The sequence below is a fragment of the Lathamus discolor genome, chromosome 3 (assembly GCF_037157495.1).
Source record: "Lathamus discolor isolate bLatDis1 chromosome 3, bLatDis1.hap1, whole genome shotgun sequence".
Lineage (NCBI taxonomy): Eukaryota > Metazoa > Chordata > Aves > Psittaciformes > Psittacidae > Lathamus > Lathamus discolor.
In genome coordinates, this window is record NC_088886.1 from 127020042 (window position 1) to 127133150 (window position 113109).

The following is a 113109-nucleotide window of genomic DNA, read 5'->3' on the forward strand; positions in this document are numbered from 1 at the left end:
AGGATGATCAGGGGACTGAAGCACCTCCCGTATGAAGACAGGCTGAGAAAGTTGGGGCTGTTCAGCCTGGAGAAGAGAAGGCTGCATGGAGACCTCATAGCAGCCTTCCAGTACCTGAAGGGAGCCTATGAGGATGCTGGGGAAGAACTCTTCATTAGGGACTGTAGTGATAGGACAAGGGGTAACGGGTTCAAACTTAAACAGGGGAAGTTTATCTTGGATATAAGGAGGAAATTCTTTACTGTAAGGGTGGTGAGGCACTGGAATGGGTTGCCCAGGGGGGTTGTGAGTGCTCCAACCCTGGCAGTGTTCAAGGCCAGGTTGGACAGAGCCTTGGGTAACATGGTTAGTGTGAGATGTCCCTGCCCGTGTAGTAGGTTTGGAACTAGATGATCTTAAGGTCGTTTCCAACCCTAACTATTTTATGATTCTATGACTGAAAAACCTCAATGATCAAAACTAGTAAGTGGGGTGTTTTTTTGGTATGTGGTGCAAATAGCACACATACCAGGTGCCCAAACTGCTCTTGCTTCATTTAACTTCTGTCCTCCTCCCTTTCCATACATGCAGTCCACAGCTTACCTCTCCAGTTCCTTAACTTTGATCTCATGTATTCTTCCAGAGATTATTTGGTATAGCCCCAAAGCTTCCACTCTGCTATTCCTCTTCCCCTGTCTTCTGCTTGACAGCACAACTCTTCTGTTTTTATCTCTTAACACTCCCCCAGTGCCTGCTTCTGCCAGGCATACTACTCACCATCTTCACAGCCACATCAGTGGTGGGGTATAAGTAGTTTGTAAGTTTCATTCACCCCTGGCATACAATTTTGCTGAAGTTGTGATTACTTCACTACTGACCTCGTAGATTCCTTCCACACCTATGTACCTACAACAGAGTAAAGAAAAAGAGAGGACAGAATACAGCTATTCTAACTAAACCATCACTTTAAACTCTCATTCTTCTGATGGCTCAAAACATACTACACCAGCTTATTCATTGTTAGCTGGTGATACAAGCATTGCCCTTTACCGTAAGGAATAAACACCTCAACCTGAAGGTATCAGAAAAGAACATTTCTCTCCTCCCTCAATATTCACTTTTCTAGACTAAGTACATAAATATTTTTGAGGATACATTTAGTCTCATGCAGACATCCATGTTTCCAATACCTGGTATCTAATCTGACTGGAAAGATTGTAATCAAGTCAGCACAATTCTGTGTTCAAAGAAACAAGTTCTCCTAAGCCCATAGTTACATAGCTTCCAGATGTGAAAGTTCTCCTAAGTCGATGGTTACATAGCTTCCAGATGTGACAGGACTTGATCTACAAGCCTGCGGTCTGCTTAAAGCACAGGGAGGTATAAAACAAATGTCAGTGTCCTCCACTCACAGCAACTTTATTAACTTGATAATTTAGTAGTTGCCTTACCTGTTCAAACCAAACTCCGCCTTTCTTGAACACGTAACACTGTACACAGTACTTCAAATGCAGTCTCAGCTATTCTTCCCCCATCTCTAGCAAAGATACTTTATCTCGTACATTCTAGGCTCTGTTTTTCATTACTCCAACACTTGCAGTTTCCAGTCATCTATGATTACCTTAGGTCTTTCTCTACACATTTCATTTTCAGTTGGTGAACTCCTCAAATAAATTATTTTTATTCCCTACATACATGTCTTTTGCTATTAAATGCCATCCCATCTCTTATTATATTCTGGGTTCTGTTGGTTTTGGTGTGTTTGGGGTTGTACTTTATGCCTTCACTCTTTATATTATTAATAGTCTTCTATGTATTAAGTAATTATCACTAATCAAAACATTACATTAGAGTCAGCCCTAGGGTATTTCTTGGGTAATTCTGCTACTAACTTTCCTTCAGACTGACAATACTTCTAATATAGTATTACCTCTCCATCAGCCAGGTCACTACACACGTTAAATTCTTGTATGAATCATGGTCTTTTCTAGCTGAACTAGCAATTTCCCATGTAGCAGTGAATCTTCCATTTCTATCAAACAAGTTAAAAACTTCAAAATGCTAAAGAAAAATGCAATTATAAATAGCAATTGAAATAAGAACCAGGACTTGTAAATTCCGTATAAATATTTTATTATGTATAAAAGACAACTTACATGGGTAGATACTCTATAAAAAAAAAAATCACAAGCTTTCTGTTTTCATTAAAAGACTCAAATGCTTTAAAGAGCATTTTAGAATACCTCTTCCCTCTCCTACAGTCATTAATTAGGGACTGATACCAAGTAGGAAATGTACCACAACATAGCAGTGGGTGGTGTTTCTAATGATGCTGACAATGCAGAGGAGGTCACCATACAGAATCCAAATTTGGATTCAAAGCTTGGGCTCCTTGGTCCTGCAGTCAACAAAAATAGGTGGAGTTATGGAGTCAAATAGTCAATTTGCAGACTTTTAAACAGACCTTTGCAACACATCTCCTTTGGGATGTCAGCTGGCTCTGGCAAATAAAACTCTCTTCATTCTATTTAAGATGGAGACAACTGGAAATAACAACAGAAGAGAAAAAACAAAAGGAATAAAGTGAAGACCTGGAAAACAGCATCAAAAGGGAAGCTTGTTAAAGGAAAAAACTGTCCATGGATCACCTGTTTTTCTTACAGGACATGTATTTGCTCAATATAGGATTAACATTTTAAAGTCATCATGTAAGCATTTAACCTTCTCAGATCAATTTTGTATAGTGGTATTATTTTATATATGAGATCCATACAAAGGAGATATTTTTTTGTTTTCCTTTTGTCAAGACCTTGAAAAGGCACAACAAAAAGTAACCAAAATACTACAATGATGGGATTGTAGTAATTATCTAAGTTGAATTTCATGTACACCATTAAAAATACCATGTGTTATTTAATTTGTAACCTTTGACTTCTTCCACCTAGATGAGTGAAGAAAAATGTTGCCATGTTAAAAACTGAGTTACATAACTTTTTTTAACTCTTCATATGGTTGAGAAGTTTATGGGTATCAGTACATAAACTACCTCACGAACAGCAGTCAGAGCCTAATGCGTAAACAGTTAACTATACATAATTACAGTTAATTTCATATTAGGTTATGTAGGTTTGAATGATGTTCAAGGCATAACATGGTCCCAAGGTATAAGGTTTCTCTCAAAAATGATGAAGTTAGGTTAGTGCAGTGACTAAAGACTAAAGTATCATGCAAGAGAGACTTTTCTGTTAGTTGTCACAGGAAAAATAAAATAATTAAAAAAAAAACCAAAACCAAAACAACAAAAACTTTCAGGTATTTACTCTTCATAAAGAAGAAATTAAGACAGTAGATGTAAGAATAAAATATCTCCAAATACTTTAGTAGTCACATTTCCATCCTACTCAAGGGAACTGTGCACCTGCCTATGGGTTCAGCATGACACGACGGAAAGTTTCCAGTTCTTACTGCTGAAGAACTGTGAAGATGGTTAATAGTAGCATTTAAATTAAATTATTAAAATGTAGAAACTACTTTATTTTTATTATTTACATGGAATAATATTAACTAGAACGGTGAAAGTGGCTTGTGCTGTTCCACTTAGCATATGCTTTGGTGATGAGAACAATGTCTGGATTCATAACTCTACAATGTGACACTTAAGCTTTTATTTTAAAGATTTTTTTTCTTAATTATATAGAAACATTCATGGGATTATGTTTGGATTAATTTTTAATTGCTCTGTATTTTCAGCCTAACCAGAAATTGACATGAATTGTTTTTTTTCTGTCTTTACTTTTCGTGTTACTGTATTAACTTTTTAATACACAAGGGGTAAATGTTTCTACAGACAAGAGAGAAATGGTCTCAAGAATTTCAGTGTTAGGTAGAAACCTTTAAAAAACATGGAAGGACAAGAAACAAGGAAACACAAACTCATAAACTCAACTAATTTTCACATATTATATACTAAAACGCATGCTCGCAAATAGACTCACCAAGTAGCTGACTTTCACGACAAAGCAGTGTAACAAAAGCACTGAATGATAGGACTGAATTTTGGTTGGGTTTTTTTTCAATGCATATGTTGCTGTTACTAGGAATCTTTCCAGGTAAGGGCAGATACCCAGTGCAAGAAGCAATTTTTTCACTATATGTTTTCATATGTGTAATTATTACAGAAGAGGTAATTTCTCTTATGTACTGCTAGTACTAAGGCAGAACATAATCCTTGACCATTTTGCCAAATACCTACAAACCATAGAACAAGCATATTTAAACATCCATAAGATGCAAGTCTGTTCCCATAAAAATCACACATATTTCCAAAACACTGGAGTCTCACTTTCTGTCAGAAAATCTCACATTGATGGAGTTTCCAGGAGTCAAAAGTCCGTGAGTTTTGGCATGAACTGGTTCAGTTTTGGGAGAAATTTTGATCTCAAAATTCTGAAGCAACTGTGAAAATAAACAGGACAAATATTACAAAAGCTGTAGAATTATGGAGGAAGATTAGACTTTGGAGAAGAGAACATAACAGACTGTCATAAACAAAATTTCTGTTGCCAATTCTGTGGAGTCTAAGTGCTATGATTCCCACACAGAAAAAGTAATTGTTAGAAGGTGAAGATTACAGTTAAAAATCTTCTTCCTTTGACTGAGGGAGGACTGAGCCAGTCCTTTCTGAAGAATTTCCACACAACTAGATTAAACAGTCTGAGCTATCAAAGAAAGCAAGATCTCTTCAAACCTTGTGAGACAGCAGCTGTCCAGTACACCAAGTAAAATAATCGCAGTTCAAGAAGTCAAATATTAGAGCCTCTCCTAAGCAGAACCACTATAATTCAGTCATCCAGATTCTCCATACATTAAAATTCTATTTATTTCCATACACTTAACAAAACTGAGAATTAATTGCGAATCAGAGAAACAATGGGCTAAAAGAAACTTCAAGAGATCTATCTCACTCGTCCTGAGGCTGAGCATAGAATACCTGCTATATATTTTTAAACCTTCAAGGAGATACCATAACATCCTCAGCTTTTCCTCTCAATCACTTTGTCCTATACACTAAGCAATCTTCTCTTATCCTTCTAGTAAGCATGATGGGCAATGTGTTATTTTCCTATAACTACCTTTTAGTGTTACGTCTTTGATCAAATTTTCATCTCATTCTTCTCTTTTTCAAGCCCCTCATCTTTCTTATTCTCTCAGTCTTCCCCCCATTTGACTATGATGTCCTTAAAATGCAGCACACAGTTTCAGTTGCGTATCATTTTCTAGCCAAGGATTTGTCAGACTGTTAAGACTGAGTAATTTAACTCCTCTTTCTGATATACAACGTGCTTGCTAATACTGTTAATATACCCAAGAATTACAGTGCCTCGTCAGAATTAGCATAATTATCGCTGACAGATTTTTTACTATTTCCCTCAAGTCCGTTTCTATGGTACTAATTACCCAGATGGTCAGCAACTTGTAGTTATGCAACTGATTTCTTCTACAGGGAGTAACTTGCAACTTTCCTTAATGAACAACTTTGTGTTGATTCTGGAACATTTCTCCATTTTTTTATAATTCTGTATTCACATCCTTTGATTTTAACTTCATTCATGTCAGCCTGGTATCCTATGCAAACACTAAAAGCATTCTCTAATCCATCATTTCCACTGTTAATGAAAATACCAACCTAAATCAAATGCAGGACAGAGTCTTACAGAATTTTAATAAAATACTTTCCCAGTTCAACAGCTGCTGCCTCCAGCTATTTCTTTTTTCTAATCAGTTGTGTATGCATTTTATAGGTACTTCCATCTGGAACAAATTTTATTAATTTAATTATGAGAACAATGTATAAGACATGAAAAATACTTCCTGAAGCACCTCAATGCTCGTAAATATGTTCTGTGCTATTTTGTTCCAGTTTCTTTCCAGGAAACAAAAGCAGGCTCACTATTACTTCCTTGATATTCCTTTTGAAAAAGAAGCATGTATGTTTGTTTTATCCAGCCCCCTGAGAGCTATCTCACTGTGAGTTCCAAAAGACAGACACTTAATTGTTCAGAGATTGCCCTAGGAGTTTAGTTAAGGAAATTCTAAGGTAAATTCAGTCAAGGTTTGCTTTGAATACATATAATGGTCTAAATATTTCTATAGATAAGTAACTATAAATAGTTTCCAAATTTTTACACAATCTGAGCTCAGTATTTGCATTAAATGGTGTCTTCTAAATGACAAAAAATGTAGCAGCTGTTGCAAAGCTTTCTTTATTACATGAAGCACTGGAAAACTATATATATGTATGTAGATACTAACTACTTATATAACTATAAATTATGTATATCCAAAGCAATAATGTTAGAAGAAAGAACAAGAAAGGACAGAAGACCACAGAACATAGAAAAATTCTACTATTTGTCATTACACTGTGGTCATTACAGGGCTATAACAACTACTTCATGTATTTGTAAGTACTGAATTCTTCATAACTAAAATACTGAAACTGAGCAGATGATAATTGTAGTATACATTAAGAAAGACTTGAAATTTGCTTACAAAAAACTTCTAGACTGATTTCCTTAAAAATCTTACCTTTATTTGTACTATAAGGATTTTTAATTCTGCAATGTAGCTTAACTAGCATGTCACATTTCAAGCATCCTTTGCAGGATAAGTATATTAAATGACACTCAAAGTTTTTGAGCACTGTAAGACATCCAGAAATGGTATACATAGAAAAGAATCATACCAATATATTTTTCTTCTTGTAATGCTGTCACATAGTTCTAACCTGAATCAGTGCAAGATGAATTTCCAACTCTGCAATTCTTTTTCCTATACAACTTCGAATGCCGTAACCAAAGGGGATGGAACCAAAATTGTCTACTCTGTCGAAGTTATCTTTCCTCAGCCAGCGCTCAGGTCGGAACTCGTTTGCCATTGAGAAATTTTCTTCACTGTATGAAGTAGCATAATGACAGAGCGCCAGCTGCGTCTGAGGAAATAAATCATATTTATACTTAACTAACCCGAATATATATAACAAAATACAAAAGTATTTGTAATTAATGCCATTCCTGCAATATGAGGTGAGAAATATTAAGTATCTTTGAGTAATTCTAGAAGAAAAAAAGGATACCCGGAATACCAGATCACATTCTCACCTGGCTGAATGAAATAATCTTCAAACTGTTTAAAATGTTGCGGGATACATTAGAGAAGATGCAGTAGGGAAGGACATGGCAACAAAAGTCACAAGTACTGGGAACTGTCTCAGTATGAGAGGAAGGGAAAAGATACAAGAGAACGGAAAAGTAAAAAAATAGATGATGAGAAGGAAAAAACACCACAGCACCTCAGGAAAAAGAACAGCAATAACTGATGTGATGATGTTTCCAAATTAATTGGGGGGGGGTGGGGGGAGAACAGAAGGATGTGTGTGGAATAATATTTAAATAACTGTATTAAGAATTAAGAATCCTAACTGATTTAAAGCTACGTTGCTCTAACAGGAATGCTGCCATTTAAAATAGAGCCATACAGTTCTACCATGATCTCTGTGCAATCTTTGCTGGATTTAAACTGTGACAATAGTATAAAGAAAAGATTCATCATTTTAAAAGGAAATTAAACTGTTTCTACAAAGGGAATTAACAGGCAAAAAATCAGAAAACTGCAAAAATAATTAAATTAATGCTTTTTACATGAAACTGTAACATCACACAGAGAAGTTAATAGACTACACCCTCAGGAATATTAAAAACAAGTCATGAGGACAAACCTAAAAAACCCAGCATCAACGAAGTCAATTATAAAATCCAGTTTTGTCATATAAATGGTTATTATTGAAATATTTTCCTTGGTGAAATCTTTTGAAATCAATTAAGTGGATATATAGTGTAAAAGATCACATTTCATACACAAAAAATAAACTGTGTTCTTTGGAGAGGACTGCAATAGAACCTACCCCTTTAGGTATCAAGTATCCTCCAATAATCAAGTCTTTTTGGGTCACTCTTCCATTTCCTGGCAAGACCGGATATAACCTAGAGACAAATATTTACGAGAAGTAATATCTAAATACAACTTTAAAAGTTCAGATTCCAGTTTGCATTTGCAAATATGCATTATGAATGCAATATGCATGCACAGCAAAAAGGTTTTTCAAAAGTACAGAACACCTTAGAGATTCAAAAGCCTTGAATCATCTCTGAGAATGTGATTAATACATGAGAAAATTTATTACTAGTAACTGGATGTTGAGCTGTTTGGACTGTATATTTTCTTTACACATATACAAAAAATGCGATCAACTTGTCAAGCTGGAGATGTTTTAGCACTACTGGGAGCTGAAAAAGCCTTGTTGATGCCTTCCCTAAAGTCCTCTTACTGCCCTCACCTCACTATGAACATTGGTATAAACATTAAAAAAGTAAGTCACATGCCTTCAATTTAAATCAAGAAGCTTAAAATCACTGTAGTGGCACTGCAAAGTACCAGTGTGGGGCAGGAGGTTGTTACAGTCCATCACAGAGACCAATACTTTAAAAGGCAAAAATATAGCTTTCAATTACTTAACAGACATGTCTTACATAAGTCATACTACTTTTAGCACACTAAAAACATTAAACATTATACAATCGAACATATTTCATTGCTTAGGCATCCTTGGACACAATACTTATACAATAAATAAAAGCAGAAGTAGCAAACAGCAGTAACAGCAACCAAATACAAATGTTAGTATGGACTCAAAATCCACTACAGCTACCTGGAACTGATTTTTTAAATTAATGATTTTAGTTGTCAGCTACCTACTTACCTCAAGGTTTCTTTCAGCACAGCTCTAATCAAAGGCAATTTTGGGATATCATGAGCAACAGGAACTTGTTTTTTCCCCAGTTTATTGACTATTTCCTCATAAACACATTGTTGAACCTTGGGGTGCTTTGCCAACATGTATGTTGCCCAGGATAAAGTAAAAGAAGTCTAAGGAAGAAAGCACATAACCACCATCATCAAGTTCAACAAGACTAGTTTAAGCATAACTTCAAGCCAAGAAAAACAACCAGTTTTCAACTATGTGTTTCGTAAGTTCACGGTTATACAATGGACTGGCAATGATTCATATCTGGACTCAATGAGATGTTGTCAGACATCACCAGCTCTCCTTCATCTTTTTTCCATCCAAAAATCACCCACCTACCAAAACAATCCATGCTGATATTTTTCTAGTGATACATAAAAAGCAACAGAAAAAACAAATGCAATCAAAACTACATGAACACTCTAAACAAAAATGGATTAAGTTAACTGTTAGTTTTCACAGAATCACAGAATCCCAAGGGTTGGAAGGCACCTCAAAAGATCATCTAGTCCAACCCCCCCGCAAGAGCAGGGTAACCTACAGTACATCACACAGGAACTTGTCCAGGCGGGCCTTGAATATCTCCAGTGTAGGAGACTCCACAACCCCCCTGGGCAACCTGTTCCAGTGCTCTGTCACTCTCACAGTAAAGAAGTTCTTCCTGATGTTAACGTGGAACTTCCTATGCTCCAGTTTACACCCATTGCCCCTTGTCTTATCACTGGATATCACTGAAAAAAGCCTAGCTCCATCATCCTGACACCCACCCTTTACATATTTGTAAACATTGATGAGGTCACCCCTCAGTCTCCTCTTCTCCAAGCTAAAGAGACCCAGCTCCCTCAGCCTCTCCTCATAAGGGAGATGTTCCACTCCCTTAATCATCTTTGTGGCTCTGCGCTGGACTCCTTCAAGCAATTCCCTGTCCTTCTTCCCAACAAAATTGTTCCACAGGAAGCAAGAGAATACACAGGAATCAAGAGAAAACTACTCAGAATATTACCAACCCCTTTTAAGCATATGGTGGTCTCCTATTAGCCTCCACACAACAGATTTGATATTATCACTAAGATTATACCTTATCCTTTGGTAAGCAGTGCTACATCACAACTAGCACTTTCTACCTTATAAAAATTCTCATTTGAGTGAAATTCAGCATCCTATTGACAGCTTTCTTAAGGAAGCTTGAAGAAGAGCTTATATATTCAAAGTGGCCCCAAAAATGTTAAAATACACTCCCCTCCTAATTAATGATGCAAATGATTAGCAAGGCTCCAGAAGAGAGGTACTGTGTGAAAAATAATTTTAAAATATTTTGTACAAAGCAAGAAATGGGACTCAAGGCAGGAGACAGTTCAACTCTGAGCACAAGATAATTTAAAGGAACCCATCATCTAATCCTCTTTCACCTCAGCTGGAAAGGTTGCACTTCAATGCACATTTGTGGTTTAGGACACATTCTGAGATCATGCACTCCATCTGTACTAACATGGAAATAAGTACAGTGATCCAATATTTACCATTCTTTTACCCATGAGTCCCCTCTGTTTAAGCTACATGGATTTCTCAGGCTATCCCATTCAAATGCTAGACAGACTCTGGACACTTTGCTTCTACTGTCATTTGCACCCAGACATTAAGGTCAAGCAAATAGCCTTACTTGATCCTGTTTCCCTCACAACCATCACTTGAAGACAGAAAATTTACCATGAAAATGTATTTTCAGTGTTCCTGAGTAATCATGGCAAAGTTACAATGCAATCATTCTGTTCCTTACCTATATTGTCCTTAGTAACTTCATAGAACCATAGAATAGTTTGGGTTGGAAGCGACATTAAAGATCACCCAGTTCCAACCCCCCTGCCACGGGCAGGGACACCTTCCACGGGCAGGGACACCTTCCACTAGACCAGGCTGCTCAAAGACCCATCCACCCTGGCCTTGAACACTGCCAGGGATAGGGCATCCATAACTTCTCTGGGAAACCTGTTCCAGTGCCTCACCACTCTCATAGTGAAGAATTTCTTCCTAATATCTAATGTAAATCTACCCTCCTTCAGTTTAAAGCCAGTTCCCCATGTCCTATTACTACAAGATGATGGAAAAAGCCCCTCTCCAGCTTTCCTGTAGGCCCCCTTTAAGTACTGAAAGGCTGCTGTAAGGTCTCCCTGGAGCCTACTCTTCTCCAGTCTGAACAAGCCCAGTTCTCTCAGCCTGTCTTCATAGGAGAGGTGCTTCAGCCCTCATCTTTGTGGCCTTCCTCTGGACTTTCTCCAACAGATCCATATCCTTCTTATGTTGGGGGCCCAGAACTGGATGCAGTACTCCAGTTAGGATCTTGTGAGAGTGAAGTAGAGATGCAGAATCACCTCCCTTGGCCTGCTGGTCATGCTCCTTTGATACATCCCAGGATACAGCTGGCTTTCTGGGCTGCAAGTGCTCTTTGCCAGGTTATGTTGAGCTTCTAATCAACCAGCATCTCAGGGCTGCTCATAATCCAGTCTCCGTCCAGCTTGTATTTGTGCTTGGGATTGCCCCAACCCAGGTGGCAGGACCTTGCATTTGGCCTTGTTGAACTTTCAGAGGTTTGCACCAGCCCACCTCTCAAGTCTCTCAAGATCTCTCTGGATGGCACTCCTTCCCTTAACTGTGTTGACAGCACCACAAAGCTTAGTGTCATCAGCAAACTTGCTGAGGGCACACTAAATCTCAATGTTGATGTTGCTGACAAAGGTGTTGAATGGCGCTGGTCCCAGTACAGATCCCTGAGAAACACCACTCAATGCTGGTCTCCACTTGGACATCAAGCTGTTGACCATAACTCTTTGAGTGCAGCCATCAAGCCAATTCCTTATCCACTGAGTGGTCCATCCATCAAATCCATGCCTCTCCAATTTAAAAACAAGGATATTGTGCAGGGCAGTTTTAAATGCTCTGCGCAAGTCCAGACGGATGATGTCAGTTGCTCTTCCCTTATCCACCGATGCCTTAACCCCATTATAAAAGGCCACCACATTTGTCAGACACTATTTGCCTTTAGCGAAGCCATGCTGGCTGTCACCTCCTTATTTTCCATGTGCCTTATCACAGTTTCCAGGGGGATCTGCTCCATGCTTTTGCAGCATTTAAGACAGAAAAACTGTAACTTCTACCACAATTTTTTTGAATTATTTTTAAGTGTATTTTTTTCAACTTGTATAATGAAGAGAGACAAAAAGTTTCCCATGTAGAAAGTGAAACAGCTTTATTTTCAGCTTCTCACTCATTAGTACAACAAAGCATCAGGTTATAAACAATGTATGGGTAAAAACCCTAACTTCCTGAAATGTCCTATTTTGGGCTTATATCTAAGAAAAAATTAGAATCCAAATTCATCATGTCTTGTCTTCAAACAAATGCTAGAAGTATCATTCTCAGAACCTTCCTTTTTTTCTTCTTGCAATATTGAGTGTCCCTTGCTAAAATGCAACCCTGTTTTATTCCTCTCAGAACTCAGAGGAGCTGGCAATTGTGCCAGCTGTATACAGAACTCTGATACACTGTTTTTTCCCAGGTTCCCAGCTCCTTCATAACCTCTTAAAAATTACCACTGCTCCAGGGACAGCCAAAAGGCTTTGTAGCTAAAACCTGCCTTACAATTTTGTTGAAAGCTTTTATAATGCTCTAAACTTCTTTCAGTTTCTATGATAAAATGAGAACTGAAGTGACAGCGGTAGGCAAAAAGATTCCCTCAGTTTCAGTCTTGCACTTGAAAATGAGGAAATCAGAAGTACCATTCTCTTGCAAAGAAAAAAAAAATGCTGCTGGCTGAGAAAGCTGAGTCAAATGGAAAAGGAAAGTTGTTGGCATGAACTTGAACCTTTTTCTCTTAGTTTAATGAAAACTCTGTCACACTAAGAATGGAAAATTAATGTTATGAAATATTAGAAAATGGGATGAATAACTGTGCTTTACTTGAGAACCAAACATCAAAAAGCTCTCCAAACTCATAAGCCCTTTGGGATATTTGACCAATGAAACAATCTTTGGCACATAAATAAGTTTTACACATGCTCCTTATGTTGGAATTCAGAAGTACTACTTTTTTTTTTTTTACAAACTTTCTTAAATAAAAAAAAAAAAATCTGATTTCAATTATCCAGAGAGGGTTTTTACTCTAAGGCTACTTTATTTTTTAACTAATTTTAATCTTTTCTACTGCAAGATTATTAAACAGTCCTACATAACACTTTCTTTATCAAATTCACATACTTTAAAAATTTGTTCAGTTACAATCATTTACAATAAATGTTCATTGATATTCTGAATAACTCTGTATAAATTGTGTATACAACACAGTGACTCATTTTTATCCTTTCTCATTCTTCGATTGTCATGCTGCAGTCAATACCAAGCTACACTGATGACAGGAATGAGAGGAAGGGAAGATACATACATGACTTTAATATTTCTTGAAATACTCTAGATGACAAATCAGAAGAATGAGGAAAGATGGCCACACAGAATACTTCACTAGGTATTAACATATTCCATACGCTATCCTCATTAATACTGAGTCCCGTTACCACAGCTCTTTGCCTCAGACTGTATGTTGCCAACACAAGCATGGGTAAACTTATGCCTTCTCCACATTAGCGCTTGTGTAACACCCAGCTCCTAATAAACTTCAGTAAAACCCAGGAGCCAACCCACAATATGTGCCTCAGTTGATTTAATCAGCCACACGAGAAAATCCTTTACCAAATTCTACCCATGAGTTTACTGAGCGATTTTTTTCACACTAACTTTCAGCAGCCTTTCTTATTGTGGTCTACCTAAAGAAGCACAAATACCAACCCAGTATTCAAATTAGTACAAGAAAATGTATGAAATTCAAGCCCAATGTAAAGACAATTGCTTTTTTATCTGTTTAATAAACTGCAGAACCCAAAGTGATGGGTTTCTAGCTAGAACAGAACACCAATTTCATGCCAGCAGAGAGATTACAAAGTGATGTATTTTCTACCACTTTAAAGATGCCATGACTTACATGTGTCAGAATTTATGTCCTTATAAACAACATAACCCCCCTGAAGATAGCTGCAAATGGTACTGATTTGAAAACAACTGTGCACAAGAAAAATGGTAACAAGCTTACTGTGTCCACTCCTGCCAGAAGCATTTCAGTCATATTGGCATAGATCTCTTCCAAAGTAAGTTCCTTACTCACTAGGAGGTATGTAAGTAACCCACCATTCACTTCTTCTCCTCGATCCAGCTGAGACTGAATAGCCTTCAATCTGTTGTCAACATGGATCTGACCTTTGGTATTAAAAAAAATAAATAATTAAGCTCCCATTTTTATTTTTCTGCTGGTTTCAGCCAGTAATGACATTTCTCCCTTATGCTACACTACATATAAAAATAAATCTATTTTCTCAAGGAAAAGATAACAGAGTAGTGGTGGAGGTCAGTGGGTACTTATGGTAAGGAAAGACTGAGCTGACAGGAACCTAGGTAGCTCACAGCATGAGAAGGCTGAGTGCAAAGAAAGGACAAAGGAGACTATAGCTTCTGCGGGGGAATGAAGGAAGCTCAAGGTCAAATCTTTCTGCCCACCTGGCTTGTTTTTTGATGACACTGCTAGAAGTGGTGAACTCTGCAGAGCATGCTGTAACTCAGCACACAGAAGCTGCTACAAGATGTTAGCTGCAACCAGGTCAAAGCCACAGAACTAAATTACACCGAAGATGAGGAGCATCAAGTAATAACAAAAACTAAAAGAAAAATCAGTGAATGACACTTTGAACAAGTTCACCCACAATCCCATTTATACTTCAATGATTACAAACAGCATCTTCAGTGAAACAAAGGCTTTGAAAAGAGGAAAAAAACTCAGAAACTTAATGCCTCACAGAATGAACTTACAAAATAAGGAACTAGAATTAACACGTTCCTTTGTGAAGCCTACACAAATACACACGTATCACATAGTGATTTTCACCATTTGATTCCTTTCTCAGAAAGGGATTCAACAAAGAAACAGCATCACAAGTTTCAAATGGAACAAATTCCTCAAGAACAGCTTTTCAGCCACTGTTAGGACAAAGCTGAAGTCTGCTGTTATTTTCAACCCATAAGAGGCAACAAGAGTACGTTATTGTGGGAAATAATGTAAAAGTGGCAGTGCAAAAATGTACAAAGTTCACAGAAAACACACTTAAACCAGCATTAAGTGGGTTCCCTAATGCCTACTACATGTACGGATCAATACATATTAAGAAATAAGCATACTACGTGTACTAAAGGTTAAGAAACTAAAGACTCTGACTTCTTGAAGGTGTACACAGACCTAACTAGACAAATAGTGCTATTAAAAATGCATGCTGCTAACATTAGAGAAAGAGGGTCCAAAATATTAAAAAGAGAAAAAAAAAATTGCAAAAAGTCCTTCTTCTTACATGAAAGCTGATTCATAAAGTAGCCTGGAATGCTTTATTTACAACAACAACAAAAAAACATACTGTAGTACAGCAGTATACTTCTATGTCAACTTACGTGTTTGTATGGTAGATATATAATCTTCACAAAGAGTGCAATTAACTGCTAAAGTCTAATTTTTAAACATTCTAGTCAATTTTAGTGGTGATTATTTGTCAGAGTGCCCGACTGCAAATTTGCTGAAGTCAACAAAACTACCCTCATTAAAATTTGAGTGGCTTAAGATAAAGTCTTGGCAAAGAACTCAAACCTGGAGTAAGGCCTGGGTGCTGGAACAGATGAAGACAAGCAAAGAAACAGCAGTATAAAACAGGGAATATTTAGAGTGTACCTGTAAATTTTCTTTTCTATAGAGTATGTTTTTTAAATGGTTCCTCTGGCCAGCCTGTGTTTAATGTGAAACTTACTTCTGCCACAATGTCTTCCTAGAATTTTCGAAAAGAAGTGCAGCAAGTCCTGTCCAAACACACAGAACCGGCAGAAATACAGCCGAACTTTTCTACTACTAAATCTTACTAAATTTGAAGAGTCCATCCCAGGATCTGCAGAACTCTCTCCAGGGTTTTGGAATAAGTGGACGAAGCCATTTGGGAATAGCACCTGCATACATAGTGGTCTTAAACATACTGAACATCAACTCCAGAGCCTCAATATATTCAACAGTCTGCTGCGGGACGTGGTTTTCCAGGCAGCCCAACCGGCATTCATACAGAATAGTTGCCACACCTGCACGTATGAAATCAAAGAATTTGCTATACACATGCACAGATACATATTAATAATTTAAGGAATTAAAATACTAACATAATGGAACTACCTCCCAAAAATATTTAGTTATTCCTACTGCAGTTGGGAACAAATAAAATGAAATTTAAAACAGTAAAAAGTCCCAGCTAAACACTGTAGTGAGACAGTGGCTGCTATGTCAGTAATGCTCAAACTGAGAAGGCAGCCAGGAATTCCACCAGAAGCAGAGCACCCCTCCAGCATGTTTGCTGTGTTTTGCATTGCATCACAAATCCTGAGCCTCATGTGTTGGCCTCTGAACACACAAGGACACCCAACTGCAAAGGCATTTCTGATAATTGTGGTGACACAAAGTTTCTAGCAGTGGCTATGCCCTTCTTTGTCATAAGCTGGTAGTAAATGAATAATGAGTATGCACAAACAGATAAAGAGCTTGCACTCTAAACTTTTTTTTTTACTGCACACAATATATTCCATGTAACCCTGAAAATCAGCAAGCGTGACACTGTTGCAAGTGACAGTGTTGACTCATCTCTTCTTCCTGACTTGCTATAATTTCCTTAGATTTTTTTCTTCTGCAATATTGCAGTGATCACTACTAAAAATACCATTTTCCCCCACCAAAGAACAGTACTTATATATATTTTCAGTAAATTATTTTTCTTTTTCCCAGCTCTGGACCATCTCTTCCCTTTATTAATTCTTACCTGTCCATAAGTGTCCCTGCAATCTCTCAGGTCAGTTTTATAAACATACAAATTATTAAATACTAGACAGAACTCAGCCAGGAACTGCCCTACTGGAGTAAGCCAAAATGTTCTTCCAGTTTGACAGCACCATTTATTAATTACTTCCTGAAATGGGTTTCTAGCAACTTTTCCTCTAAACTTGCAAAATCTAGATAACATTACCCAGTTTATTAATGAAAATATCACATGGCATGGTATAAAAAGCATTTCTTTTACCAAAATAATCTTATTTAATGATTTTTATCAAATCCAGTAGGGAAAATAGGAAATGTAAAAGGCATTTAGATAATTTCTCAAAGCCATTTGCATCAAATCAAATGTTTGAAATAAATGTTATGCTTTTACATTCATTAGCAGTTTGTCCACATCTTTTCAGGAAATATTAGAATAGCGGTTAACTAGATAATTAGAATAAATGGTCTATTGACACTCTAGTCTTTCTTCTCTGTTTTTTCTTTAAAAAACAGAGTACAACAGATAATGATGGCTTACTATGTTCTTCCCCTCCATCAAACTCTCCATAAATTCTCAAGTATATATACATGCAGAGAGTTTAAGAAAATTTCCCTTTTCCCTGTTCTTTGCTTTGTATTTCTTCTTTAGAGACAAAAATAATTTTAAAATCTGGCTATTTTCAACCCACTCTTCTTCCTCTAATTTTCTCCCTGGGAAGATTTTTCTGTGCCTTTTATTTCTCTTGTGCCTCTTTCAGTAACTGCTAGCTCTTACACATTCTTCTGCTCTTTACACAGTCCTTTCAAAAAAATCTTACATATTGGTTCCCTGAACATTTGACAGTGTAAGTTAATTAAAACCACAATTCATATAGGAAATAAGTGCGTGCCAGGCACAAGTTATAAGTGAAAAGCTAAAGGAATGCAAAGAATTTAAACCAACCCATCAGTTAAAGTGAATCTGTAAGCTCAAGAGTTTAAAATTCCATAAAGTTGGTAAATCTTAGTTTAATGCCATTTTTAGAGATTATTAATGAAGAACAGACTCAGATTAGTTTACCAAAAGGCAGACACTAATTTGATACAGCATCTTCATAGATGAGCAATTTGGAAGTTCTTACAAAGGCCAAATGATTCAGCTGCCTGTCAGCAGAGTACCTGTATTTTTAAAATGTGTTATGTGTAACCAGATCAGGTTCTACGCAGTCAGTTAAAGGAATGCATGTAATAGAATCACCATTAAGATTTCTGTAAGAACACAGGAAATGCCATAATAGCTCAGGCTGGAGTTCCATTTAGCATACCCTCACTAATGGTAGCTAGAGGCAGATGACTTTAAAGCAAGCACAACAACCCTACACTTGGCATGTGTAAGCATTTGAAAGCAGTTATCTTTTCCCACATTAAACTATAAAAAGAATTTAGATCCATCACAGTGATTCTCCACCTGGAATTTGGATAGTATGTTGTTAAATTAACATGTCTTCGAGTCACACAATTAGAAAGTTAGCACCCTTATTCTTGCAAAATTAATACAGACAGAGTACTGAAACTGCTCATGACCTTGATTGCACATTTTACCTATAAGCCAGCGTTTCCACAGGAACTAACCCTTACTACAAGGTATCATCTCTTTGGAGTCTACAAAGGAATTCTACTGATAACTGCTGTACTAAGTAGGAAGACATCTGAAAGCAGAATATCAAGTTTCCCTTTTCAGATTAATCACAAAGTGGCACTAGTCATTTGCCAAAAATGCCTAACCATAAGCACACTGGCTTTACATCCACTTTCTTTACAGATGTTATACAGCCTGGGCTTACCTTCCATTGAATACTTGAAGAAAAGGTTGTTAACATTGGTCACTGTTTGCCCATCGTCCTCTTGACTTCTGAGGGTGTGGATTCTTTTAATTAAGTCTGTGATTACTTCATTGACTCCCTCAGAGTAAACAGCCACATCTTTGGGTTTCAGAATTTTCTGCCTCAGTACGCTTCTCATTTTTAGCCACTGTTCCCCCTCCCTAGAAGAGATTATTAATAATGTCTATACGCAATTTTCCTTAACAATCACCGGCTGGATAAGAGCTTCTCAATGAAACCATTTATGATTTTTCATATCAAATGAAAGCAAGTGGTGAAAATTATGATCACGCGTACTTGGTATTACGCTGCTATGGTTTTATGATGTATTTACTGTATATCCTCATTAAATTTCAGTGTTGCGACATGTATGTACTGGTACAAGTCAATCTCTGGTTTCAGTGACAGAAGTTGTCCACTTGGTATTTCGAATTTGACAAGTGCCTCTGTATCAGTATTTTAGTAGTAGCTAACACAAGAAATTAGCAAAATTTGCTTATTAAAATTACTTTAAATAAACATTTGAATTATTCAAATGTTTATTTAAAATGTTTATTTAAAGTGTTTCAAACAAACCAAACAAATGTTTTTACTCAGAAGTGGCGTTTAATTATCAAAGACAGGTAACAAATTCAGATTTGATAAATCAAGGATCTGATCTAGTACCATAAATTCCATTTCTGATACATCACTTTCAGGTACCTTAATTCTAAACCTATAAAGTAATAGGATAGCAGACCCAGCTATAAGGAAACAATTTACAGCTAGATTCTCCTTTAGCTGAGCTATGTATCAAAATCTTTGTGCTGAAGACTAAAAATCTGAATTGCAGCATCTGCATGCTTTGTATAAGCAGAGTATTTGGGAACAGTGGTTCCAAAGATAGATACCTTTCTATTCCTTATGAAGACAGGCAATTGCCTTTTGTGCATTTATTTTAAATTGCCATGTATTCCCCCCTCCTTTTTTTTTTTTTTTATTCACCTGGAGAAATGCTGCTGCAAGGTATTTACTGACCAGCAAAATAATCTCTTTAGCAGACATTTTCTGACTCTCTTGATTTAAGATCTCATCTAACAAAATATAAAAAACTATTAGTTTGACTCTGAACTGCACTGAAGATTTGAGTCTGCAGTGCAACACATAACGCCTTTTCCTACCAGTAAAGAAACAAGACTGTCCATCACTCTGGAAATTAGTTTCCCTCTAAACAAACATCCTAAGTCAGTGGGGATGGCAAGTAGCTCGCAGTGGCAACTAACCACACCCACATGCACTGCCAGTTTATGTAAGCTTTACAGACAGAAAACTTCTAGAATCAGCCATGTTCAAAAATATCTGCATGGGGATGCACTATAGTGTGAATTTACCACGCAGTGACTCCTCTCCATTGATCTACTGAGGGAGCACTTCAATGAACAATAAAGCTAAAGCCAACCTGAGCCAACAAGTTCACAGAGCACACTGACAACTGGATGCAACAGTCTAGAAGCAGTAAAACCGCATTTGCACAGTGCTGTTCCAAAGTTAAAAAGCCCTGTTCTGCAACACTGCTAACAAGTGAGTCAGCTCAGACAGCTCCAGTTGATACACATTCCTCAAGAATGCTTTTGTGCAAGGTAGCTTACTCCACATTCAAACTACCCATCATTACCATCCCTTTCAAAATTTACAGCAGAACAGACAATTCACTATCAATTCTTACCCTCCTCTAGACACACAAATTTCCCCACACAGAAAAGACTGAATTCCCAGACGACCTGTAGAGTCCTTCAGAAAATCACTAAACTTTAACAAGAAAACAAAGAAAATGAAGGAGTAGCAACACTTACGCAGAAATAAGTCCAGTGGCTCTCCCTCGCAAGTCTCTGTACTCCTGCCAGGATTCCATGTTAGCTCTTTGTGGTGCTCTACCTTCTGCTCGGAGGACTTGAGCAACCATATCTCGATCTGCAATGGATACAACAAACTGGGGACCAAAGTGAGACTTGAAGATCTTTCCATACTCCTGAGTGTGTTTTTGCTACAATATCACCAACAGAGAAACAGAAGTAAAGTATTACTAAGGAAAAATACCGCAAAAGGAAACTGACAATTTGTCATACATTGAATCAATCTATGACATCTAAAACTTGATCCCCACGCTTCCAGTCAATGAATGGTTTGGAATGTCAGCAGAAAGCATCTAAGCATTACTGTGGAATATTCACAAGGGAAACAGAGAGGTCACACCTCTGACTGAAAAGACCCAATGCTGTAAGGCACAGAGTGTGAGTAAAACCAAATACCAAGAAGATGAAAGGACTTGAGGCACGTAAAAACACATCCCGTCAGATTAAACAGGTTAGAAAGAATGTTGAGGCAAATAGGTGAAATGATAACAGTAGAATACAAAAATATAATAATTTACTTTTAACATCCTTTGTAAATAGTTAATGTACCAATTTGTTCTTTACAAATAACTACTGATAAGTTTCTCACACCTAACTGAGGACTATGACAGCACAGCAGCATAGGGAAGTACTGCATTTTGGGACAGTGTCATCAGCAATTTTCTCAGAAAAACACAGGTTAATTCTGCAAAAGGAAGAAAAAGTTAAGGTCTTATTCCAGCAGCAAGGTTTATTTAGTGGCTGATCTACAAGTTGCATGATTCAAGCTGGAGGCAAGCAGCAGGCAATTAAGGCTTAGAAAACATTATGTATAAAAAAAGAAAAAAAGTTTTCCAGTAAGATTTATGCTATCACTGTACCATTAAATCTTACTATTTCAAATAAATTTCATTCTGATATGGTAATGAAATAAAACACCCAACTCCCAGGAGTTCACTTGGAGTAGAGGGACATAAACGTTTTAGAGGCAAACCCCCCCAAAACTGAAAAGGAGTTGCTAAAGAGCTATTCTCAGGAATTTGAATTTAAGAAAGCTTTAAATTTAAACACCTTTAGTTCAGCTTAAAGTAGCAAAATGAGGTAAACCAGCCAAAGCTTAATTTTGACACATTACCTTGCAGAGTTACACTGATTATAAATCAAATGTTGCATCACTCAGACTGTAAATAAATAAATAAATGTAAATAAATGTTGCATAAATCAGTTGTATCGAAGGTGTTTGATACAACTACACTAGTGAAAGTTTAGTGTTTACCCTTGATTAACTTACAAGAAATATTTTTTTAATCAGTCTTGGTTACAGAGATAAATTTTTTAATTGCCGACAATAAGTTTAAGATACATTAACCACTCTTCAGCATATGGTACCAAGTGCTTATATAAAACATTAAGGCTTTCTCCCCATTTTCCAAATAAAACAAGAGTTGTGCAATTGTGGTCTATGCCAGTCTCCTCTACTACTTTTGGAGCACAATGGCCAATTTCAGTCAAGTTTAACAGAGAGTTAAAGGTCTCCTACAACTATATTCTTACCATTTTCAAAAATCAGCACCTGGATTCAAATGAGACACATGTATTAGTCACCCTGATAAGGAAAATGCTACAATAGGAACTCAACCGTTATCATTTCTACTTGATTGGCTGCTAACCAAACACCACATGCAGACAAGCATGCCAATGTATGAACAAGCACATCCAAAACCCAGAGTATCTTCAGAGATACTGAAATTGAACCTGAGGACAAATGAGAGCATGAGTCTTCAGAGAAAAGAATGAGCTGGGAGATGGGTGCTGCAAGGAAGAGGCAGTGGAGTGAGGGGTATACAGGTCATCAGTCACAAAAAAACAGGTTTGTTTTTTCTAGCCAACAAATTTGGCTAGAGAGCAGCTTGGTTTTTCCATTAACAGTGAGGTTTACATGTGAGGATGAACTTTAACAGAAAACAAATCAAGGGTGAAGCCATACAATCAAATAAATGCAATACTAATTTTAAAACAGAAAAAGGCAAGGACAAGGTATTTGGGCATTTGTTTTTAAAACAGAATGATATTCAGTGCATCAATTTCGTGTTTAAAAAAATGACAGGAATTTCTCTTCCATATTTTCTATCACAACATAGGTTTTCTTCCCCTTGTTCCAAAACTTAAAAATATTACACTTTAATGTCTCACATACCACTCTCACCCCAGGCATTTTTGCACATCATAAATTCAAACTGCCAGCATCCAGACCTTCCCTCCTCACCTTTCTTTATGCTTGCATAGCACTGATGATACAAAAGGGATATAACCCCATCAAATTAAAAATACTTTCCCTTTGTCATAACTGCTGTAGGCATTACTGTTCTGGCCAGTTACGGAATCATGTTACTGAGAACAGAACCCCCTTTGTGAAAAAGGGCTCAGCTTCCCCACCCCTTCTGCATATAGCGTACAAATATGTGTGTGCACCAAAGGACATCGTTTAAGTAGCTGTGCAGGTTACCGAAGGGGTTCGGATTAATTCATTCCTGATGTTCACTGTATTGTTAAGTTTAACAGACTGTTATTAATCCACATAATGCCTACTTGCATCCAGCACGTAAGCAAACAGGGCACTCATGACTTGTAAAGTAATTTTTGAGACTCAGAATAAAAATCAGTATCATATTAAAACTCCTCCTTAGCCCTCCTCCTGACTTCCTTTCTATAAATAATATTCATGAAAGAAGAAAATACTCATATCAGCTAGTGGTAGTGAAAAGCGTATACTATGTAGTTTGTCTTATATTCCTTTTACTAGTTTGAATTATTTTCACTGTTCTGACAGTGAAAGAAATTGAATGCAATAGTAGTTGGGGGAGCTTGGTTGGTTTGTTTTTGAGTTACGACGGCTGACTGCCTCTTAAATTCCGTATACTACCACTGAGGTAGAGAAAAAAAGAAACATAAACTAACAGAAAGCTTTAACTATCATGAAGTTTCATCTGCATGTCCCTGAATTAGCAAGCAATTAAGTTGAGCAATTCATCACTGGCAACGTTGCTTAGCTTTCATCAAACACAGCATGCACTGAGGAGCTTAACACTTATTCCTGTAGATCTAAATAGTAAATGCAACAGACAGGCAGAACCAAGCAACATTTTTTTTCTTTTTTCCCCTACCTCTTTCTGGTGTTTTTAGGTCCTTTGTAAATCCTAACTTTGGAGTTTTGATCCTCAAACCATTTAAAGTCCTGTCCTGTTCCCCTTGGTTTCCCTTTTCTGTTTTTACTTCCCACTCTCTTGTTTTATTTCAGTGATTTTCAGGCAGTGAACCTCTTGGGGTTGTCTGTGAATCTCTTCCCAGCAACCTGAGAAAGGTCACTAAGAAAAGCAAAATAACGAATGCCACGTTTGAGGTACTCCCAAGAGATCTGTACTGCCAGTGGAAAGCTTTATGGATCCACAACTGCAAAAGGATGAGAAACACTGCTTTTCTCCTTCAAACACACGTGCTCACTTCAGAATTGCTTGGATTACATGCGGGAAGGGCCCCAGGAGATGCATTGTGACTGTTTAGGAATGAAACCCACGTGTTCGGCCAGGAAACCAAAAAACCATCTTTTGCTATAGTCAGCCTTGCAGTAAGACAGTTACCCATCCCAGCATGCAGCAAACGCTGTACAGAGGAAGGATACTGGTCACCAGCTCCTGCTGGCCCAGGCACTGAGAGCCGTGCTTCTCCCTTCGCCGGCTGCGGCTGAAGAGGGGTACACCGTACACGCCGCGGCCCGCGCACCAGCACAGAGGCAGCAGCGCCCAAACCGCCGAGGAAGGCTCTCACCCCCCACCCCCGTTCACATTTACTTCCCCGTCTCCGCACCCCGCCCGGCCTGCTCCGGAGCCACCCCTGCTGCAGGTGACAGGAGCCGCCCGCCGCCCTCCCCTCACCCCGCCACCGGGCCCCTCTTCCCGGCCTCCCGTCCCCGTCCCCGCGAGCCAATGGAGCTGCCGGGGGAGGGGGCGCGCGGGCCGCCATCGCGGTGCGTTCCCACCCCCCACCCGCACTCACAAGGGGAGGTTCAAACCGCCCGCCCGCCGCGGGGAGCTTGGCGGCAGCCGTGGGCCGGGCAGCGCTGACAGCGGCGCGGGCAAGCGCAAATACCGCCCCCTCCGGGGACCTGTATGTGCGGAGTGTATTTATGTAAGGGGAGGCAGGGGCAGAAGCCGGGGCTGGAGAAACAAAATGGTCTCTTGCCCAGAGCAGAGGGGCTGAGCCGAAGGAAGGAACGCGGAGGGAGTCCCCCGCACACTGCGCGGGCGGCGGCGCCTCAGCACGCCTGAGGCGGGCCCGCACTGCCTCACCTTCGGGGCGGGTGCTGCGGTCCGAGGAAAGCCCGTGTTTGCCAGCTGTGCCCGCAAAAAGTGAGCCCTCCGCAAGTCTGTGAAACCACCCAGTTCAAAAAGATGGATTGATTCTTACCCCCTTTCAGTCCTAAAACACCTCCTAAGAGTTCAAAATAGGCATAACAACCAAAAGGGAGAGCTCAGGCGTCCCGCGCACGGGGGACGCGTGTCCCGGGGCCGGGGTGCCGCACGGCTCCCAGAGCGAGCTCACAGGCTCCTCACCGAGACAAAACCGCTAAACCCCACCAGTGCTGCGGGAGAGGGGCATTGAATGGGGGGATCCTCTGGATCGGGGCTCCCGGCTAACAGCGGGAACGCGGCGGTGAATAGCCGCGGTGCTGCTAACCCGGTGTCTAACCAGCGTTTCGTGGGGAGAGGGGGGAAAGTTTAAGTAATCCCGGGGTGAATAAAACATTAAGTAGCCGAGTAAGCTGTACCTGGATTTCATGGATGCGGCCGAAGCCGTCCTTCCAAAAGAACTCGTAGAGATTGTAGAGGGTGTTGGGTCCGGGCATTTCGTGCAGGCTCTTCACCCTGCCAAGCCGGCGCGGGGCGGGCTCCAGCAGCTCCCCTGCGCGCCCCGCGCCCCTCACCGTCGCCTCGCCTTTGTTCTCTGCCGCCGCTGGGGAGTTATTCTGCACCTCCAGAGACTGGCTGCCGGAAAGCTTGGGCAGCTGGTGAAACCTGCTGGCAAAGAGCGCGTGGTAGAAGGAAGTCCCCTCGGACTCAACCGTCTGCTTGCATTTCATGGCCAGAACTCTCGTGAAGAAAGACATGTCTGTTAATTTCAGAAAGGTCCACTTTGCTCCTGCAGCTGCTTTTTATTTGGCTGCTCCTTCTTCGCTGCCCGCGTTAACTTGTACTAGCAGCGCTTCTCCAAACTCTCCCTGCATGGGCATCAGTTTACAAAGACCATTATTTAACGCTCCCTCCCCTAGGGCTGGAAAAGGGGGGTGGGTCTGGGATGAGACTTGAATAGAACTAACCTATTATTTCGTATAATTCAAATCAGATAAATTTACCCATTAAACACGCAGCCAAAGTTGAGGTTTCCCTTCTTTCCCCCACTGGTTTGGCAAAAAGCCCACATAAGGATTTATCCTTTCTCCTTCAGTAAAAAGGTGAGTTTAGGGCTATTTTTTCAGTGGCATTAATTCATTTCTGTATGTTGGAAAATCCTGTATTTCCTGTGAGGAGTTCTCTTAGTACCATTCATCATCCTGTAACATACATAGAAAACATTTCAGCATTGACACACAAGTAGCAGTGGTTTTAAACAGTAACTTTACAAACAGTTTCTGTAAATTACAAGATCCAGAGATGTTATATGCATTGCAGAATGATTTAACTTCTGGACAGGATATACTCCATAAGCAGCTTGCATCAACTTTTGTAGAAAATAACCAGAGCCCTGTAACTGCATAGAGTTCCACCCTAGTTTTACCTCAATTCAGCTGTATAGATGTACTCTTCAACGTCTTTGTCTGTGACATGGACAGTGGGATTGAGCGCACCCTCAGCAAGTTCGCCAATGACACCAAGCTGTGTTGTTCAGTTGATACACTGGAGGAAATGGATGCCATCCAGAGGGACCTTGACACGCTTGTGAGGTGGGCTGATGCCAACCTTATGAAGTTCAACCATGACAAGTGCAAGGTCCTGCACCTAGGTTGGAGCAATCCCAGGCACAGCTACAGACTGGGCAGAGAAGAGATTCAGAGCGGCCCTGCGGAGAAAGACTTGGGGGTGCTGGTCGATGAGAAAATGAACATGAGCCGGCAGTGTGTGCTCGCAGCCCAGAAAGCCAACCATATCCTGGGCTGCATGAAAAGGAGCGTGACCAGCAGGTTGAAGGAGGTGATCCTGTCCCTCTACTCTGCTCTTGTGAGACCTCACCTGGAGTATTGTGTGCAGTTCTGGTGTCCTCAACATAAAAAGGACATGGAACTGCTGGAACAAGTCCAGAGGAGGGCCACGAGGATGATCAGGGGACTGGAGCACCTCCCACATCAAGATAGGCTGAGAAAGTTGGGGCTGTTGAGCCTGGAGAAGAGAAGGCTGCTTGGAGACCTCATAGCAGCCTTCCAGTGTCTGAAGGGGGCCTATAAGGATGCTGGGGAGGGACTCTTCATTAGGGACTGTAGTGACAGGACAAGGGGTAACGGGTTAAAACTTAAACAGGGTAAGTTTAGATTGGATATAAGGAAGAAGTTTTTTACTGTAAGATGGTGAGGGACTAGAATGGGTTGCCCAAGGAAGTTGTGAATGCTCTATTCAAGGCCAGGTTGGGCAGAGCCTTGGGTGATATGGTTTAATGTGAGGTGTCCCTGCCCACAGCAGGGGGATTGGAACTAGGTGGTCTTAAGGTCCTTTCCAACCATAACTATTTTATGATTCTGTAATCACACACAGAGAACTTGTGCTCCAACCTGTATATCAGTTTGCTTTGCGCAGTTTCAAAAGTGTTTGTGTGAACTTCATATGTATTTCTGCATGATTCCAAAGGTGTTAGTGATAATCTGTAAAATGTTGATTAGTTTCAGAAATTATGTGGAAGAGCCACTTTGGTTTTATCTGAATCAGAAGCTCACGTAAAAAACTTCAGAACAGACAAAAGTCTTAAGGAAGATCCCCATTTCCAGAACTGAGTTATGAATAAGCAGCTGGAAAAGTAAGTTTAGTGAGCTTCAAAGTTATCTGCCTTTGTTCTCCCTCTGTTTATTTTTCTACATTTATATTTGAAAACCACAGTCCAATCAAGATTTGCGTACATGCTTAATTTTACCACTGATAACCACAGAAAAATAATCTATCCCTGAAGTTAGACATGTGCATCAGTCTTTATAGATACAGCAGTAAATATTAAAGGAACAAAAGGCAGATGGTAAACTGTGTTAAAATCGACAAAGTTCATATTGGTTTAAGCTAAAATAATGTCTTTAAAGTGGGCTTCACCATACTTGAAAGGATTCAGATAACAGCAACAGAAAAAAATTACAAGCTTTTCAAAATTACATAAGGAGGAAGTTGAAAAATTATTTTATCTGGGAAAGATGACTACCAGGAATATGACAACAGAGTACAGATGTGTGCATCTATTGTTAACAAAAGATGCATGTCAGACAGAAAATAATGAACAATAACAACAAAGGTATGGAACGACAGATGTTGCTGGATTGTAAGTCAGCAAATAGAATGGAAAGAATAGGAATTCACTTTGTAATGAACACCAATATAATCCCTTAGCTATATGTATTAAATGTTATATCAGAATTAAAAAAAAAATCTTAATCTCAGTACTAATACTTTTATTATTATTATTTATTTATAAGTAGTTCCCAGCTTTAAAAATCATATTCTTACTGTAAATTCTGGATTGATGGAGGGAATACATGCACCCTTTCTAAAAACTGCTGCTCACAGCTATCAGTATGGCAGGTATTTTTTTTTTTTTGTTGAAGTCATACACCATTAAGATAGTGCAAAGCATCTGCTTCTGCTGATATGCAGTGAGATTATGTTGAATTACATTATACTGTAAAGGATAGTTTTCTGACTGGCAGTAGTAGCTTTCTCTGGTTGTACATTTTTGTAGTTACTTCCATACTGGGACTTTCACTCTTTTCCCACCATTACCTCTTTTCCATGCAGATCATTGTAGGAGAGAGTGTTTCTAGCCAAGCTACTTGAAAGAGTCTCAGAAGCTCTGCCTTGTAAGTACTTCACCAGAACAGTACCTGTTTTCCCTTTGAGGAGTCTATGGAGGTGGCAGTAGTCCCAGCATAGGAACTGTGCTGTATAACCGCACTTTCACTCAGTTGTCTGGGCAGTTTACTTACTGCTGTATTTTTGTTTGCACTAAAATTATCTGAAACACAGATCCTGTTTAAAATAAACAGGTAAAAACTCAGAATATGCAATTTCAGCTGCAGGCTTTTAGATTTCCTTATTGGCAATCCTCAGCAACTCTCTAACATTAGTCAAACATTCTGTGATTACCAGCTATCAAGTTTATAAGTGCAGCTTATAACACCACAATAAAGCCAATTTCAGGAAAAACAGTCTAGCTAGCCGTTGTCCTAAATCTCCTGAGGAATGTTATGCTGCCCGGAATGGATTTTGTTGTTTAAGATAGTGCTCAACCATGAAACGTCTAGGACAGTTTGTTGCATCAGTCACATGTAAATATTCATTATTTTAAAAAAGAGAAAAAAAGAAAGAAAAAAAAAGAAAGAAAAACATTACAGGAAAACCTCCAAGTACATAATTAACTCTGAATAAAATTTTATACTTACTGTCTGCTTAAAGAATGTATGTGCTCTTTCAGAAAAAGGTGCTAACCAGGGAGCACCTATGAGACACCTCCACTACTGCTTACTATCTTGTATTTTTATTACGAAGTGCTATCAAGTGTTTTACAAACAAAACCAAAACCACCCTATCCTGAAGAATTTCTAGAGAAGGTTAGAAGCAACAGCCAAGTGCAACAGGAAGAAATAAATGAAGAAAGCACAAAGTAACAATGCATTAATGATGAAAATGGCCAAATTTCTTAGATATAACAGAAGACGGATTTAGAGAGGTATAAGGATGCCATTCTGCAAATCTGTAAAGAGTGCCTTCCTTGTACAAAAGTAGGTATGAGTGGATTGACTGCCACAGAAATATTATTTTTACAAGTGGTGGACCAGTAGTAGGTCCAAGGACCAACGGCCCTAAAAGGCCACCATAGTGTAGTTTGTCATAAGTGAGTAACAGATAACAGAAGGGTCACAAGACAAGTTAATAACCCTGTTTTAATGTTCAAAATGTTTATAAAAGAGATTTCTAGTAGGTTTGTTAAATGTGGTAGAAATGCAGAGCCAGTAACAGATGCAGGCTTAGGTACACTGTTAAAACACTACTATACAATAATCAATAGTATTATAATAACTCATCCGTGGAGACACAAGTTCATTTTTCTAGGTAAACTATAGAAAAAGAACATTCCATATGACAATAGCCAAATTGTATGGTGGTTAAATAGTCAGATACAGGAAGGGAATATTTATGAATGTGAATGAATACATAGGGGCTACCACAACATGGAATGTGTAATTAAACCATTTGCTTCTCTTTGCTGTGGCAGATCATAACTGTGATCTGAACAAACTGCTCTAAGGGTCAGCACTGCCTGATCCCATTTTCCCCTCAAATCTATTATGTTAAGGAAGTCTGTGATCGTAAGTCCAGTAGTATTGCCACAGAATTCTCAGTAATAATGGTGAGTGTAGTAGCAGCTATGATATAAAACCTCCTTTCAATCCATGTAAAACCATCAAAACTGTAAAGAAGCGAGAAGCTATGCCATCAGCCCCAGCCAACCAGAACACATTTCTGTGGCTTGGAAGATAAATATTTTCACCTACTTCTACAGTCTTCTAGCACATATATTTAACAGAGGTCTTAACACTGACTTGAAAACACATTCACAGTTCTTTAAATTTAAACAGTGATGTTTGTCCCAGCCTGTCAGTCTGCTGAGTTTGAAAAATCATTTTATGTAACTAGTCAGTTAGGACTTTTGTTATTTTAAACAAGTTGAAGCACATGCTTCTCCACAGCAGAAGTTCTTCAATTTTAGTTAACTTTTGGTATGTAACGGGATCACAGTATAAACTAAACTATCAATAATTTAGATTATATATTATTTTTGGATGATAATTTGTCTTCAAATCCAGAGTCATACTGTTCTCTTGGTCTAGACCCCCTAGTGGGGTCATATAACTTGTACTTTGTTACCTTCACTTAGTTATTTCTAAATCCAATTTAAACTTGCCCTCCTCTTTGCATGAACTCTGGCAAAGTTCAGCTGAAGCTTTCTTTGTCTTAATAACATCGGTATTCACAGTCAATAGGTACATTATCATCCTACTAGGAATTCTGGTTTCTTAGAATTATTCTCACTTTTTAACAGTCTTGGTTTTATCTGGCTTGTAATTATTTGAACATTCTCTTATGATATACAGTGTAATAAATATTGTACTGTATGCTTTACATAACTGTTTAGCTAATGCATCTAAAAGTATACTTTATGGAAGTAAAAGATATTTGCTCATAGGCATTTAACTTTGCCCACGTAACACTTTCAGCTAAGACTGTACAGGATATTTGCAGGGAAATAAAACTGCAAAACAGCGTTGAGCTGTCAGAAATACATGCAGTTTTCACTGTAGTTTGAAACATCACTGAAAAAGAAGTATGGTTAGTCATGAATTTTGCCTTTTCTTACTGTCCACAAACCCATCTTCCAGAAGACACTTGCAAGTTGTGAAGGTAAGTCTTTTTAAATTCCCATGCTTCTTCCTGAAAAGGGGACAAATTTGAACTCAAATTTGAACTATGAGGTGAGAACAGAGCTTACAGGTAATTTACTACTGAAGCAGCTGCAGTTTAGGAAAAAAAATATGAAAATGGCTTCTCTCAATCTTTGGTGTAGTCTATCATATGACAACAACTAAAAACCTAATCTAATATTGTACAAACAGAAGATATTTAAATCACAGCAAGCTAACCAATCCCAGGTGTTGACAGCACCATGCATGAGTTTGGTGCTTAACAAAACCTCCATGAATCCACTGCAACAGATAAGAATTCAGCTCCACTTGCAGAAGTTTTGTAGCTGTTTTAGACCCTTACCCCATGCTTCATATTGTGTACCACATTGCCTTGAAGGCCTAAGTTTTTAAACACAGTAGGAAAAAGGCACTACTAAAAATTATGACTATCAGGAAGCCATAAGGAACCAAAGAAATAGAAATTGGGTGTAGTTTAGTGCTTTGCTGAGCTGTAATGCGGCTGAAATTGTCACCCCAATGTCACTATGCCCTTTTAGTCTAGGAAGCCATCTCAGTGAATAACAGCAACAGACACCTGCTGGTTTCCCACAAGGATGAAGAGCACATAAATGCAAGTTTCAGTATTGCAGCCTATCAGAAACACAAACAATGAACTAATAAGAAATGACAATTCCTCAAGAAGATTAAATTTCCTTAGTATGGAATTCAGCCTAACTAAAGAGGAGGTCAAGAAGCAAAGTAAAAGCTTTTATTTCAGCAAGGAAACCTGAATTACATCCAGGAAGATCACACCTCCTCTGTCCACAGAATTCCAACAAATAGTGTACTTACCCTGAGTTCATCGGCCTCTGTCATCGCTCAAGTAAAACACATTTTGGCCACACCAATCTGTTATTTTGCACCCAGTTTAGCAAGAGCCTTAGAGCAAACAAATCCCTTCTGAGTAATTATCTAACTATCACCGTCCATTTACAAGTCCTCTGGATCTACAAACTGTATTGTGCCTTGCTTGCTGCAGCATTGTGCCATCATACTCCTGCAAATATGTAGGCAGCATCTCGGAAAGGTACGTATACAGCAGCACAGGGGCAGAAAGCAAGATCATCTTCATGTGCACATTTTCAAGGAAAGCATGGAGTGCTTAGCCATGTTGTTTCCACAGTCTAGTTAGCAAGGGAGCTTGCAATCCACTTGTGCAAGAGAAGCCTTGGCCAACAAGAGCATATGGTGAAAGTGTGTAGGGCCTGACTGCACTCCAGTAGGGCTGGGTCACAGATCCTTTGGCTTCAGGCTACAAAGCAGCAAAAGCCCATCATGTACTGCCTGGTCATAGTGAAGCGTTACAACTGCAGTCTACAGTACTGCTTCAAATAAAGACATCCGCCTGACAAAATACAGTGCTGAGTTTTGAGACTGGTCAGGACAACTTAGTTTCCTATAGACGAATTCTGGTGCAGTCTATTGCAACTGTTGGGTGAGGAGCACTGGACGGTAGGAGTAGTGAGGAGCTTGTAGAACAAATACTCTGGGAACCAGCAGCGTTTCTCAGCAACTGAGCCCTCTCTAGAAAGCAGGCCTGACCATATTCCAGTACGGATGGTACTGTGCAGAGCTGGAACTGTTTTGTAGTGAGTAAATACATACCAGTCTGACACTTGCAGCTACAGTCTGGACTAACAGCAGGCAGTAATTACTGCAGTAATCATATCAAAGTAATTACATCTAAAATTTGAATACCAGCACACTATTACTAAAGCATGGAGTCATTCTTCCCTTGTAAAACTATTATCCTTTACTTGATGCTGGAAGTACTGCATCCCACACAGACCCATTACTTAGAACAGTAAGATAAGACAAGTGAGGTAAGTAAGAAGACAGCATAGCCAAGATTTACTATGCCAGAACTAGAGCACTGTCCTAAATCCAGCACCACAGTTACAAAAATCAGTATTAAGCCATTTCCACATTTAGTAGTTTCATTTTGTTTGCTTTTTTGTTTTTTTCCAAGTTGATTAAGAGTGGAGAAAAGTTCCAAAGCAATTCATACAGCATGTCATTAGAATTATGCAGAGGGACACTGGCTGACTTGCTCAGCTATCCCACTGTCAGAGACACCTCCTGTTACATTAAAGTACAATTTTTCTACTGTTGCCACAAGAGCTGGTCCAACCCAATATTAGAAGTAAATAATGCTGTAAAACTGGCGAGAGGAAATTGGCACCAGAATACTGCACATTGATCTCTTCCATATAAACCGTTCAAGCACTGTCATGGCTGGTCCCAGTTTGGGAGGCAAAAAACAACAGGAAGAACCATGCATTATGGGGTAGGGCTCAGAGACTAAACCAAGTTTAAACTGAACCAGATCAGTTCTATTTTCAAAATTACATGGTTCTGAGACAGAGACTGAAACCAAGCACCATGTGTTCTGAATTGCACTTCCATTATTTCTATATTCTCAATTTGTGAGTTTATGCTAATAAGAAAGAGTATTTTTTTTCAGCACGTTTGCCATATAAACAGGATAGCTCTACCACACATACTCATTCCAGAAAAGAATTATACTAACCTATTTTGAACCAACAGATCAAGATCATTGTTATTTCATAAGTTGTTCCTAAAGTTCTACAAGCTCTCAGCAAAACCCCTCACCTCATAATACAATACCAAGTAGCATAACTGCTACAATATTAATCAGATGATATTTAAGAAGTGTTCTGCCACAAACCACCACCTCTCCTCAAATATTCTAGAAATATACAGTGCTCATTAATAAAAACCCCAAACCTGGGAATCTTTCCTTCAGCCTCTGCTTCCAACTCACCTTATGACATGTCAAAACACTTTCTGATTCAGTAATAATTTCTGCTGTCATACTGCGCTGTTTAGCAGTTACAATGGTTTTATTGCATGGTTAATAAATATAATATAAAGACAAGGGAAACAGCTTTTACCTCAGCAACTTCTCATCAGTTGAAAGAAAAATAAATGGAGCACAGAATTTAATTGTATTTACTAATGTTGTCCTTGAGTTTACACTGGAGACATAGTCCCTCTTTCTCCTTGTTTTCAAACTTCAAAATATTTCCAAACAATTTGTTAGAATTTTAAGACAGGTTAAGTCATAAGTATAAATTAGCTCCTAGTTTTAAAAATATTATGTAAAGTGCTCCTCTCAGGATTTGTTCAGCTAAATGAATGATTTTTACTTAAGCATTTAAAAAGCCCGTATTTTGTTGAACAGACACAAGAGTCAGATAAATAACAATTCAAACATCAGTACAAACTTAATTTTCCAGAATTCTTCTGAAAAAGAACCTTCAGCTGATAAAAATAAATTCTATTAATTACCCTGAAAACCAAACAAGTATAACCAGGATCCAGTCACTGGATAGTATCTTTCCTGTGGCAAGATTTTGTTGTGCCTATATAGATGCATATAAAAGAAATCTTTAGTCCATATTCTTAGTTCTGGCAGCCAGTGTGTTGATCCGCAGTTTGAATGCACGCTTGAAGGACATCATTTCCGGAAGCGTTTGAATAGCGGGTGGATATGTTTATTTCCAGATGCCTTATTCCGTGAAGAGTGGTATTCCATGTAAACTGTATCGTCTGCTCCTGACAAAGAGCTCATTGTGCCCGTACGACGTGACACCTGCAAGAGTTAAAAACCCACATGTCAATGTGTGATTAGATAGTCTCACTCTAACCTACCAATGCCCACTGGCTGCTGGGCAGCGCTGTTCATCTAGCAACTGTAATGCCAAACAGCCTTTCAAATTTTCTTTCTTAAGAATTTCTACATAGAAAGTCACTGCCTGCCACTCACTGTAAGTATACCTTAGAGTGGGAATTCCTAATGTACTTCATCACAATGCCATTTACACAAACATTAACCCCAAAAAAATCAGTTAACCACATATGAGAGCATCAATGACAGCATTACATTTAGAATGAAAAAGGAATCATCCAGTTCTGCCACACCTGTGGTCATCCTTTTCAAAGCATTCATTACCTGAGTTGACTTTGAACCATATTCTCCAGCAACTACTTCCTCCTCGGCATCCAGGTCAGACGCCTGCAGGACTTTCTGCAGAAGTTGCTCCTCTTCTTCTTTGGTTGAAAATGAAAGTTGTTCTTCTTCCATGCCTGCAAACTTTGTTACTACCTAAGAAATAGACCATAGTACAAGGTCACAAATCTTCCTCCTCACTGTTAGCTGTTCAAAACCAAGAAAAGAATTTCTGGTTCCATATCCTCTTGGAAATGCCCTCAACGTCTATGGATGGTTTGAACAGCTTAACAGCATCAATAGCACAGACACACATAAAAATCTTCCGAAGTGGGGTACATACACATACACCACCCTCCACTCTCTTGCTTACAGTCTAGCTGGAAATGCAGAATACAAACCTTTGGAAGAAAAACAGAAAGGAAAAATAAAAGCTCTGGACAGAAGATGTCAGCCAAACACTGTCCATACCAGCTCACTGCAAGGTCAGCTTCATGATGTGGGCTCTACATTTGTCTAGTTTAAGAACTAGTGCTTTATATTTAAGAAAAATAATTCACTAGATTTCCAGACACTGAGAATTGCAGCAATAAACATTGAGGAATATAGAAAAAAACCCCACCCACAAACTAACAAATTGAGATGTCTGAACAGTTGCTGAGAGACAATGCAGCAACTTGCAACACGGCAGCAGCAGAGCAAAAGGACCCTTTCAGTGTTCGTGTACTTACACAAGATAACTTAACTGTTAGATTTGTTCTCTGAAATTCTTTTGTAACTCATCTGGTAACCTTGCATGCAGAGCACATGCCATCTACTGGCAATTTAGTGCCATATACTCCACTAGCTGAAAAACCTCAGAACAACTGAAAAGCTCTCAAGCTTCTGTTATAAAGCTTTACAATAGGCAGCTTGCTTTCTTAGTTAGAGGTAATTTTAAAATTTCACAAGAATTTTTCCAGCAGTTAAACACGTTATGGTAAACACGTTTATACATCAGAATCTCAGTTTTCCCACTTGCACAGATTTTGAGAAAGACATTCTAATTCAGGCATTTCCCTTAGTTACGTAGTATTTCCCCTCCTCATCTTCCTTTTCCAGCTTATTTCCCAAGTCAATACAATTAGAAACTAATTACCTCAGTAATCTGAGCTGGATCCGATCACAAAGACTGACAAAAAAAAATATAAAAACATCTTACGGTAAAATAAATCCACATTAGCCACAAAGTGCTGTTTTTGAAAAACAGAGACATGAAACCCTAGAACAAATAATCAGTGTTGTGGGCTGCTGTCAATGGCAATTTGTAATTCGAAAATGGATGTCTGAGAAATGTCCTAGATTTAAGAATCCATTAGGGGAAGCAGACTGTCCTATTATATGGCTAAAGGAACACATGGTCCCCTTGTTTATTCAGAAGGGCATGTGCTATGATCACCTAAAAAATAAAGAAAAAGGAGTCACAAAAAGCAATTTTAAATTGCAACAGCCTGTTTCCAGTTCTGGTTGCAAAACAGTGCTAATGTGATTCATACAATGGAAAGAATTCCCACTGCATCACCATTTTTTTTAAGCTCTTAAACAGATGCTAAGCTTAAAGTCATCCCCAATTCTTAATGAGTTATGCTACTGCTTTAAAATTTAACATATCCTACATTAAGCCTCTAAATAAAACCACAATACAGTAAATAACTAAACTATGGTTAGTTAACTGAAAAAACCCCACTAGCAGTAAACTCCAAGCCGGAAGTTGTAATGACAAGGCTCCTATTTAAGAAGCAAAGACAAAAAGATGTGATTTAGCAAAGCAGTATTATTCCAGTCCTCTTTTTGGTGAAAGGCATAAAAGGGAGCTATTGAGAGATGGCAGGAAGAAAGCAAAAACTAGAAAAAAGCAAAAACCCTTTTAGAGGAGTAATGATTTTTTAGTAATTTAGGAACAAAGATTCTGAAGTACTGAACATCAGCACTGAAATGATCACCTGAAGATAAGGTAGAATCTCCATATTTGGAAGAAAGAAGGCAAATACCTGCTGGGAATGACATACACACAGCTGATCCTGGCTATGTTGGTATAGGTGGTTTCTTGGAAGTTTTTTCCAGCTCTATTATTCTTTGATGCCAGCTATGACTAAGGTTTAAAGTTTGTCAGACAGAAGAAAATAGATACTCTAATGTTTTGTTCCTACACTGCAAATAAAAACATCGCAGTACTGGTCATCTAAACTGTTGCTTCAGGTACTCAGCTGCCTCTTGCACAGCTTTTCCCCCATATTACACCAGAGCTCCTGCCAAGGTCTTCCTTGCAAAATGAAATTCCTCTACTTTAACCTCTTTATTAGCTCCAAAATCCAAGGCATTCAAATATAAGTAAAGGGATTTTTCTAATCTTGGCTATAGCCACGTAGATGCATTTGCTGTAATTAGCTGCAGCTTAGTACTGATCTACAGTTCTGTCAAAATACATTCACTACAAAGCAAAACCATGTTTTGAAGACTGTGACGTGCCTGTTTCGGTGTAAGGACACCCTCAAAGCTCTCTTTAAAAGGCCTCTGATTAGAGAGCAATTATTTACTTCACCATAGCTGCAGTTCAGAGAGGTTTTACCCACAGGGCCATCCTGTACTGCATCGTCTCATGAGGCAAAGCTCTTGCATAGCTAAGCTCAAGTGCAACCCAGCAGAGGCTGCTTGCCACTGCACCTCGTGCAATCCTTGCACAATTGTGTCAATGTCATAAGCTTGAGCTTGCTCCCTCAAGGCAGACAGGGAGCCTTAGCTCTTCTTATTCTCAGCAGTATTCCTTATTGGGAAGGCTTCTAGTTGGAGATGTAAATTACAGTTTTGTAAAAGAATAATTTACCTAAAAGCAAGAATTATCATGACACTGTTGCCTTTAACAACCCAACAGATGAGCATACAGAACAGCCATGGATTAAAAGAAAATTAAATGAGATACACCATGAAATCTGTAAAATAGGGGAGGCTTGGTAGAAAGACATTTTATGTTTAGAAGAAGATGACACAGAGATATATAACAAACCAAGTACAAGGGGTGACCAATTTTCTAGGATGTCTGGAGAAATGAGACAGCATTCAGTCCTTTACAAAAGGGATTTTAGGGGGAAACTTCTGCCTTTCAAGTCATGGCTCTGTTACTTTGTCAACACTGAAAATGTTCTGTTTCCAAGAGTACGTTTTAATTGCAGCAGGAATACTCTCCAGTAAGAGTGTTTTCCTGCTGTTAATTCTGACATCTTTTAATCAATAAACATTCAACCCAGTGATTTTGGTGATATACTTCATTCCATGCAGAGAAAAATTACAAGAGGAAGGTCCAGCTGTTGGTGAAAATTAGCACAGTCTGAAGACCTCTATCAGCCAGAACAGTTTCTGCTAACAGAGCTACTGTATCAACATGTCTGCATCCTGCCTGATTTTCTGTAGCACTGCAGGCTCTGGACAGCATTGTGGAAATCATCTACACACTGATCTTGTGCATCAGGACCCCCCACAACTATTTCTCTTGGAATGTGCTGCTAGACTCTTCAGACACCTAACCACAGTCAGACGTATGAATGTAGGATGGACTAATCCTGTCTACTGTATGTTCCTTTAGCCACAAAGAGAAAGATTTTCTCCCAATACTGAAAAACTGGTCTGAGACTGGAGTTCTTTGGATATTATTTGTGATTTGTGATGTTTTGGAAGTTTTCTGAATTACTGCTGGCAACTACGACATGAAAACCTATCAACAATGCTTTATGCACAACCAGTATGATAAGGTGTAAGAGGAGGCCTGCACAGACAGACAACTGCACAGCATAAATATAAACCAACCATGCAAGTAACAGTCCACTCCCCAGTGGGTGCTTGGTTTGAAGTATGAATACCTACCTTTCCAGAAGCTGTACTAAGCTGCTTGTATCTACCCCCACAGTAATATAGATGGATAAAACAATACTGGAAAGGTTCCTGCTTGCGAGCAAAACCTTCATTAATACATTCCACAACTGGAATTCTCAAGTATTTGACCTAGTACTAACATGAAAGAATATGCAAGTTACATTCCCAGGCCACAAATATAATAAACAGGAGGGACAAATTACCTTGAAGCTATAACCTTGATCTACAAGAAACCGTTGTCGTTTTGTTGAATATGCCATTTCCTGAGTGTCTTGGGATACAAGAGAATAAAAAAAGGCATTGTATTCCTCTGCAATCATGCCTAGGAGACAAAGACACCAAGTAAGTACTTCTGTTTGGAACACTGCAGCAAAGAACAACAAAGGACTGAGTAGTGAAAACAAGTTGTCTCTCCACAAAAACAATTTGCAAAGCATAGCTCCACCCAGACCTTACATAAACTGACCAAGTGCACAGCGTGGTAATTCCTACCCTTGTTCTTAATAATTTGAGAAGAGGTAAAAAGTTAAAAACAGAAAAGGAAATGTACCCACCACACACTTACACTGGTGCTCTGAGAAGAACCTGCTGCTTTATTGTGCTAGACAAGGTGGAAGACAAGATTTTTTTAAAGTCTATGGGTAAAGAGGAAGTAAAAAGTCAGGAGCAAGGACTGCAGTACATGTTAAAAAAGCTCAGAGAAAGAGAAAAGCTTTATCAGTGTAAACTGGAGTCTGCAGTGGTTTTGCATTAAAAAAGGCAAGACAAAGATCATTTGCTAAGAATTCCTAGGGCTACTTGAAGACTGGGATATACCAGGCTGTGTACCAATTTGGTTTTTTAAACTTCGTCCTTTAAGATTTCTTTTCCAAACATCATTGGGGTCCCTTTTAAAGTCCAAGGCTTCACTAAGACTTTGTTAAGTAACTAACATGGCTTTTGCATGCATTTTCGAACAAAGCCTCAGCTGTAACTAGCACCAACTGCAAATAAGTGTCTGCAGATCTTAAGCAGAAAGTATATTAAGACTCACTTTTCTAAATTAAAAGCTCCTTTGATATGTTTTGCAAAAATACAACCAGTTGGAAACCAAATCCCATTTTTTAAAGAAAGTAAACTGCAATATGAAAAACGTGCCTTCTAGAGACTTGCTTTTTAGAGTAATAGCATGATTTTTAAAAAGGGTTTCATTTTGAGGAAATTATCAAGGAATGAAGAAGTGAAAGAACCACCAAAGAACAAGAAGTTCGTTTTTCTTCAGCTTTTTTTGTCCTTTGGAAGCCTTACCAACCACTCATTTACCTTTTTTGGCTCTCAGCACTCGCCCCAGTCTTTGAGCCTCCTGTCTTCGAGACCCACCATGGGATGAAATCTGAATCAGAACATTGGCTTCTGGCAGATCGAAGGAGGTGTCACCCACCTGTAACGGAGAAGCAGCCTCTGAGCAGTATCTTATTTCTACGTATCATCAAAAAGCCTTAATGCAAAGTACACCTCTGTGAGCTGTGATACAAAGACGTCAAATGCACAACATGCAAGTGTAATTCCCAAATGAAGTTCACTCTGAGGATAGGTACTCACTCAGTGTCCTCACTTACCTTGGAAATGAAAATAGTGTTGATTTTTGGATTGTGCTTGAAGTTTTGTAGAATTTGCATTCTTTCTCCCTGTGTAGTGGGACCATATATATAGGGTCTGAAAAGAACAGAACATACACAAGTTAAAGCAATTCAAGTTTTCTTTATGAGGTACTACAATACCATGGCAGGGAGCACAGGATACATTTGAACTGGTATAAAAACCAAACAGATTTTGGCACTTGACAGTTACAGATTACTTTTGGTTCATTTGGCTCCTTATGGCAGCAATCCAGTTGTTTGTGGAACCCTCTGCAGCAATGCCGGCTGCCAGAAATAAATTCTGACAGTTACAAATGTTTTGCAATTACATGCACCAGTGAAGCTCTGTATCAACAGGCTGAATACACTCGTTAAGCCCACATGAAAGACTGAAGGCAGCTGTTAAAATAAGACATTTTTTCCCTCAAATCTACTGAGTTAGCACATTGACAGCTGCAACCTTTGCTTCCTATTTAAACACTTGAAAATCCAGGCTTCTCGATCAATCATATGCCAAGCGTCACAAGCTGGCTGCTGGATGTTGTTCTGGGAAAATTGTTTTTGCTTTTGAAGCTGACCTCTTGCACCTCCTAATACCTTCTGGACCTACTGAAATGAAAACAAGGTCCCAGACATTCCATGGCCACAAGCAGCTCACAGTGGCATTTCACCGAAGCTTTCTAACATTTGGCAATGAATCTCGTGGAATGTATCTCAATCCAGAAGGCTCACACAAACTCAGTCACCCATGGACTTCATGAGGAACCTGGGCTACTATGTATTTCCCAAGGTTCTCTCCAGAATCCGGCTGTTTTCTTCCAGCTGAACCAGAGTTGGTTTTGTTAAAAAAAATAAAAAATAAAAAATATAAAAAGGCTAAAAGTGGCAAACCCCACATAAAAACGAGAGGAGGGCAGGTGTCCATAGCCACTGCTGCTTCAGCTGTGGCACCAAGTTTCCAAATGTTCATTAATAACAAGCATCCCCAAATAACAGGAATCAAGGCCTACAATTTGTTTTGTTCACACTTGCATACATTACCTCTAACACAGGGATCCAACTCAAATGTTGCATTTAACTTTCACTATCGCACATATATGGGGGGCAGCTGAACATAAACATGCACTGCACAGTACTAAGGTTTTCTGTTCTTATCAACTAATTTGGGTGCACTGGCTCCTCTTGCTTTCTTTACTACAAAGTTTATTCCAGCTTTCATTGTACCATGCGATCCTAGTCACGTTCGTTAATTCTTCTATTTAGTGTATTTAACAAGATCTTTAGGAAAATACAGCTAAAAAATGAAAGTGGCAAACAAGTGAACTCTGAAACAATACCATTATTATTCAATGTTTAGCATTCATTAATATCTTAAGCCTTATTTAAATTTTTAATATTTAAATTGTGATGATTTTAAAACCCCAAAACTTAAATGGAAGATTTAAACTGAAACTAAAGCATTTGTGAGCCTTCTCCTTCTTAAAGCCACCAGAAGGGGTTCAAACACATTTTTTACTTACGAACAGAGTAACCCAGAACTCCTGACTATGAATCCTCCATTTTAACGCACTTAGATCCTACCTGACAATGATTCATTCAAGGACATCCAATGCCAGGATGACTTTGGTTTTTGTAAATTACTTTTTTTCCTCACTGCCAGACATTTGAGGAATTTGCAAAGATAAATCCCTCCCCAGCTGACATACCTGTCAAAACCATAGAGGCAAAGTCCAAATTTAAACATATTAGTAACACCAGACAAAAACAGTCAGCGTATGAGCTATACTACACTGGACAGGTTCATGACAGAGTAAAAGATGGCTAAGTACATTTGAATTCTGTGGCCCCCAAAATTGTAGTAAAAATAATTGCTGTCATGTGCATGCATGATCTTTCCCTGACAGTACCAAGGGAAAGGGCAGTTAAGGGAAGAGCCAACAGAGATAGCCAGATGATAGCCATAGTCTCTCCTTCTGCCTGGGAGCCACCCACTCTATGTACTTCAATCAGGTCACGGGAAGTTCAGTGGGAATTGTGCTCCTAATGGGCCAGCACAAGTAGAGCAGAGAGCCTCAGCCACCACCACCGTACCTACTGGGCTGCTCTCTCCTCCTTACATGTGTAATTTCTACCCAAACTAACAGTTCTTTGTGTTTAAGCATGCTCAAATTATGATGGAAAATCCTCTGGTTAAAAGACTCCCTCACCTTCATCCAGCACTGCAAGCCTCCTTTATTTCTAACACCCACAGCAGTATAACCTGGAGCTGCACAAATGATGTGAGGAACAACTAATTCACTCAAGGAAGTGAAAAGTATTTCTTTAACTGGTTTTCCTGCCACGCTTTTACAGCATCTGCTCCACTTAACTATTGTGCAACTTCACAAGCACTCCCTCCCAGCATCGCCCTTGCTAAAGGGTCTTTGTGCGGTGCACTGAACACTGCTAGAGACATTCCAGAGGCATCACTGCAGCTAATCTCTGTCCAGACAGATTAAAACAAATAACGAAAGAAACCACGGGTGCTGGAGTTCATCCAGCACCATATAGCAAGCTCTGTTTGCTATCTGATGTCACAGCAAGCCAGCACAATATGGCTGTAAACCACAGTCAAAACTGATCATGAATTTTGCTAAGCGTAACACTTGTTTGTGGTACTGAAATTCCTAGACATGAAATCATACACAGTCGAAAGACCCCACAGCTTGTCAAAGAAAGGATGAGGTCAGCTTCTGTGCTTATTTTCCCCAGTAATTGCTCTATACCTGATTCTAGCAAATACTCTCTCCAACCATCTCTCTCCAAACCTGACGAATACCCTGACGCTGACCCATCAGTAAATTCTATCTATGAAACCTTCCATAACTACACTTGCATCAAAGTCATTTAAGTTGGCTGAGGAGCATATGGGAGCAATATCCTTTCATTTATTAAACAATTACAGTAGTTCTAGGCAATGCACTGGTACAGCACAGACCCCCAAAAAGTCTGTCTCTAGGTTTTTTAGACAAGGTTAAGACCTTTTGAGAACCTGAGGAGGCGCACCCTGGAAAACAACAGTGTCCTCGTTGGTTGTGAACACTTACTTCCCAAGTCTGACTGCATACTCCTTCAGTGCAAAGACATTGTCAGAAAATACGATGATTTTATCATTCCGTCGCTCATGAAACTTAATCAGGAACTCACAGGCTCTGAATTTATTTGGGTTCATGGTGTAGAGCAGTTTCCGTTTCTTTGTTTTGATAGCTACGTATTCTCTATAAAATTCAGGTGACATTGGGCACCAAACCTAGAATCAGAGAAAACACACACACACATAGAGTAACCCTCTGTTATTTATTTTACTCCAGTGGGAATTGAAAAGATATTGGGGGGATGATAGTGCATTACAACTCTCTGGATAGCACAAAAGATATTGGGGGGATGATAGTGCATTACAACTCTCTGGATAGCACAAGCCACATCTTAACACAGTAATTTGTGTACCAAAATGAAAGCTACAGGTTGGGATAGCCTCCGGCACAGCCAAAATGTTTAACCTCATTAATATTCTGGCCTCACAAAATGCTTTGGCAGCGGTATCAATGACAGAAATAGGCAGCAGGATTGGAACAAGACTGGAAGATGTTTTCTTTATGTTTCACACTTAATTTTACTGAATGCTTTTTAGAGAGCAATAATTAAGGGATTGAACTGTCTGTGTAATCTGTCTGTCACAGCAGTCAGTTTTTTACCATAAAGATTTTAATCCATATTCTGAAAGCTAAAAGACACATTTAGTCTTCACTGCAGAACAAATTTACCAACCTTTTTTCATATATATACTTTTCACAAAGGAGTGACCTTGATTTTAACAGCTGGTTCTCTGCTTTTGGTAGCCCTATCAAGTGTTACTTAAAAACATTAACCTAAAGAATATAAATTTGCAGAATTTTCACATCATTCAGAACAAAGGTAGCCCGTGCTTCACTTTTCAACGTCTAAAGGGTAGTTCAGTGACTTGAGAAGAATCATGCCCCTAAGGCAGAATCAACCAAAGTGCCTAAACAATCTAATTTGAATTTGCAAACCAATTACACCCCTTCAACCTACTTACTTTCTAGACGCTCTTTACTTGCATTCTATTACTTAAAAATAGTTGTGGGTTTTATTTCTTCTACAACTCCAGTTTGTACAAAAGGAGAACAGCTGACCTGCACCTGCATCTTTTATTCCAGTACCAGACCTGGGAAGAATTACATGAAACTAGCAACACAGGTTTAATAAAAACCCCAAACACCACTAACAAAAAACACCACAAAAAACCCACAACCAAGAACAACCACTGCCAAACAAACCAACCCCAAATGCACACAACTGAAAAAGCCAGCAAAAAAACCCCAAACAACATTTAAGTTACACTAGTCTACCATAGCATGCTGTAGCTGCTAAAACTTTACTTCCATTCAATGGGAGTCTGGAAAAATCAATGAAAAAGAAACTCACTGATGGCTACACAATAGCCACATGCAGCTCACCAGTGACTGAGGGCTTGTGGAGAAGTATCAGGAGAAGTAACAGCTATGTCTGCCCTTGTTTTATACCCTTCCCAAGTATCTTCCTTGACATTTATCAGAAATGCTGTATTAAGTTACACCTTTGCTTTGACCCAGAAAGGTTTCTTTAATGTTCTGATGTGCTTGTGTGAAAGGTTTCCACTTCTGTGATACCAGATTTTTCTCTCATCCATATGTGGGAAAGAACAGAGGTTCCATTATACTGGAAAGAAATAGTAAGATCCAGTCCTATGTTTTCGATTTTCACCTTCATGCATTCAGGCTTGAAATAAGCACGTTATTTCCTTATGGCTTTTAAACTTTCTTCTATCCTCCTTTGTTTTAAGAGTTACAAGATTTTTCCTCAAACAACTACAGACTGTCTACCGGCTGAAGTCTCTAAAAGGCAGCTTCCAGCATGCTGCCCGATGTCAGGCTCATTGTAACATGGTGTTACACTACCACAGAGAACTGTGCTTAAGATAGGAAGTCAGGCCAGGCAACACGAATGTCAACTGCACCGAACTAGGTCTACAACACTGCAAGCACTGTCCACATTTCCAAACACTAACTTGGAGATGGCTGATCAAGCACCACAAAGCTGGCAAACAGAGCATTCTGGTCACTCTGAAGAACACATGCTACTGGATTTGCCGCATGTTCATAGTGACTAGCAACAGCTTTGCCTGAGTGACAAAGTACACGAGAAGCCGTAAGGAGTCCCGTTTATCCCAGTTAAATACTTGCAATTTTATACATCTTCTTAAAAAATAAGCATATTACAAAAACAATAGTAGTACCAAAAAGCAGAGCTTCACCTCAGCACACTGGACTTTAGCAATGTAGCCATTGTTCTGCAGCTCCATCCAGTTGGCTTCATAGAGCTTTGGTCCGATCAGGAAGTTCAGGTCAACAATTTTATCATCTTCTCTGACCAGAGTAGCTGTCAGCCCCAGTTTACAATGAGCTTGCACAATAGTGAGGACACGTCTGAACATCTTTGCTAAAAAATGCGGAACAAATTTTCTGTTTACTTTCCTGAATGGATTTGGAAGACAAATACTGCAATTTAAAAGAATATTTTCGTCAGCTCCTGAACACAAATCAAGAACAGGGCTGGGAAATGTAACCCTGTCTCACATACACTTCAAACAAACCTGCGTTACAGCAAAACTGCACACTGACTGCAGCTTTAGCTTACATCTTCAGTGTACTCTGAAAACCTCAGTAAACTTCCTGGCATCTTTATTATTTCCCATTTCCAGAGACAAAATTAATATACCCAGGGGTTACACGGCTTGGTTTAGGTCATACAGATGTCACAGGAAGAACTATGATGCAAGGACTCCTGGCTGACTGCCACATTCAGGATTTGTAGTATATATAGCAGAATTACTGCAGAATTCAGCACTGACAGAGATCACAGAGGAGATTCTGTACCTTAATTTTTACATAAACCAAGTAAAAACAAAAGCAAAAGAACAGTGGCAGCAACATGCTGCTGTGATAAAAGGGCTGGTAATCATCAAGGTCTGCTTCTGAAATCCACCGTTTCTATAGATACCAAATTATATATTCCAATGCAATCAGGAGAACAAGCTAGAGCTGCTAACAGAATCCTGGGTGGTATTTTTAACCAGGATTATTCCACAGACACTTTTAACACTACATTATTGCTTTCCAATAGTACAGATCTCAATTACAGAGTAGTATCAAATACAGCAGCTATTTCTGGACAGTAATTGCTACGGTTACTCATATTTTATTGAGTAGAAATAGATATTAAAAGCTATCCTACAGCACCACTACACCTCAGAAGAAAAGAATGCAGAAGAATTCCTCTCCTGTTCAAATCTGTCTACAGCAAAATTACACAAGTGTAATTTGGGTATTGTAAGAGCATTTTATCAACCTACCCAAAAGGGGAAGGCACCTGTATTTTACACTACCATTACAGAAAAATACAGTGTCTGATTTGAAGGGTTTCAGAAAAGTCATGGTCAGCTACACTGTGTAGTATTAGGGGAAAAAGAAAAACAAAAAAGAAGCTAGAACAAGGCAGTTTAGTTGTCTCACAACCCTAAGCCACGGGTTTACTCACTATATTAATCATGAGAAAGACAGCAAAAAAACACCACTTCCAAAAGAGCACATTTGCACACCATTTCCTTACCAGGGATAGTATGTACTTCATCAAGTATCATAAGGCCCCACTCCTGACTTTTAAGCCACTCCATTACTCTTTCTGCTTCCCAGGATCTTTTCGTCGTATGCCCCAACATGGAATATGTGCTGATAGCAACTGAACAGCCAATGGGCTTGTCCTTGGCATCGGAAGTGAACCGACATATCTGACTGTCATCGATGGTGGACCACATCTTGAACTGGGCTTTCCACTGCTCTACAGACACTGCAGAATTACAAAGGACCAGACACCGCTTGCGAACAGTACATGCAGCTGTCACTCCAACTAAAGACTTGCCAGCACCTGCAGGGAAGGAGAGTGATATTCAGTAGTCATCTCTCAGATATCACTGCAGTATGGGGGGGGAAGAGCAAAGGAAAACTGCGAGAGGATATGAAATCATGTAAGGACAAATTCTTCATTGTTTCTTTACTATAACAGTTTTAAAGAAATGGACTATTCACTTCTACTGGATTGTCTACTGGACATTTAACTATATTTTCTCAAGAGAATCACTGTAAACAATGGCTTTGCCTATTAGAAACAATAATTTTAATGCTTTCTTAATTTCAAAAGCACGTTAAATTCCAGGTGGCTACAGAAAGTTACCCCTAGGGGTGATGAATCCCCCTGCCCCCCCATGAGGATTCCCCCACATAGTAAGTCCTTACATCTTTCCGTTCTTCCTTCACGCTTCTTCCAGCTCCCCTTATACACTCTCTCAGGCCCTCAATATCTCTCCCATGTGCTTTCTCCACCCACAACACCGAGGGCACTGCCATGTAGTTTTGTGTTCCCTCCCTTTCCCATTGCTTCCCGCAGGTTGTCCCAACCTGCATGTTCCTCACTTCTTTCTTAAGCTCCCCTTGCCCACAAATTGCGCACACAAGTTTTCTTCATTGCACCCCTCTTATGCCATATTTGCAGTCCCAGTCCCCCCCAGTCTCCCTATTTCCAACCAAGGCAAAAAGGTTTCCAGTACCAACAGCTTTACATTTCACTGGCAGAGCTGATGTAGAGGGAACAGTGAAAGCACAAATGGTAGCCTGAAGCTACCACAACCACACATCAGTTCTTCAGTCACTACAGGGATCCTGACAGCACTGTTGAGCAGACACCTGCAAGCTCTGTTAACCAAGCTCTCCCTCACCACAGCCACAGAATCCACTCGCTAAAGACCAACTATGACTGTCTGAAATCCAGCAGCTGTCATATCTGGAAGTTCCTTTACTACAGGTAAATAAAGAACAAAACCCCTAAATCCCAACTCAAACTTACCACAAGGCAAAACAATAACACCAGATCTGGCTCGCCCGTTTCCAAACATCTTCCTTAGGCTTTTCTCTTGATAGGGCCTGAGGACAGCTGTAGGTTTCAGATCTATATTAATATCAGGATTCACAGAATCATTTCTGAAATCATATTCTGCCAGCAAGGGGTAATCCAAATGGATACAACGCTTCTGAAGTTCTTCAATCATCTCCTGGAGGGGAAACAAAGCTTCAGGTAAGTTCTCAGCATCTGAAGTACCTTTTATTTAAAACCCAGCCAGATGATCTAGTGCCACGCAAAGTTACATTTATTTTTCATGCTCATGAAGTCTGCAAGAGTTAAAGTTCATTCAAAAAATACTGTGATCACCCCCCCTACCTCTCAAGCATTTAAATAACACTCCATATCAAGAGTCGGCTTTTTAGGCAGACTAAGAACGTGATGCATTAGTCTCAGATGTCTTGTTTATCCGCAGTGACTAAACTACACTCTGAAGTCCTGCAGCATTTCTCAGGAACAGACACAAAAGGTTCTGTGTTACAAAGGACCTACCAAAGCTGCACATCTGTTACCTGGAAAATCTCCATGCCCCAGTAATGCAGTTATTCCACATGGTGACAGGGTAATTCTATCACCAAGAGGCTGCTGGTTTGGGTGTTTCAAAATAAACAAAGTAGCTACTAAGTTATTTGGTTTCTAAATTCCTGTTTTCCCCACTAAGGAATCCAAAGCCAACTTGAGAAATTCCACAAAAGCTCTGCAGGACAAGCCAGGGCTGTGCTCCAGCCTCCAGCTCCCTTCTTAAGCTACGAAATCAGAACCTCAAGAGTTTCTTCTGCAAACATGAGTCACAGAACAGAAACAGGGAGGGAAGGGAGGGCAAAAAAAGAATGCTCTGAATCCAACAGCAGATTTGCTCTCCATTGAATCCTTGCTTGTCTTGCACAAAGCCACACTAAGCTGTGCATGATGGGAAGCTCCCTTACTTGGGGGCTGGACTAGATGACCTTTGAACGCCCCTTCCAACCCAAACTATTTTATGATGAGACTCAGGAGCTTTTCTCTGGCCTGTGAGCCCTAAGCCTTGCGGGCTGGGAAGGAAAGATTCCCTGCCACCCTCTGTACAGAAAGGGAAGATTCTAAGATTTAGGAAGGTAAAAGGAATGTCAATGACTTCCAGCGATATGCCCTATCAAACCAAGGGCCACAGTACATGAAGTTCTTGTGCTTATTTATTGGCAAGTCCCAGGCTCATTCCCCAACACTACAAATGCAGAGACTAAGACACTCATACCTGCTTGACTTCAACAGACACTGTCTGTGTTTCCTCCTCCTCCTCCTCATCTTTGTCCATCTGTTCATAAAACTCAAATAAGTCAGCTGGGACATCTGGCTTATTCTGGACATCTGTTTCCTGTGAAGTTGATGGACCAAAGCCACCTTCTTTGGATTTGGCAATCTGAAATGGACAAGATTTTCACCAAGAGTTTCATTAGACTAACACCCCTCAAATGTGGGCTCATTAAGGAGGCACAGATCATTGCTGACAGAACCAAAAGCAACTGACAATAAAGCAAACAAAACACTAACCATCCCAAACTACTCAGCAGTTTATCTACCGTTCATTCAGTAATTGTAAAACGTGCCCAAACATACCGCTGATTTACTGGTGAATGTTTCTGTAAGGAACTCTGTTTCATCATCCTCAGCATCAGTCTTCATTCTTAGGCGACACTCTTTAATCACTGGGTCTTGGAGAAGCTGCTGAATGACATCAGGGAAGGTACTTTCCACAAAGTACCTAAAATGAAAGAAGAAAGAAAAACAATTTTATGAACTCATCAACTTACAGGAAGAGTGGCACAGATGCTTAAATATACAACTATCCCACATGCACTCACAAGTAGCCAGTCTTGGGCTGGTAACTTAAAAACAAAGGAATTATGGCAATCAAAGATGCCTCACCAAAAGCATCATGTATTCTGCAGTTATCCAGCTCGCTCAGATGTCTCCTAACACAAGTGGGAAAACTCCAGCAGAACTGCCTAGAGAGACATTATTTGTGACATGACGCAAGTCCATTTTTTTGGGACTGAACTGAGGCGAGGCTGGGAAAACACTGGATGTGGTGTTCTGCAGTCCTGCCCACAGGACACAATAAAGTTCAAAAGACAAAACCCCAAAACCTCCAAATCACAAACCATCCAAAATCTAAATTAGTGCCTCCTGAAACTGTGTCTCTCCCTGAAGATTCATCAGTAACAATGCTGGCTGGAGATCCCACTTAAAATATGAGCCAAGTTAAGCCTTAAGTGACGTGAGGTATCTTCTTCTCAGAAACACCCAGGAAGAGAACAAAATCCTGCTAGTAATATCTGTGTTAGTTCTACCCACAGGAGCTGCTTCAAAAAAGCAGCAGCACAAGCAGAGCATTAGGTTACAGTCCCAGAGGTTACCTGTGGCTGTCAGATAACAGAGAACTTGGCAAAAGAAATAAAAGGAGAAAGAGAAAACACAGGCAAGGGACAGTTGTAGGCTTTGTGGTTTTGCCATCTCCTCCTTTTCCCTCTGCCTACTGCAGAATCACAGGTCAAGATACAACTGGTTAGCTCTAAACAAGCTGACCTCAAGCTGAACAAGGATCCTTCCAACTTTATCTTCTGCGTTTAAAACAAGCCAGATTCAACCCAGCAACAAGCATACATCTCTTGCCAATTGATCTCTCAGCCTGCCAAATAATGGATTATGAATAGGAATATACAAGACTTAAGGACAGCTGCGGAAAAACTTGTCTGACCAGGCTCGTGGAAATCTGGAAGGAACTTTAAGAATACATTGCACGTCCAAGCAGTCATGAAACAAACTCGAATATCAAATCTGCAATATACTTTAAAAAATGTAATGACAAGCAGGAGTATCTCAGGACAGCCAAACCGAACTCACTGAACTCATTGACTAATGTAATAAATACTTCCAACAACTGAAAAAGTGATCTTGCATTGCCAGATGCTCCACTTAGTGAGGTGCCATAAGACTGAACAGCTGTCGAGTCCACTCAGGCATGCACTAGAGTCTTCATCTGCCACAGCAGTTACGGAAGCAACCACTCACCTGTTATGCTTCAGTACCAGCTTCACCTTCCCATAACTGACAGTACACAGCTAGGAACGAACAAAAGCAGTCATTAGGAATAGGCAGAAGAGCAATTCTGTGTTTGAGAGCAAGTGCTGCAATGCAGTTTAGGTCTTTGTGGGGAAGCACAGGATCACAGAACATTTACTTGCAAGGTTGTATTGCTTACAGAAGAAACTTAAACTGGAATTTTCAGAAGATGCACACATTGTCTCATGCATATCAGTCACAGATGATCAGTTTTTATAGCCAATTCCATCAGCCTCCAAGACTTGCAAGAGCATACTTGCAGGATAAGGTAGGCTCTGATTTATTTTATTCTGTCTGGCTATTCCAAACTGCTTCCCACATTCAGTCTTCTTCCAGAGAAAAACTGAGGAAACTTTCCCCATGTACAATTCCTACTGCCTGGAAGTCTAGATATGCTTGGGGATATTTTTTTTATTTTTAAAAAAGGCATAAACCCCACATGGAATATACTGTAAAAATCACACGTGCAGCAATACACTATCAAAGGCAAACAATAAGACAAAGCCTCTGTTCTTGTATTAGCAGGGATAGAGTTAATTTTCTTCCTAGTATCTGGTGCAGTGCTGTGTTTTGGCTTTAGTCTGAGAACAATGCTGATAACACACCGATGCTTTAGCTGTTGCTAAGTAATGCTTACTCTGACCAAGGACTTTACAGTCTCATGCTCTGCCAGCGAGGAGGGGCGCAAGAAGCTGGGAGAGAGGAGGGACAGGACACTTGACCCAAACTAGCCAAAGGGGTATTCCATACCACACAGCATGCCATGCCCTGTGTATGAACTGGGGGGAGATATTCGGAAGGGGCAGATCATTGCTCAGGTCAGGCTGGGTATTGGTCAGCGGGTGGTAAGCAATTGTATCGTGCATCACTTGTGTTTTCTGAATTTTCATTTCTCTTTCTCTCTTCTTCTAATTCCTTACTATTGCTATTGTTTCTATTATTATATTGTGCTTCATTTCAGTTATTCAACTGTTCTTATCTCAACCTATCTTCAAAACCTTCTTCAGTTTTCCTCCCACCCAGGGCAGGGAGTGAGCAAGTGGTTGCTGGCTGGGGCTAAACCATAACATCTTGAAACAGAATAATTAAAAACAGAATAAAATAATTAAGCAGAGGCAGCAGGAAAGTATGTCACTAGTAGCAGCAGATGCATTTCCAGTGCTAATAAAACAGTCTTACCTTGATAAACTGAATTATTCCATCTGGGACACCCGTCTTGCTCAGTTTTTGCAAATACTCTATTATGTCGCTTGTCTGCAGCCCAACACTAACAGCAGCATACAGTGAGTAAGCAGTCAGCTTGTACTCGTGAATGTGGGCTGGTCTGCACACAGGCTCAGCAATGGCAACCAAAAAATCCTGTGCGTATTTGTAAAGTGGAGAGAAGGCTTCAAGGAAAATATGGCCATCAGGAGCCTGCAGAAATAAAGAGAAACACTGAAGGCACAACTGTGTTAGCTCAACAGGATCAGGAATTTCCTACACAGCAGCCACTGTAATAGAGACAGTCCACTACTTAGGTAGTAACAAGTCACAGGGGTTCAAAAAAATGTGTTGGCCCTAACATAAAAGTCATAAGAAAAAGAAGAGGGAGACACAGGAACATGCAAATTTTGTGTTCTGAAAGAATTCAGACATTGATTTGTCCATGCCCCTTCCATAGCACTAAGAATAAACCACTCAAGGATCGCTCATGCTTTTCCAGACTAACACATGGGGGTATTTCATCTCTTCTTTAATACTAAACAAACTGCTTGAGCAGAGGCAAGCTTTCTGCCATGCTCCCCTAAACCAACACAAACCTCCTCACTCATTTTACATGGAATGCACAGAAAGATAGCACTTGCATGTCACAGCATTCAGAAAGAGCGCCCTGCAGACACTGGCAGCGCAACCACCTCTGTTCTATATGTATGCACTACTGACAGTGCCTTGGATAAGTTTACCAATGTCCCTTTTGGGGCAGAAGAAACAAACGGTACCGTTTACAGATGGTGAGCCCAGCCTGTCTTATGTCTGCTTCATTCCAACATAGAAACCCCCGCTGCTGTGTCACTGCAACAACAGACCGCACTCGTGCCATCAGCCAACGCAGCCACTTCCGTAAGCCGCGCTGCCTCACACGCAAGAGCAACCGGCTGAAGGCACTCACCGCCCTGCCGGTACCTGGCGCAGCCGCAGCCTGCGGAGCCCCGCGCGGGACGGCAGCGGCTCTGCGGCTCCCGGGCTGACCAGGGGCAGCCTCGCACCTGAACCGGAGCAAACCCCGCTTCGAGGGCGCTGCCCAGGCCAAACCCTGGCGCTCGCTCGCACCCACCCGCCCGCAGCGGGCACAGCCGCCACCTCTGCAGGGAGGCGAGACGGGGTGAGACCGGGGCCACACGTACCACCCAGAGCGGGCGCGAGGCGTGGTCAGCCTTCAGGGGCATCAGATGCTTGTAGTCCTTGGCGCCGTACTCGTCCAGCTTGGTGCCGCTGTCCTCCACCTGCTTCCCCGCCGCGGACGGCACTGCCTCCTGCGACTCCTTGCCGGGAGCTTCATCTTCATTGTCTTCGTCCTCATCGCAATGGCGCTTCTTGCACTTCTTCTTCTCTGCAAGCAAAACCGGAGCTGTGACAGGGCCCGCGGCACCCGGCACGGCCCCCACCCCGGCCCCGGCCTGCGCCGCGCACCCCGCTCCTTCCTGCCCATGGCCGCCGCTCTGCGCTGCGCCCGCCGCACCCGCCCGCACGTCACTTCCGCCACGCCGGTGGGGAGGAGGCACAGAGAGGGGGAGCTGAGCCCCGCGCCGTCAACTCTCAGTTTCCCGGGCCGCTGCCGCCGCGGGGGACGCGCAGGCGGGCGGGCAAACTGTGACTCCGGTCCTGCGGGGAGAAGAGGGATGAAGTAATTGATAGCTAACACTACAGGCTGCCGCACTTCAAGTAAAAAAGCCCCTCCTGAGATCCCGCATCGCTGTGCAGCACACAACTCTGAAAAGAGAAATGACACTGTTGTCCCTACAGAGTGTTTTAATAGATTTCTAAGTACAATTCGTGTCTGATCTTGGAAATACAAATACATTTCGAATGGTTAAAAACAAAAATTAAAAAAATATTTTGAACATCAGCCAGCTGAAAATATATTTATCTAGTAAATCATCTCTCAAAGCTTTTATATATTTTAATTATTCTAACTAAACATAGTACCCTTAAAAAACAAGTTCATAAAAATGTAGAAATGAAATTGTGGAATAAGATTACTGGGAGATACATATATACACACACACATTCAATGCATACACAGAATTACAAGGGGGTCTGTTTGTTTCTCAGTTTGGCAGGTTGCTGGACAAATGGAACTAGCAAGCAATACTCAACTCCTGAGTTCCTCAACCAAGATAACCATAGGCTATTTTTTTAATTGTATTTATCTTTTTTTTTGTTGTTTTTTTTTTATACACAAGATATTCCATGTAAAGCAGCAACAGCAGTGCAGTTACTGGTAGCAACATCTCAAAAGTAATAAAAAACCCCATACATCCAGACAGTAGTACATTGCACGCACACGTGATTCCCATACACCCATCAACAGTTGGTCAGAGTATTAAATCAGTGTACAAATTAAATATCTCCAAAAATGTGCAAAAAAGTCAACGTTGATAGAAAAAAACACCTTTGTGTACATACATTACAAACTGTGCCCAGCATTCAACTGAGAGTAAAAACATTTACAGTGAGAAACTGATAGATTAAATAGAGAATTTAATGGCTACATAAAAATGTACATTAGATCAAGAGAAAATTTACAAATTTTTATTCATAGCTTCATGAAAACTAAAAGCCTACGTTCCAATTCATCTAAGTCTCCTCCACGTATTTACAGTGATACTCCATTACACGACTCCTGCGAGGCCTGAGATGACAGACACTAGGCTTTAATAAACTGTTCCAATTTTAGGAGGACACCACCTTTTTTACTGCTATTAATGAGAAACAAACACTACGGAACCGACAATCTAACGCCTGCTCGGAAAAGAAAATGCAATCCTTGTTTTTAAATCCACATTATATAACCTCTGGGAAAAAGGATCATCTAGTTTTGGGGAGAAAGACATGAAAAACCTCTGAAATATTTCCTATGACTATGCACTCTGGAGTTAAGAGTATCCTTTCCCTTCTCTCTCTCCAGAAGACCCTGACCTCCAATCCTCATCAGTGGCCTAAATGTAAGGGCTGAACCATAAGATAAAATTTTAATGTGTTTTTATCCAGTTCCTCTCCCTTTAAAATAAGTTTATAAAAACTAAGACCTAGACGAAGCATGCCTGCTAGCATCGGTGCTCTGAAACATGAGGAAGCTCATTTCCTCCATCCCATTGACCCCTCAAGCACACATGTATGTGTATTGCCAGGGAAAACCCAAGGGTTACTCCAGCAAGCAGGAAGCTGCAGCAACCTGGGTTCAAGTGACAGGGCCCTGGTATAAAGCTCTGAGTGAACTTGCACCTGATTCAGGAGCTGTTAGTGGCCACCACCTATGCAGTACCAAAGTTATGCCAACTAGAGAGAAAACCCATGCAAACCAAGTGGGGGGAATAAAGAGAGAAAGGAGCTCCTTTGGTTCTGATTGAGGATTTTGATTCAGAAACCCTGGGTTGGTGGCATTTCTGCCTGCCCCCACTGGTGTGCATTTGTGGCTCCTCCTGAAGGCAGCATTGACACCCAGGTAGCTGTGGGTGACATATTGCCGTAAGGTCAAACAGACTGCTCCCCAGTAGCTCTGAAATGTTCTCACTATGGTACATGGAGCAGCTCAGGTCACAAATCTACTTATCTTCGTGGTGTTCCTTGAATGCCTCAAAGCTCAAACCCGGTTGCAAAAGTCACCAGGTCTAGCCACCAAGCTTATGCGCTAATTTTAAAATGACAATAGTAAGATTAAGAGTTTTAAAAAGAAAACTCTTCATTTTAATGCTGGCATGAATTTTGCACATCAAAACAGCGACTACAAACACCCAAATCTCTTAAATATGGGCAGTGTCTATCACTTTTTACTAGTACCTGCTTTAATCAGCAGTAGCTTTCTGATGGATATACATGTATCTCTAAGTAACAGTACTAATTCATGAAACATCACTTCTGGCTATATGCATATGGGGATAGAAAAGCTTTGGTAATTGTATGTGATTTTACACTGCAGACTTGTTATTGACACAAGACAGCAAGTTACCAGCAAGAAGAAATGATACTGGCAGTAATACTTCTGCTTTTCCAGAAACACCATAGGGACTTACATTCAAGCACACACATTATGCTCTTCTAGATGCGTGACAAAGACTTTCAAGATTAAAAAAGTAAGAAATCAGTTATAAATAACTGTAGATCTGACCAATTTGCTCAAGTCTCCGAAGCTGCGGTTAGACATTGCTCTGTGTTGTCCCAAAGAATGGCTTGCTGTACTGCACTGTACCTACAGGTGCTACAAGGTTTTCAGTCAAGACAACGGCAGGTTAGATTTACCCAAAAGGCACAGGAAAGAATGTCATGGGCACAGTGGTAGCTTCACTGAGAAACCTGCTGATTCGCTAGACATATTATATCTTGTGTGTTGAAAGTAAACAGCTTTTAATTCAGTACCACGTTTACAAATGTACCAACTATAACTCCAAGTCTGTTGCAATTGCTCCTGCAATTTCTAAAGTAAACCCAGAGCCTAGTACCCAGAGCTAGGAAGCTAAATCTTGGCTCTAACAGTATTTCTGGTTTTGTATTTTCTTTTCTGGTATGCGCGCCAGTGTACAATGTCCAAACCACAAATACAAAACCTGTGTTAGCACAGGAAGCCCTCAGGAAGTGCTCAAAAAATCACTTTTTAAAGTTCTGAATGTAAACGTGTGCTGCAGGCTCTAACTAAAGCACACTTTTCAATGTAGTCTGGCAGATTCTGGTTTGGGTACTTTGGGTAAAAGTGCCCATATTCTAAGACTCTTTGGTGATGCGGAATTGTATGACATATTTCACTATGGTGTTCAAATACGAACAAAATTAAGGCATACAGATAAAAAGGCACTAGCTAAAAAAAAAAGAAAAACCAACAAAAGGACATTTTTGTGTTGTTATACTGAAAGGACTGTTTAGCTACAAATAAAATTGTAACTCCAAATTTTAAGACTAAAACTGTCAAGGAAAAAAGACTAGGCCAATTTAACTTTGCAGTTATTGGATCCATACCTTTTTATGATCCCACACGGATATTTCTATCACACAGATTAAAAATACACAACTTGCTCTAACACAACTGAAACTTTCAGTCGTGCTTTAACGGGTCTGTTAGTTACACCATTAAACCATAATAGAGAAGCAGTTCAACTGTTGTTACCTTCATACATGCAACAGACAGAATAACAAAATTCTTTGGCCAGTAAGTAAGTGTTGAAGATATGCATACTCACTGGGAACCTCTGTCCTTCTTGACTGAAAGAACTGCTTCATCGTGGCACTTACAGGAATGCAAAACACCCTGCAGTGGTATTGTTTTCACTGGCATTTTCTAGTCATTGGATCCAACATCAAGAATAATTCACAATTCAGAAATGCTGGTATCTTTGTCAGTAAGATACAAGAAGTTGTGAGCAGGGATTTAAACTGGAAGTTTAAATATGCAGTTCCATGCACCCTCTCAAGTTCTCTCAGGCTCTAGAACTAGCATTTGTTCATTATCAGTAGCCAATGTAAGCGTTCTACGGACACTGCATACAGAGGTACTACGTCAGGTACTGCAGCTTGTTTTACTGCATTACCCCAAATAAGGGATGCATACTAGGCTAGCCTTTTGCTAAAAGTCTGATTTAGCTTCATAATTATTTCTAGCTCAAAATATTTATGTTAATATCTATCTAATATACTGTAAGTTGCTTAAGCCAGCAGACAAAATCTCCATTGGGTGAAAAAAAACAACAGCTCAAGCCTAATCTTGGTTAAATTAATAAATTTTTACTAAAATCACTTTAACTGGCAAATAGCATCTTCATTTAAGAAGCATTCTACGATGGCAGCTTTCTGATGTGGCAAAGAAATGAAGGAAAATGCCTTCTGACAATTCTCTTTTTCCTGGCTCCAAAATGCTTACCGTTGTCATGACTGAATGCCATTTTTTCAAAAAGGCACAAAAGCAGCAAACTTGATTATTCAGTAATTAAAAAATCCCAACAAGGAAGTGATATTGCAATATACATCAGCCAGCACTGCCTCACAGAAAGGACACATTATAAGAAAACTAGATTCTGAAAATTGTCAAGCTTCAGAGAGTGCAGTTTCATTTTAGAATAGTGTATTTAAATGTTATGAATGCTACAGATAAACCTGGTTACATTTTCCCTTTAATGTCCTTTTTGGTAATAGAAAATTTCCTTACCTTTTCAGGTATCACTGTCCAATACTGATTTTTATATACATTTTTCATCTTGGTTTTGGTACCTTCTTTATCTGTTTGAAACCAGTCATTTTGATGATATTTAAATTACCTACATAAACTATTATGCTCTACACCCCTGCTGTCACTAAATTTTGCTTATAAAGCAAAGGTCCTTTACAGCAGAGTACGTATCAGTTCTTCTCGAAAGCTGCTTCCATAGCTTTGATCTAGTGACAGAGAAGTGACTAAAAAAAAAAAAGTCAGTACAAACTGACTTTCCTTTTTCCTTCAGTCTTCTAAACCTTCCCTGGCTTGGCTAGTTCTTCCCATGCTCAGAAAACCTTGCACAGTTGCGTACCTTGACTGAGAAAATTCTAAGTGCTGGGCAAAATACTCATATAAGCCAAAGAAGCCACTGCCCTCAGTCACAGGAGAGATGATGGACTCAAACGAAGTCATTCTTGCTCCACTACAGGTAAAAGTGATTAGGATAAAGCCATACTCCTGCTTATGCTCTGATAAAAAATATGGAAGTTAGCAGCATGAATTTGGAAATCTCATGAGTGAGCTACCATGGGAATGAGTAAGGCTGCTTCTTCTATCTCCATGCACTTCATAATTCTGATAGTCCTCTAAAGATGCCAAACAGGTAGAGCCTTGTCAGCATGGATATGGTTCACAGTACCAGCCTGCTCTGCCTTCACTAAACAGCAAAAGCAAGTAATGAATCATCCAAAACAGTATACAGTATTTCAGTTCTGTAGTCCAACAGTTTATTTCCAAATACCCTTTAAATTATTTGTGTTGTGTTCTCCTACAAAGCTATGGGAGTTCGACTTCTCTGTTATGAAAAGTCAGTCATTCTACACCTGATCAGTACCTGGACTTCTCAATTGAGAAGCAGTATTTCAGAGTTTTACTTTTGTTCTTTTATTATACTCTTTCAGCAATGGAAAAAGTGATTAATGTACTTTTTATGACAGCTGGAAATCCAACAAACACCAATCATCTGGATTATCAGGCTGGAGTAATCACATGTTATTTAGTTGCTGGCCCTCTTTGCACTTTTGGATTATTCTTCATACAGTCTTTGTGCTGTGCCTCCTTATTTATGTGGATTTAACATCGCTACCTCATTAAAAATGGAAATGGAGTGTTGTCTTTCTCAGTGATTTATTCCTGGTGTTAAAGATGTTTAATTGTTTCAGGAATTTTCAACACATCCCAGATGACTGGACTGTGTTACTAAAACAGGTTTTTTAGTGCATAATGGGAAGAATTTTGTATTATTCAGGCACTTGATGTTGACATACATTCCATGCTAGCGCCTCTCAACAGCTTTGAAAACATTTCTTATAGCTCATTCTGACTCAAGTAACTCATATACTGCACAAGGATTAGTCACTCCCCCTCCAGCTATTCATGGGATTGTGGAGGAGACCTGATTCTCAACGTCACTGTTTTTCCTTATCTAAGGTAACCGTCGCCCTCCAAGCTTATGCAACAGAGGTTCTCTTTGGCAGATACAGCAGGAGGCATTCTCCTAATTATTTACATCCAACAGCTGACCCTTGTCTATTATTGAAATTTCCCCCCTGCAGTATAGTAGTTCTGAAGAGTCTGGTTCTATAATCTCTTTGCCTGTAGTTATTTTCCTATTAAGAGAGTACAATAGTTCTACACCAAAACCTCAAACTAGTACATCTGTGTTGAGTTCTATTTTTGTTATTTTCTTTTGGTCACATAGAAGTACCGATTAGACACGCTGGTGTACAAAGAGTTCCAAGTTCTAGCTTTATCATTAACTCTCAGAACTGCGTGTTCCAACTTCAACTGTAAAATCCAGAAACTGATTAAACTGCTAAAATATAATAAGAACTTAGAACTCTCTGCCACAAGTACCTACAATGTAAAGAAGAATCACAGAGAAGTAACCTTCTGTCCTTTAGCTGCATGTCTGTTTTTCCCTGCACCCTGAGTCAGTCAGCGGTGTCAGAAAAAGTCACACAGTTCCTGACTGTCCAAGCATTTGTCTTTTTTTTCCTCGTTAAATAAGGAACAAATATGTACTAAAGTGCTTTATCTACATGAACCACATCAGTACATCATAGAAACAAAAAGTTCTAGTCCTGGTGGGAGCTGAGGAGAGAAGATTCTCATCTTAGATACAAAATTTAGATTGTTTACAATCTAAGTGAAACAAAGATTCAAGAGAAAAATTCTCTCTTGTCTTTTTTTCTCCTTTTTTTTTGTAAAAAATAAAAGTAAAAGTGCAGTCAAATAGAAAATAAATGCAGTAGATGCAAGCTGAGTTGAGGCAGGCTGTTAGTGATAGTGTGCAAACGTGTGTCTTAGCAGTTCATCTGCAAATGGTCGCAGCTTGGCCTCGATAAAAATCCGTTTCAGGAAATCCCGAGCATGGTCGGAGACATGAGGTGGTAGCTGGGGGTTGGTGGGCTGAGTGGCAATTTTAAAGATGGCAGCCATTGCTTCGAACTCTGCCCACGGTGGCTTCTCTGTGAGCATTTCTACCACTGTACAACCTACGCTCCTGAAACAGAGGCAGAAGTGAAACAGCAGGTTACAACAGAGTCATGTCCTTCTAGGAAAACAAAGAAATAGCAGAACGTGACTAAAATACCCCAGGTAAGTAGTGTCCACTTAACTCTACAGAGCAGCTTTAGTGGAAAACAGCTCTAAAAAACCTGCATGTATAGCTATATGCTCTATCTTAAAGCTACACACATCACTACCTACATCCTCACTTTATTATTTCACTGGGCAAAAAGCTGCTACCTCAAGGAAGAGGTAATCAGATATTTATCTAGGCAATACCAACTGTGTTATGGCACTGCACTATTCAGTGCTCAGCAGGCTGATGCAGGCCACCAGTGCTGCACAACCTGTGACCCCCAGCTCTTCAGACACCTGCAGGATTTGGACGCACTTGAAAGCTTTTGTTCTCTTTAAGGCCTAATGGAAATGCAAAGCAACAGGAATGCTTTGAGTATGCTGTATATATTGCTAGCTCCTTAAAAATGCATGAGTAATGTGCAAACATAACATGGCACTTCAAAAGTTGAAAAGCATACTTTAGTGGTACCTTCCTCTGCTAGTTAAGGACACTAAAAATACACTTAAATTGCCAAACAAAACGTTAAGATCCTGAACAATCTTTGTATACAAAGCTTATGTTTAAAGGATTTAGGAAAGCAGAAAGATACACATGTGGCCAGAAAACTTTTGTTCCTTAAGTCCTGCAAGATCAGCCTCTTCCAATAACAAGCAAATGATACTGCAAAATAGATAGCTGTAATAATTTCCCATTTTTCATGAAGTTTTATGTTTTACTAATGTGCTTGCAAGAAGTTTACGGTTAGACAGAGGTACATTTATTTACACAACAGGATTTCTGACTGTCTGAAGTCAAACTTCAGTATTTTATCTTAGTTTAAACAAGAATTTTTCTCTATCACAGAAACATCTATTAAGCTTGGTACAAATACTTCAATATTGAACAGGTCAACTGCCTGAAATCTATAAGGCTGTTCTAACAGTAATTATTCTGCTATACTGGAATAAGTGATCTGAAGTAGGCTAAATTAAGTTCCCTGATATTTAAAGTATTGCCATTGGTTGGATAAAATATGGTTCTTTTTTAAACAAAGTATTACGACTGCATCTCTGCTGTTACCTAGCCATTATTCTGTGTGTTCACAGATCACCTGCAGTGCAAGGAATCTAATCACTAAAATTGTCTGTCCACTGGGCTGGACCTATGTTAGACTATGTCATATTACACAGTGTATCACAAGCATCCATTTTTTTAAATTACCTTTCCCTCTTAATTCTCAAGTATTTAATAACAACTTAAACCAAATTATTTTTTTATACTTCCCATTTAAATCTGGTAAATTCATTCTTATGTGCTCATTTTTTAAAGGGCCTGCATTTCATTTGCTGCCTTGCATCAAAGGTATTTCAGTGATGAAATTTCATTACAGGCCACTGACTTAACTGGTGCTTCAAAGCTTCCCATGTTGCTTTCACCCAGTACCTCTCCAGGACCTGCAGTTTGGTAATCCTAACTTCATGCAGGACTGGTTCAAAGGATTATTTTATGTTGTTTAAATTGATGGGCCAAGAAATTGCCAAATGAAAAAAACCCAGATTTCAGTGTTACACTCTCCAAATACCCCATGACACTAAGTGTTCATACTTGCCACCTTCTTCAGCTCAAACCCCAGCACAAAACGCTCCAACTTCAGATAACAAACACCTACACACTCGAAAAAGTGACCATTCTGAAATGACATTATTCAGAAGAGAATTATTTCCTTTTTAACATACCAGATGTCTGCTTTTCTGCCGTACCCTTCTCCACTAATAACTTCTGGACTCATCCAGTATGGAGTTCCTGTGACAGACTTCATTCCTGTGCCAGAGAGACAGATAGTCTGCAGTCGTTTGCTGGCACCAAAGTCACCGAGCTTCACATTGCCTGCTGAATCTCGCAGAATATTTGCTCCTGGAAGGAAAGGATCACAGCGTCACATTCATGAAAGGCACATTAGCATTTCAGTGTGGGAAATGGTAGCAAAAGTTTGGATGCAGTGATACAATGCAAGATCAGCCTAGTATTTCAAACCAGAGAATTTACATTCTCTGCTCATTCCTATTACTCTATTCCGAGGTTCAGAAAATAACGGTACACACAGCTTTGCATCCTAGGCCTTTTCTGGGAAGTACTAGTCACTTTGTAAAGCCTTCCTGACAAAATCAGGAATGTGTTATACAAGAGAAATAAAAAGCAACAGGAAAGAAATCTCACAACTGAAAATGTCTTCATTCTACATTAAAGCAAAACCTCAGGCTGTCTCATAGTTTTTTTCAGAACACTTATGCACATAAGTATGTACAAACTGACAATGATAGCTCAACTTTTTTTGGAACACAACATTATTGATAAAGAGCAACAGGAAAACTAAAAGTTTTAGGGAATACCACAACATTGTGCTCAGTGAACCTATTTGGCACATCACCATCTCTCTACATATTTATAAATTTGCATATACAAGCCATCTTGTACCTATCTATCTGCAGAAAGTAAAAATGTCTGTTTCCGCAGGTTTCCTGTCAAGTAAATAGAAGAAATCCGAGTCATTTGACCAGGCAAGTCACCTCTGCAGTCATTTCCTGTACCAGTGAAGTGTTTGGTAACTTCTATATAATTGATGAAACAAAACTCTGTAAAAATAAGCTTTCAAATCATGATGCTTTCCTCTGCACATTCTATTTGCAATGACATCCTTTGCTATGTTCAAAACTATTAATATTAAAGTAAAACTAGAAAGAAATCTATTATGATTGTTTTGCAGACAGACGCCACAGAAGCATTGCCAGAAGTCTGCTAAAACATCACAAAGATGCTTATATTCCCCCTTCAGGATACAACAGTGACAAGAAAAAATGATGGAAAGCAACCTTATTGATTTTAAATCAGTCTTTTGACATTTCAAACTTACACATTTTAGTGCTTCACACAAAACTGGTACAGAATCTGTAGCACAGAGCACTGAACTGTGCATAGAACTGTCATTACCTTTAATATCCCGATGGACAATCATATTACTGTGCAAATAGTGAACTCCTTCCAAAATCTGCCGCGTATATTTACGAGTCACATTCTCTGTGAGTGCTCCGTATGATTTCAGTTGGTCTTTGATGGAACCCTATGGCAAACAAGAAGTATAAAGCACTAACATTTCTAGAATCACAAGTGGGCTGATACTATGGCTGAACTTCAATGAAATTTATGCCTGAAATGCAGACACTTAAAGTTGCAGTACTTCTCTAGACTGACTTATAAGCACAGATAAAGTTTTATCTCCACTGAGAAAAATACACACTTTGACAAAACAAAAGGCTGGACACAGAATTCATATACTGAAATGCTAACCTATTAGCTTTAAAACTGTCAAGCAGCTGAATAGTTCCAGTACGATGTACCGAAAAAGAACAGCACTTTCACTTAAATACCACTCTAATTTTTTGATGGTTAAATGGTGATGTTCAGGTTGAACAGAACACACACCATTCATTCTGGTTAGTTTATACTCAGGGAAAAAAAAGATTGACAAAAATACCAAATGCTGGAAGATGGTGCTGTATGTAAAAATTAAAAGGTAAGAAAGTCTTGACTTAAAATAACATTAAATAAAAAAATAATGTTTTTGTAACTGTTTTGTATAACTTGGCTTTGTTACACAGTTACGAAGTGTGTAACAGTCCTCCAAACCTCAGAAAATTACTTCTGTGACAGTCCTCAAAATCTCAGAAAAATTCAACAAGGCCCCCCTAAAAGTGCAAAACTCAGCTAAAAAACTCCAAAAAAGAAACAAAAAAACCCCTCCAACTCACTTTCACCACCAACCCCCCCCACTGCCACTGTTCTGTGAAGTGTCACAGTAAAGTAAATGCTGTAACTTTGCAGAAATAGTCTGTTTTTATACAAGCACATTTTATTTAGCTCTGCTGCCCCCACCTGGTGAGAAAATGAAAATCTACAGTTTTCTGACCTGACTACATTTCTTAACAAAAGAGTAGAAGAATCATTCAGCTGTACCTGAATGCCCCACAGAAAGCAAGCACCAAGATTATTTTCTGTATGCACTTATTCCCACATCCATCTTAGCTTCTTTTTGGTTTTTGTTTTTGGGTTTTTTTTAAATAACTGAGCACTTCACAAGGTGACTTTGCAACAGCAAGGAGGAACATGAAAATTCAGGAAGATTCGTGAGTTCATTAATGATAACACTGTTTTTCAAAGATGTTGCCAGGCACGTCTTATGCCAAAAATCAAACACAAAGAACTTTTGTACAAACCACTCTAACTCTGAAACCCCAAACAAGCAACAGATAATGTCAGCCACTGCAAACTCTTGTCAGCACCCATCTTTGGGTACTGTTTTTAACTTGGACATTTCTTTAATATCTATGTGCGCTACTGCAAAAGCTGTCTACTTGGGTGCTTGTCACACTGTGTAGTAATGATGGCTGAAGTGAACAGTCTCTCTTGCTTACCCCAGGCATATATTCCATGAATATAGAGAGTGTTCTTTCTGGTGGATCTCTCAAGAAGCCGTAATACTGAACAATTCTTTCATGCAGCAGATTTTTCAGCAACTGAATTTCACATTCAAGTGCATTTACTTCCTAAAAGGAAAAAGCGGACAAGATTTACCAAGTTTCACACAGGAATAGTAATGTTCTGGATTTGTGGGTTGGTTTGTTTGTTTTTTTTTAAAGCATGACTGGAGGTTTATGCAAACTAAGAAAAAAAGTCTTGTAGGTTATGTAAAGTTTATACAGCTTATAGTAAGAAAATGTAACTGTTAGATTGAAGGAAATAAAAGCTATGGCTTTTCTATAAACTGACTTCAAGATGATTTTGGTGTTACACCAATGTTTCTCTGGTTTTGAAGGTACATTTGTTTCAGAGCATAGCAGGTACCACTATGTGCAGGAAGTGATCATTATGCAAAATGTCACAATCCTCCAAGTGGGTACAAAAAAAAATAAATAAAAAAATCTTTATACCTTTGTAATGCAATAATTAGCATTAATTCTTGACTTTTCCAGGATGACAGACTATGCTCTAAAAATGCCTTTGAAGCACTGTGATAATGACATACAACAAAGAACAACATCAACGCATACAGTGCTTTCCCTAGAGCTATCCGAAATATTAAAACTTTTGCAAACAGAAAGATATTTGAATGGCCTGTGTATTAAGATACTGGAAAAACACTAACCCATGAATTCAATCTTGACTGGATTCCAAATTTCACCTACAAGTCTTTCACCAAAACTTGCTCTTCTGAGGTTAGAAGAAAAATATTTTTTGATACCAAAAGGCACATACTACAAAATGCTATGACAACAGAGGTCACAAAACTGCTGCTACAGGACAGACTACAGTATTTTATATTTAACACTTCGAAGCATAATCAGTGTTTCTGCTACATTTTAAAGATGTAGCAACAACAGCAACTAAAATCTACAGCACAAATGATTCTTGTCTTTTTTTCCATCGATCCTACATCACTAGTAGCAGCAACTGTAACTGGCAGCTATTCAATTCTGTAGTCATGCTTACACCCATTGTTTCCCTGGCCTTGCTCTCCACAGTGCAGAACGCAGTCCTAATGCAGGAAGTTAGTAATTCTTTTTCCATCCTGTTGAAAGCAGCAAGTACAGTTTGGGAAAAAAGACATAGAAGATCACTGCTACTTTAAAACAGTTTCTTTCCTCAAGTGTCCAGTATTTAAAGAAGGACAAGTTTCATTTTATAGCGAAAATAAACTGTCAATGAAACTTTTGCTGTTCAAGAAGAAATACAGCAAGTAACAGTAACTTCCCCTGATGCCCAACGTTCAAAAAACCAAACAAAAAAAACAAGCAAAAAAGCAATTAAACAATCCCCCCCAAAAGATAAAAATTTCAAACTGTCTTCAAAGCCAAAAAAATATCCATGAGAATTTATATTTGGGAATGCTTAAATTAGTACAGATTTTTCTGCTTCTAAGTGGAACTGGTTCCAATTCCTGTACGCATAAATAATTACCTATTTCAGAGCACACTTGCTAATAATTGTTTAGTTCCAAAGGCTGAGACTACACCAAATTAAGATACGTATGTTTACTGTATAAAGGATATGTCTGAAAATGAAAACAAAAAAAATGGGATGCAACCTTAAAATCAGCTAACCAAACTAATTCTTTTAAGTACCTACAAAACAGGATTACTGACAAGGACATGAAAACACATGTTTTAAAACATCAGGCTGTTCAAGAAAAGTAACATCAGCCTAGTTTAGAACACACCACTTCAGCAGAAGCTCTTCGCAAACTCTCTTTGGTATCGCTTACCTTGCTGGTTTCTGGACTATCAGGATCAAACTGAACTTGTTTAACAGCCAGTTCTCTTCCGGTATCAGCATCATAACACAGATATACTCTGCCAAATGCACCTTGACCCAGCAGCTTACCAAGTCTCCAGTTAGTTGGAGCTCGTGGTGCTGAAAATATAAGTATGTTTTTGTTTTCAAATGAGCCTGTTATTCAGCTGATCGAGAAAAACTGGAATACACAGAAAATAATTTTTTAAAAGACTACATTTTCAACAACAGAAACTATGTGTCCTAAAACTTCCCAATTAAGTTAAAGATCCATAAACCTTCCTGTAAGATGGAAAACACAAGCTACTTAAATTTATTCACAAAATACTTGGTTCTAGAGATAGACATGCTTAAAACAGAAAAGCATGTTAAATAACTTAGTAACAATTTAAAAAGAATCGAGGCATGATTAAAATGTACCAGCTACTGAAGTCATCACAAAGTAAATTTGCTCCTGAAATGCCACCACAGGTATAAACCAGTACCACTTAAGGCCTACAGTTTATCAGAAGACGTGAACAACATCTGCAAAAATGAATAGTAACTACAATCTAGATAACCCTTTTCAGGCCCTCAAGAGTCTAACAAATAATCAGAAATGTTTTAGAGTGTTTTGTTGTTACAGATACAATTTCCATGTGAAAATCTGCATGAAGGTTGGCACAGTAAGCAACAAAAAACCTGCTGAGCATACAGTCTTGACTTTTTCCCTATTAGAGAGACAAAAACATTCAATTACACATATTTTGATGACAGTTTTGACATTATATACTTGAAAGGTAAGAGAGCTTAACAGCTGAGTTCACAAAATGCTTTAACTTACAGCGACTGGGTGGGCTGATGTCCATGACTGACAAGGTAGGATTGTCTATGTCACTTCCTCTCCTCCTCATTCGATTATCTTCATATTCCGGTGTAAAGACGCTGCTTCCACTACTGGTGCTCAGTGAGTGATCAGTGGGACTGAAACTAACTGGTGATCGGAAGCTATTCCCCTGAGTCCTTCTGGCTCTTGGAAAAGTTTTACGACCTTCAATGATATACAAAGAATACTAATGTTACACTACAAAAACCACTGCTACGCAATAGGTGTATGGAATATTTTATGAATTCCACATAATGCAGTTCAGATCTTCTGCAGCATATTATATTGAACAGGGGAAGTTTAAGTTAGATATAAGGAGGAAGTTCTTTACTGTGAGGGTGGTGAGGCACTGGAACAGGTTGCCCAAGGAAGTGATAAATGCTCCATCCCTAGCAGTGTTCAAGGCCAGGCTGGACAGTCTTGGGTGCTTTAGTGTGTGGTGTCCCTGCACATGACAGGGGGTTGGAACTAGATGATCTTAAGGTCCTTTCCAACCCTAACTATTCTATGATGTAATGATCATGAAATTTACTGGTTTAACTGTCCACCTAGACAAAAACAAACATTCACTACAGATGTATCTAAGAATTAGACTGAAACAAGAACTGGTTTACATTTAAGTGACTGAAATTCGGACCAAATTCTGGAACTGTTCTGAAACATGATCAATGTGCTTCACAAACCAAGAGGGCTGTGAGAAGAAAAAGGAGCATGCCCTGCCTCTATTTCTATTGCTCTATTAAGACATACAACTCCCTTGATAAATAGGAGAGAGAGATATTTGTTTACATTCCAGTGGTGCCCAGGCTGGCATCTTCATCCTGTAAGCTAGAAAAAACTGAATGCAGAGAAAGACCTACACATGGAATCAACAGGAAGACCATACATACATACATACATATATATATATATGTATAGAAATCACAAACAATGCATAATTCAGAGATAGCTACAGCATTAGGACAAAACAAAAAAACAAAAAAGGGGGGGGGCACTGATCTTCTAAAATGATAATTACAACCAGATAACTAACACAATTCATGTAAACTTATTTGGATAACACTAACAGTTTTAGGTTAGCGTGTCCTGATGAAGTTTGATCCTACAGAACTCAAAACCAGCTGAAGTACTCTCTGATTCATTAGGTATTACACTAGAAAAGATGTTCCCAGGGGAGCTGAAGAAGGCAGATAAAATATCTTTAAAAAACAGATGTAGACTTATATACTAGTCTAGCCGATTTAAATTCCAAGAAAGATATGCAAACAAATTAAGCAGTTTTATAAACCACTGAGAAGATAAGGTGATAAACCAGCCTTAATTTGTTTGTCATATGTAGCTAATCCAATTTCCCCTTTTCATTAGGACATTCTCATAAGCTAACTACTGAAGTTTTGCATAGACCGGTTTACTATGTAGAGTATATCCAAGACATTCAGATCAGTTATCAGTTATTTCTCAGAGAGGAAGATCATTTAAGTGGACATCCACAGCAGTTTACCTTCTGTCCACTTCCATATGCTATTTTAACTGATGATGTATATATGATGAACACAATACATTGAAATATTGCAGATGAAATCAAGTGAGGTATGGCTGGAAGTCTACTTAAAGATAAAAATCAAAATTTATGATGATGTTAGTAAGTTGGAGATGATTCAGAAATCCACAAGATGAAATTCAGTAAGGCAGTACAACATACATAAAAAGAGAAATCAAATACAGAAACCACAAAGTATAAAGTAATTGGTTGGTTAAAAGTCATGTAGAAAAGGAAAAGGAACAAAATAAAAGATATAGGAGCTATAAGGGACCAGAGACTGAACAGCAGTCAGTATGGTGACTATGAAAAAAAAAGTTAAGTATCATTCTGGAATGTAATAACATGACTGTTACATACTGAGTTATATCCTATGCTATACATAAACTGGCCATGAGAAAAGCCTCAGCTAGAGCCATCTACCAGGATTTGGCCACTACAAGAATAGAAAAGGGGCAGGGGTGTGTGCCACAAAGGTCAAAAGCTTATACTGGATGACTTGTTCTCTGTCTTTGGGCATGCACATTTTGATAGCTGTGCATGAGTCATGAATTCTGTAATCTGTAACTTTACCAGAGGTTAAGTCTGCTCAGGAGCTCTATCAGTCATAAGAATATGAGCAAGTGAGTTTGGGGGAATAATTAATCTTTAATTTCTCCAATTTTTTCATGCATTAAGATTTTACAATTTTAAGAGATTAAGAAAGAAAACAAATTAATAAAGTAGAACTCCTATAATATTCACACTTACCATCATTGTAGTCTTGCTGATTGTATGAAATATGGTATCTTCGGGGATAAGTCCCCCCCTTTCCAAATTTCTCAAATATTGGAATATCATACTCTACTAGAAAATAAAAAGATACATTTCAAAATTTTAAATGTGACAAAAGCATGTTAAATTGATCAGTTTGATATTATATATTTCGGGTTAAAACTTAAACAGGGGAAGTTTAGATTGGAGATAAGGAGAAAATTCTTTCCTGTTACGGGGGTGAGGCACCGGAATAGGTTGCCCAGGGAGGTTGTGAGTGCTCCATCCCTGGTGGTGTTCAAGGCCAGGGTGGATGAAGCCTTGGGTGGGATGGTTTAGTGTGAGGTGTCCCTGCCCATGGCAGGGGGGTTGGAACTAGATGATCTTAAGGTCCTTTCCAACCCTAACTATTCTATAAACTAAAACATAGTGGAAGATATGAAAGGATATGCTTCAAGTTAAGAATCAAAGAAAAAAAATATTGCAGAACAAAAGCCACAAATCTAAAAAAATCACAAGAACTATAATGACATTCAGCTAAAAGTTCTAAAGGATCAAGAATTCAATAGATCAAGTGGTTTCTAACCTCTTGTTTGAAAGAATTTAGAGGACTGCAGCATGCCTAATTGCTCTGGTTTTAAAAACAGTTTCTCGAGGAAAATTGGTAGAAGCCATTACAATGAATACAATTTGAATATACATAAACATGAATAATTGTTAAGAGAGTCAACAAAGCCTGAATGGCAAAAAAGCACTTAACAGGTTCCCTTTAAAAAAAAATATTGAAGGAGAAAAATATTCATAAGATGAAGGGTAAAGTCCCGCATGCATAAATAATTGGTTTGAAGATAAGCCCAAAAGATGGGAGTGAATTGTCAACAGTTCTATTGGAACTGTTCCACAAGAATCTTGGCTACAATTCACACTATTTAATTATGCATCAATTCTCTGGACAGAACAATTAATACTGAGGTGACAAAATCATTTGGAGCCAACAGAAGAATTACAGAAAGCCCTTAAGAGACTATGTGACTTGATGTTAAAATGGCAGATGAAATTCAATGTAGGCTAGTGTAAAGGGGATTTTGGTTTGTTGGGTTTTTTTTTTGTGATAGAGTTACAGTAAAGCAGCTGCTGAATTCCCTGTACTGGATAAGAAGCAAATTAAATGCTATAAACCATTAAGATATACTGAACGAAGTTTTGGTCTACTCCATTTCAAAGGATTTAGTAAAACTGAAAAAGATTTAGAAGTACAGAGATGATCAAAGATACAAAATTGCTGCTCCATAAGAAATGTTGGCTAGACTAGAAAAGGAGACAAAGTCTATTATAAAAAAATCAAAGGCGCATACTCCTTCATAAAACGCAGTAAGCTGCACAACTTCTTGTCACAACATACTGTTGAGACTGAAGAAGTTTATACGAGTGGTGTCCCTCAGGGATTGGTGTTGGGAACGGTCTTGTTTAACATCTTCATCGCTGACATGGACAGTGAGATTGAGTGTGCCCTCAGCAACCTTGCCGATAACACCAAGCTGTGTGGTTTGGTTGATACGCTGCAGGGAAGGGATGCCATCCAGAGGGACCTTGACATGCTTGCGAGGTGGGATGATGCCAACCTTATGAAGTTCAACCAGGACAAGTACAAGGTTCTGCACCTGGGTGGGAGCAATCCCAGGCACAGCTACAGGTTGGGCAGAGAAGAGATTCAGAGCGGCCCTGCGGAGAAGGACTTGGGGGTGCTGGTCGATGAGAAAATGAACATGAGCCGGCAGTGTGCGCTCACAGCCCAGAAAGCCAACCGTATCCTGGGCTGCATCAAAAAAAGCATGACCAGCAGGTCGAAGGAGGTGATCCTGCCCCTCTACTCTGCTCTGGTGAGACCTCACCTGGAGTATTGTGTGCAGTTCTGGTGTCCTCAACATAAAAAGGACATGGAACTGCTGGAACAAGTCCAGAGGAGGGCCACGAGGATGATCAGGGGACTGGAGCACCTCCCGTATGAAGACAGGCTGAGAAAGTTGGGGCTGTTGAGCCTGGAGAAGAGAAGGCTGCGTGGAGACCTCATAGCAGCCTTCCAGTATCTGAAGGGGGCCTATAGGGATGCTGGGGAGGGACTCTTCGTCAGGGACTGTAGTGACAGCACAAGGCATAATGGGTTAAAACTTAAACAGGTTAAGTTTAGATTGGATATAAGGAGGAAGTTCTTTACTGTTATGGTGGTGAGCCACTGGAATGGGTTGCCCAGGGAGGTTGTGAGTGCTCCATCCCTGGCAGTGTTCAAGGCCAGGGTGGACGAAGCCTTGTGTGGGATGGTTTAGTGTGAGGTGTCCCTGCCTATGGCGGGCGGGTTGGAACTAGATGATCTTGAGGTCCTTTCCAACCTTAACTATTCTATGATTCTATGATTCTAAGTTGAAACAGAGACTTGAAAAAATCTGTGCAAGGGGAAAAAAAAATAAAAAAAAAAATCCATCAAATCAGAGAAGAGTATCTTGCATTTACAGAACCCTTAAGCTACCCATGACCAGGAATATATTCTGAGGAAAGAATACGACACGCTTCTCTACAGAAACCTGGTACTGGTTGTGACAGGAGGAAGGACTAGGCCAGACAGACCTTTTTTCTGACTCTATATGCTATTCTGCTTTTTTTTCACAACAAATCATGAGAATAAATGTTGAATTAATGAGCACTATCTATCCCATTGTTAATATACCAGATTATCTCATAAGAAAAGTAACTGTAATAAACACAAATAAACTAGATTAACAAAGGCAAACTAATTTGACATTTTTAACTTTATTGGTATTTATCTCTGGCATCTAAATGCCTCTTTTACATAGTTTTGCTTTTATTTTCATTTAAAAGTGGTGCAATCTGTTAAGCACGCTAGAATCCTTAAAATTAAAAACACACCATCACAAAGTTACCTGGATAAAGCTTCATAAACAAAATATGAAGACAGAGTACGGAATGGACCAAACCCCACAACACACCCCAGATTCATTGGAAGCTAATTACTGTTCAACAGCAAAATTCTATAGCAAAGCATGTCCATGAGAGACACTTCACAGCACTTTTGGGGTTACCAATTGCACTTCATATCCTGAACCACGCACAACAACTTGGACTCGAGCCAGAGTATCATATGAAAACAGTATTACTAGTGATGATTATTTTATAGGCACAGCACACAGTTCTCCATCCTTTCACTTTGCAGTGCTTTCAATTACAGAAGCCATGAACATTTTAAAGTCATCCTCATTTCACACAGGAGAAAATTAAGACTCCATGTACTGGTTTTGGCTGGATAGTTTTCTTTTTAGTATATTATATGGTGCGATGTTTTGGATTTCTGGCCAAACCAGCACTGATAACAGACATATTTTAGTTATTGCTGAACCATATTTACACAGCATCAAGGCTTTTTTTATTTGTTTGTTTGCTTCTCACGCCACCCCACCCGTGAGCAGGCTGGGGGTGCACAAGAAGTTGGGAAGGGACAACTGGGACAGCTGACCCCAGCTGAGCCAAGGGATATTCCATACCACATAAGGTTGTGCTCAGCAATAACAGCTGGGAGAAAGAAGCAGGAAGGGGGAATGTTCAGAGTAATGGTGTTTGCCTTCCTAAGCAACCATTAGGTGTAATGAAGTCCTGCTTTCCTGGAAATGGCTAAACATCTGCCTGCCAATGGGAAATGGTGAATGAAATCTTTGTTTTGTTTTGCTTGCATGCACAGCCTTTGCTTTCCCTATTAAGTTGTCTTTATCTAAACCTACAAGTTTTCTCACTTTTACCCTCCAATTCTCTCCCCTGTCTCACTGCAGGGGAGCAAGCATACAGCTGTGTGGTGCTTAGCTCCCTACTGGGGTTAAACCACAACACTTCAAAATTAAATAAGTTAACCAAGGTTATGTGCAAAACTTCGACACGGATATTACAGTCCAGTTTAACAACTGTTGTGTGCCCCACTGCATCATTTGTTCTTTTCAGAGAAGCACACAGTTAATACTTTGCACACTAACAGTGATATTACACATAATCTAGCAAAAAAAACATTTGGAAGATATTATATTTCATCATATATTTTACTGTGTGCATTGGGATTGGATTCTGTGACTTTGTTTTCTCCTACCATATTAAGTTTGTGTAATACAGTACTTCTCAGTGTGAACTTCCCTTCTAAGCCTTTATTTGCAAGAAGGATAATTCTGGATAGTATATTCAGTGATTTTTGCCTACCTGAGAATTCCTGATGATTATCTGGATAGCTCTGTGCTCTTGGCATCCGAGATTTGGGATAGTTGTCTCTGAAAGCATAAAAACACACAGTATCTAAAAAAGGTTAATTTGGTACTTAATTTTATCTTACTGTTTCAAAATTCTTTATGACTGATGAAAAATTGCTGCTATACAAGTTGCTGCACTGGTTTACAAATGTGGAACCCAATTTTGAGAATCAAATCTAATAGGTATCAATAACAATTCAAGATCAGTAACAATGGAAAAGCTTGCTTGATGAGCTTAATGTAGTAAGAAAGCAACAGACTGTTAATGAGCAATGGTATTAGTAAAAACATGAATTATCACAAGTAAAGCCACAAAGGAGCACTGTTGTGTTTAACACCTTTATGGCTAACAGTTATATAGACTGGCAAAATGTCTTACATAGCCTACAAAAACTCTTGAGGAAATTGAACCAAAGAAATGTAGGACCTTTTAACGTCTCAAAAAAGTTCCTTTTCTCTCCATGGAAGTCATAGGATTAAGAGAGTAATTTTATTGAGTTACAGAATGATGAAGAATTTTTTGGTTCTTATACGATCATATCGTTTCTTACCTACAGCTGGTATGTAACTCCCAGCCACCAAAAGGAATGGATGGGATTGCCAGTCAGAGCAACCGATTACAGTATATTTCCATAAATATACCAAAACAATGTCCTCCTTTTTCTGGCAAGAATTTCTCTAATGGGTAACAGAAGCTAAATGGAGACACAAAACCTACATCTTTGTAGGAAATATTTGAATAAAAAAAAAAAGAAAAAAGAAAAAAAAAGAAGGAAAACAAACTAAGTAGAGGTGACAAATAAAGTAAATAATAAACAACAAAAAGAAGTTTTGGAGAAACAGGAGTTGAATTAAGATGGTTTTGTTTCCCCTTCTTGCACTCACCCCACAGAACCCTAAAAATTTGGCAATTTGGTAGAATTTCTATGCTGTGTAGCTACATCAAACACCCTGCGTGTATAACCTATCACACTCTAATCACAAAATACTTTTTGCATGTATTGTTCTCTTACTTGTGAAATAGAGACTTGTTATTTAACTCAAAAATTTATTAGATCAAAAGGATTTGTGTCCTCTGATCACGTATCCTCAGATGAAATGTTACTATGCAATACTGGAGCTCTAATTGCCATAGGTAATGATTTCCAACTTTTTATCTTTCTATCAATTAAATATTGAATTAGCAGTATTATTTGTATAGCAGTTCCAAATAAAGAGGAGCAAATCTGCACAACATAAGATCCAATTATTATTTGTCTGACCAACCATAAGCCGAACAGGAGTATGTTTTGCTTGGCTCACCTGGTGGCTGAGAAACTGTGGACAGTACCTAAGAAATGAAAGTCTGATGGGGGGGCTCACTGCTATGGAATATAATTCACATATATATAAGACAGGCAAAATTCACTAAAAACCTTCAGTACATTTTTGTAGGATTTGAAGTCTAAGTTTCTGTGTTTGAAATACAATTTATTAAAAAAACCAAATAATTCTATTTGCCATGTATTAGTAAGCAATTAAGTTTCAATAAGCTTTTATCAATGTTCTATAACTTGCAGAGGAGTTTCTGGAAGAAGTTCAGTAAAAGCTGTCACTGGAGAGTTATTACATGTTACAACAGATACATTACGCAATCTAATAAAGATAAATAATGAATGCAAGTCACTTTTACCCATCTAAAGGGCTGTCAAGTGAGGGACAGCTTCCCGAGCCAGAGTTTTCAGGACTGCTCAAAGACAGTGGATCCAGCATCTAATGAATAACAAACAGAGAAAGACCAGCAAGTTCAAGTTGTTTGCATTTGGGTTGGGTTTGTTGTTTTTGTTTGTTTGTTGGTTGGTTTTAAATGAAGGTTTTTGCTTTGAAACACTTAACAAACCAGAAAAATTAATTAATAAAGTTAACTGCCATAGTTGAACCTGCATTGCATTCTTCAATCCTGTAAGGACTCTTTCATTTTTCTCACTTCTAACTAAAATTTAGTAAAGGTATTTCATCTTCTATCATGCTTTGTACAGAAGTTGTACTGCTACATTCTTCCTGAACACACCACTGTCTTTTAATATTAGGGCAACATCTGCATGAGGGTAGCTCAACAAAGTAAAAAAAGTAAGTCCTCTAAAGGATAAAAAGCTGAGACTGCTAAAAAAATAATAATGTCAAAGAAAAAAAAAAAAGAATCTTAAACAGGACAGATTGTGAGCTTACAATTTATATAGTTTCTGTAATGGCTCAAACTTTGCCAACTAGGAGTCACAGAAACCAGCTGAAATCAAATCCTCTAAAATGCTGTTAAACATTTATCTCTTGTTAGGACTCCGACTGAGTTACTTCTAAATAGAGCCGAAGAGAAAATTGAAGGAGAAAGAGGAAGAATTCATAAAATATATAAACACTCTCCCTTTTCCAAATAAACTAAACTTTCATGTGAAAGTGGAGTTTACAAAAACACCAAAGACATATTATTTCTGTCCTAAACACTTCTGATGACCTAGTAATCAATGTTCATGAGTTGTATGAAATCTGCCAGGTATCAGTCTGAAGAAGCCAAACCTATCTAGGCCAGATCCATTACATAATGAAAACAAAACTTGGCTTCTTAAACTCTAATCCAAAGAAATTGATTATCAAGAACATACTCTTGTTTACTAGCCATTTCTATGGCTGACATCTATTTTATCTCACAATACCTGTGCTAAGTTTAATGACAGACAAACACCACTCCCTTCTTTTTTGCAGTAAAGCAATCTGAAATATTTGACAGATTCATTTTTCAGAAGTGAAAATAGAATCTAGATTTTGAATTACTGAATGTGACAATTTTACCAGACTGCTTTTCAAAAACAGAGAGGAAAGCTCATCTGTTGTCTTAAAATATTGCTTCCTAAAATAGTTTCCTTTGGTGTATTATATAAGATCTATTATTTTCTGGTAATTGGACACCAGTCTTTTGATGTAAATTTTTTAGTTACCCTCCAATTTTTATGGTCTGTGCTGCATCTTAAAGGTCCTGGACACCTACTTTGCCAAGCACCAATCAAGGACTTACTAACAATGCAATATGTTCCAACTAGCAGACCATGACCCACTTTAACCCAGCATCTCTTCTGCAGAGAAAGTGTGGGGTCTGCTGTCAGAGTGTGAATAGCTGTGCTCATGCAGATGAACTGGAGAGCAGAGCAAAGCCCTCCACTTACAAATTCCCTTCTTGTCTTTGTAAGGCAGGCTGTGACAGATGTAGACAGCATGGTCAACACTTGCCAATGTGATTTGGCAATTTAGGGGAAAGGAAGCAAACCAAGGTTGTGAGTTCCTAACACCCCAATCTGGCCCTTGAGGCTGCTTAGGCTGAACTATCCTGGATTCCTATGAAAGTAAAATTCCTGTATTTAAATCCTGCTGACAGCTTACACAGCCATGCATACATGCCAGGCTGTAACCTTGAATACTCTGGAGTAAAAGGACATCCTCGGCCTCAGAGATCATCTGTCTGTCTGACCAGTGACCAAAAATTACTTCGCCCAGGCCAAAAGCAATCATTCCACTGAATGATCTGGGCTGGATCTGACCACATGGATATGATAATGAATAGCACCTTGGTCTAGAAATTAGGAGATACAGTCTCTGTTCCCAGCTCAGTCATTAAAATTGTGCAACAAATTGCACAATCTCTCTCCCTCTATTTTTGTTCTATCATCTGTGTCTCATTTAGTCAGCTCATAAAAACCATTGCCGGTTGCCATTTGTGAATACAGTGCCAATGTCAACAAGAACTTGATGTGATTTGGGTATGCCGCATTATTTTTTCTTCCTCCTTAAATAACTCTTTCTCTATTGCCAGTTCTGTCAGCCATTACATTCCTCCATCTTTTCCTGCTGTTTTTAAGAGCAATTTTGATACTCAGAGAGCATTTTATTCATGTTAAATGTGCTGATGAATCCCACACCAAAAATGCAGGTGAGTAAGAACAAAATAGCATGCAGTGATCCTCACACAAAAACATGACTGTGGAAATTATTTCGAAGGTTATTGGTACCAGACCCATCTCCATCCCTTTGCCTCTACACCAACAGAGTATCAACCAAGTCCAAATAATTCTAACAGATCCAAACTCTTTTTTAAAAACTCTTTTAATCACCTGGGAAAGTTGTAAAACTTGTCTTGCTTACAGATAATTCTCATTAAAATAAAGGGGGTTGTGTTTTCTAATGTAGACATCTCTTGCTGTAATTTGTATCATTACCTCACTCAACTATCATGGAAATGAAGAATATTATCTTTCTCCTTGTAAGAACATATTTAAGTAATTGAAGAGACTTACAGAGTTTAAAACAGGTTTTACAAGACTAAAGCATAATTATTTTAACCTTTTCTCACAGATTATGTTCTAGGGTTGTCACTTCTTGGCTGTTTTTGCCAACAATTCCATACCCCTCTTGAACAGCAGTATTTAATAGATCAACCTAACAAAAACTTTAATTTTAATAAATCACACACGCACCTGATCCATACTTTCTGGAATGAATTCACCTTCACTGTTGATACTGGTGAAGGACCCATTTCGGGCCACCTGATGCAGCTCATCTGGAATGTATCCTGGGGGAGGTGAACTCCTATCACGAGTATTAGAACCTTTTGAAAGAAAAGGGCTAGTTAGAGTCTCTTCAATAACCCAGAACCCAGGGGCTTTATTCAAATGCTTCATAGACACTGAGCCTGCCTGGCTCACTGCTTGCTTTAGAAATTTCCCAAATGCCTATGCAATACTTACATTTAGCATTTAAAGTCTGTAATCCAGGAATTATGAAAAGTATGGAGCAGGGTTGCCTCAATGGCTTTAAAAAGAATATTGGTTCTATAGGAACAGAAATATAATTTCCCTCCACATCTAGCTGTGTGCATTTCTTCTTTTGAAACAAAGTAAAGATCCAAACCCTTTCAACCCATGTCAACTCATTCCTTCCAGCTCTTGAGAATTTAAAATTTTCCTTGTAGAATATTAGGTCTGCAAGAATATGAATACTTCTATTCATAACAAATGCATAATAAATTGTCTGAAAATTATTCATTAAACTCTCCAGCTTTATAATTAAATTTGGAAGTTAATATCACACCAGATTTTAAACATGAATAAACAAAAAGGTTATATCAATGCCAGAAGTATCTTAAAAAACGTTCACACATTAAGATGAAAAACATGCAAGTCCTAAATTGAGCAAGGAAATTCACTGCCATATAAACTAATAGATTTTTTTTTCAGTAACTCATTCCTGTTCCTAAAAATAAAAGGAAGTACTAACATCAATTTTTTAGGATACCCATCAGTTATCTTAAATAATCCTACATAGATTCATTTCCTTGGGATAAATATATATATATATGTATTTAAAAAACCTTTGACTAAAAATTCAAAATCCATCTCCCCAAGTACAACTGTATATTACAGTCACTGAGAAATTAAAATATTTTGTGTTAATAGCAAGATCTTAATAAAGAGACTATTACAAAAGGAAAGGTTTTACAGTTAAAGATATTGAAATACATAGCTTACCTATTACAGACAATCGCCTTTTTCTGTCTGTCACAAACACTGTATTGTCTAAATCTTCCAGTGAGGGCAAGGGTTCGACATTATTTACACTGGGTGACTGAAAAGGCATACATATTATAACCTGCAGCTATTACTTCATACTCCTAGCAATGAAAATACTTCACCAACTTTACAGGCTTTGTGCAGCACATTCCTTTTTTCAAGCAGCCAAAAAAGCAGCTTGCCAATTAATATAAAAAATTAATCTTTAGTAGCTCGTTCTTAATATTTAAAAATCATTTTCATAATGTACTAGTATACAAATCCTATCAATATCATGGCCATGATCTGTTAGATATTACCAAAATAACTCAGTATTTAGCCCATAGTCCACTACTACTGTTTGCTACAACAAACATTTAACTTGCCACAAAGGAGCGTCAACAACATAGGATTTAAGGAACAGTTTCAAATAACTACAATTACTTAAATTCTATGCGCTTCTCAAACTTGTATCATATCATCATCCTATTAAGAAGCACTTTTCTAACTATGTAGGAAAGGCAAACAAAGGGAGAGGAAAAGGATCTAGGAAAAAGTTAAAACCAAGTCAATACAAAACACTAAGATACTTGAAGTGCACTGAAGAAGCAATCAGTAATATTTTTGATTAGAAAAAGTCATCTTGAAGAAAAAATACAAATTATACTTCAATATGAAAACCTGAGGAAAAAGACATTTAGCACATCAACTCGTACCTGTGTATTTCCATGTATTACAAGCAATATCTTGAGACTCTTCATATGAACGCTGCGGTCAAGCAGTTCAACAGCTTTGTCCAGGTCATCCTGGGTGGTTAATGGAATTACAAGCTACAAAAATTTGAAAAGAAACAAAAGTCTTAAACAAGACAGGATCTTAAACAAGGATACAAGAACAAAAAATGAGGAAGTCAAGTGCAGAGAAACTAATGAACTGATGCTATCTTTCCTTTCATTCAAAAGAACTTGAAAGGAAAACGTATTAAATGATGCCCAAAGTTAGCACCAAAATATCTGAAGTTTAACCTTAACTCTTCCTTCTGATGCCTTCAATAGTACAGCATGGTGGAACAAACATTCACAATGAAAGAACAACCATTTTACATATGCACAACTTAATATCCTACAACTTTCACAGAAACATGTGCAACAGTGTCAGTGTATTTGCCATTGCCTAAATTAATGCGAGTCTAAAATAAAGACCTATTCTGCAGAGCATAAAGTACATTTTTATATCTCACAGTATTCCAACTATACAGGTTTGAAGTTGCATCACTAAGAATTTCTCCATTGAAAAAGCAGAGTTTTTAAGGAATTCTATCAGGCATAATGTGATTCACATGGAACAACAGTAGTCCTCACAAGTATCTTACTTGGATCTAATTAATTAGAATTAACTTGGCATACATGTATCTTTAGAACAGAAAATGTTATGCTATTAAAGCACACTTGAGTTCTGTAACAATTAAAATTTGGCTTATGTTTCAGGAGTGTAAGTTATAATTTCTGCTTGTTGGAACAAAAGAACAAGGCAATGTAGTCTTAAAAATGTATTCTACTTGTAATAGTCTCAATGTTGCTCAAACACAACATCAATTGAAATACAGTATTTTTATACAAAAAAGAAATGGGAATTGGGGGATGGTCTTCATAACATGCATACACTCTTCATTTTAAGTTGCAGTTTTAATGCTAATGACAGGTAATTAGCATCACATTTCTGAAAGGTGATAGGATTATTTGCCAACTAGTGTAGAAGCTGACAAGCAGAAAACCTGCTCAAATGCCTCAAAACCTGTCAGAGGAAGGAGCTGAGGTTAAAGTATCATGAATGGCCTTTTCTTCTGACCTCCCTAATCTCCAAAGGCCTTCTGCTGGAATTCTTCATTTTGAGCATCAGTTTCACAGAAGTGCCTGGTAAGGTACCGAGTAATCAACAAACAGCAATTACAGGCATTTTCTTCTGCAAAGATGCAGATTAGATGCAGCAATTAGGTTGTGCATAACCAAGCACACATAATCCTCCATGTACTTTGCTGACTCAATTCAAAAAACAGAAGTAACTCCTAAGAATGGATCCCTGCATCTGCAAATGTATTTCCCATTACTGATTCCATCTCTACTTCTAAAGGAAGGCTGGAAGCAATATTGATCAGGTGTAAGTGGCTTGATGGCACTGGAACTGTTGCCAAGAAGTATTTGTGAACCAGCTACTTTAAGAGGAGCAACAATTAAGCCTAGTTCTCCGATCTAAACATTACTAAACGCAGCATTCTAGCAATTACTGAACAAGATTAAACCTTACAGAAAAAAAAAAACTACTGTACAAGAAAGGATAAATGTTATTTCAAATTTACAAACATGACAAAGCCCAAAGCAATAAAGAGTTTTCCAAAGTGATGAAACAGGACTGTGGCAGAGCAGGAAGACAATTTATCCATTCCCAATCAAGTCTGAGACATAATTCACTAAGATATGACTCTCCTTATAAAACATTTCACGCATCTCCTGTTCATCCTAATTTAGACAAGACTTACATATTTGAGAACACACACATCAGGAATCTGGGGTTTTGTCATGGGAGTGGTTCTCACTGCTTAAGAGAGGAAATTTCAGCCTTAAAATAATCAATGTATAAGTTGCTGAGAGTTACCTCATTATTGCTGTAATGTAAATCCATAGTCTGTCCAAAAGCAACTTTAGCTTTAGCTGCAAGATCTTCAAGTTTAACAGGCCGTGGTAATTGCAGGATCCTGAAACACAATTCAAGTTGTAAAGAATTTCTGTCTGTTACTTATGAAAATCTGACACCTCATTACTCAAGAATGATCTCAAAACTGAATTTATTACTGGGAAGACCATAAAGAGGCTATGCTTCTTATTCACGGACCTCCATATTTTGAGTTATTTTAAAAAGAAGAGCAAAGCAGTGAGAAAATTATAAGGGATAATCACACATAAAATTAGATCTCATTATGACTATTTTACTTATTTGAAAATGGCTTCTTTCTTAACCTAATGCTTTGCATGCCTCCATTCCAGAGGCTAGTTCTTAGAAACCTCTAAAACTTTTTATGCTTCAGAAAACTAAGACGGTGAGTACCACAGGCTGACAAGCCTAAGTATCAGAAAAGAATTACTCCTACAGTCCCCATTTTGGGGAAATTCAAAAGACTATCTTATGTGAGAAAGGTAACTAAATGTCATCATTTTTACCATAATGAATTACATGCTTGAACTGCTGAGTACATCACCATCTGTGTTTCAAGTATGTTCCTGTACGAATGGGGCAGTTGTAGGTCAACAACTCAGATTTTTTTTTTTTTTAACTCAATGTCTCATAAAATAAATAACCTAAAATGCCTGTAAAATGGCCTTTTACTATAGAAAACTGTTGTATTATTTGAGACACACCACCATTAAAGAAAAAATACTTTTAGAAGTGACTAACCTACTGAGGTACATTCAAAAAAGAAAGAGCACTCCAATTTTGTGAAGCAGAAAAGCTTTTATCAGCATTTCAGGTAGCACACTGGTTAGGGAACAGTATTTCTCCCGGAAGTAAAGCTAGAAGCCAGGCCACTTGCAATTAAAAAAAAAATTTTTTTTTTTTTCCAAAATTATTATTTTGAAAAAAAACCCACAACCAACCCACACCAAAGCAAACAAAAAAAACCCCAAAACCCCAAGAAAAGCAAACAAACAAACAGAAAAAACCCACCACTGCAGTTAATTTATTTAGCATGCCTGGAGCTCTGCCCATCACACCTCCCACTCGTTGGTACGGAGTGCCATGATCACTAGTGAAATAAATTCTAGAATCACTTCTCTCTTCCATTTCCCTTTTCAAAACTAGTGAGAAAGCCATTGCGTAACTTATTTTTCTTGCATAATTTCATTATTTTATCTTTAGATCTATATTTTCAGGCAACAGAGTACTACAAAGCATGCTGAGCAATGAGCCACTGGGCAACCAGGCTCAAATTATTTGGGACACTCCAAACCAGAGCTAGGCCATCAGGATAAAAGCTTGGGAACGGTATCTTTCTATACACTTATTTTATGCTTGCATTTATTTTGAATTGATTAATTTAGTCCACTGTGAAAGTGAATTAACAAACTGCAAGAATGTACTGTCTGTGCAGACTGGCAGTAACACTTCTCTGGTTTATACTCATGCTGCTGCTTATTTCACATGAATTACTAGATAAGAGTCCTCAATTTTCAAAGCTTTTGAAAAGACCTATTTTCTCCAAATTACTTACAGCACTCAACCATTACTGATGCACTGTTACATGTTATGTTCACAAAAGCGATAGAAAGAAGCTGAAGAATGTTAATAACTAGGGAACTTAATGATATTTTACTACCCCATGTAAAGACAGGGCACGTACTATAACCACCATGTGATCTATCGCACACTGAACTAGGGACTGTCCAGAAGTAGCATAGCATTCTGAAGCCATCCTAAGGAATTTACCATTTTTGTTGAAAAATGGCATGACCAGTTCAGTAAATATTTTCAAAGATCATATTCTATAATCACTTCTCTGTAGGTAGGTAAAAGATTTTATGCTTTCAGAAAGACACAGACAAAATGAGTTGTCCACAAACGAGCTCTGCACAGAACTGTAGATCAACTTCTGCAAAAGCTTTTGAGCAGCCAGCAAAGTTATATACAGATGTTTGTATACTTTAAGCATGTACATCATTCACCTCCCAAACACAGAATGAAAATAAAAGCTGGTTGTTCAAAATTATCAATGAAAACAATCTAAAGTCTATAAATTTTTCTGTTACAGTTCTCAGACTGGTTTTTCCAAAGTACAATGCAATACTGGGCTTTAAGATACAGGCTTCTTGCTCTGGGTGCCACAGTAACAATATATTATTGTGCATTTATTACGCACATGATGTAGCAAAAATATTTATTTGCTGGACTAGTCTTATTTGAAATCTATGCTAATGATCTAAGTGATTGCTCTAGGCTACAAACACCTATCTGAAGGGTAAACGAAGGATATTACATGCAACAGCTACAGTAAGATATTTCTGCATTTATGTATACTTAGAGCCCACATTTTAAACAGATTAATTCTCCTTAAATTGTGGTCATATCCAAATTAGACTTAAGCTCAAATCAAATACACTTAGATATCTGAAACACTTTGCACAGTTTATTTAAAACTTTATAATAAGAACCCAACAAAATTCTATAAACAAAAGGCAAGATTGTTTCCTGTGTTTCCACCTTACCTTTTTTCACCTCGATGTTCAAATTTGACTCTGACATCATTCTGTAAGAAGAGATAAAGAAACCACTACTAGTTAGTTACTACATCCCTTAATGAAGGTCATGAAATCAAATTCAATAATCCTAAATCACAAGTCCTTAAGCAGTCCACATTAATTTTCTGTCCTTTCCAATATAGCAAGCATTTTAACAAGCTACTTCTCCTGAGGTTTTCTGACAGAGGCTTAAAGTACATAAGAAAAAAAAATATTCTGAAGTACAACAAATTCTTCTGAAAGTAAAACCACTATTTTCTATCAATATATTTTAGTAATATAACAGATTCATTATTTCAAAATCAGCATGGAAGTGATTACCAAAGAGTTATCTATCATGAACAGGCAGGTAGGTTCTACCGTAACAGGTTTTTATGTACGCTTCAGAGCTGAGCCTTCCAGGCTTAAGAAACATATCTTGTTTCATAAGCATTACCATAGAAACCCACACATGTAATTAAGCCAGCATTCATGCAATCAACCTCCCAGTAACAAAGATACCTGTAAATATCTGAAGTTACATGGAAATAAAATTGTTTTAAAAAAAATCATAATTTTAAGAATCAAATTGTATTCACTATTGCAGGGAAAAAAAAAAAAAAACAAAACAAAAACCAACCAAAAAAGCATTCAACCACAGAGATTATATCCCAATAACAATGTTGCATGTTCCAAAAGAATTAATCAATTCACAAGTGATTAAATTCCAAATTCAAAAATTTAAATGACAAACACGTATCTCCCTCTCACCACTACCACACTGAAACTCTGAAATGGATCAACTGTTCTTCTTCTAACTTTCTAAACAAGTATTACATTCAAATCACGTGGGATCAATATGCACGTCACTACACTGTCTAAAGTCACAGCTCAGAAGTGATTTAGATGACATGAGCAAAGCACCATTGTGTTATATACTGAACTCATACAGCTATTAAAGCACAGAATGAAAAAAAAAATAGCCATTGGTTTTTGACAGTTTAAGAGCCAAATATATTCAAATGCTTTGACCTTCAACGGGTTAAAACAAGACTGCAAAAAGTGAAGTTTCATGAAATATTGGTCTGTCAACTGAATGACCAAATAAACATACAGTTAACTCAGTAGGACTATTAGAATTTGGGTCAAAAATCTACATCCTCTCCTAATTTCTCTATATAGCAGTTCAAACGTATCAGCTAAGTATTACCACTTTTCTATCTGTGTGCAGTATCTGCAGAAAAACAAATACAGCTGAAAAGAACTCACATTTTCAGTTTATGAGGGGAAAAAAAAAAAAAGGCCAAAGATACATTAAATGAATGTATGTTTCTGCTGCTATACTGACATTCTTTTTTTAAGATATATCTGACAACTGGGCAATCTAATATACATATTCATTCTAACAATGCATTCCAAGTAATAGATACTAGACCACCTTGGTATTTTAAACAGTCTAATACCTATCAAAAAACAACAACAAATAAGCCATCTAATGTCAATAATGTCAAAATACTCCTATAAATCCTCAATTTATCAGGATCAGATTAATTTAGGCAAGCACTATGATCTGGTCTGAAATGCCACCATTTCATTTTGCTGCTAATTTAAAAACCAGAACAAAGAATATGGCAGTGCACGTGAGAGACTAATAGCTCATTCTGGTATGCTCACTGGTCTGGCAAGAAAAATAATTATAGAACTCACAGCAGGACATTCCATGTTCAATAGGTTAGTAAAGATATTGAAGATTACCTGTTTTTTAGGTGAAGATGACTTTGGTTTTCCTGTTTCTTGCTGGGGCAATACAGGACGACTGGCCTTATGAAGCACAGCCAAATCCTGCATGATTGAATTCAAAGCTTGCTGCTCATCTACTCAGAGAAAGAGACCAGGTAAGAGAAGTGTAAATGACTGTTAAATCTGAAGTGCATTACTGTCTCACTTCACAATCAGGCAAACATTATGCTAAAATCTAGAAGACTATATTACACTTTAATACACAACTGCCAAATTAAAAAAAATATACTGCCATGTTGCAAGCATTTTATTTATCATTAACAATGCTTAAGGAAATAAACAGCTCAATTAGTAAACAGACTTACATGGCAAGTTTAAAAAACTGAAGTCAGAACAGATTGCTAACTGCAAAACTTCAGCCAGCATTAATAAGAGAAGGGCAGGCAAGAAAGACCAGGAAAAAAAAAAAAAAAGGTTTATCTCCTTTGTTTCGATGTCCACGGATCAGATGTAACTAGAAATCATGACCTGCCATCCCCGATTCATAAAATAAAAGCAAGTACTTTTGAATTGTTTTCCTCTTTACTGAACTGGTACTGTCATGCATGTAGGAAGCATACACAAACTCCCAGAAGAGCTCTTCCTCTGTGCATGTGCTGACAGTCCATGAAGTAATTAAATAAAAAAAATAAAAAAATCAAAGGCAAAACCACACACATACACACACACACACTCAAAAAAAACACCTAGGAAAAAAGGAGGGGAAAAAAAAAAACAACCCCAGAAAAAAACTAAAACCAAACCAATAAAATAAAAACCCAAAACCTCTCTAGGACTGCAAATGCAGGCCTTTTTTGGTGGGCTTACAGGAGTAATTCACTAGGAAAAAACAGGAGCACTGAACCCAGTGCTATACAGCTTAGATATCAAGTTCAACATAAATCATATAATTATAGAATATCTCAAGCTGGAAGGGACCCATAAGGATCAGAGTCCAACTCCCTGCTCCTTGCAGGAATAGCTAGATTCTAAGAGAGAAAAACCTGTTTTACCCAGTGCTGCTCTCATACTTAGGGGCCATACTGAACACAAGGCACTTCCTAAACAATACAGAGACACCATTCCAACCTGTGGAGTAGCTCTGTCCAAACATCACCTTTATTCGATATATAATGCATAAATTTCTAGAGACCCTCAGTAACATTATACTCACAACATCTGGGGAAACAAAACAAAATACAACCAAATGTGCAAGAATCCAGTCAACAACTTTCCCAGACTTTGCAAAAGTTACTACTACAAATCCTGCCATACAACAACCCCAGAAAGTTTCAATCCTCTATCACGTATGCTACTTTTAGCAGGGTTGCAGCTGTATGTCCTCCTCAGCTTCCTAGGACTACATCTCCACAGTGTGTTTGGTCATACAGGTATCATGAAGATGGTGTTTGAAAAGCATGCTGAATTAATCTACAGAAGACCGGATTTACTATAAAATTCAAGCAAAAAATGCCCTCACTTTCGAAAAGCTATTAAAACTACAGTAAAGCAAAGACACACAGGAATGCCTCTGTTCATCCATCAGCTCACCACTAAAATCTGCTGCAGCTGTGATGGACTGAGGCCATGCTAGACATGGTTTGCCCCAGACCTAGGATGCTCCTTTAGGAAAGCACTTAGAAGTTCAAAATCCTGTACATCCATCATTAAGAGAAATCTGTCATTAATACTTTATATTAATTTCTTGCCACAGCAAAGCTACTATACTCAACATGCATCTAGAAGTCTGGACAACAAAAATTATCTACAAAGGTGTTGATTGTATGTCTTCACACTACTTCCCAGAGGATGTGTTTGTTGAAGATTTCCTAAGCACTGTGATCTACAAAAAACAGTATTTCTCAAACATGGTCTTGAATAAAACTCAGCAAACAAATATCCCAGGTATTCACCAATGATGAGAATTCCTTCACACACCATTCAAATATAACTAAATATTTTTGTCATATCAGGAAATTGTGCAGTTTCAGCATCTAGTTTAATAGATTCCTAACAGATCAGAAAGCTGGTCTGAAAATTATTAAATTCAATCACTCATGCTGTCATTATTCATAACTACTAAGATATGCAAGTCTATTAAAGCAAGTCTAATTAGCAATATTTAATAGCAGAACTGAAGGCATTCTTGCAACTTAGTTATTCCTTTTTTACACTGAAACATATTCAAATCTTGCCACAATTAAAAGTTAAGCTATTTTATGGTGTTATAGCCTATTCTAGTGCTGTTATTCCAGAAGTTGGTTGGAGGAGACTGAATTTCCAAATAACCATTACCTTTTAAGAGCACGGTAGATATTGCCCAGTATCCTAATACCATGAATCTTAATTTCTTTTACCTGAATTTTTAAGTTACCACATAGTGAGGGAAAAGTGCTATATTCCAATAGAAAAACCACAGAAGTATTATGAAAGGTTGAACACTGCCTTTCCCATACACATTGCATTGGGTTTCACAGCAAAAGCACGTATTTCCTAGGAATGGTATTAATGGTTCTGGTCTTCAACAGAAATTAAAAGTGTCTAAATTAAATTTTTCCTACACATTACACACAAGACATACCCATAATGGCAGTGAGTCTGAAAACTTGAACTTCAGGGAAACTGTTGCTTCATTAGCATTATTCTATTTCCTAAAATGTAAAACCAAACACACAGTTATTGAAGTTGTCAAAGCCATGTAAAACAGTCAACTCTTCATTGCTTACAGTCAGGTTTTCTAATATCCCAGATATCAAATATGCATATTGTTGTGAATTAAGTTTTGCTAGCTGAATTTGTTTAACACGTATAAACTACAAATAAGATTGCATACATAGATAAGACATACAGAGAAAACAGATATTGTCCCCAGAGCCTCACTGGGCTATCAGCAACATATACAGGCTTTCAGAAGACACAAAGCCCAAACTACACATTCTTCTAGACTCAAGCTGAACCTCCAAATGATGATTAATATTAATTAGCCATAACACTGCTACATGGGTTCCTCACTAGTCCAGATTATTAAGAACTAGTTCTTTTTCTACAGGTTCCTGTATCTGGTGTACAAAGTTCCGTGTTTAGAACTACATGTATTTCATATATATTTATTTATATGTGTGAAACTCACAGCACAAATCAAGACTCATGAATACCTACTGACTATATGAACCAGAAAAATTCAATTGGTAAGGTTTTTTTAATGATAATGCAAGAGCATTACACAGATATCCCAACACCCCTGAAAGCAAATACCTCTGGAAGATAGCGGGCATTAACTTTTTATATACAATACAGAAGTTATCCAGAAAATCAGAAACACAAGGAACATATTTACGAACAAACTCTGTCTATCACAATATCTTGAACACCAGCCAATTAAAAAAAACCCCACAACAATAATTAAGGACCAATTAAAATAATCTTTCAATGAGATGCTATTACAGCGCTTAAGAGCAAAAAACTAAAGACATATCCCTAAATAAACAATAAGGTTTGTTGTAATCCTGGCTACCACAGAAAGAATCCAGAATTTTTAATCCAAGATCATAGAAGGTAATTCTCTTATTTCTTAAGCAGTCACTGTGACCAAGTAGGGAGAGTCTATTCCCCCTCCCTCTTCTTGGTGGCAGTGGGCCATTCATCCTCCTGACTCAGAGCTGAAAAATCTACCCTGCTCTGATAATACACATGATTTCCCTGCAAGTTCATTCAAGAAGCTAAACCAACAGAATGACCTTTTTTTTTGTGTTTTCTCATGGTTTAGTTCCTTGCCAGTGTCACCACACACTGACATCAGCACACGACCACCTTTGGGAGCACATGCTGAGAACAGAGGGGAGGGCAGGCAGCTTTTTCAGTACCATTCAGTGAGGTTTACTTGCTTTAATATTCTGCTAATTTTCTAGCTAACAACAAATTAATTACAACTTTCCAAAGGATTTCTGAGGATCTTCATTTAGGCATCGAAGAGTTTCTGGCACCATCTCTCTTACATAGTGATTTCATGAAAACAGCCTTTTCAAGCAATATTCATTTCATCAGTGGAACTAGAAAGCTTCAAGTACTTCTGGCATATTTTTCAGAAAGAAATTTGGATTTCAGAGGCATAAAAAAAGTCTTTCCTATATACTGCTTTTTAGCTACATATTAGAGGACTCATCTACTACTGAGTATTTCAAGCTCCATAACCAGGAAGAGATCAGGTTTTCAAAGAAGATTCAGAGATCCCACTCTGCAATCAGAAATCAGTTCAGTTGAGAGTGCATGCAAGAGAGCACATTAGACCTAAAAGCTGAAAATTCGATTCAAGCATACTGCAAGTTACATACTCCGAAGTACATCAAGCTCCTCAAAACAATACCTGAAATAGCTTCCAAGTGTTGTGGAAAAGAAACTCCCCTCTAAGGCTTTGTAAAGTATTGAAGCCTGCAAGACTGAGTTTAGTACATCTGGCCTGAGCTGCCCACAGTCTCAAGACACAACCCCAACTTTTGCTGCTAACATGGTCTCCAGCTTCTTGGTGCCACCACAGGAGACAGAAATGTCAATTAAAAAAAAAAAAAAAAAAAAAAAAAAAAAAAAAAAAAAAAACAAAACCCAAAAACAAAAAAACACAACCAAAAACCAAAAAGCAAGCTGCTGCAGTACACAAGATTCCAGGAAATCTGACTTACTTTGCAAACTGGGATTACCTTTGAAGTTTTAAATATCACTAACATTTTTCCCCACATCTGATTCTTTGCATGTTTTTCATCCCCAAGAGTCAAAAAGGTAAAACAGAACACATACTCAGTTATTTCCTATGCCATTTTTTATCAGCAGTACTCTTAGAGGATCTTCCAAAGAATTATTCACTAAAGTCCCTATAAAACATGTATTTAATTCTGTATTTAATCCAACTGTCTTAAAATGTGAGATAGTGCAATTTTATAAAATGCATGATTTAATGAGCTGCGTTAATACATTAAACATAAAAATGTGTTTTATGACTTTGGATTAATTACTCTGTAACACTTCCTTGTAAGCATTTCAGAGAAATACTAAGTTCTGTCAGACATTTTAAAACTTCCGCCACACTTTAAGAAAGTTAAAAGAAGTTCTATCTCCAAACAAAAATACCCTAGATGTTCCTCCTTAACCTAGCTGAAATAACCATACGTGGAAGCTCAAGATATCTGAGCTACAGGGGTCATAAAGAGCAGGCAAGCTGAAGAAGGAACATAGAATCATAGAATAGTTAAGGTTGGAAAGGACCTTAAGATCATCTAGTTCCAACTGCCCTACCATGGGCAGGGACACCTCACACTAAACCATCTCACCCAAACATCTTAGGAAACATCTTCTGCAAGTTCCTCCAGCTAAAAGAACTCATTCTTCATTATTAATCTGTGGCATCTCTTATTAGAAGAACATAAACTAATGAGTGAGCATCCATTTCTTATCCCTTCCACTTCCTTCTTATAATAATAAAAAACAAAAAACAAAAAATGAGAGCAAAAAACTAGAAAAACTGCAATTACATTTCTGTGTGTACCTCAGGGATTTCTCACTTTATCATCCCTTTTGATCAAAATTCTTTCTATCCAAACGAAGTATAATTAATCGCCAACTAAATTTCTTACCAAACTTTTTGTTAGCATTTATTGCAACTCCAAAACCAAGCTAATAACATTAAAATGGTTTTAACTGCTCATTTTTGCAATGGACTGTAACAACAGCATGGTGGTGGGGAGAGAGCTAAAAAAAGGAAGCTGACAAACATAATTTTTTTTCTTTAAACAAAAAAAAATATTCAGTAGAAAGGGAAAAAAAGCATACCCTAAGCTATGGTTACAAAGGAGCATTAGCAAAACACACATCAAAGCAGATGACAATCCAGAACAAAAAGAAAGCAAAACAGAGAAAACTGGAACTCAGAGAAAGACTCAGGAGAAGAAAAGGCAGCAAAATAGGAGAGCAGATGCAAAGGTAGAATAAGATTATGTCAAGGTCTCGCAGAGACGAAAGCAGCTTGAATTTGAATGTAATTAAAGAAAGGATGACAGAGAGTGAATTTCAAAAAGGTGATGATGTGATAAGAGTAGCAAACAAAGAAGAGTATCCTAGCAACAGCATTTTGGATATAAGGGTGGAGAGATGTTAATTTATATTCATGATTCACTTCCCATCAGCCACCTTCCACAGAGCCTGGAAGTCTTTCAGAATGTGTGAAAGCTGCTGAGGGAACAAAATATCCAGGTGATTCTTGGAAATTGTTTTTAGCTATCTCATGGCAAATGAAAAAAAGCTTGAAGGTAAATAAATCATGCAGATGATAATCCAGTTGTTCAGACACTCTGTGCTGACTGTCCATATGTATACAACTTTTCCTGTAACAAACACAACAGGGTTAAGCTGCCTCTCGGTAACTGAGAGATTAAAGCACACAACATCAGCATAAATGTTCCATCATCTCTCATGACTGACTTGGTCACAGTCAGAAAATTTGGAGGCTAGAAACAAAAAAATAAAATAAGAAAGCTTTACCCTCATACAGTAGAGGAAGGTAGCAAGCAGATACTCTATGAGATGAGTATTTATTAAGTGAGCTAGAAAGGGTGTTTTAGTTCTGTGAATATGGAGTCATACAGTGTGCAGAAATTAAATGGTCTCTATGGCATCCAATTTCATAAGTGCAATTTTTAAAGAGTAAATTTAGCTATGGCTACAATAACAGCCATAAACTAATCATATGAGAACAGTAAAGGTAGTTATCTAAAAGAACTTAAGAACATAAGCCTATGCTATGTTAAAAACTGAGAAAACAAATACAGTGAAGCAAGCAATCTAACTTAGCCTGATTTTGTAAGGAACTCAGACTTGTACAGTAACACATTATAGAAAGGTGCCTTATACCCTTGGATTCCAAACCTGTTCCAGTAGCAGAGCAGGAATCTCAAGGATATCAGTTCCCTACAAATCTCAATTAAAGTAGATCAGTCCAAGTATACATAGTTACCCATTCTTGCACCAGAGCAAAATGACACCATGTGAACTCGAAGAAAGATGCACTATAATTATTCCAACCACAGGTGAAGATTAAATTGGAGATTATGCTATATTAGGCATAAGCAAGTTAAACCTTATAAGACAAGAAGCAAAATAAAATTTGCTAGCATTGCTATTCAGACATGTCTATCTATAAAAAAGTAGATGATACAAAGAGCCAGGTAAATATTAAGAGTGAGTTTTCACAGATAATTTTTCAGACTGCAGAATGGCTAATCACAATATAAAGACTATAAAAACGTATTTCATAGCAAGAAGAATGAGCCAGGAAAAATGGTTTTACCTCTAAAGTGTTACTTGTAAACAACCAACCTCTTATAAATCACAGTAAGCAAGGATAACAAAACCTCAAGTGATCACCTAGTCAAATACACCTACTTAACCTTTAACCAAAATAATGTGCAGCACTGCTCACTCTGATTTTTAAATTAAAAAAAAAAGAAAAATCAAATAAAAATAGTGCCTGTGAACAAGACACTATATCTACTTGCAAATAATAATACCTAAATCTGAATTTCTATAGCAGACCTTTTCATATCTCAAAGCAATTGTTGGCATAAATGACAGCAACTTACGTAGCATGGCAAGCATAGAAGAAAATTCATTCTTGTTACAAGACATTAGTGGATACCTAAAAGCAGGTGACTCCATAGAAAGAAGAGTAAGAGAGAGGATTTTATCTGGACGTACGCACAAATGTACACTGGACAAAAAACCCCACCCTTTTCAAAGACTATGAAAGCAGTGGCAACAGCGCAAAATCATTAAGGAGAGAAAAAAAGAGAAGTAAAAAAGCAATAACAAAAATATTTAAGCAGATAACAGAAAGGTCTGTAATAACTGGAGTCTAACAATAACCCATCAGACGTGAATTCAGTTTTAGAAAAATTCAGATCTTTAACTTAGCGTAGAAATACATAAGAAAAGGTGTTCACAGGGAAAGCAGAAAAGGGAAAGAAAGATTAAATCAATGCAAATCAAAAGTCAATGACACATTGATATATGAAGGTAACATTTGTAAGACAAAACAAAACAAAGGAGTCTGTATGCCAGATTTGGAACGTTAGAAATTAACTGATGAATAAGATAACAGAAACATTCCTGTCACAGTACCATGTGATCTTTTAAAATAAAAATGTATCAGAGGGGAATTACTGGATGGAAGTTGCTTAGAAAAAAAGCTGTTAAGCTTCCAGCCTTCTCTGCACACTCAAGGGAATCTTAAGGTCCAAAACCTGGCAGGGAGTTATCTTGCATATCAGCAGCATGCCATAAAGGTTGTGAGCCACAGAGCAGTAATATTCTCCTCCTTAGATCTTCCTCTGTCATGTGCCCCTTATATTCTGAAGCACTTTCTTCTCCTCTTAATTAATCCTGATAGTGAGATTAATTGCACTGGACAGGATACACTGAGAAGGTTCACCTAATTCTGCTGTACTAGGAAGGAGTGACAAAACAGGAGAACCCATCAAGCTCTCGCAGCTGATGCCACAGAGCAAGGAAGAGACACAATCCAGACCAGCATTCCTCACAACCACGGCAGCAATTCAGGTGTGACTACCTGTCCTGGACCCAAGACAGCATGAGAAACTGTATTCCCCTCTATTTTTCCCCTTTACAGCTTGCTCTTCCATAGTTACCATCATTCAACAATTCTATCCTGAACAGCTGACCTAAACTCTTCTGCCACTAGGATGGCTGTTTGACAGAGTAAGTACCATAAACACATCAAATACTCCTTTGCAGAAAGGGCATTTCTGGTTTATTTCCTGCAAAGGACTTGGGTTTATTTTTCAAAACATATTAAGTCTTGTTTTGATTGTCTGACTGTATGTAGCTTAGTCAGTATACTTCTAAACTTGGCCCTGAATTTCTCTCTCTTGTAATTAAACCAGTTCTGCAGAAGACTGAGCTATTTTAACCTATTGTACAGAGATTAAACAACCTTAAGCACATAGTACCATGAGCCAACTACCTAGATCAGCATAAAGTGCTTCATAAATTAATAGCACCCAATCCACCCAAAGTTAACCAACTTTCTTTTTTAATTTAATAAAAATGTATTAAGGGGGTAGGGAACTGCTCAGATACATGTGTTTTACTGAATTTAGATGATGAAATAGCTAGTGGTGATAAAAAACAGGAACAAATAGCCAGCATGCAGTTTTTGTTCTGGTTTTGGGGAAAAAAAAAAATTTAAAATAAAAAAAAAATCAACAGGATATATCCAAAACCACAGCACAGTGGTACTGGAATAGAAATTTCACCATCCACAACACCAACAGATACAATGCACTAGCTATAATATACTTCAGATCAAATATTTTAAATTAAAGATCCAGGGACTTGTAAGAGTCTCACAACACCTCTTCACAAGATTAGTGGTTCAGTTTCCTGGACCATTGTAGAAAATATTTGGAAATACCTGGAAAACAAGAAGATTCCAGTGGATTCTAAATATTGTATAAATAACTGAGAAGGCTAACAGAAAGGGTCTAAGAGCTGCCATTATTTATCTTCACATCAGTTGAGAGTAAAAGAATGCAATAATTAGCTTGGCTTCCACCTCAGAATTAAAAGCAAAAACACAGTAAATGCCTTGATTTCAAGAATTATTATTACTGCCAAGCAAAATATGGCTTCTTGAAATGATTACAGATCAGTTAACAGAACTAGTTACAGCGATTACCCTACTTAGGTTTTTCCAACATATCTGGCTAAACATCACATGAGATTTTTATTATTTGCTTTAAAGTCTCACCTACTAAGAAATTCAGTTGATGGACTAAAATAAAACATTTTGAGATCCATATTCCTATTTAGCAGGAAACATTAATAAACACAATTCCTAGCGCAACCCCCTACAACCAGCAATGATCAAGTAGGCACAATAAAATACACAAACTACATCTTGAGCAAATAACCTGAATCATATTTAAAAGTCCAATAAAATGTATTTATACATTTTGTGTATATATATACAGTTAATATTTTTAATACACATAATAATTTATTGTTATTTTCCACAATTTAATTGTTATTGTGTTTAATTTTTTAAAAAAGGAGATGAGCTGCATTTACGGTGCTAAAAACGACAGAACTGCTTTTTGAACTTTCATCCTCCCTGCAACTGGGAGGGCAACACCCATAATTAGAAGATGAATTTTATATAAGCCTAAATATAGTGGTTTATTGTGTTTATTTAATAACGGTTTTGCATTAAATGCACTTTGACATAAACACAATCATTAAGGATATGACAGTCCTACCAGAAGACAGTTCAGAAGAATTATTAAATCACAACATATCTAACATACCATCTAACATAAGTGCAATAAAAAAATTAGATGGATAGTGCAATCCTCACCTGTATAAAAATGCAGTGTACGCAGAAGCCATCTCGCTTCTGTACACAACCTACACATACACTGTTCAGTGCAGAGTATCAGAAAGACTGCAGACAACAACTGTGGAATGTTTGAAGCATCAATACCTTTACTGTTGTTACAGATGTATCAGGTATCTCTACAATGTGCAGACTTGAAATTTCTTAAACTGAAGACTTTCAAAATCCTCCTGACAACAAAAAAAAAGTGAATTTATGCCTAAGTTAGCACACAAGACCATGCAGACTTACCTCATCTGTAAAGCTACAGATATAACTTGGTACTTGTTTATTTTTTAAAAAGAATGGTTACCAGCTGTACTCCTGCCAGAGTTTAATAAAAAAAGGACACACAAAAAAAAAAAAAGAAACCCAGACTTGCATAAAATACAACTTTTAATTATGGATATTGCCCTCCCCATTACAGGAAGGACAAAACCTTTAAAAGCAGTACTGTCAGTTCTAGCACCAGAAAGGCAGCTCATCTCTCAAAGTACATTGAGAAACAGACTTCAGAATGAACTGAAAGATCCAACATGCCCAGTGACAAAAGCAAATCTTCATCCTACTCAGATTAAATCTTTAGTTCCTGCTGTTCCATAAACAGTAATTTGACACATTCATAGAACATTTATCGGCTTGATGAACAATGATCTCAACTTGAAAAAGTTGAAGCGTGCTAGAAGGTTTGAGAATGCAAGGATGTTTTTTAAGGATTGTTCTCATAAAAATGCAAAGTAGCAGATAATTTACTTCAAGATGAGTGTATAGCAAAATTATGCTTTTGAGATAAGTATCTTAACACTTACAGCAATATTCACAAAGAGTAACTGTAGTCTAGGAAAGCTAATCTCTCTATACTTCCTTTACAGCTGATAGGGAGCGATAAGCATATTTAGAGAGTTTCAATGCACTTAAATATAAGTTTCCTGCTTTGAATGAACCTCTTCTTTCCAAATGGTATCAAGAGCCTCTATTGGCTAACCCTTCATGAGCCCACTCCACTTCAAGTACCCAAAAAAGATAAGACTGTAATCAACCTCAAACAGAAAAGCATCTACTTTCCTCAGCAAGATCTCTTTCTTCACCTAATTCAAGTTTTACAGAACTTCTTTATTTCTTGTATCTGTAATTGCTCAGCAGCAGCCAAAGCACTCTGACAGCTCATTTCTTGGCCTAACTGAAGTACGACTTTGCTGATACATCAAGCAAACCTGCCTTGAAAGTCATAAGACCAGTTCACAATTCCAAGAAAAAACAAAACAAAACAACAGACCAAACTTAAACCAATATGAAACAAACACATGCATTTTAAAGTGAGAAAGGGTCACACCAGCTGGAACTTGTGGACAGATGCCATAGTGACACCTTGCAAAATATTTTAGTGTTGCCAATTTTGCAACAGAACATAGTGGCTAGAAATCAACTCCTCATATTCCTCTACTCTTATCCAAAAGCAGATTTTTTTACAAAGGTATGTTCAAAAGTAATAGACACAGTTCACTGGGCTACAAATAACCACATCACTGCCTCCAAATCACTCTGGCATCTCAGAAATTTATTACCACCATCACAATGGGAAGCCTCAGAGCATCACAACACCTAAGAATAACAAATTCCTTGCCATTAACTAAGCTATATGCTATACAAACTAATTAATGCTACTCACATCAGAAAAACATTGATGGCCTACCCAGTATATTAACGTTATCATGCCCATAGAGTAAAACACTTCTGTGATGTTTGTAACTTTTTTTGCTAATTGACTATCGTATGTGAACGGAGTAGCCCCATAAAAGGCTTCCCAAAGAAGACAGGTGTATGAAATTTCAATCCATACATTCCCAAGAAGCATGCACTACAGTGAATGTCACAATCAGATTTAGGTGCTTCTGTTTCTTCTAAAAATCTCAGTGGTGCTCTCCACTCAGCAGCTCCTGTTGTCATTTGGAGGCCTCCGCTGAAGCTGTCATGAGTGGCATCAGTGTTAGTTTTACTCCAAACTTAGGACTCCAACATTTTAAGTCAAAATATTTGAGAAGTGCTAAAGGTGTTACAATGTAAACTATTCCCCACTACAAATATAACTCCATGTCCCCTATTTGAGATCCCCCAGATAGAAAACTCTTTTTTGTGAGTGTGTCACAGACCGTTCACAGCATACACTTTAACAGAATAGAGTATATCTCTCTCCCTTGTTACAGAATTCAAGATAACAAGTCAAACCTAAGGACTAACTGTACACAGTAAGCAAACTTAATCTTACCAGCATTACTGATACTGGCAATTTCTGCAATCTTCACAACTCTAAGAATGGAACACTGTGCTACAACCAGTGACAAATTAATTTTAAGAGTAACTGTTCACTTGCAAAGTAAACCTATCCCAAACCACATAACATCTATGACCAGTGTTCTTTAAGCAAAAATAAAGTACATAAGAAAAAAAAGCAGACTTCCAGCAGAAACTGAATATTGCAAACAAATGCAGCATTTAAATTAATGTATGAGAGGAATTATGTGTAAATCATCAGCCATATTTTGCTTTTGAGAACACAAAAAAGAAAGCACATCCTTAAACTCCTGTAAGTACCTCCGTCCTTTTCAGTTCATGTTCCAGTTCTATGTCAGTGATGGACTGAGAGACTATTTTGGGAAATAAGCCAGAGAAATAAACTCATTTTCCGTTTCTACAGCTAGTTTTAATATCTATCTTCAGGTGATAAGAAACTTCACTTTTCTTCAATGTAACCATCACAATTGATAGCACCTTCCATTCAGCAAAACTCACTGATTTCACAGTCATGTGAAAATCTGGAATGTGTGTTTTAATCACAGCTGCAAATGACAATACTATCATTTCAAATCAAGTACCAAAAAACCTGAACACAACAATACATGCAAACCTTTCTGATTAACATGGTCTGCCTGGCATCTTCCTATAACACCAGAAAGGACAAAATCTAATTCTCTAGGGTCATTTTCGTGTCTTGACTGTGAAGGCATCTCAGGTTTCATTTGCTATACATCTTCTGAATCTTGCAACAGCTCAAGGAGCAATCCTCCTCAATGAACAGCCTTCATTACACACTATGTTACTCATTCCTCAAAGCACGTTTCTTCCTACACAGTACATAAGGCAGCAATACAACAAGGAAAACCAGAGCATGGCAATATAACTAAGATTTTTCTCATCTTCTTCCTCTCTCTTGCCATCAAGCTTTCACACTCCATTAACACGCTGCTGTCTGGAGCTTCTGCTTAAGATACCTTTCCTGGCTCACACTCCTATCTTCCTGGTTCAATACCCTGTGTGCTCTCTCCCCATCATAACTCAAATTAACTCTGTACATTGTCAGACATTTATTCCATTATTTCCATCCTTAATAAAAATACAAAATGCAAAAGCCTCTCATAATACATTAACATGGAATATTTAAGTAGGATAACACATGAGTCATACAGAACTCTGACACAGCGTAGGAAAAAAAAAAAAACAAAACCAAACCTCCTGAATCGATCTCCAATTCTAGAGTAAAACATTCACCAATGACAACAAAGAGCAATAAATTTAACCAGGGAGCAACAGGTATGGGTACACTCAGACATCTCACACTTGGAACTATACAGAGGGCTGAATAATACCATTGAAAAGACAGACAAGTATAACCTTAATATACATTAATGGAAACTGAGAAAACCACATGTGCATGCATAGGTAACATGTACTCTGCAAAATCCAATGATTTTTTTTTTTTTACCACATGCATAAGATTATGCATCATTTTTGTAGCCAGCAGGTCTCACCAAGCAGGTCTAAATGGACAAACTTGTCCATTTTCATATCCATATTCAGTATGCACTGTTTTTCAAACAGCGTAACCAACACAGACTGACACAGTAAGATACTGCTAAGCTATCAAGTACACAAACTCTTCCACTCTGTGCTTTGCTAACAACCTTCAGCTTCCTGCAGACCAGAGGAAAAAAAAAAGTATTAAAAAAAAAAAAAGTAATTTAACTCAGTCCCTCACAAAATTTAAACCAGAATATAACAATGAAAGCCTCACTTTGTCAAAAAACTCAGGAATCAAATGCAAAGACATGAACACAATGTATCCTCACAAGGTTTCTTTCTTACATCTCCCCCTGCACCCGGGGTAGCAGTGGGTACTGTATCATCACAGGGGCATCGAGGATGCTACGTAATTATGCTTTCTTCTCAAGTGATAAAAATTTAAGAACCCTCATAAATACAGATAATAAGGTAAACTAACTACAGACTCAAAAGTTCCAGTGGAAGGATTACTATGTACATGCCCACATCTAATAATCACTTTTAACACTACAGTTCCACTGCCAAGGTTGCTTTTCTGTCAAGGGAGTAGTCCTGCTTGTCTACAGGAACTGCTACTTTCCAGATGAACCACAGTGACAAGCAGGAGGTGCAGGGCAAACTGCTAATCCAGCTGAAAAGATTTATTTTAAGTTTTAGTTAACCATCAGCCTATGTAACTGATCTCACAGTTCTAAAGAACCAATACCAACACAAAAAAGGAGCAAGAACTCATGCTGGGACCATCCCTCTTGGCCACTGCACAGATTCTGATCTTTTTAAAATCATAGAATCATAAAATAGTTTGGGTTGGAAGGGACCTTAATGATCATCTAGTTCCAACCTCCCTGGCACGGGCAGGGACACCTTATGCTAAATCAGGTTGTTATAAGCGTGGTCCAACCTGGGCTTGAACACTGCCAGGGATGGGGCAGCCCCAGCTTCTCTGGCCAGTCTGTGCCAGTGTCTCACCACCCTCATAGCGAAGAATTCCTTCGAAATATCTAATCTGAATCTACCCCGTCAGTTTAAAGCCATTCAGTCACTATCATGGTGCACTTGGACTTCCAGTGCTGGAAGTCTCCTCAAAGGCTCTCTTGCAGTCACAGCAGAAGGAGAAAGACCCTTGCATCAATAAATTAGTTAAAATACAGAAAATTGCAGACATGGTTGTTCTCATAAGAAAGAAGGGTACCAGTGAAGCTCCACATGAGTCTGTGTTGTTCAAGATATTCTAAACTATTCAAGAGACAAGAGCAAGGTGAATAGTCTTCCAACACTACTGTGCCTATCAATATTACAGTATTTGGGAAAGCAAGGAAAGGGCTGACAGCAGTAGAGGAGGTGGTCTTTATCAAACTCAGGGACTGAGCAAATAAAACAGGAGACAGCACAGATAGTGATACAAGTTGGGGGGTAGAGGTGAGGGTGGAAAAAAGCAGTTCTAACTTTGCAGATAACAAAACTATAGGCTTTTCACTGAATATTGCCAACACTCACAAATTAAAGACATATTGGGAATTATTAATTTTTATAGGGGGGTGAGGGGAAACAGAAACCAGTTCAAAACAGATGACACTCTGCCCATCTTGAATATCACCAGCAGTGCTAGGGCCTTCAGCTCCAGAAGAGGAAAGAGTAGTTTCAGAGAAGAGCAAAAAGTAAAATTGAAGGCACAGAATGGGTTCTACAGGGGAAAACAAACAGGCAAGTTCAGAGACTCTGGTTTCAGAAATATTCAGGTGGAAGAAGAAAGCAATGAAGAGTTCCAAATTCATGAGGAACAAAGAGATGGATTGTTCATTTTTTCCCAAAAGAAATGTGGCACCAAAGGATACCAGTACAAGCTAAGTTCAAAAACTGTAAGTAAATAAATAATGCAACAAATACCATACCAAAAGGATATCTGGATACCAGACATTTAGCAGCATGAAAAAAACCCAACAGTTGGCCAAGTTGATGGTAAAAGTCCAAAGGCTACTAGCCACACAAAAACCACCTAAGATTTAGAACAAACACATTTCTGAAAATATTTAGGGATTGAAAGAATATTCAAGCTAAGTACTGTGTAAACTTGCCCTGTTCTCACTCTTTCATAAGCATTCATTCATGCTCACCTGTTGGAGGAAAGCACTTGATTATCTTCTGTTTGATTTCATTACAGTTTAAGATTTTAGGTAAAACTTGTCAGCCATTTCAGCAATAGCATTAAATATTCACTTGAAGGTGTCATTTGGTATCCGTGATAGTGCCAGTATCACAGTCACAGAGTCATAACAGATATTCTCTAATGGAACTGGCTGCAGCAGTTTAGGAAGTTATTCATTACACTATCCACCTTATCCCTGCCTGAAGTTACTGCACTTAACTGGTATCAGCAGTGCAAGAAATGCTTTTCTAATTCCTGCTTTATACCCATTCAAATATCAACAAGCCATTACAGAAAACACAAAACAGCACTTGAAGATTTGGAGTTTGTTATTCCAACTGATTTTTATCAAACAAAAAAAAAAAAAAAAGGCTAAAAGCCTCATGCTGGAGTTACAATAATTGTGACATTTCTAAAAATACACAGTGTGACAAAACAACAATTAAATACAGGTTGAGCTTCACCAGTCATAAGCAGTTAGCATCAAAAAATATTTAGGGTTACGATTCTCATGTTGTAGAGAACATTAACATCTTCATGTAGAATATCTTATTTTCTTTAGATTTTCTTTAGCAGTTTAATTACTGCTTGTGTCAGGATTTTAGTTCTCTCTTAAAATTCAAACAGCTTGAGCTAGATATACCCTAGCTTTTAAATCCTGGTTCAAAGGTGAGACCATAGTTCCTACTGTTATCATTTTGGTAATGCGACATTCAAACTGTTAGCATATACAGAACTCTCTTGTCCAAATTATTTTGAAATAATTTTGGGATAGGTAAGAGGTAATCAATACTGACTACTTATCTTTTGCAAGAAGACCTTGTTTAAGAATCATTATTGATGTCTGGTTTGTTTTTTGTGAAGGCAGTACTGCTGAAAGAACTGCAAAATCTGTCCCATCTGTGATCCAGCCTTGAAAATTACAGTTAAGATCATTTATATAAGTCAGATAAAATGGTGTAAGCCAGGGTATATATAACAGCATAACAGATGTGCTGAACACATCTGCTCCATAGACTCACTCTGCAATTCTTCCAATAACGCATGCCTATATAATAAAAATTTCTTCTACTATGTCATTGGACTGTATGACATCTCAAAATAGCAAAAGGCTTGTTCATGTACTGCTAGACTGACAGAAGTTATCTTAGCAAAATGTCTTACTTGAAAGACAGCACATGTATAAAACAGGCTGGTAATGACATACTTTTGCCAATAAAAGCTGCATCTAACCCTAGGAGAACTTGTTCTCAATCAAGTTTCCTGTTGTAGAGCAGGCTATATGTTCAAAAGCCACAGGGACTGTATGTGCTGGCAAATAGATGTGGAAGAGCAGAAACTGCACATTTTCCTGTAGAATAATTTATTGAACAGTGATCCTGGTTTGAGTCTAGAAATGCTTACTATAAGAAAACTAACCAGAAATAAAGGCTGAATTCAATATAGTATAAGGTGCTATTCTTCAGAAAGATAATTCAATCTCATACATATGAAGAAAGGGATGCCTGATTTAACAAGCAGTAATACAAGCTCCTGTGTTAACATGCATTAGCAAAACAAAAAGCCAAAAAACCCCAACAACAACTAAAAAAACCTCCAAAAACAAACAAAATAAAACCAACCCACAAAAAACCTACAAAAAACGAGACCAAAAAAAAAAAAAAAGCACCAGCCCCAACCATACCTGCAGACACGCACCCCAGAATGACATTTTAATAAGGCTGTCATGTTACTTCTGCTGCAACTTACAGAGTAAGTTAATTGCTCTGTTGCTGTAAGACTTTGCTTGGGGAACTTTGAAAAAGATACAGACAAATCACAGAGTCCAACAGAGTTTACAACAACAACAACCCTGAGAAAACTCAATCTGTGAAGAAAAGGCCTGTTTGCACAGTTTAGTAAAGAGAAGTCTGAAATAAAAGGAGGAGTCTTCACATACGCAAACCATTGGTGCAAAGAGTACAGAAATCATTATCCTGCATGAGTAATAATGCTTGGACAAGAACTAACTGGCTTAACTAGCATGAAGACAGAGACTTAAGTTAAATATTAAAAAAAGCCTCCTAACTATAACGATAGTTATGTACTAGCTATAAATAGATCAGTGAAGAGGTGTGGTATTCCCCTCTTTTGAATTTTTTAAGAGAAGATCAGACAAAAGTCTGTCAGACCTGATTTCAGTGTATTTGTTTCGAAATCACAGCAGGGGCTGAATTCATAAAATCCCTTCCCTTCTTACACATCTATAATTTCTTCATTTATCCAAATGACAACTGTTTATCTATGTTACTATATCCAAGCTTTAGAAGTACAGTCCTTGCAACATAAGTATCTGAAACATTTGAATTTTATCACATTGCTGTTCTCAGACTGATAGTGTACTTTGTGAAGCATCTTTTACTACTGCAGATAATCCACAGAAGTGGACAAATGATTGAATAGAAATACAGAAAGAGATGCAAGTGAGGAAAACATAGTAAAGGACTCAAAGAACAAAAAACATGGCTGAAAACAAAGCTACAGCAAAGAAAAATACCTGTTGCCTAAAGAAAATTATTTTTGTCTATCATGTGAAAAACTAAGTTACAGTTTGCTGTTATAATTTCAAAAACACACAATTTGAGATACAGAAATTAAGGTAAGTAAAAGACTTTGCAAATGGACAGGAAAAAGTCACACCTTTACAGGCCCCGCTACATTACCAATTCCCAACTCCCAGTTTTTCAAGCACATTGCAGATACCCCCTGCTTTGGCCTTGCTCTAGTAAGTCCAACTTCAAATGACCTCATTACACTGGGCTCTAAACTATGCCATATATATATTTGTGGGTCAAGTGTCCCTAGAGCAGTGGTTCGCACAGGTGGAAATCAATGTAATATCCTAACAGAACTCCATCTTTCCTTCTTTTATTGTCAACCAAACCTTCTACAGCTCCTCAGAAACTACACAAGGTGAATATATTAAAGACACCTCAGAAAATAAAATGCAAACAGCATATTAAACTAAGAAACTGGTTAATAGAGCCATAAGCTGCATTTGTTGTTTATTACTGTATTACTAAATCAAGATGTCATGCTAAAATCCAGAAGTGAGAATCAGGACTGCACTGCATTCTGAGCATGTTCCCACTGCCCAATTATACATTTACATGTAATTCCTTAGCACTGCAACACACCAGACTATTAAAATAGCAAATGCAGTACTTATTGTTTTTAAAAAAGGCTTTTATTCTCTCCCATAGAAAAAAACAGAGCGCCTAATAGAATTCAGTGGGGCTTCTGTGGATTTTTTTGTCTGTTTGCTTTGTTTTTTAATACTGTGTCACTTCTACTTCCGAATTTTGAAAGCTTAAATTTAGAAATTAACCTTTCAGTACAGCAAACCTAGTCGTTTGCCGATTAGGTAAGCCTATCAGAGTCAGTAGTCAATATATATATTTATATTAGTTTATCATATGCATGAAAAATAAGCTCTGCAAAAGTAGCAAGATGTACTTAATTACGTTGATCAGTCACATTTTCTTAATTCACTGCTTTTTCTCCAAAGAGTAGTCTAAACAGAGACTAATGTGAGCAGCAATGATCTAAAACAAAATTATTAGAAAACACATTCATTACTACAAACCAAACGTGTACCTCTGGATAGATCAAAACACCTTTGGTTGTGTGTTTGGTGGGAGAGGGGGAATCAATGAAGGGAATTACTATTATCATTCTCAGGTTTTATTTCCTAAAAAAACATTTTCAGTTCAGAGAATGCTCAGTTAGAGAGCCACTGAACAATCCATCAAAAAGTATGTTACATGTTACTCATTACTTCTGACAGCTTGCTGTTCTAAAAAGTCAGCCTGCAGTAAAGATAATACAGATTAAAAACATAAAATGAAACTTAAGATTACTAATACATAAAGTTTTTTCAAGAAGTTCGCCATGAATACCTAGTAATGATAAAGGTTTAAAAAACAATAATAGTAATTTGCACCTAAATATTAACATTGTATTTTAGGAGTTTATAAGAAAAAATGTAAAGTAAAAAATACAAATGTGAATTAGATTTACAGCATGACCACCTTCCTTGCTTTCTCCAGAAGAAAGCTTTACCTTTATAATAAAAAGGTAAGACTTCTGCATTTAGCCTCAATAGGCTCTAAATTCCACGAGTCTGTTCATTTATGACCTTTCCCAAGAACCACAGCAAAGAAACACTGATGGGTCTATGGCCACATTTGAAAGGCTATTCATTTTTGAAATACACTATCTAGAGTTTTATCAACATTTTACAAAAAGCTTCCCTACCATGATATTAAACAACATGGTTATGCTCTTGTTAACCTACATTAATAAAGTCTACCCGTTGTAGGTATCTGCCTACCCACATATACTACAAAAGCTCTCACTATTACCAGATGCCACAGCTCTCTTCAGAAAAGTTTCTTCTGACAGTTTAGAAATCTCAGCAAGCCAAGACAAGCCATTCAGAAACGTGTGTTTTCTTCACCATAGTCTTCCATTAGTGTCAGGCAAACCACCGACACAGAGTTCATCAAGACAAACTGTACACAGATCTTCCTCCAGCAGTAAGTCCATTTGATAAACATTTCCCTGCTATTCTGCTGTATCAAAATGCAACAGAACCTTGGAAAAAACTCAAATTAATCATATACAGCCTTACATTATCTGAATCAATATTTGGGTTCAATACATTTCAATGGCAATAGCGACAAACACAAAGTGTGAAGAAAACAAGAATTCCAGCAAGTTCTCATATTTTAACATATTCCTGAGGAAGGCAATTATTTCCAAAATCAGCAAAGGCATACGTGACAATAATATTTCCTCATGCAGTATTTCTCTCATTTACAAATGACAGTGACAGGCTCCATAAAGAGTGGGAACCAAAACAAGAAAATTCTAAGGTTTTTCAGTGTGCCCTAGGTACTAACTTATATCACTGCCCATTCACTTAAAATGATCCATAAGGGAACTCCATAGGAAAGAGCACTTTCTAGGGTATTCTGCTAATAAATGGTATGCCATCAGAGAATCCGATGTAGTGCATGACAAGCATGTAGACATTCATTCTGCAAATACTACTACATCTTTGCCATATGCATAGCAACACATTTCTGAAGGCCTCTCACACTCTGCAACGTGCTGCATTGTTTAAAGAAAAGAAATGCTACAGCTGAGAAACATTTTCTGCAGACCAGAAATCCCCCTTACTTCAAGGCAGGTCTCTATTATCTTTTACCACCCTCTTAGAGGACATTTCATGATACAATACATCTTAGAAGCACTCAGCTTATTTAATGCTTTGATCTTCAGTAATTCCACAATCAAAAACTAAAACCAGCTTTATAAGGCAAAAAATTAAGCCAGAAAAAAAATAAAAACTTAAATCCGAAACCCAAAACCCAACCGACCGCATGGGTGCTGCAATGCACCTCAAATACAACAAGGGAAAAAATAATCTAACGTTCACTTTTCCTCTGACAAAAATATCTTGCAGAATCTGACCTACATACCCAAATCATAGCTCTGCTATCACTGTAGAGCAATTTAAAGACAGGATGCTACAGCATCAGTATGCAATCACAGCAAGGTTTACGGTGACACAGAAATATTTGTAGAGCTGCTAAAATCCTTGGGATTCCGTAGTTCTAACGTAAATGACTAATAAGCCCCTCGCCCCCCCGCCCCCCCACCCCAAAGACCTAACCCCCGCGTACCTCCATCTGCGAAGGGTCGGTGCCCCCAGCGGCTCTCAGCAGTGCGCACCCCCCCAACCCGGCCCGATACCTCCTGGACACCGAAGCTGCCCCAAGCGGCCCCGCATCAGCGGCCCCTCCAACCCAACGCGCTCTAACAAATCCGCCCCCTTGAAAGCACACCGCATCCGGGCCGCCCCCGCCCGCCCTTCCCCAGAGCGGCCCCCGCCCGCCCCGCCGGCACCAACCTGTGTCACAGCGGAGGCCGGGCGCCCGCGAGGGACCCCCCGCGCTGCCCGGTGGCGGAGGGAGCAGGCCCGGCTGGGCGGGCGGCGCAGAGGGAGCGGCCAGGTTTCCGGAGAGCAGCCCACCCCCCCGGAGGAGGGGGGGAAGGGGCCAGGGGCCTGCCCGCCCGGGGGCACGGCGGGGAGGGTGACAGGAGGCACCGAGGCCGGCACGGAGGGAGCCGCACGCCGAGGCAGGCCCGTGAGGGGGCGAGTGGCAAAGGGGTTCCCGGAACGCTGCCGCCGCGACAGAGCCGGCCCGGGCTGAGCCGAGCCGAGCCGAGCCGAGCCGAGCCGGGCCGGGCCGGGCGGTGGGTGGCGGCGGGGGGAATCCCGTCAGGAGTGAGGCGCCGGTACCCGCTACCGCTCCGGCTGCCAACCGAAAGCTCCTCCCCCCCCTCCGCCGAAACTCGTGACGTCACTGCGCCGCCAGCGGCGGGCGGGGAAGGAGCGTCAGGGCGCACGGGCGGGGCGAGGAGAGCGTGCCGCCTCTGCGCACGCGCAGGAGGAGCAAGCATGGAGGGGGTGTGAGGGTGCGTGTGGGGTGGGTCTGTGCCGCCTGGCGTACAGCAGCCTGGTGGGCAGGGGGCTCCGGGCAGCGGCTGCTCGTTCCGCCAGGCTCTGAGCTGTTGGTTCGCTGCGGGTTTGTAACCTCCGATGATCAAGGGCAGGGTGTGAACGTTCCCCGCCGGACAGCCATGGCTCCTTCGCTGCTTAGCTCAAAAAAGCCTCTTACCCCCGGCATGCCCTGAGTAGCTGCCCTGCGGTAGGACAAGCTGCCCTAGCTCCACCTTGAGCAGCCCATACACGACATCAGGACAATCCAAAATGCTGGTCTGCCACCTTCAGGATGTCCGTTTCTCACAGTGCAGCCTGACTGCTCTCTGCAGGTGCTACCTTCTTCCTTCAGGAATTCAATATATGCTAAAAAGAAGGATGCTACCCGAAGTTAACCAGTGAGGAAGTATCTCCCAATTCATAGCAGGACAGCTATGAATGCAAATCCTCGAGGTCTAAGTAGCACATGACTGTAAATATTACTACAGCACTGTAATCAGTTTTGTACAGATTTAAAAAGCTTGCAGCCGTGAACCACTGCGTACAAATGCACGAGTGACTGCGTGTTTAGCAAGCCCCCTCGGGTGACACTGATGGTGGGCAACGGATATACAGAGAGGGCAGCAGCGAGCTGTGCTGCTGCACCTCACGGCAGCGCAGCCCTCGCAGCAGAGCTGCACTCAAGCGCTGCTTTCCAGCTACGTGGCCAAAGGTATTTAAGACAATTGGAGGCTTATAAAGCCTGGACAAGCCCTCAAAATCCACCCAAAACAAGGGCTGGGGGTTTATTTTGGTCACCCTAAACAAACCTGGCAAAACCTACTTGAATGGGAGTTGTAAGACATCGTTATTACAGGCATACATAATTATGCTGGTAATATAGGCAAATTTTCAGTGGGACAAGACCCCAAGCTGCATACTGAGGCATCTAAACTTCCAGTGGGAACCCCGTATAAAACTCAGAAATTGCACATCAAGGCCCAAAGCCTGAGAGCTTTGAGATGTTCCATTGAAATCGGCTGCAGAAAATGATAAAACAAAAATTGTCAAAAAAAAAAAAAATGGATCGAAGAGGACTGTGCTAAAGAAAGGCTATGTGATGAAGCACAGCCAAAAAGGGCACAAGGCTCTGATTCACACTGGTTAATAAGAACTCCAGAGCCAACATGGAGACATAGTTGCCTCTCAAAGCTGACACTTTTTTCACAGTTGGCAAAATTGTCAGCCATGTTCATGAGACACCTGCTATGACCAAGAGCCTTTAACTATAACGTTTAAAAGGTGACCTTTACTGCTAAACGACAGGGAAAGAGCCAAGAAAAATGCTGACGTGTGATGCTCCTGCACCATCAAGCAAGATCAATGAGCCACAGCTGCTTACACAGCTTGGAAAACACATCCAGTGTTTCCCTGGCCTTAATGCTCCAGTTCATGGCCATTTGTCAGTTTTAGCATCTTGCAAATAGATTTCACTGATGGAGGAAGGCTTAGTGAACAGTAGGTTTTGAAGTCAGAATTCCTTCATTACAGAAGCAGCTGGCAAAGGTTGTGGAGAATGATCCCACATTCCTCTGCCCATGCAGTCCTTTGTACTTCTGCACAAAGCCGCCCTGGCACAGAGCACTCTCCTTGCACTGTGAGCACTGTCCTGAGAGTGCTTTGCAGAGGTGATGTACATCCTGACAGCCATCTGTTGTGCCATAATCCCTAAAACAGAGTGTCTTCAGTATCAGGAGCTAAATATTGACTTTGAGATAAAAAAATAGCCATCAACACCAGGGACCAGCAC

The 113109-nt window shown here is 38.6% G+C and overlaps 4 protein-coding genes across 8 annotated transcripts; all 4 read right to left on the reverse strand.

Annotated features, from left to right (window-relative positions):
- Positions 1-4247: 4247 nt before the first annotated feature.
- Positions 4248-25669, reverse strand: LOC136011221 (cytochrome P450 27C1). Its single transcript, XM_065672852.1, has 9 exons — positions 25331-25669; positions 20467-20657; positions 18596-18795; positions 15839-16048; positions 13980-14143; positions 8798-8964; positions 7943-8021; positions 6767-6970; positions 4248-4434 (listed from the first exon to the last, which is right to left on the reverse strand). The coding sequence occupies exons 1-9, from the start codon at positions 25667-25669 to the stop codon at positions 4318-4320; spliced, it is 1671 nt and encodes a 556-aa protein (XP_065528924.1). The 3' UTR covers positions 4248-4317.
- An 8446-nt stretch (positions 25670-34115) lies between these two features.
- Positions 34116-54692, reverse strand: ERCC3 (ERCC excision repair 3, TFIIH core complex helicase subunit). 2 transcript variants are annotated; one of them, XM_065671529.1, is made up of 15 exons: positions 54596-54692; positions 54310-54515; positions 53102-53338; positions 51872-51921; positions 50417-50561; positions 50055-50219; positions 48767-48971; positions 47477-47791; positions 46122-46306; positions 43855-44057; positions 40748-40844; positions 40452-40569; positions 39353-39471; positions 35247-35399; positions 34116-34886 (listed from the first exon to the last, which is right to left on the reverse strand). In XM_065671529.1, exons 1-15 carry the CDS (start codon positions 54612-54614, stop codon positions 34752-34754), a joined length of 2352 nt encoding a protein of 783 aa, XP_065527601.1. In that variant the 5' UTR covers positions 54615-54692; the 3' UTR covers positions 34116-34751. The 2 variants fall into 2 exon arrangements, 1 of the variants encoding a protein (XP_065527601.1); XR_010610869.1 differs by lacking the exon at positions 34116-34886 and adding an exon at positions 36382-37374 and having other exon boundaries at positions 35316-35399.
- A 222-nt stretch (positions 54693-54914) lies between these two features.
- MAP3K2 (mitogen-activated protein kinase kinase kinase 2) lies at positions 54915-111166 on the reverse strand. Of its 4 annotated transcripts, XM_065671532.1 has the most exons (18): positions 110727-111166; positions 98896-98978; positions 90934-91003; positions 88329-88447; positions 86562-86602; positions 83959-84058; positions 82023-82136; positions 81286-81382; positions 80236-80366; positions 77406-77485; positions 75687-75754; positions 71433-71528; positions 69101-69307; positions 68249-68397; positions 66402-66533; positions 64921-65050; positions 63669-63846; positions 54915-61869 (listed from the first exon to the last, which is right to left on the reverse strand). In XM_065671532.1, the coding sequence occupies exons 3-18, from the start codon at positions 90935-90937 to the stop codon at positions 61644-61646; spliced, it is 1872 nt and encodes a 623-aa protein (XP_065527604.1). In that variant the 5' UTR covers positions 90938-91003; positions 98896-98978; positions 110727-111166; the 3' UTR covers positions 54915-61643. The 4 variants fall into 4 exon arrangements, with proteins under 4 accessions (XP_065527604.1, XP_065527606.1, XP_065527603.1 ...); XM_065671534.1 differs by lacking the exon at positions 98896-98978 and having other exon boundaries at positions 71433-71525; XM_065671531.1 differs by lacking the exon at positions 98896-98978.
- Positions 110732-111280, reverse strand: LOC136010062 (basic proline-rich protein-like). The gene has a single exon (XM_065670683.1). The coding sequence runs from the start codon at positions 111278-111280 to the stop codon at positions 110732-110734; it is 549 nt and encodes a 182-aa protein (XP_065526755.1).
- Positions 111281-113109: the final 1829 nt, after the last annotated feature.

Coding starts and splice junctions, on each gene's coding strand:
- LOC136010062 (XM_065670683.1), bottom strand. CDS start 111,280: ATGCTTGCTCCTCCTGCGCGTGCGCAGAGGCGGCACGCTCTCCTCGCC.
- ERCC3 (XM_065671529.1), bottom strand. Junction 46,307..47,476: donor TGAAGTACATACTATCCCTG/GTAAGGAAATGG, acceptor CGCATTTTTTAG/CAAAGATGTTCAGACGTGTC. Junction 35,400..39,352: donor ATCAAGGTTATAGCTTCAAG/GTAATTTGTCCC, acceptor TCTATTTCTTAG/GTAGTAACAAAGTTTGCAGG.
- LOC136011221 (XM_065672852.1), bottom strand. CDS start 25,669: ATGTCTTTCTTCACGAGAGTTCTGGCCATGAAATGCAAGCAGACGGTT. Junction 18,796..20,466: donor GCCACTGGACTTATTTCTGC/GTAAGTGTTGCT, acceptor AATCTCTTCTAG/GGAGGGGGAACAGTGGCTAA. Junction 4,435..6,766: donor TTCATCTTGCACTGATTCAG/GTTAGAACTATG, acceptor TTATTTTCACAG/TTGCTTCAGAATTTTGAGAT.
- MAP3K2 (XM_065671531.1), bottom strand. Junction 69,308..71,432: donor TCAGCAAGACTACAATGATG/GTAAGTGTGAAT, acceptor ATATCATTGAAG/GTCGTAAAACTTTTCCAAGA. Junction 68,398..69,100: donor CATCAGCCCACCCAGTCGCT/GTAAGTTAAAGC, acceptor TTATATTTTCAG/CACCACGAGCTCCAACTAAC.